The 144,179-nt window shown below is 38.6% G+C and overlaps 2 protein-coding genes across 3 annotated transcripts; both read left to right on the top strand.

The window, feature by feature from the left end:
- Positions 1–28,600: 28,600 nt before the first annotated feature.
- chd8 (chromodomain helicase DNA binding protein 8) lies at positions 28,601–112,464 on the top strand. 2 transcript variants are annotated; one of them, XM_053681305.1, is made up of 40 exons: positions 28,601–28,689; positions 30,330–30,564; positions 30,733–31,641; positions 47,153–47,431; positions 50,510–50,626; positions 53,313–53,776; positions 60,438–60,552; positions 63,015–63,218; positions 68,974–69,042; positions 69,134–69,189; positions 69,280–69,397; positions 77,782–77,865; positions 77,981–78,118; positions 79,038–79,159; positions 80,061–80,304; positions 81,569–81,745; positions 84,956–85,099; positions 85,195–85,293; positions 86,975–87,134; positions 87,691–87,901; positions 89,182–89,377; positions 91,917–92,087; positions 93,497–93,787; positions 96,929–97,149; positions 97,832–98,034; positions 100,765–100,921; positions 101,010–101,099; positions 101,186–101,289; positions 101,433–101,556; positions 101,654–101,729; positions 103,130–103,410; positions 103,691–103,923; positions 104,195–104,845; positions 104,971–105,086; positions 105,429–105,650; positions 105,755–105,850; positions 105,969–106,070; positions 107,110–107,220; positions 107,537–107,647; positions 111,564–112,464. In XM_053681305.1, exons 3-40 carry the CDS (start codon positions 30,733–30,735, stop codon positions 111,930–111,932), a joined length of 7,635 nt encoding a protein of 2,544 aa, XP_053537280.1. In that variant the 5' UTR covers positions 28,601–28,689; positions 30,330–30,564; the 3' UTR covers positions 111,933–112,464. The 2 variants fall into 2 exon arrangements, with proteins under 2 accessions (XP_053537280.1, XP_017327592.1); XM_017472103.3 differs by lacking the exon at positions 28,601–28,689 and adding an exon at positions 29,554–29,662.
- A 2,261-nt stretch (positions 112,465–114,725) lies between these two features.
- gpr25 (G protein-coupled receptor 25) lies at positions 114,726–128,568 on the top strand. The gene is made up of 2 exons (XM_047156614.2): positions 114,726–114,984; positions 126,500–128,568. The coding sequence occupies exon 2, from the start codon at positions 126,514–126,516 to the stop codon at positions 127,657–127,659; it is 1,146 nt and encodes a 381-aa protein (XP_047012570.1). The 5' UTR covers positions 114,726–114,984; positions 126,500–126,513; the 3' UTR covers positions 127,660–128,568.
- The last annotated feature ends 15,611 nt before the right edge of the window (positions 128,569–144,179 follow it).

Genomic DNA, 144,179 nt, shown 5'->3' with positions numbered 1-144,179 from the left:
ACAATCACAGCACTCAAGTACAGTACTTGTTCATGCTCTAGTAACATCCCGTATTGACTAATGTAATGCCATCCTTTTTGACTTATCTGATAAACTTCTCCACCTGCTCCAAATTATTCAAAACTCAGCTGCAAGAATTATTACCCACATATTACACCCTACCTTATTCAGCTCCACTGGCTCCCTGTCCACCAACGAGTTCCCTATAAAATTCTACTGCTCACATTCAAAACCATTCATAATCTGGCTCCCTCCTATCTCTCACATCTTCTTCATCGTTATACCACTACCCGTTCTCTTTCTCATCAGCTTCTCTAGTCACTGTTCCAGCTTTTAAACTCAGCACTATGAATGCCAGAGCTTTCAGTTGCTCTGCACCCAAACTCTGGAACTCACTCCCACTGCATATTCGTCAGCTGGACTCTATTGCACAGTTCAAATCCCAGATTAAAACACATTTGTTCAAATTAGATCATTCATTATAATAAACTCATCTATATTAATGCTCCATCTTTTTTTATTTTGTGTATCTATTGTAACTATGCTGTTCTTATTGTATGCTGTCTTTCTGTAAAGTGTCCTTGTGTGTTATGAAAGGCGGCAACAAATAAAATTAATTATTATTACTATTATTATCATTAAGATCAGAGAGTTGTCTATTTGAGAAAAGCAAGCCATTTTGAAGCTGAGAACTGGCAAAAAATCAAACAGAGACATTGCACAAACATTGGGCATAGCCAATACAACAATTTGGAATGTCCTGAAAAAGAAAGAATCCACTGGTGTATTGTGCATCAGACACCAAATGTGTCAGCCAAGGAAAACAACGACAACAGTGGATGACACAAACATTGTGAGAGCTGTGAAAAAAACTGAAAAAACAACAGTCAGTGGCATCAGTAATAATCTTCACAGGGCTCAGGTGAAGGTATCACAATCGCATATCACAATCGAGAACAGAAATATAGCACTAGCTGCGTTTACATGGACAACAATAATCCACTCTTAATCCGATTAAGACCATACTTTGATTAAGAAACTACCATGTAAACAGCAATTTTTACTTACCTTAATCTAATTAAGGTCATAATCGAAGTAAGCAATAATCTAATTAAGACAGGTGGAGTACTCCTGTTTTAGTCGCATTATAGATGTGTATTACAGACATGTAAACACCTTAATCACATTAAGGTGTTTACATGAGTCGCTTTTAGAATACTCCTGTCATGTTCCCGTTTTACATGTTTTAGAACATAATTAGATTAACAGCCCGCGTCATTACGTCACCGCGCCACGCCGTCCCTCCAGAATTTCACGTATCAACATACAGTTGGTCTTCGTTATGGTACCATATACATTTTTGGGTGTTTTTATAAAAAAAATTTACGAACGCTTTAAATGCAGTTAATTATTTGTCATGCTGTACGTGCTAATAGACAACTGCTTGAAGCGGTGGGTGTGTCCCAAATCTTGTAGTTACCGTCTACATAGTAGCCAAGATACATGTATTTTTCCCCACTACAGGCCTATAGTAGGAAAGTATGCGGTTTGGGACGCGGCCGAATTCTCTTGTTCGCCGTAAAACATAAAACTGCCGTGTGTGATCGTGTCCTGTCGCAAAATGCGGTGAAAACTCTCACACGATGTTCATAACGTGATTAAGATGTTTACATGTCTGTAATACACGTCCATAAGGCGACTAAAACGGGAGTACTCCACCTGTCTTAATTCGATTATTGCTTACTTCGATTATGACCTTAATTAGATTTAGGTAAGTAAAAATGACTGTTTACATGGTAGTTTCTTAATCAAAGTATGGTTTTAATCAGATTAAGAGTGGATTATTGTTGTCCATGTAAACGCAGCTAATGATTCGCAGGCTTGATGCAGTGTTTGCAATCAAGGTATATGCGACCAAATATTAAAGGGTCATGAAATCCCCCTCTCTTTCATCTCAAGTCTACCTCACAATCTTTTTGAAGAATGCAACTTAATTGGATGGCTGTGAGAAGAAGGGCAGGGAGTGGGCGTGATAGGGCAAGGCAGGGGAGGAAGACGGGGGCGAGCAACTGTCATCTGTCAGTGGCCCATGCCAACTCTCAAAATCAGGGGTAAAGTGTGAGGAATTGTAAGATTTTCATAGCTGGCAAAATTAAAGTCTAACTAAATACATTGACTACTGGTGTAAGATTGTATGAAACTGAATGACGTGCGTGTGTGTGTGTTTGTGTGTGTGTGTTGAGCTCTGCATTCCTGATCAGTGATGCTACAGAAGACCCAGCAGGGAGTGCTGTTTACTTCCTTGTCATTCTCTCTCTCTCTCTCTCTCTCTCTCTCTCTCTCTCTCTCTCTCTCTCTCTCTCTCTCTCTCTCTCTCTCTCTTTCTAAATCAGGGGCGTGTGCGTGAGTGTGTGAAGAGAGAGAGAGACACTAGTTTAGTTTTCTTTCTGAGATTTAATGCATCTTGTAGCCAGTAGATTAAGTCATTTGATCCTTGCAAACAGAAGCTTATTTTTTAATGTCATAATTATATTTGGATAATCAGCGAAGAACTTTTAGCACATTTTTCATTTTAAGTATATTGTACATTAGATAGTACATTGTTTATTGGATATCTTTTTCTTTTTTTGTGTGTGTTTTCATTGTGGGACATAATAAGGGAATAATACCCCACTGAAAGGACCCATCAAGACTGGAACATGGAGATACTTTCAACATTGAAGTGATTTATCTGTACGGTGTTCTCAACCATCCTTGGCACGGACTGCAGATATTGCAGCAGTTATAGCTGCATGCTCTACGGAGCCCCTAAATGGACATGGTGGTGGAAAAAATTTGGGATGGGAGAAAAAAATAGCCTACCTGTTGTGTTCTCTCACGAAACCTGTGTTCTCGCAAGAGACTTCTGTGTGGTGGTTCGCGCTTGTATCTTCACAGCATCACTTGAGTAATTTTTTCGTCAAGACAATGCTCTTTCGCGTAATATGCTTTTCAGGTGTCTTTCACTTACGTCAAAACCATGCCTCGAACTACGCACAGACCGTATTTCTTTATATTTGAGTCCAAGTTCAAAATAAAACTCTACCCGCGGGAAAATAAACAGGAAGTGTTTGACCGAACTCATAAGAGGTTTTGCAAGGGAACGCAAAAGTTTTTCGGGGGAATGCAAAAGTTTTGTGAGAGAACGCAAAAGCTTCAAAAAAAAAAAAAATTCTCCCATCCCAAATTTTTTCCACCACCATATCCCTTTAGGGGCTTCGTAGCATACAGATTGGAAAGCGGGAAAACTTGTACCATCTACACCGATTCCACATACGACTACAATGTTTGCCACATGTATGCTGCCGTATGGGCCTCAATAGGCTTCTGCATTGCTGAAGACACGCCCATAGCACATCTGAATGAAATCCAAGAAAATTGCCAGCGATTAATGAACCTTCTCACTTAGCATTTGTGAAATGTGCTGCACTGGAGCTGATTTCCCCACAAGAGGTAATACTGCTGCGAAATAAGCTGTTTAGGTCGCTGCTAGACATAAATCTCTGCTTGAAATGATTGCAAAAACTAAAAATCTGACACTGCCCAGCTACCTGGATCTGTCAATCCAAGGCTTAATTGACCTACAACAGTCAGCCAGCCCAGGGGATATGTCGATGTGTACAGAGGGGGGTTTATAACAAACAAACAGACCTGTTTCGTAGCATAGTGCCAGGGACAGTGTCAGCACTAGTGAAATTGTATATTGAACAATATTGGTTTTCAACTTATTTGCAACCCATGATTGACAATTTCATTGCTAACTGTAATATCTCCAGAAAATACAACATACATAGGTCATTTCAGCTCCAATTATTACACACCCCTAGTCCCTGAGGCCAATTTGAATCTACGTAGAATTTATTGACATGACAGAGGGGAAGGCAGGGAAAAGGTACTGTCTAGTGGTGGTAGACAGATTTTCTAGGTGAATAGAAGCCTTTCCATCCAACCACGTGATGCACAGTCAGTTGCTAAATGTTTAGCAAGGGAAGTAATTCAAAGACAATGGAAGCAATTTTGTAAACAGCATAATTAGCTGCCTAACAAAACAACTGGGCATTAAACATAAGCTCTCCTATGTGTATCACCCATAATCTGCACAACTATTAGAAAGAGCAAATGGAACAATTAAATCCAAATTGGCAAAAACTTGTCAGGACACTGGGTTGAATTGCTGCATTACCCCTTGTCCTGATAAGTATGAGATGCTCAAGAAACTGTAGCACACATTTGACCCCAGATAAAATGTTTACTGGAAGACCAATCCTAGATAGCAAAATTGCTGCTGCCCAGATCCGGCCCACACTTAACACTTCCAGTCCACACATCCGGCCCACACATCTGGCCCACATACCGCGTGAAATAGTGGCACTTGGTGGTCCGCCCCTGTTTGCTACATTTGGGCCACAAACAAGCCATCACAATGGCGCATGGGCCACATTTTTGCCAAAGGTGACACACATTTATTTGGTGATATTTGGGCCATATTCAATATTTACCACATGGGCCGCTTTAGGGTCACATCCAGATTACACATTGCTGTGAGCACCGCATCTTGTGATTTGAGATATTTGGGCCATATTAGCTATTTTACACGTGGGCCACCGGCTCATATCCATTTTCTCCGGGCCAAAAGAAGGCCAGCAGTGCCGCATCACTGCCTGAAGTGGCCCACATCCGGATCTGGGATGCCCATCCACTACTCACAACCAGAATATCTAGGCCCACAGCTGGAACAACTGGAGAATGAGATGTTGAACTACTTGAAAGTACTAGCCAGATGATTGGGTCTACATGAAGGTACCCAAACAAAAGTGGGTTGAGCCAAGAGTTGAAGGACCATACAAGGTAATTCTAGCAACGGCTACAGCAGTTAAGGTAGACAGACTGAACCTGTGGATCCATATCAGCCACTACAGCCCAGCCGAAGAGCCTGGTTGGTCTATGATTTGAGGTAATTGAGCACCTAAAGACAATTAATCTTTCCAGCTTAAAGTCAAAAAAATTTCATAGACAGAGGGTTTGTAGATGTCAGAAAGTAATCAAACTTTATTGAAACAACAAAGTGCGACAGTCTGCAGAAAGTCTGAATTATGCAAACACACACAGCTCTTTTTATACCTTTCTGCACAGCGTACTCATCTTATGCAGGGTTTTGCCTTTCCTCATTAAAAACAGACCAATCTACTTCACAATTAATTATTCATGTCTAAATGTTATCTTAAATTTGTGAAGCATGCACAGTCAGTTGTTTTTCTTGAAAAGGTTTTATGAGGACAAATTTTCTTTAAAAAAAAAATGTTCACTCAGATAGAGTCTGTTTTTTGTTTCTCTCTGACCAACACTCCCTTGTCTCAATGAGCTTCTGTCTGTTTCTATCTGCCGTCCTAGCTGATATCTACCTACCTTCCTGAGGCCCTAGCCTAACTCGTTAATTGGTATCTGGACTCAAGGTTGTTTACTTACAAAAGCAGTTTTCAGCAAATATCTAATGCCAATTTATTGCTGTGCAGAACGGTGCAGGCTGATACAGAAAAACAAAAACATTGTACAGTAAGACACAGAATTCATTAACTCAATACAAACTTAGAATATAACTCGATCAGAAAGTGTTCTATGGATTTAGAATATGCTTCTGAATAATGATTATACATATAGATTATGCTTGTTAACTAATATTGATTATTAGATTATGCATGCGTAATAATTCTAAATATTGGTTATACATATTGATTGTACATATATTATTAACATATCCAAATGTTATTTACACATATTGAATACACTTCATCAATATTTTCTATACTAGTAACCTATCTACATGGTGTAAAATCACAAGGGGCAAAAGCATACGAATGAAACATACGTTGCATTTGACCAAGTGACTGTATTTTGTATTTTCATGACAAGGAACAAAATCTTTACTACAAACAGTACCCCACTCATATGCACCACAACAAACTGTGAAACAAATTAAACTTTATATGGAGAGTAGAGAAATACCTATTTTATACTGCACATAATCTATTTTATAATGTTGGTCTTGACTTGAATGCTGGACTGAGACCTACATGCAAAGGGCAACATGCAATGATTAAAACAAGTTGATTATAATTAAATATAATTAAATTAAACAGCCTTAATTGCTTAGACCTCAAAGAGTGCACATCACTATCAGAAGTAGATTAGAACAAACATAGGCTCAAGTAAGTCTATCTAATAAATTGAGTTTATGCCTGGATATGCAGAGGACTGCATGTAGGAGGTATGTGCATCAAATAGCAATAAGGAGAGAAGCTCATCAATGAGCGCAACTTGATCTAGTGTGGTCTCAGCAGCCATGGTTGCTTTAGATAACTTAAACAGTAAATGGGTGATTTAAACGGTTGGGGAGACATCTATTGGAGGTAAAGAGAGGCAGAGTGAGAAAGACAAATCAGAATTAGCCAGTTAGAGATTTTTAAGATCATGCATTATGGTCAGTGTTTGCTCTCGAGACCAACCTCCATTACTGCTTGGTTTACCTTTGTTTCTTGCTGATTCTTAGCAGTTTTGATTGCCCTGGTTATCCTATGGGTAACCTATGTGTGAGATGGAAAAAATTTCCATGGCAAATTCATCAGGCAGTACCTGCTGGTTGAATGCAGCTCCCCTCCTCTGCCCATAGCTGATGCTTGACCACTCCACCGTTGCCACAAGTTTATTCTCAAGATTTTCCCAGTACATGGCTCCATTCACCTTCCCTTTAATAATTTGGATTCCAACAGTACCATGAGAAGAGAAACAGCCCGATACCATGATGCTTCCACTTGTCAACTTCACTGTATGTATGGTATTTTTAGGTTTATACGCAGAACCATTTTTCCTCCAAATATGCCACATTGTATTTTTGCTGGTCTCGTCTGACCACATTAAATTCTCCCAGTAATCTAGACTTCTGTGGTAATAAGTTTAAGACACAGGAAAACACGAGGGTAACAGAGTATGTAGTTTATTGAGAATCACTATCACACACATATTCTGGGGAGGGAATAGGGCTTGTAGGTGAATCATTTGTAGGTGAGAGGTCATATGATGTGTTTGTAGCAAAGCTACTATCATCATCAGAGGAAATAATAAACGGGCCATCCACAGAAGTTACGGGAAGAAATTGTGCTTCAGTTTGAGTGAAAGCATGAACATAGATCACCGATGGAATGATCCGATAGGCGGGAGAATAGGGAGGCCCGGTAGGTGCAGGTAAGGAGCAGAGACGTTCCAGCAGAGACGTTCCAGCAGAGCTGTAACATCGATGGCCAATAAGCCAGCTGATGACGTATATATATTCACTCTGGCCACCGAGGCCTGTGGGGTTGAGAGGCCGAGAGAGAGAGAGTCCACCTGCAGCAGGGTGTTGATTAGCTTGCAAGAGATCAGAGAGAAAGGACGGAAATTAGATAAAACAGTAGTGGTAACACTTAAAATATATTCACATAAATACATGTACAAGCACATGCAAAATTGTAGGAAACAGGTATCAATACATGACATGGATAAAGGTCATTCAAACATGTTCAAGAGAAACACACACACACTTACAAATATGGTTAAAAAAAATGCGCACACACATATTCTCACAGAATGTCTAAAAAGCACCAAAAACCATAAACAAACTTAGAATTAGAGAAGAAATACATGTAACATTAACCAATAATAAAAATATATTGTACCCATAATGAAGAAGTGATGAAAATATCCAAATGAATTGTTCAGGACAACGAGCAATGAGATGCACACAGCTAGGTCACCGGAAGTGGGAATGGCAGTGAATACCTGGAAATTGTTTTAAATACCCAAAAGAAAAACATGGAGATAAGGAGATATCCAATGACTGAAAATGTGTTCTAAGGGGAATTCAGAACGAGAAAAGCTCGTTCTAATCATATTTCATTATGAGGAGAGTTGGATTTAAGGGGAATCAGAAAAAGACGTTAATGAAGCATATTGGGATTCCAAAATAATGAGATAAGTAGGCGTAACCTACAGATAAGACTGTATAAAAGGGCATTGAATCTGTGCTTAGATTCAGATCACTTTTGGGACGTCTCATGTGGGGATCTCTTGTTGGTTTTTGAACAACAAACTGGATTTTTGCTTCTCTCATCTATCTTGTTCGTGGCTTCATTTTGATCAGTAAATTGAGGATTATTGTATTGACTAACTAGAGGAAATTCAGCAACTTAGTTGTTTTAGATACGACAAATGTTTGTCCAAATCTTTTGAAGCATACTTAAAACCTGCCTTATCTTCAGTAATGGAGCCTTCCGAGGTCATCGCAAATGAAGACCATGTTGGTGAAGTGCATTGCCTATTGTTTTCTCTGTCATGACTGTACCTGCTGCATCCAGGGCTTTCTGTCCTCACTAATTTTCTGACTGCCTGGTTGGAAATTTTGTGAGGAGATATTGTGCCTGGTCAGTTGATGTTCGAGTGATGTTCCTTCCACTTGTGGATAATGGCAACAGTGTTGCTTATAGAAACATAAAGGAGTTGAGAATTCTGTCAGTGGACAGTGCCGTTGTTATGCTGCTCAACAATTTTGTTGAAAAGGTCATTGAAGAGCCCTTTCTCCATACCCATCATGAGATGTTTCTTGCATGACAGCTTGGTAGTGATGTTACGTATGACACTGTAGCTTCGAGGCAGATATCGAGCATGCAACACAAGCTCCAGTGAAGCCCAGTATCAGGGCATGTATTGGTTTCACAGACTCATGTGATCGACAACAAACAAAGCCTCACTTTGCGCTTTGTGTGTCAGAATGTTCGAACCCCAGATCTTACTTTATAAGTCCTCATTGGCTCAGTCTGGTTGGTTGGTTTGTGAGGAGTACTGTGCTTTGTCAGTTCAATACCTTACAATACCTTAATCAATACATTACATTTAAATCATCACTAATTATTTGTCACAAATTATTTGTTATTTTGTTTTTTCTTGGTGAATTTTTGCACTTTTGGTTTTGTTCTGGGAATTTATACAGTTTGGCATTGCAGTTCCTTTGTACACCAGCCTCCTTGTACCATGACAAAGAGTGTTCTCTAAGGTACTGTCAAAGAAGAGAAATAGACTCAGTCCCAACATAATAAAAATAATTTAAAACCTCTTTGTCACTTTTCTGTCATTCTCTCAGTTACACAAGCACTGCCAAGTCTCATAAGCAAATTTAATAACCAGATGATCCCATCACACAATGTTCTTATTCACATTTTAGTCCCACACTTTATGAATGGATCGTTTTGTACATGTCAAAATTAATCATTTTCATTCAAACTTGTTCAATTAAATTTTTTAATACTCAGTCATACAAATAAAATGAAGAATACAAATAATTTCAAGCAAAATACTTGCCATATGCAACTCTGTTAGTTATATATGTGTACATTATTCTTCTATTACATCATATTGAATTATATTAGATCATACTGGCATTTATTGCCACACGTTAATGGGTAAATGAATTTATCAGAGGGAGAGATGCAACACACACACACACACACACACACACACACACACACACACACACACACACACACACACACAAACGTGTATTAGGCTTTTATTTGTGCACATAACATTGGAACTATCTGTGGAGTGTGTGGTGGCTGCTTCATCCGGCAGAGCTTCTTCCACAGGATTTTGGAGGCTTTATTTTTTACTAACCACCAGATGGTGCTGTTTTCGACACTCTCGAAGCTTAATCTTTTTCCGGAACAGTCAATGAGGCTTTATTTCCCCTGCTAACCCAAAAGAACATTAAGGATCATCTGAATTTTGCCAAAATACATCCTGATGATCCTCAAACCTTTTGGGAGAATGTTCTGTGGATTGATGAGTCGAATATGGAACTGTTTAGAAGGCAGATCCTGTTACGTAAACATCTGCCAAACCAAACACAGAATTACAAAACCAAAACCAAACACAGAATTACAAAAAAAAAAAAAAAAAGAATGCTATACTTATGGTCAAGAATGGTGGTGGAAGTGTGATGGTGTGAGGATGCTTTGCTGCTTCAGTGCCTGGGCAAACTGCAATAATTGAGGGAAACATGAATTCTGCTCTCTACCAGAAAATGCTAAAGGAGAATGTCCGGTCTTCAGTCTGTAAGTTGAAACTCAAGCGCAACTGGATTATACAGCAAGACAATGATCCAAAGCATAGGAGTATGTCCTAGTCCTAGAAATACAACCCCAATTCTGAAAAATTTGGGAAAGTATGGAAAATGCAAAAAAAAAAGCAAACAAAAAGTGTCATTTGAAAATACAATTCACCCTGTACTATATTGAAAACACATTATTAAAACATTATTTGATGTTTTACTTTGTGAATTTAATTTATTTTTGAAAATATACACTCATTTCAAATCTGATGACTGCAACACGCTCCAAAAAAGTTGGGACAGTCGACTGTCTAATATCGCCTTTTCTTTTAATAACACTTTTTAAGCGTTTGGGCACTGAAGGCACCCGTTTGTTAAGTTTAGCAAGTGGAACTTTCCCCCATTCATCCATTATGCCTTTCTTCAGCTGCGCAACTGTACAGGGCCTACTTTGTGGAGACAGGTCAGGACTGCAGGCAGACCATTCTAGCACCAAGCTGTTATCAGCGTCAGGTCCAAAAGCCAGCTGTCATGGTATGGGGGCGTATCGGTGCCCATGGCATGGGCAACTTGCACATCTGTGAGGGCACCATTAATGCAGAAATATATATGTACACATTTTGGAACAACATATGCTGCCATCCAGAGCAGGACGACGCCAAACCACATTCTGGAGGCTCCTTATATAATATGATTAGAAGATTGCCTCCCCTGTCACATCACTGTTAGTCATAAAATGCCCCGTTCCAACATTTTTGGAACATGTTGCATGCATCAATTTAAAAATAAAAGTTTAGCTTAAAAAAACTATGCAGTTGTTTCAGTAAAACATCAAATACCTTGTCTTTATACGTTTTTTGTTTAAGTACAAGTACATTTACAAATCACTCCACTTTGTTTTTATTAGCATTTTCCATACTGTCCCAATTTTTTCAGAAACCGTTGTAAGTGAAAGACTGATCGATGGTTACGCATGTAACCACAGTTCTATGAATTTTGGATGGTCGTCAGAGGCGGCTTAAGCACCTGGATGTCAATCACGTGTACGTACAGGTCGAGTGTTTGTATCAACAAAGTCACCTGTGACCTGGGTGACGTATGCCTTTTTCCCCCGGTACTAAAGGCGCGTTCACCCAAGAAGTGGCCTCTTGGTAATCTTCTCGTGAATCCTCCAAGTGACTGCCGAGCTCTGGCGGTCATCCAAAATTCATAGAACCGCGGTTACGTATGTAACCATCGTTCTATTTCTACTGACCGCCAGCGGCGGAATTTCTACTGACCGCCAGAGATGGTGCTTTAAGAACCTGGATGAGGTTCCAACAAGGTCATGAGGAAGTTCTATGTGCTCTTTAACAAAGGCTGCGAAGCCGGAGGAAAAATGTCTGTATCCACTGTGTTGTGCAAGACCACATTCACCCTATAAAATCTTGCAAATGTGCAGGTTGATGCCCATGATGCGGCTGCACAAATAGCTGAAAGAGGGACCACTCATAGGGCTGCCCATGAAGTAGACACACTCCTGGTTGAGTGACTTCGAACCTGAGGAGGGATCTGGAGACCACTGCGCTTATAGGCATAAACGATAGCATCTACAATCCATTTTGACAGACAATGCTTAGACAAAGCCTGACCTTGCCTATGCCCCATATGACAGACAAAAAGTGAATCTGACTGCCGGAACTCAGCAGTCCTTTGAATATAACATGTAGTGCTCGCACTGGGCACAACAGGCTCGCACTCGACCCCTACTTATCCTCCTGAGTTGGGGGCTCAAAAAGACCTGGTTTGTGTTAGGTCTTTGGGAGAAATGAAGGGTTCGGCCATAAAGTTACCCCTGTGCTCCCAGAACTCCAGTGTAGGCACTCTCAGCTTACTGATAAGGTGTGCAACTCACCTACTCGTCTAGCCGATGTCATTGCTAAGAGGAAAGCTGTTTTCATAGACAGCCACCTCAATTCCAACCTCTCTAGGGGTTCGAATGGAGGCTGACACAGTGCCTCTAATAGGCAAGTCCCAAGAGGATACTGGGTTTTTTTGAGGAGGGTCTGGGACCCAATCGTTATGCCATCTACTCTATTATGCATGGCTGAGACGGCAGCTATATATACCTTGATGGTTGAGGCTGCAAGGCCTCCATCAAGATGGGTCTGGTGAAAGTTGAGTGGGTTTGGGTGCCAGATTTGACCCTTCAGCTGTGAGAGGAGATCCCTCCTCACCAGGAGGCATCAAGATTCCCTGTACAGTAATATGTGTAATATTGGGAACCACATCCTCCCTGGCCATTTGGCAGATACTAGTAGCACCTTGTGATTGCCCCCAAGGATCCTGTCAAGGCTGGGAAGTATCAATGGTAGTGGAGGGAAAGCATACATTAGTTGATTTGGCCACACATGGGCCAGTGCATCTTGGTACAAGGGGCTTGTTTGTTCCCCTGGTGAAAACCAAAGTGGACAGTGTGTTGTTGACATTGAGGCAAACATGTCCATCACTGCCCTGCTATATCTGTGCCAGATCGCTTGCAATACTTCGGGGTGCAGGTTCCATTTGCCAGGGTGGGGGCTTTGCCGGGGTGCAGCTGTGTTTTGAGTGCCTGGTAAGTGCATTGCCCTCAGGGTTAGTAGGTGAGGATGGGCCCACAATAACAGCTGTTGGGCCAGCCTCAAGAATTGTTTGGACCTGGTGCTCCCCTGGTGATTTATTTCATAGTCGTCTGTTCTTATAAGGACATGCCTTCCTACCAGCACTAGAAGCTAATGTTTGATGGCAAGCAGCACTGCCTGTAGTGCCAACACATCTATGTTTTGTTCCCACTGGCCTCTGACTGTCCTACTTTGCCATACAGCTCCCCAGCCTGCCAGGGAGGCATCTGTGGTCACTACTTCTCTACGAGAAGGTATGGCCTCTAAGGGAACCCCCTGGGTAAAATATGCTGTTCTTCTCCATAAGAACAGACACCTTAGGCAACTGGCAGTGACTCTGACCAGGTTGTGCCTGTGTTGAGTGATATGCAAACCGAGGTCATTCAGACAGATTTGGGGAAGCCATAATGACAGAATGCCCAAAGGGACTACCAATGCTGGGTTCTGGTCCTCAAAGCATTACTGAGGCTGCTAGGTATGCTCACAGCAGCCTCAGAAATGCTTTGAGGACCAGAACCCTGCCTCTTCCCAAGCAACTGATGAGCTGGAGAATGCTGTTGACTAACCATTGCGAGGGGGTAGCCATCATCAACCGTGAGTCCATCTGGATGCCAATAAACACTATTCACTTACTGGGCATCAGAGAGCTCTTTCCATAATTCAATGTAAGCTTTAGCTTGGTAACATGAGAGATCAGCAATGCTGATTCTTTGAGGGCAACTACCCTTGACTGGGAACAGATCAACCAGTCGTCCAGGTATGGGAAAATTTGCAAAATTTGCATCCGGGCCTGTAATGGAGACAGTGTCGCTTCAACACACCTGATGAAGACCCTTGGCACCAGTGAGAATGGGAGCACACAAAACTGGTAAGCCCTTCCCTCGAAGGTGAAATGGAGGAATTGCCTGTGCTGGGGCGTGATTGGAACGTGAAAATATGCATCTTTCAGGTCGATGGTTGTAAACCAATCACTCTGCTTGCTGCCTTGCAGCATGTCCACTGTATGTTGCATGTGGAACTTGAAAACCTTGAGGTGTGTGTTCAGAGGTCTTAAATCATTAAATCCAGTATGGGGCGAAATTCACCATCTTTTTTTGTGATAGTAAAATAAGTGGAATAGAATCCACTGTTCTGTAAAGCACTATCTAATTGCTCAATGGCACCCTTATTCAGGAGAGCCAATACCTCCTTGCATAGGGCCAGAGCCTTGCTTGGGTCCATGACTAAGGTAATTTTGACTCCATGGAACCTCGGCGGTTGATGTCTGAATTGAATGTTGTAGCCCCATGACAGGGTTGATACAACCCAGGGATCTGACGTAAGCACTACACAGCATTTGAGCTACTGGCTGGTGAAGCACCCAGCTGCAGGAGTGGTACAATCATTGTCTATCAACCCCCCCACCCCCCCCCCACTCCCCCGCCCCTTATAATTTCTGGAGGGGCGACGGACAGAAGTCTGGCCTTGCTGTGCCAAGCGAGGGGGTTGGGTGGGGGCTGGCTAACAAAACCTCGCTGTGCTCTCGTCTGGCTAATTGGCCGTGGTATGTACTGAGTTGTATTTGCTGCCATAGAGGGTCTCTGCCTAGCGGGGTGTTCACAATACAGACTAGCAAATTGTTGTCTGGACTGTATAACCTGTAGACTGCACTCCAGGGCTTCCTGTGCAGCAGGGCCGAACAGTTCCCCAGCAATGACAGGAAGAGAGCGGAGGGCTACTGCCATATTTGGCGTCGAGTGAGGGTTACTGAAGACATTAGCCTACCCAACTCCCTGGTCATATAGGCGAATGCCTGCAGAGACGCGTCACTCAGGCTCTGGGCCGAAGGGTCAACCTCCGAAGCCTGCAATGTCCAGGACAGGGCCAGAATAAGATGTGACATGGAATTCCCAATACGGTCCATACATGCTGCTGTGTCATAGCTTCTCGCAATGAAGCTAATTGTCAACCGGCACTGTGGCCAGGGACAGCGTGCATCAGGCCGAAGTGCTCCATCAGGCGATAGCACAATTGCGGTAACACAATTGCGGTAACAGCCGGCTCTATATTGGGCATGTGGTCAAGGCCATGGTTGGATGCATCCTTTATATTAGATAGTGCTCTACAGTCTGTCATGAGATGAGAGAAACATCTGAGGTCTGCCCAGCACCTCTGCAGCTCCTTGATATATGGAGCTGAAGGTGGGACACAGAGAGCTGCGGACTGAGAGATCTTCTTGAAAAAAGCACTCTGAGGAGTCACCTGGACAGGTGCTACATCTAACCCCTGACGTGCCAAAGCCATTTTTACCACAGGCCTGACTGATGTCTGACTGGTCTCCGAGCACTTCAGTGTACTGTGGCTCGTCCACTGAGAATTGGGTGAGATGAATGGGAGCTTTCACCTGCCCCCCCTCGTCATAACCTTCACCGATAACTAGGCTCTTGGAAGCCCTGGTGGAAAGTGCATCCTGGATCTCAAAGGCTGGTGACAGTATTGGAGGCAGCACCATGGGAGGAGACTGCGGTGAGGCTGCAGCGGGACCACTAGCAGACTATACAATGGGTGGTTGCAGATTAAGGAGGAGAGACTCAATCTCTGCAAACTCAGAAGCCAAGGTGTCTACCGTCTGGGCTAGGTGATCTACCGTTCTGCATTTACCCTCACCAGGGGCCCCCTGCAGTTCATGCATGCCATCTCAGTCAATCCCTCTCTTAAGTGTTCAACCCTTAGGCAAGAGGGACAGTTCTCATGGCCATCCTGGCTCTCATGGGCAGGTGGTAAGTGAAAACGAAAGAGAGAAATATATCCCCTTTGCAGTACCTCTGTATGGTAGGGCAGCTGAGATCACTGCGATGCTATATGGTGCAGTTAAGAGCAACACTCTCTTACAATGTAACTAATAATTAAAGAAATCCCTGAACTAAATCACTTGGAACGAAAAACAATCAATCACTTCAATTTCCCCAGTCAGGGTGTATTGTGTAGACTGTCCTACCACAACGAGTCAATAATGAAAATTAAACAATAAAAATATTGGGGAATGATCCCTCTATAATAACTACGCACTGTGATGCAGTTAAGAGCGAACACGTTCACACTGTAGCCAATAATTAAATAAATTCATGAACTAAATCACAGGGATGAAAAACACTTCAATGAAGCCCAATCGGGGTGTGCTGCTTACCGACAGCACGTCAAAAAATGAAACAACCAGAATGATGGAGACTAACTCCATGAAAGTATGAACAGAAAACTACGGGAAGGGATTCCAACCCGACCTCAAGTATTTAGTTTTGTATCAGCGTTAAGGCGAGAATTACCAAACTGATCATGAAGTGTAAACTGCCGATTGCCGAATTAGAGCATGCCCACTCCTAAACAGCGTTGATAGCAGAGTTCACTTACCTCTTGCTGGATCGCGCACTATCTGAAGTTAAATAATCACAAAAAACACTAGCCGCAGTCTTTGGAGGACGAAGGTCCATAGCTCCAACCCTACTTCGGGTTACAAGGCTAACAGCAGTGCCTGCACTCCTAAAACCTATTTACCAATGCGAAAAGATAACAAGAGGTTACTTCCGGGGTGAACGTGCCTTTAGTACCAGGGCAAAAGGTATACGTCACCCAGGTCACAGGTGACTTTGTTGATACAAACACTCGACCTGCACATACACGTGATATCCAGGTGCTTAAAGCACCATCTCTGGTGGTCAGCAGAAATGAAATAGAACTCCAGTTATTGAAAGCATATGGTTGCAGCTATTGCTGCAAAAGGTGGTACAATGGTGGAGCAATTAATTCTTCACATTGGTGATAGGAGATGGATAGTTGTTTTGCTTCGATAAAAGAAATAAAAACCATATTATGTGTTTACTCAGGTTGCCTTTATTAGGGCTCGAGCACCAATGCTGTGAGGCCCTGTTGGATCTGCTCCGTTTATTAGGGCCCGAGCACCAGTGGTGCAGGCTGAGAGCGGCCTGCACTGAAGGTGCAAAGCCCTATCGTTTTTGGTATGATTATTATTATTATTTGATTTAGTAATTTCACTCATTTATGATGCGTCAAAATGAATTAAATTTGGCATACGCCACATACCTGGCAAAAATTAAAACATGTTGTAGTAAATAGGCTTGGCCGTGGTTTAGCAGCTCCATAGCACCCCTGAATGGCGGAATGGAATTTGATTAATTTTCTTGGAGGAGCACAAGATTTGGTATGGTCTTTGCACTCATCATGTACAACAGGGTTCACTTGGTTGTATCTGGCTCTGCCCAACAGGAAGTCGGCCATGCCGGCTGGAATGTGGAGTTTTCAAACATTCCCACAGTGTTTTGAGAGGCTTACAATGGCTGAAAATTTGTGTAAAATTTTAAATTTCTATTTCTGTTAGAACAACTTCTCACTTGATATTGCAGTTTCGTATAGGTGTGGATCCTGAGCTCCATAGCACCACCTAGGTTTTGAATGCACATTTGACACCCTTGTAGTGCACGAAAAGTCAGGGAAATTTGTCATGATCATCACACTTTGCAATTATTGGGGCAATTAAATGTTCATTCTTTGGTCATTTCTTTTAGGTTTTGGTCAGTTGACTCCATAGTGCCCCCTAACCATTCTGAATGAGTTTATTGTTGTGGTTGCCACAAAGTTTGTGTGATGTTTTGGTGGAGACATTGTCCACATCGTGTCTGACATATTTCCCATTGTCTTGTTTTAGGTCTGCCCAACAAGAAGTTGGCCATTTTGAAAGTTTCGTGTTACTGCATATAATTTTAACAAACTTTTTCACACTCCTTCTACAAAGATAATCAGATTCACTTGGAATTTAATCATTATAAACTCCAGACATATATGATTATAAATTGGTAAATTTGATTGGTAAAACCTGTCATTCCCCAGAGATTGGCACAAATACCAGGTTCAATTACATTTTACTGTTGGCGGGACATTTAATTCGACTCTCTGAATTATATATATATATATATATATATATATATATATATATATATATATATATATATATATATATACATATACACACACACACACACAGTATCTCACAAAAGTGAGTACACCCCTCACATTTTGTAAATATTTGATTATATCTTTTCATGTGACAACACTGAAGAAATGACACTTTGCTACAATGTAAAGTAGTGAGTGTACAGCTTATGTAACAGTGTAAATTTGCTGTCCCCTCAAAATAACTCAACACACAGCCATTAATGTCTAAACCACTGGCAACAAAAGTGAGTACACCCCTAAGTGAAAATGTCCAAATTGGGCCCAATTAGCCATTTTCCCTCCCCGGTGTCATGTGACATGTTAGTGTTACAAGGTCTCAGGCGTGAATGGGGAGCAGCTGTGTTAAACCCTCATTCATATATTATATATATATATATATATAAACATTTTAAAAACTTTCCTACGGACCTCCTGCAATTACACCGCAGAAACACTATATTAGATGGTAGAGTACATAGTGCATAGTGTAAGTGTATAGTACATCATTTGGGACGCAACTTTAGTATTTACTCTCCGAAGCCTGTTTTCGGAACAAAAGTAATGTAATGAGTAAATGTACCACGCGCAGACCAATTTATCAATAATGAGATTCGTTGACGGTTTTCTTTTTTTGATCAAGGTTTCTTTATTCGCATTTTTCAAATTAAACATACAACACCAAACCAAACAAATAGAATAAACCCCCCTACCCAGTGCCAGACATAGAACATTCATATTTCATATTATAAAGCCAGACCACCATAGAAAAGAGAGTAAAAGAGTAAAAAATAAAATGATAGATAATGATCACATAATACTGTCAGCATCCATGTCTCTGACAAAGAACAGAAAAGGTTGCCAGATTCTGTAAAATTTCCCAGACGCTCCCCTTAGTGTATCTAATCTTTTCCAACTTAAGATGACACATGACTTCCCTGACCCAATGACTATACACTGGTGGAGCAGGATCCTTCCATCTTAACAATATTAATCTCCTGGCCAGGAGAGTGTAGAAGGACAGCATGCTGATCTCACACCATCTAAAAGGAGTGTTCTCCGGGGTCACCCCAAACATCGCAATAAGAGGGGATGGCTGTACTACTCTTCCCAATATCATAGTGAAAGTCACAAATACAGATTGCCAGAATGTGTACAGCTTTGGACATGTCCAGAATATATGCAACAGAGTGGCTGGAGCCTGTCTGCATCGATCACATGTGGGATCTATGTCGGGATTAATCTTCGAGAGTCTAACTTTGGACCAATTCAGACGGTGATCGATTTTTAATTGGACAACTGCGTGTCTGAGACATATGGAGGAGTGTCTGAGACACTGGAGTCCCACTGCTCAATATCTTGCCTCAGATTAGATAACAGGGGCTGATAATTGGTAGGTATAGATCTTTCGAACTATGTGTAACCCACACCCTGAGATACTTGAATTTCTTTAGACTAATTTTGAAAGGGAACGAGCCTAGGGGTACCTTGCCTGAACCCTGACCAACAGGCATCAGTTCACTTTTTTGAATATTGACCTTATAGCCCGATATTCTGCCAAAATCCTCGAGTAGGACCATTAGTTTAGGGAGACTCTCAAGGGGCTGTGAAATGAACAATAGCATGTCATCCGCTTACAAAGAAACTTTATGCTCTATCCCCGCACGCCGGATCCCCCTAATGTCAGTATTCTGTCTTAGTGCCACAGCAAGTGGCTCCATTACAATGGCAAATAGCAGTGGCGACAAAGGACATCCCTATCTTGTACCCCGCTGAGGCTCGAAGTAGGTGGACTAATTATTATTAGTACGAACAGCAGTCCTCGGAGACATATATAGCTCTTGTCCTTCTTAAGGAGTAGGGAGATAACTGCTTCACGCATAGTAGATGGCAGGACTCTCAAGGAGAACGACTCCTTGAAAACGGACAATAACAAAGGGGAGAGTTGCCTTGAAAACTTTTTATAGAAATCGGTTGGATAACCATCTGGTCCTGGGGACTTGCCACTTTGCATAGAGCCAATGGCTGATGCAATCTCCCTGACCGAGAGGTCCTCCTCCAACCCTGCAGCCTCCCCTGGATCTAAGGACGGAACATGCAGGGTCTTAATAAAGTCTTCCAATACAGAAGTGTCTACAGATGGGCCGGAGCTGTATAGTGTCATATAAAAAGCTTGAAAACTGAGTTAATTTTATGACTATCTGTACATTTTGAGCCCTGCTCATCATATATTTCAGAGTTGGTCAGATTAGCCATTATTGGTGAGTGAGAATCTATCCAGCCTTTTCCCCGTGCTCATAAAACCCGTATCGTGATTTGGAGATATCACGATCAGCCTGTTTCGTCGATAAAAGGTCAAACTCTGTCTGCAGTGACAAACGCCTCTTCATAGAATCAGCAGAAGGTAGTTGGCTATGTGCCCTATCCAGCTCAAGAATCTCTTCCGCCAGTTTTTTAAGTTGAGCAGTGCTCACTCTCCTCTGGTTAGCACAGTATGAGATGACCTGACCTCGTGAATACGCCATTAGCGACTCCCAAATCGTCAAGGAGGACATTCCAGGTGTTTGATTAATATCCAAAAAAAACAAAATTTCAGATGCAATAAAACTAGTAAAAATATCATCCACACAAAAGCAGAGGACTGAGTCTCCAAGGGCGGTAATTGGATTCTGTATCTGGGAGTCAAGGGGCAGTGATCTGAAATAACTGTGGGTCCATAATCACATCTGGCTATGAGGGGAAGCATTCTTTTGTCCAAAAAGAAATAGTCTATATGGGAATATGTATTATGAACTGAGGAGAAAAAGGAGTAACTTCTGGAAGCAGGGTTGTGAAAACACCACACGACTACCACTCCGTACGACTCGAAGAAGAGCTGGATAGAACGCGCCGCCCCAGACAGGGACGAGAATCTTGGTGAGCTACAATCCAACACAGGGGAAAGTGTACAGTTCATGTCACCGCCGAGGATAAGGTAATGCTATGCCATATTCGGTAGGTGGGAACATTTTTTTGTGAAGAACACTGAATCATCCCAGTTTGGTGCAAAAACACTGGCCAAAATGAAAAGAAAAGTATCAATTCACCCAAGTGCTCCCCTCTGATCGGCCAACACCGCGCACAACTCCGTTGTGCTTACTTGCTCTGCTGAGGAACTCACCCTGCTTTTCTGCACCGCTGAGGACGTCGCTCTGCCTTCCTGCTTAGCTGAGGACATCGCTCTGCCTTCCTGCTCGGCTGAGGTCGTCGCTCTGCCATCCTGCTCCGCTGAGGACGTCGCTCTGCCTTCCTGCTTAGCTGAGGACATCGCTCTGCCTTCCTGCTCGGCTGAGGTCGTCGCTCTGCCATCCTGCTCCGCTGAGGACGTCGCTCTGCCTCCATGTTCCGCTGAAGACGTCGTTCCTCTTCTTTGCTGTGCGCCATATGTCACTCCCCCTTCCTGTTCCACGGAGGGCATCGTTTCCCCCTCATGCTCCGCGGAGAGCATTGTTCCTCCCTCTGGCCTCACGGAGAACCTTGCTCCCCTCTATGGCCTCGCAGAAATCTTGGCGCTTCCCTCAGGCCTTGCGGAGAACATCGCTCCCCTTTCCTGTCCTGCCCCGCAGAGGAAGTCACTCTGAGCTCCAGCCCCGCTGAGGATGTCGCTCTGAGCTCCAGGATGTCGCTCTGCTTACCTGTTCCGCTGAGGACGTCGCTCTGCTTACCTGTTCCTCTGAGAACGTCGCTCTGCTTACCTGTTCCTCTGAGGACGTCGCTCTGCTTACCTATTCCGCTGAGGACGCCGCTCTGCTTACCTGTTCCGCTGAGGACGTCGCTCTGCTGACCTGTTCTGCTGAGGACGCCGCTCTGCTTTCCTGCTCCACTGAGGACGTCGCTCTGCTTACCTGTTCTGCTGAGGACGCCACTCTGCTTACCTGTTCCACTGAGGACGTTGCGTTGGTTTCTTGCTCCGCTGAGGACGCTGCTCAGACTCCTGGTTCAGCTGGGGACATTTTGCTCAGGGGACCAGGACTGCCAGAGGGAGGGAGTGTATTTTGGCTGCTCCGGGAGAAGCACCCTTGGGGGGGAGGTTCTGTCATGAAATCAGTAAAGGAACTCAACAGCCCAATTACAGTTCCCAACAGCCACTGCTTCATTGTCACATGACCAACCACACCTAATTCATGTTCCTGGTAATTAGCACTCTTGTATATAGTCACAGTTTGCAATGCACTTTTTGTCTCATGTTATTGTCTCACAATACCTTTGTCTATGCTGCCGTATTACACCTTCATCTGGGTAACAACAGATAATGTGAAAGTAAAAGAAAATTCATTATGGTTTTAACAAGTCTGTAGGGTTTTTGAAGTCTGTTTGTTGAACTAGTCCACTGTTCACCAAAGAAGACCTGAGTGCAAAACTGCATGTGGTGATTTCAGTCCCAAGGCCATAGTAGCAACCGTAGTTCCAGCAACCACAGCGAGAATGTCCATGTGGAATTGAGAATCAAAACCATTTCCATGGTACTTCCATGGTACCATCCTCTGCAATCTCCAGAATGTAGCCTCCAGTTGATGAAAGCTCCGTCCAGAGGTAGGGCATCAGGATGGATCAGGCACATCCGGAGAGCAGAAAGGGTCAGGATCACTGGCATCTCCATAATATCATGTGTGGCTCGACAGAAGGAGAGAGGGAGAGATTATTAGGTATGCTTACTATCCAGTGATGGATAAGACTGTGTACTTTGCGTTAGGGCTGCACGATTATGGCCAAAATGATAATCACGATTATTTTGAACAATATTGAGAGCACGATGATTTATCAGGATTATTCATTGATTTTAGGGACAACATATTTTTATTGCACTTTCACATTTAAATAAACAGACTGCTCCTTTCACCTCCATGTTGTGCTACATTCCTGCTAATGTACAAATCTTTACATCAAATTAGACTGATCCTTAAAGTGCATCATCTCGTAGAAGCAAAATATAAATAAAATTGTACCCAAAATATAGGATAAGTAAAAATAAAAATACCATCAACCAAATGAAAATATGCATCAAATATAACAATATGCAGAAAAGTCAATAACAGTTTTTACAGGAGGAGAGACACAGACAAATCACCCAATAGAGCCGTGACGCAGGGATGACGTCATTTTGAACCAGAACCCGGAAGTTATCATCACACCGGTTCCCTCAACAAAAATCCAATAGGATTTTCACATAGGCTTTTGGATTATCGCAAAAAATTATCTCTGTGATCAACAAAAGTTTACAATACTGACACGTTTTGTCCATCAAGATAATTTTCATAAATTAACACAACTTTTATGAAGTTTGAAGCCTAAATACAATTGCCAGAAATAAAAAGCTAACCGTACGCTATAAACGATCTACACCACGGTCACTCGACTTCAGCGTCACCATCACCAAGCTTCCGACAACTTTTGCAAACTTGATTTAAAATGTTCCATAATGCAGATTTACTCTGTGGATGACTCTTCATCCACATTTTTTGGGGGGCAAATTTTAGAGCATGATTGAAGTTTAGTTTTTTTTTGTTTTTTGTTTTTTTAGAGATGGTAACATCAATGTGCCACAATATTACACACAAGTAGGCATGAGAAAACTCAAGCTTGTCAATTATGACAGAATTTAGGAACATAGTGTGAGCCATGACAAATTAATTTACCTTCTGATAAACTAAATTTAATATTTTCAGTTAATTTTCAGGCTGTATGCAAAAAACAAAAACCGTCAACCTGTTCCACCTTGTAAACAAATACAATAAACCTCAGTGTTCAGTGCTTTAAATCTGCTACTCTTAAATATATTTAAAGCTACACTATTAGACATTTTCCACTGTCATGGTTCTGGGCTGGAGTCAGTTCTCGACCCGCTCTGTGTATATATCTGAATAATCTCATATAGGATGTGATTGGGTGAGTTCATTTACCCGTCAGATGCAAAGCGCTTCGGTTTAATGGTGTTCATTAGGGATGCTCCGATCAGGATTTTTACAGCCGATACCGATCCAGAAACCAATCTTTTTTTAGTTTAAGCTTTAATCAGGAGGTCTATCATAAACAGTTAAATGTAAGCTCTCTGCTCATGGTCACTGTTAATTGAATTAAAATAATAGCAATGAGAAATACTGTTGGTTAATTGATAAATAAACAAGCATAAAATATTTATTTTTAAACATCTTAAACAATAAAGAGTCCTAATTAAAAGTAGACTAACACAAGCATGATCCATATTAGGAAAATGGCTAATAGCCTTCTAAGGAAATAGCGGACTAAGCTTAATGTCTGATATTAAATGCAACCCATAGTAATTAAACATTATTTCATTTCTCATTTTATTTATATTTTATGAAGTTATTATAATATCTATTTTTTATATTAAATTATTTATTTATAACAAAGCACATTTTCTGTCTTTACATTTTAGTAGTTTTATTTTTGTTTGTTTATCAGTTTTAGATCGGTTCCCCCAGTACTGTGTTGCCATATCTAGTGATAATATTGTGTTTTGGGAGGATTAAATCAAAGCAAACTGGAGTTGACTTTTCTAGTGATATCTGGCAACCCTGAGTTTAATTGAAGTGAATTAGAGTTAGTGAATGGAGAGCAGCAGTGTACTGTATGTTTACAGACTGACTAGTTGCTACTCTTGATTATGATTGGTGAGGAATTATTTAATGATGAAGTTTGAATTAAACCCACCTTTTAGCGTTAGCATTATTATTAATTTTACTCCGCCCGAAGCCGCTGTTTCTACACAAGCATGTCACAGTCACAGGTTCAGGTCATTTTGCGGAATCAATAAAAGATGGCGGTTGTGAGATTGGGAAGTTGAGAGAAGCAGGTGATGTACAGCGTTACTCTCATCATCATAATGGCGTCTCTGCAGTATTTACACACTTTTTCGTTTGACAGAGGTGATGAAAAGCAGTGTGAAAGTAATTGTTGCTCGGTGTAGATGCATTTTGGACTTCCTGTAGTTTTTATTCCGATTGTATTATACAACTCCGAACAGGTCACTCACACCGGTGTGAATAAATATTTATTCATAGTTGCACAAAGTACACTGTCGCACAAAGTACTTTTCAGTCGCAAACGCGAGTGAAATGGTTGTACTGTAGAGCCCTGAATTTACCTGAAAAGTTTTTTCCTGTTCGGCATGATGACGTTTAATGTCCCCGACAACCAATGTATTGCCATTTAGCATCGTGCTAATGTCATGATTTCTCCTCGCACAAATCGCTGGAACACGAAGCACAGCTGGCAGATCGAGCGCTAAAACGCTCTCCTTTCCAGGTTTTGGCATTACAAAATGACGTCATCCCTGAGCCTCTCTATGGTGACTGGCTGTAAATTTACAAAACGCTTGATTTGATCTGTAGTGGAGTTTTCTATTAGAGGAGGATGAACTTTAAAAGTCAATATCGTAATCGATAATATTCATTTAATCATGGGCAGTCAAAATCGTAATCGCGATTGATATTCAATTAATTGTGCAACTCTACTTTGCGTAAAAGAAAGTCTATTCATTAAACACTGAGACTGTGTCTGAGTCCCGAACACTAATTAGAAGGCTGTTCCATAACTGTAAGAGAAAGTTCTTCCCCCTGCTGTAGCCTTCACTATTCGAGGTACCAACAAATAGCCTGCACCTTTTTGATCCAAGTAGGCATGGCGAATCATAGAAGACCAAAAGTTCGCTTAGGTACTGTGGCGCGACCGTGCAGTGTTTTATAGGTCAATAGTAGTATTTTATAATCAATGTGAAATTTTACTGGGAGCCAATGCAGTGTGGATAAGATCGGGGTGATGTGGTTGTATCTTCTGCTTCTAGTATATTTATATTTATTCATTTAGCAGATGCTTTTATCCAAAGCGACTTATAAATGAGAAAATATAAGCAAAAGGACTCTAGCAGCTGCATTCTGGACTAACTGGAGCTTGTTTATGCTCCTACTGGCACATCCAGACAGTAAGGCATTACAGTAATCTAGTCTAGAGATGACGAAAGCATGAACTAATATTTCTGCATCATGTAGTGACAATATATTTCTTATCTTAGAAATATTTCTGAGATGAAATAAGGCTATTCTAGTAATGTTATCTACTCATGTAGATAACATTACTAGGATAGCCTTATTTCATCGTCAAATGAAAGGCTGGAGTCAATAATCACACTGAGGTCTTTTACTGCTGCATATGATGAAACAGAAAGTTCATCCAGAGTAACTATGTGATCAGAAAGCTTACTTCTAGCTACATGTGTTCCTACTACAAGTACTTCTGTCTTGTCAGAATTAAGTAAAAGAAAGTTAATAAGCATCCACTGTCTAGTGTCCTTTACAAACATCAAACAATTGCAAACACAGGTTTATCCAATATAACATAATATAACATAATATAACATAATATTATATATATATATATATATATATATATATATATATATATATATATATATACATATACACACACACACACATACATATACATATATCTTTGTTAAATATAAGTGTGCAATAGTTATTGGCGGCCCCAATAGTTCATATAAGAAAAATATATTTGAAGTATATAAACATGAAGTAACACATAAGCCAAATTCCCTTAGTCATTCATAACAATGGGTAAAACAAAGGAATATAGCTGTGATGTGTGGCAAAAGGTTGCTGAGCTTCACAAAATGGGAAGTGGCTATAAGAAAATAGCACAAGCATTAAAAATGCCCATTTCCACCATCAGTTTCATGTTTCAGGAAAAAAAGCATCTACTCTCATCCAAAAACAAACTCGAGCGTCTTCAGTGTGCAGACACTACTGGAACTTCAAATGGGATCGGGTTCTATGGTCAGATGAGCCCAATATGGAGCTTTTTGTTAATAAACACCAGAGGTGGTTTTGGTGCACACAGAGGGGTAGCCATATGGAAAAGTACCTCATGCCCACGGTTAAATATGGAGGAGGATCTTTAATGTTTTGGGGCTGTTTTTCTGCCAGAAGACCTGGACATTTTGTTAGGATACATGGCATCATGGACTCTATCAAATATCAACAGATATTAAATGAAAACCCGACTGCCTCTGCCTCAGAAAGATTAAAATGGGGTGTGGTTGGATCTTCCAACAGGACAATGATCCAAAACATCATCAAAATCAACACAGAAGTGTTTTACTGACCACAAAATCAAGATCCTGCCCTGACCATCCCAGTCCCCTGACCTGAACCCCATAGAAAACCTGTGGGATGAACTGAAGAGGAGAGTCCACCAGTGTGGACCTTGAAATTTGAAGGATCTGGAGAAATTCTGTATGGAGGAATGATCTCAAATCCCTTGCCATGTATTCACCAACCTCATCAGGCGTTATAGGAGAAGACTCAGAGCTGTTGTCTTAGCAAAGGGAGGTAGCACAAAATATTGACTAAACGGGGGCCAATAATTGTTGTACACCTATATTTAACAAAGATTTTTTTTTAAATATAAACCTGTGTTTTGTTTACAATTCTTTGGTATCCATGAGTGCAGAGTATTTTAGTGAATTTTTAAACATAAGATCAAAGGATAAACAATAAAGATAATTTTTCACAGCCTTTTTTGCTTGTAGTTAGCAGATACTTACTAACTACTTACAGATGCTAACTAATTGAGCAAGTGAATACATTTACAGAACATTAACATTTAAGTTTCATGTTATTGGAACTGAAATGTGTAACCTACTTTGTTGTTTTTATTGACTAATTAGTTTTCTCTAACCTACTCTGAAAACATGTTGGTTTGTGCTGCTCACCTAGCTAGCTGGTTAATGATAAAGCTTGTTAACTTCCATTGCCTTAATGATTTGGCATCAAAATACATACATCTAATGCTGCATTTCATGCAATTGTGTAAAACAAATTGTGTGAAACAAAAATGTAATTTATTCTGACAGTGTAAGATATGCTGGAGCAGCAAAATCCACTGAAGAGCAGCAGAGCAAAGTGGAGAAAACGACTGCTTTGATCCTATGCAAAAGCATCAGCATTGGGCTTGCACAAGTGCTTATTTTAATGCTTTTTAAAATTACCTATTGTTATTTAGTGGAAACAAAAACACATAAATTAAACAAACATGCAAGATTTAATCATGTTCAATTTACTAAAGGTCAAAATATTTTTTTTTCAGTGCATTCCAGTGACAACTTCTCAGTATAATGCTAACCTACCCTATTTTATAGAGCATTCAGCTATCTATCTTGACTACTTTTACATGGACAGCAGTAATCGAATTATTGACCTTACTCTGAATAAGACAATATTGTGATTAAGGTGTTTACATGAGTCGCTTTTAGAATACTCCTTTAATGTTCCCGTTTTACATGTTATAGAATATAGATCAATTAACGTCACACGTCGTTACGTCACCACGCCACGCCGTCCGACATTCCCTCCAGAATTTCACGTATCGCCATAAAGTTCGTCTTCGTTATGGTACCGTATACAATTTTGGGTGTTTTTTATTTTAAAAAAAACGCTTCAAGTGCGGTTAATTATTTGTCATGCTATACGTGCTAATAGACAACTGCTTGAAACCCTGGGCTGTGTCCCAAGCCGCGTACTTACCTACTATATAGTAGCCGAGATGCATGTTTTTCGCCTACTACAAGCCTGTAGTAGGTAAGTACGCGGTTTGGAACGCAGCCGTGCTCTCTTGTTTGACGTGAAACGGTTAAGCACTGCCGTATGTGTACGTGTCCTGTCGCAAAATGCAGTGAAAACTCTCACGCGACGTTAATAGTGTGATTAAGGTGTGTACACGTCTGTAATACACATCAATAATGCGACTGAAACAGGAATACTCCGCTCGTCTTAATTCCATTTGTGTTTACTTTGCGTATGACTTTAATCAGTTAAGGTAAAAAAATGGCTGTTTACATGGTAGTTTCTTAATCAGGTTAATATTGGATTATTTTTGTTCATGTAAACGTACTGATTTTTAGCTAACATACTCTGACCAGAAGCCCTAGTAATGCTTAAAGTAGTAATCTTACTTAATGTTATAATGACTAAATAAATCAATAAAATTTTCAAATTTTGCCCAGTTAACCTTCTTTTCAATAAATATTAAAGCTGAATGATAGAATGTGATATTCGGTTAAGCAGCATAACTCCTGGGTATTTTACTGCGCATATACGCAAATATGACGGATTAATTAGCCGAAACAATGTCCTTTGAGGCAGGTGTGCGATGATTTAGGTGTAGTTCACACACTGCTAACCAGATGGGTGTAAGTGTCCCTTGCAGGTTAGCTATTAGCTTCGTGGATCCAATGCAAAACTAAAGAAGTGATTCTTTTGTTTGTTTTGCTGATCGACTACATTTCGTAATGGAAAATTATATACATTTGATTTTTAGCTTAAGTGTTACTTTACTATGGATACCTCAAAATGTGTGTTATTTAATAAATAAGCAAGATTGCATTTAAACGGCTTACAGGTTTGGCTATCGTTCACTGGGGCATTTTACTATTGTACATACTGTAACATGTAACAATGCCTTAAGATCTAACATATAAATTCGAGGAAAACCAGCGACGATAAGTCGACGACTTTTACTGCTTTGTCAACCAAACTATCGTCTTGGGCACATTTGTTAACCCGCCCCACCCAGTCATTTCGCACACCATAATGATGGACGTTTGTTTACACCAATGAGATAAGAGAATGTTGCCGGCCCCTCACACAATTACCCAATCAACGTGAGAAGAGGAGACTCGGGCAAACGCTTTTTCGACATTGGTGTTGGCAAGGTAGTTCCTGCTTTACGCTAGCTGTTTCCAGTAATCGTGTTGTGTGAGAGGGAGAAAGCCATGTGTGTCGATGGAAAGGTAAATTACCATAGCGAAATTGTAATGGAGAGCATTTTTTTTATTTACAAGTGATTGGTAGCGCTTTAGTATTTTTTTTTTATTTAAATAAAAAAAAGGTCTAGCCAATCGTAACAGCTATGCGGCCTTGTTCATGTACGTACTCCTGCTATGTTTTTGTAGCACGTTGTCTTTGGTCCGGTTTGTTGATGAGACGAATTGAAAGAGTCCGAATGAAAGAGCGGTGAAAGTAAACGATGAAAAGTTAACCTATTACATCAATAATCAACAAAAACATAAGCGAGCTCCAGCATTTTTGCACATACACAATGGTTGACCACTCAATGGAGATAGCAAACATTTAATAGGATTGTGCATAGTCGGTATTTAATTTTAGCTTGGTGTCTTGCTAGTTTATCGCCTGGAACTTACCTTGAGTTCATTACAGATAGCATGATCAAAAATGATACAAGGCGTACTTACTATATTTGTTCAGATGAACGCTGCATTGGTATCTTGACATTGATTTGTTACTGAATAATGAATCTAAAAGTAAAAGTGTTCTTTCATGGTCGATGATTTAAAATGAGGTAAGACAGGGTATTTCGCTGTGCAACGATATACTAGTATACTTATGAACGATGTAACATTTGAAATGTTTTATCTTTTGTGTTTCATTCTCCATCAGAATCTCATTCTTCTTTAGCCCATCAAATGAGATTTTTATGTAAGGTCGGCATAATATCCGCTCAGAGGAAAGAGAAGAAAGTATTAGACGAGAGGAAAGAAGGTTTGCTGAACAGGAGGACTGTCTTTGATTCACTATCCCTCCATCGACTTCATATCCACCTGATGTTCACTCATGTTTATAAGATTGATTGATAAATGACTGTAGGGCCTGATTCAACAAAGGAAATAAAACTGTAAGTATATTCCAACCTATACTGAGAAATATTGTTCATATTTGCATGGTGTTTGTAATAAATGATATCTATACTTGTACATGTAAGTTCTTGACTTTATATGCTAAATGATTATGTTCTGGTATTTCTTTTAATTTTCATTCCTCTTTTTACAAACTGTTTGACAAGATGGCAGATCCCATTATGGACCTGTTTGATGATTCACCCCTGTTTAACCTGGATTCCCTGCCAGAAGATGCTTTTTCTCAGGGTTCCTCAGACCCGGTAGAGGAGGCTCTGAAGTTGGCCCTCGGCCAAGTGGATCCCCCATTAGATTCAGATTCAGCCCCAGAAGCCAGTATCCCTGTCCTTAGTGACAGTGCTCAAGCACCACTAACAACCACAACAACCATCTCTTCTGTTCCACTTAAGACGCAACCAGTAAGCCAGGTGCCCCTTTCATCTGTTGCTTCAGCTCCAGTTCCCATTCAGACAATAACTCAGACTTCTGTTTCCATGGCTAGTAGTAGCGGTGGTTCGACTGCAGTTCTTATGAGTTCCCCTTTGGCTGTGTCAGGGTCTCAAGTTGCTCCCCAACACCTTATTACACAACAGGCAGCAGGGCAGGCAGCCCCAAAAATAGTGATTCTGAAGAGCCCTCAGGGTCAAGCCCAAGTACTACAGAGTGTTACAGGAGCTGCGGGCACTGCTGGGAAGCTTACCATTGCAAGAGTTGTGACAGGTGCACCTGTAAGACCTGGAATGTCCATTGTCTCAGGAGGGACAGTATTAAATGCTACACAGTCTGTGCAGGGACCGGTAAAGGTGGGGACAGGTGTCCAAAGGTTGGTACAGACACCTAATGGACCTGTGAAACAGGTGCTACTGACCTCTTTGCCCCAGACACACCTCCAGTTACCTACACAGACACAGATTACGCAAGCACAGACAGAGATGCCAAAGTTGCAGCTTCAGACTCAAGTACAGCCGTCACAGGTGCCGATACAGGCACAGGTCCAAGAGCAGGTTGCTGCTACAACTGGAAGTACAGTGGCAGCTCAAACGCAAGGTGTCACCCTGTCGACAGTAGCACAACAGGTAAGACTGTTTATTTTGTTTTCCCAACCAACTATATTTCTATATTCCAGTAACTATAGAGCCATCTCTGTGTCAGTGTGACGTGATGAAAGTTTATCTTAAGCAGATGTAAAACCTATGACCTAGCACATGGTAACTGAATATTCATAGTAAAAGTTTTAAGCTCTCTGATACCTACTGATGCTTACGAAAAATGAGCTACAAGTAAGTGAACTGTCATAGTGTATTATACAAAACTATTGTTTACGCTGATGCTGAATTCATGTTGCTTGCCATGTGGGCAAGGTGAATCATTTTTGGTTGATTCTTAGTTTTCAGTGCCTGGAATTAATAAATATGTATTTTTGGGATTGCAAAATTTTTTGGGGGGGGTATGATCCGAGAGCAGGATGGCAACTTGATCACTTCGCACACAAGATATATTAAAAAGATATATTGTGTATTATAAGATTGCAGTGTACTATTTCTAAACACATCTGGTTTACATGTTAACTGATTTCACGTAGCTTTGCTGCTCACTGCCCAATACTGCATAATGCACTTGACTTCAGGTTAATAATTTAATTAAGACTATATTCATATTTCATATTCATTCAAACTGTCAAGTAGTCATGCAAACTACTGATTTTTTTTTTTTTGGTCAAAGTAGCACAACATAGTGTCTTAATAAGGCAGGAAATTTAGATTATGACCTTAAATGTGCTAGAAAATGTTGCTAGAAAAATTCATGAGGTGGGAGAACCCAAAACACAGTGGTTGGCATTATTCATCCCAGTACATCGTGTTGCCACTGTTTCACATTCCCATAAACAAATTATTAAAAATGTAAATATTACTCACATGAAGACAAGTTATTACATGAGACAAACAGCAGAGTGCAACGTAAAGAACAGGTTGTTCCATCAAAGGATTTCTAGTCTTGATGATGTGACATGGCACAGTATGCTTCATAACACCGTCCAACTAATCGATAATGAAATTGCCAACTATTTTTAACATTGATTTTTTTTAAAAATAGATGTTGTGTACACTGATTTAACTTCTTTCCACATTATTATTGAACATGTTTGCCACTGAATTAAAGCTGTTAAAAAATGGGCCCAAATGCAGTGACAAGACTGCCCTGTGGATGCTATTTGTTCATATGTACAGTGGGTTCGTAAAGGATTCCTGCCCCTTCATTTGCACACTTGTTTCAATTTAAAATGGATTAAATATACTTTTTACCATCTACAATAACCCATAATGGCAAAGTGAGCAAATGTATTAGAAACCAAAAACTGAGAAAAATGAATATCGGACCAAAAGCCAGGCCAGGAAGTCTAATGAACTCTGATCAGTTGTCAAGATATAGCTGGGCAAGGGTATAGAACCATTTCTAAATCTTTGAATGTTATCAGGAGCACAGTGGTCTGCATCATTGTGAAGTGGAGGAAATTTTCAACCAACATGAGTCTTACTGACCTCGCCAAACTCAGTAACCAGGCCTTGTTCAAGGAGGTGACACAAACTCATTGGCCGCTGTAATAGAGCTGCAGAATCACTGCTAAATCTAAGCTGCTCTATGATTGCTGTTGCACAGGAGATGAAATACACAAAAATGTGTGTAATGTAAGTCAGATGGAATTGGTACAGGTTTGAGAAGTCAGATGAACAACTTTTATGTAAAATATAATGCTGCATTACACCCTTAGCGATATTTCGCCTGTTGGAATTGCATAACGGATACCACCATGTTCCTTTTTTTGATTAGCAACATGCTAGGCAGCTAATTCTGATGAGTCATGTATATTTTCTTTTTCAAACAGGGAACTGTATAGGCATTGTTTTAGAATTAATAAACACATGTCTGAAAGTTGATAAATCTAAAGCTAATACTTGTATGTTCAGTATAACTCATTTTACTTTACTCGTTTTACTTTGTTTTTCTGATGCTGTGTGAAGCTATGTTAATTTTAAGTCACTCCATAAACGAGGATGGATTTGAGAAGTATACTCCAAGTTCACTTCTCATGTCATGAAATACATAGTCCCCGTTTACACTGTTGAGAAAGAAGGGTTCACTGTGTTGTGCAAAAATAGTAACGTGTGTGTGTGTATGTATATATATATATATATATGTATATATATATATATATATATATATATATATATATATATATATATATATATATATATATATATATATATATATATATTTTTTTTTTTTTCTTCAAATATCCTTTATTTAACCTCCTTTTACTGGTAGCCAAAAAATGGCATTTTTGCCTGTTTTGGGGGTATCTGTGTTCGGCATTGATTTGTTTCGGGATCTCCCACACCACTGTAGTGGTTAATGGCTCATATGAAAGTAGATACTTAAGACTTTAAGAATTAGTAGTTATTTCAAGTATTTCTTCTTTGACCTAGCCTACCTGGGGCAATATATTCAGAATTAAAAAAAATATGTATTTACTTTTAACACAAATGTTATATCTTCACAGAAAATTTTGATATCAACCCCATTCCTTGTCTCAAAGATGCCCCAAGTACTTGTCCATGAACACCCAAAATATGAGGAAGTTATCTCTAACCACTAAAATTGTGTGTAAGGTTATCCAAACACAGGTAAAACCTCTCCAAAATGGCACCAAACCTCTCCAAATGGCACCAAACGTCTCTAAATGACACAAAATCTCTCTAAATGGCACAAAGCTTATAAAAATGGCACAAAGCCTTTAAATATTGCAGACTACCAGAAATAGCAAACATTTTTTTTAAAGGCACAAAATAACCTCTCCAAATGGCACAAAATGAAAACAAATGGCAGTAGCATGAACTCTGTTACACAATGTGTAATTTCACACACAAACAAATCAAATGATCAAAAATAGTGCCAGAGCCCCAGGTGAATGAGCACTTGCTCTCCGAATGGCTCAAATGATAGACACACGAGTGATCCCTCTCCTCTGACTTCTTGGGGGGGGGTCTAGCAATCAGAAAAACTAGCAATCAGAAAAAACTGTCAAACATGCAAAACCTGCTGTATAAAGTTTTGCAGGAAGAGCGCTAGAGCGGAGCTGCCATTTCCTGATAGTTTCTCTGGACGGCCCTGTAGCGCTGTGCTGATTGTCCTGTACCCGCTGACACAACTCAAGACGGACGTGTAAAAGGTTTGGTTGTGTTGATTACGCGTTTGATTTTCTCAGCCTCTGAGTGGTCAATCATGTTGAGTTTGGGCTTGTTTGAAAGCTAAAGTATCTACAATTGGTCCAAGTGGGTTTCATTCAAGTTAGACTGCCCGATTATAATTTAGGAGGCGGGTTGTTCAGCATAGCCAAAGCAGATTAGCTTTTTTTTAGATGGTGTCTCAGTTCAGTTTATGGCTAATTACTAAATTCCAGAGGGGTGGGATACCAAAACACTTAATGCATTTTGAAGAGGACATTTGTGATTAAATATGGAACTTTGCATTTGTTCTCTTCAATAAAGCTGATGGACTTTATACTGATGGAAATGTGCATGATTTATAAAACCATGAGCGAACTGGATTTTCGTCGATGTAGGTAATGTAAGGTAGTAAACGTTTATACATATATTTCAGTTTATAACGTGTGTGTATGTATGTGTGTGTATATATATGTATATGTATGTATATATATATATATATATATATATATATATATATATATATATATATATAAAAAATAAAAATTATAAGTCCGATCTTGGGTTTAAATGTTATAATTTTATTGTGGCAGTTGTATACGGTGTTTTACTATCAAAAAAGCTTTGGTCGTGCTCTCCGATTTATCTCTGTGTCAGTGTTTTCGTGGAGAGGTTTGAATTGTTTGCCCAGCAGGGAGCTCAAACTCCGCCCCTTTCCCCATCCCCCTGCCCACCAGCAGTTAAGCACACAGACATAACCACAAGTGTCCTGACTAATCTTGTACCAGAACTGCGGTGATACAATAATTCATTTGTTTATACTAATTGAAAATGTCCGATAAGTCGTTTTCCATTCCGCCGGCGGAATGAACGCTAGTGCCAGGGCGAAAGGGGTTAAAAGCACAGTTGTTTACACTATTTGCTGTAGATGGTGCTGTTACCATTTTTGCACCTCTACATTTTCTTAAGTCCATTCTGATCAATAAACTTTATAAAGTGTGTATTGACAATGTAAGAACAATAACAATTAGACTTTGGGCTCGGACCATTGATGACCCTCAGGCAGGCAGCCAGGTGTTCTCCTTGCAACCTGTTATGAAGGTATGATTTGACCTGAAAATGAAGGTAACTAATCAAATAAAGGAAAATGAAAGGTGCGTTTGGATCATACTGTTTGTATTGCCATAGGGCTGTCAATTTTTTTAACTCCCCACAAGGGATGTGACGGTGAGGAAATATTCCCACCGGTTAATTGACGTGACCCCACCGGTAATGCCGGTATCAACGGGGGCTGGGTGGGGGGCATTTCCCTCTTTTCCCCCTTTTCCCCTTCACTTTTAAATTGTTTTTGAATGCTTGTGTGGCCGTGCGCGTTTCTCTTTCGAATTAGCAACAGTTTGGTGGTGGCAATTGCTTGAATGGTGGGTTCATTATTATTCTTAATGAAAAACACAACAACAAAACAGTAACAGTGACAAACTTAAACATAGAACTTTTGAAACCAAATCTTCAGCCATCGTCTTGTCAGTCAGCTCGCTTCAGTCTCGCCACGTGATAAATGAAATCTGACTCCTGTTGATCTGTGCTGCGACTCTGACTCATTCGGCTCATGCTGAATTGAGCAGACGTGTTCAGTTTTTAATTGTAGCGCTTGAAATTAACGTTTTTTTATTGGTAGCACTGCTGCTCCCAACCTTAAAAAGTTAGGAGCACCAGAAAAAATTTAGGAGCAACAACATATATATATATATATATATATATATATATATATATATATATATATATATATATATATATATATATATATATATATATATATATATATATATAACAGATTTCTTTTCAGATATTTGCTTTTGTCAAAACTTTATCCAAACATTTTCCATGCTCTCCTCCAAATTTACTTTAAGAACGCTGTTTAAACTATATTAATAGTATATTAATGTCTTTCATTTGTTGCTCTTTTGTGTCAGTTCAATTGCAGTCACATCCTTTTTTCTTGTGATCTACCCCCTCCTTCCTGCGGTTAAAACATTTATTTGATTTAATTCTGATCGTTCTGATATTTTTTTAACATATCCTCTGATGTTCATTCATGTTTATTTTTCAATAAAACTTGTATTTAAGACAAGGATATAATCCATTTACTCACACTTCTTGCTGACGTTTTGAGTCAGCAGCCATACTCTACCACACTCGTGCACCATAAAGAGTATCAAAACATCATTTAATGTGTGAATTTCGAGATAAAAAAACAAAACATGATTTGGAAGCTGAGACTTTCTTCACAAACAGCTCATTATGAATTCCCAGTTTAAGTTCTAGTGCACATCACTTACACGCGATAGTGTAAATAAGGTCTGCGCGATGCAAACCACGGCACCAGGGCTCTACAGTGCGACCATTTCACTCGCATTTGTGACTGAAAAGTACTTTGTGCAACTGTGAAAAAATATTTAGGAGCACTGGTCAGTGTGTCCTGTTCAGAGTTGTGTAGTACAATCAGAATACAAACTACAACTCCAAAATGCATCTACACCGCACAACAGTTACTTTCACACTGCTTTTCATGTCCAAGTGTGTAAATTACTACAGAGAAGCCATTATGATGAAGAGTAACACTGTACATTATCTGCTTCTCTCAACTTCCCGATCTCACAAATGCCATCTTTTATTGATCCCGCAAAATGACCTGAACCTGTGACTGACATGCTCGTGTAGAGACAGCGGCGTTGGGCGCCAATAAATTAATAATAATGCTAACATTACAAGATGGGTTTAATTCAAACTTCATTATTAAATAATTCCTCACCAATCATAATCAAGAGTAGCAACTGTTCAGTCTGTAAACATACAGTATACTGCCGCTCTCCTTCACTCTCTTCAGCACTCTAATAGACGGCGCATTCACGACATTTAAACTCAGGGTTGCCAGATATAACTAGAAAAGTCAACTCCAGTTTTCATGTCCAATTTAATCCTCCCAAAACACTATTATCAGCAGACGTGGCAACACTGTACTGGGGAACCCATCTAAAAAGAACAACTGATAAACAAACAGAAAACTAAAAATAAATATTTTTATTTAGACATGCTCCATCCATGTATTTTTGGAAATATTTTGAGCTTGTGTTCACCACAGGCCTTATTTCAGGGTTTTAACCAAAATCACATTTAAAAAAAAAAAAACAAAACCAAAAAAAACCCTTGACTTTGGGACGATTGAACCGAAGGGATAAAATGCTAACTGGTTTCTGGGTTTTGGCGTTACAAAACGACGACATCATCCTTGCGTCACTCTATGGTGACTGGCTGTAAGTTTAGGAAGCGCTTGATTTGATCTTCAGTGGAGTTTTCTATGAGCGGCGGACAAAGTTTAAACGTCAGTATCGCAGTCGATCATGTTCATGTAATCGTGGGCAGTAAAAATCCACACATTCTATATTACACACATTCTAGTCTCCTTGCACTGGCTCCATGTTATTTGTCTACAAAGCCCTCAATAATCTGGCACCTCAATACTTAACTGACTTATTGCTCCCGTACACTCCTTCTCAAACCTTAAGATCGTGTCACCATCATCTACTCCATGTCTCTAGAGCCAAACTTAAAAATCGAGGTGCTCGCGCCTTTGCTACCGCTGGTCCAAGACTTTGGAATACTCTTCCTCTTTATATAAGGCATGCTCCATCCGTCTCTGCTTTTAAATCTTTTCGTAAGTCTTACATATTTTCCCTGGCTTTTAACATCCCCTAACTATATTATTATTTTGGTATCTCTTACATTCATGACTTTTATTGTTTGTTTATTTTGTCTTTATTTTTCTTTTTTCTCTGCCTTAGTTTATTCCTTTTACTCACTGTACAGCACTTTGGTCAACCTCCATTGTTTTTAAATGTGCTTTATAAATGAACATTAATTGATTTATCTTCTTTTAGTTAAGAACAACATGCAGTTTATCATGTATGTGCAATGGGGTTAAATGTTTGGCACATATCTCTGCAACTTAAGTCATACTGCCATTACCTCTGTCCTTACCCTGTTCCTTGTGGAGAGGTCTCTCACAGTGTATGTGTGTGTGTGTGTGTGTGTGTGTGTGTGTGTGTGTATATATATATATATATATATAAGTATGTCTATGTAAATATATAAATAAAATTAGGGATGTCACGATACCAAAAATCTAGTAGTCGGTTCCGAAACCACCAAATGTCCTTGATACCAAAGTTGATACCACGATGTAGTTTAAATTTTCTTTTAAATAAATTTGACTTTAAAAGGGGGTGGGGGGAGATGTTTTAGATATCAAACACTGTTTGACAATGACTAATAGAAAAGTGGAGGGTACAAGTGCTATGGTGCACTCCTAAATACACACGTGCGCACACACACACACCCCTTATACTCTGAATGCAAGCATTAGTTTAAATTCACTGATATGGTGGCAGGCCAAAAATTCAGTTCAATTTTATTTGTATAGCGCTTTTTACAGTAGACATTGTCTCAAAGCAGCTTTACAGAAATATCAACATGGTATTAGTGTGAATTTATCCCAACTGAGCAAGCCACCGAGTGGCGACGGTGGCAAGGAAAAACTCCCTAAGATGTTTAAAGAGGAAGAAACCTTGAGAGGAACCCGACTCAGAAGGGAACCCATCCTCATCTGGGTAACAACAGTTAGTGTGAAAAAGTTCATTATGGTTTTATATGAAGTCTGTATGGTGTTAGGAGCAGCCGTAGTCCCAGCAGTCTGGAACTGGAGTAGATGAGAGCTCCGTCCAGAGGTAAGACATCCGAAACGGATCAGGCAGGTCCGGAGAGCAGAGAAGATCAGGATCTCTAGTATCTCCATAAAATCGTGTGTGGCTTGACAGAAGGAGAGAGGGAGAGACAAGGTTAATAGGACTTTGCTTAGCATAACAGAAAGTCTAGTCAGGGTAGGCTTGAGTAAACAAATACGTTTTAAGCCTAGACTTGAACACTGAGACTGTGTCTGAGTCCCGAACACTAATAGGAAGACTGTTCCATAACTGTGGGGCTCTATAAGAGAAAGCTCTTCCCCCTGCTGTAGCCTTCACTATTCGAGGTACCGTCAAATAGCCTGCATGTTTTGATCTAAGTAGGCGTGGCGGATCATATAAAACCAAAAGTTTGCTTGGATACTGTGGCGTGAGACCGTTTAGTGCTTTATAAGTTAATAATAGTATTTTATAATCAATGTGAGATTTCACTGGGAGCCAATGCAGTGTGGAGATTAATGAAGCTAGTTCGGTCTCTCTAAGGGGAGTAAAAGATTCTAAACATTGATTAGATATTGTTATATTATTAACTACAGCGTTAGTTATAATACTGTCTGGTTTGAATTTAATTGCCCGAATTTCACATCTAATATTTTCAATCTTGCCAATCAAAAATTTCATGAAATCTTCACTGCTATGTAATGATTGTGTGCTTCTTTCTGTAGTGGTTTTATTCCTAGTTAATTTTGTTACTGTGTTGAATAGAAATCTAGAATTGTTTTGTAAAAAAGATTTATTAAAATCATTAACATGTGAATAATTATTAGTGACCGTAGCTACATTTAGCTGACAGAATATGGGCTGAATGGTGATGCATGGTGGCCCATTAGGATGTAGTTTATAACATTGCCGTGCGTTAGCGTCGTTAACAAATAACTGGCTATCGCTAACATTACATAGAGCATAACGTTAGCTGGTTTCACAGCAACAATTCAGCTGCCTCATACACATATAATATAGGACCGTCTTTCAGGTGCTTTACCAAATTCCAGGTGTTTCCTCGCTTTGTTGGAAATGAACGATACTTCAGCGAATCAGTTATGTTTGTTGTCATCCGCCTCGAATGTGAAGTATTTCCATATTTGACTCCTACCATCTTTCCTCTCTACGAGTCGGGGCGGTGTAAAAATCTTCTGTAGTGTTTCCCGTGTGCTTGTTGGCGTTCTTCTAGTTCACCACTTGTGGACCAACTAAAACACTTGCGCGTATTTGCTGCCCCCTTCAGGTCCGGAAGAATTGTAACCACGGTACCTTCATTACAACCGGTACTTATGCTACTGCAGAAGAACAAGTACCCTGACGTTTTAATAATGTTGGTACCGAAGTATCAGTTCTCGTGGCATCCCAAATATGTGTGTGTTTGCGTTTTTTATATATATATATATATATATATATATATATATATATATATATATATATATATATATATATATATATATATATATATATATATATAAAAAAAACGCAAACACACACACACATATTTGGGATGCCACGAGAACTGATACTTCGGTACCAACATTATATATATATATATATATATATATATATATATATATATATATATATATATATATATATATATATATATATATATATATATATATATATATATATATATATATTAGACTGATCCTTAAAGTGCATCATCTCGTAGAAGCAAAATATCAATAAAATTGTACCCAAAATATAGCATAAATAAAAATGCCATCAACCAAATGAAAAATATGCATCAATTATAACAATATGCAACCAAATGAAAACAATTCAGGCGTATGCAGAAAAGGAAATATAATTAGTCTTTATTAGTTACATATAAATTACAGCACAGTGAAATTCAAACAGAATGTTTCAATCATAGCCATGATACTGCACCCCTGGAGTAGAGAGGGTTAAGGGCCTTGCTCAAGGGCCCAACAGTGGCAGCTTGGCAGCGCTGGGGCTTGGACCCTTGGACTGACCTACTGTTCAGTAACCCAGAGCCTTAACCGTCAAGACACCACTGCCCCATAACATAGTGTTTACAGGTTTTTGGCAAGAAACACCAGTCTGTCCACATTTTCTGGCTTGAGAGACGAGTGAAGGCAGGTCACTACATTTCCCCCAGTGCTCAAAACCCTCTCTGAAGGGGAACTTGTGGCTGGAATGCACAAGTACTTTTTTGCTAGTTTCGAGAGTGGTGGATAGTCTCTGGTGTTCCCGCCACCAGTCCAGCGGGTCTTCTTCACTGTCAGTGTTGTCCAATTGTAAATAGGACTTTTGCTCAGAGGTTGTAGCTTGTTGTTCGTGGTGGGGTGGGGGTCTTAGTGTGGTTCCCTCAGTGGTCTTGAAGAAGCTCCCCAAGGTCTTCTTTTTCTTTGAAGTGGGTGCATCCTCAGCAGTCTCAACATGGGGATCAGTTGGGCCCATGTCCTTGAAAAGAGTATGGTAAATCTATTGATCAATAATCTAATGAAACATATTTAACATCCATATCCAGAAAGTAGATTACAGCACGTTACAGCATATAATTTTGTAAATGTGTGTGTGTGTGTATATATATATATATATATATATATATATATATATATATATATATATATATATATATATATATATATATATATATAATGTGTATATGTGTATATATATGTATATATATGTATATGTGTGTATATATATATATATATATATATATATATATATATATATATATATATATATATATATATATATATATAATGTGTATATGTATATATATGTATATATATGTATATGTATATATATGTGTGTATATATATATGTATGTGTATATATATGTGTGTATATATATGTATATGTATGTATGTATATATGTATATATATATGTATGTATGTGTGTGTGTGTGTGTGTATATGTATGTGTGTGTGTGTGCATGCATGCATACATACATGCATATGAGCAGTATATACAGCAAGCAATAATGTACAGTCCCACTACACAAATAGCCCATCTATATATCACATATGTACAGTGTACACACTACTATATACATATTGCAGCTGTGTGGGATGTGTAGACATATAACAGTAACTTTGAAGCTGTGATGTGTGAGCAGTGCAAAAAGTACAGTATGGTACCCATATTACAACAGTGTAGTAGCGTATTTGCAGTGCAGTCAAAAGTAAGGTCAAGGGAGGGGGTGGCTAAGTGTTGTACATTCTGATGGCTGTCGGCATAAAGGAACATCTGAAGCATTCCGTCTTGCACCTGGGGGGGCAACAACAGAACTAGACTTCTTCAACAACCTGTTGAGTTTGTCAGCCTCCCCAGCCTTAATTCCACCTCCCCAGCATGTCACAGCAAAGAACAGGGCACTGGCTACTACAGACTGATGGCACATCTGCAGTAGCTTGCTGCTCACGTCAAACGACCTAAGCCTCCTTAGAAAAAACAGTCTGCACTGTCCCTTCTGGTAGAGAGCTTCGGTATTTTCTGACCAGTCCAGCTTGCTGTTAATGTGCACTCCCAGGAACTTGTACGAGTCCACCATCTCTATTTTCTCCCCCTGGATGGTAATAGGTGTTGTGGGCTTTCTGTTTTGGTGGAAGTCCACTATCAGTTCTTTCTTCTCTTGCTGATGTGGAGCTGAAGGTGGTTATCCTCAGACCATCTGACAAAGCTCTCCACAATGCCTCTGTACTCCTCCTCCTTATCTTCACTGATGTAGCCCATGACTGAGGAGTCCTCAGAGAATCTCTGGAGGTGTCATGTACCAGAGTTGTAGCTAAAGTCAGAGGTGTATATGGTGAACATAAAAGGTGAAAGCACAGTTCCTTGAGGTGCGCCGGTGTTACCCATCACCACATTGACAGGCTGCCCTGCAGTTGGACGTACTGTGGTCTGCTGGTGAGATAGTCCATGATCCAGGCCACCATGTCATGGTCTACCTGCATGTCCCAGAGCTTTTCTGCAAGCGTGTGTGTGGTGGGGGTGGGGGGGGGGGTGTTAAATGCACTAGAAAAATCGAAAAACATGATTTTCATTGTGCTTCCTGGCATCTCCAGGTATGAGTAAGCCCTATGCAGTAGGTAGATGATCGCGTTGTCCATGCTGATTTGTGTCTGGTATGCAAACTGCAGCGGATCAAGGGAGTCATTTACGATCAGCTTAATCTCTTCATGACATGTGAGGTCAGCACCACAGGTCTGTAGTCATTTGAGGTACTGGGATGACTTTTCTTCGGCACCGGAACAATGCAGGAGGTCTTCTACAGTTAGGGCACCTTTTTCTGGAATTTTTAAGCCCAGTAATCCTGTTCATGCCCTCCCGTTTCTCTTTGACGCTGTTTATTTCCAGCTTGCACTCAAGCCTCTCCCGGTAGCTGTTTTTTGGTTTCCTCAGCTCCCTCCTTAGCTCCTTTTGGACTGATCTGACCTCCTCATTATCTCCTGCCATGAGTGCTCTCTTTTTCCTCTTTAGGATTCTTAATGTCTTTGTTGATCCATGGCATCTTGTTTAAAAAACAGTGGACCTTCTTTGTGGGTTCAATGCTTTCCTCACAGAATTGTATGTAGTCCGTAATATACTGGGTGAGTCCCTCAGTGTCCTCTGCGTGATCCTCAAGGAACAGGTCCCAGTCTGTGCTCTCGAAGCAGTCCTGCAGGGCCTTTTCAGCCTCACTGGACCACACCTTTACAAACTTAGACAAGCTGCTGTTTGACTACTGGTTTGTACACGGGTACAAGATAGATCAAGTTGTGGTCTGATCTGCCCAGAGGGGGAAGGGCAGTGGAGCTGTATGCCCCTTCACATTGGCATACAGCTGGTCCAAGATTTTATTCTCCCTTGTTTTGCATTTTACATACTGTGTGAAGTTTGTAAGGGTTTTAGAGAGGGGAACATGGTTGAAGTCCCCGTTAATTATCATGAGTGCGCTCGGGTGTTGTGTCTGAAGTTTTGCAGTGGTTGGAGTGGATGATGTCGCAGGCGCGTGCCGCTCCTGCCGATGGTGGACTGTACATTGTCACAATAATGGCGTGAGGGAAGTCCCTGGGCAAGTAGTGTGGTCTCAGTCCCACAGCCAGTAGCTCTAGATCTGGCGTACACATGCTCTCCTTCACCGTTATGTGTCCAGCGTTGCCCCATTTTGAGTTAATTATAATAGTATAGGAGGAGTAAATCTATAACAGGATGTTCAACACGCACATAGTAAAGTGTGTGTGTGTGTAAAATATATATGTATGTATATGTGTGTGTGTGTGTGTATATATATATATATATATATATATATATATATATATATATATATATATATATATATATATATATATATATATATATATATATATATAAATAAATAAATAAATAAATAAATAAGGGTCAGGTGTCCACATACTTGGCAATATACTGTGTTTTTTTTTTTTTTTTTTTTTTTTTTTTTTTTAAGACTATAACCCATGGAATATTCAGAAAACCAAAACACAGCAGCTGTTGCAGTAATACCAGTAGAAGTTGGGTACTTGCAATCAACTTCTGTCATAGGGGAGGAACATTTAGATTCACTTTATATGTTGTGTTTATATTCATATGTTGGCCACCTGTTGTTCTATAAAATAATTGTAATCATTTCCTTCAGCTTGGAAAATAGTTGTTGGTTGGAGTGTGTGTGTGTGTGTGTGTGTGTGAGGGGGGGGGTTGCTTACCATTTATAGCCATTTAATTAATTGCAAGTACTGATGGTGCCGAAGGACATTTGATGTATAGATTTTCTTTTTTGTTTCCTTCTCTTTTTTTTTGGAGCATTGAAAGTGTGCACACGTCAGAGTCGTTGGCCATTAGGCCTGGGCAAAGGGTTGCACATGGGTGTAGTTGGGGGCTCTGTAGCGCCCCTTTTATACGTTACAAAAACTTGGTGCATATTGTACATACTTGTACGTATATGTACAAAACTCTACACACGTTGTCCTCATAAATCTCATCAACTTTCGTGCTGACAGTCATTAGCTTAGAGGGGGGGCTCTGTAGTGCCCTCTTTTGACTAAAGTCGTGAGCTCAGTTTTACCTACAGTCACCAAACTTTTTACACATTGTTCTCATCAAGTTGGACCAATTTCTAAATGAGTCATTAGCTCTGCCCAACAGGAAGACGGCCATTTTGGATTTAATGTGGATTTTTTTTTTTTAATTGCATACTCCTGAATTTTTAAATACTCCTCCGAGGGGATTCATGTGATTGTCATCAAACTTGGTCAACATTATACCAAGACATTGAAGGTGATAGATTGCAAAGGGGGTTTCGTCATAGTGAGGCAATAGATTTATGGCGATAAAATGGAAAAATGATGTCTCATATCTTCTGCATGCATTGAGTGATTTTAGATGAAACCTGAGCTGTATGTTTTGTCATGGGGGCTGATCACATTGATATGACTATTGTGAGTCATGCTCATAGCGCCACCAACTGGCAAGAGGAAGTGTGAGACTTACACTAGACTTTGCAATAATCCTCTTGCATTTACCCGAATCACCTCAAACTTGGTCAGAATAATGTCAAGACACTGATGTAAAATTGTGAAAAGATTTTTGATAGGTTGGTGTTGCCGTGGTAATGCATCAATCTTAATACTTTTTTCTTTGTATATTTGGGTGTTTTACTCTACAGCACTTGCTATGCATTGTTTTCATACACCCACCGGGTGGCAATGGCACCATAGTGCTTGGGCCTGTCATAGTGGCTTGAAGCTCTATTTTGAATTTGTAATCTTTGTGCTCAAATATCTCCCATAAACAAAATGAACAGTGTTTAATATTTTTAACAAAATGTATCACATGTATATAATTTCTTAAACATAAAAACATTTATAAATTCTCCAAAAGATGTTACCTGGAATCGATCAAATGATTCATTGAAACATTAAATTGGCTCCATGGACGCCATGACTGTGGCCTTTTCTAGGGCAATGTAGACCACAGAGGAGTGCAGCTGGTGTCATTGGAAAATGTGGCATGTGTCTGTCATTGTGATCAAGAGTTATTGGTCAAAAAGTGCAGTTAATTGATACTAATGATGCCGCCTCTCCACCAAACAATGCGATCATATGACTAGCATGCTCTCTATATTTTAACTTTATGGGTTGTGCAGATTGGGACCTCCGGTGTTGAAATAGTGCAGTCGCATTAGATGCATAATTATAATGCTGATATTGCAAATTCCTGTGAGTTTTGGAGATGTATCGATATATTTTCAAAAGTGATAGAGGATGAGACAATATCATTAGCATCAAGATACAGATAGATGGATGTTACAGTAAAACTTGTTTAAGCTTTTTCAACTCGCTAGTTTTTGCGCCTCTCCGCTCTCACACGCCACATGTAACCACACCCTGCACTCACTCGCTCCTGTTTTTATTGGCTGATATCGGTGTGAAGTGGTTTAGATTGAGATCATGATACCAGCTATAGGCTAATGGGGAGGTTTTGGGAAATTTCAGAATACATTTGTTTGTTAAACTCTTCTATAAGCAATGAGAGTTGACCATCTTTATAGCTGCTATTATTAATATTATTATTATTATTATTATTATTATTGTTCTCCACCACTCAGGTTGAACCTAAAAGAATCACACTGGTGCTGCAGCCGTCTTCTCAGGGTGGGACAAACCAGGTCGGCACAATGACAGTTGGTGGCAATCCATCAGCAGGAGCTGGACAACAGGGCCAGCAATCCAGGCTTGTATTGGGCTCTCTGCCGGGGAAATTAGTGCTTCAGGGTGGCCAGTTGGCAGCTCTTACCCAGGCTAGAGCAGGCCAGACAGGGGCACAACCAAAGGTGCTCACCATCCAGCTTCAAGTACAGCAGCAGCCCAACCAACAGGGAGCCAAGGTAAGTCAAGTCCTTTTTGTAGGGTTTAGGTAGTGGGCGGGGTCCTCCGCAGTGAGTATGCTGAGGGGCCAGGCAGGTTCTATCTAAAATCTTGTTTTATTTATTATTATTATTATTTATTATTATAATTACTAAGTACAGGGTTTTCAGGAGGCTTGGGTACTGTCTGTGTTCCAGAGGGGGGTGGTGGAAAAATTGGAAGGAAATTTAAACACATTGTTTTTGAGCATTTATTTTTTTTAAACATGTTTGTGGAATTACGCTGACAACACTTATTGTACTTGTATTCAAAAGTCTATTCATTTCAACAAGTATCATGATTGATATTTAATGAAAATATATGTGGATTCCTTTAACTTGTACACATAGGAAGAATGAACATGTTGAAACACACCTGTTATTATTTTGAAAATGCACCCAAAAGTACATAAAGGAGACAGAGAATTATTATATAAATATTGCCGCTCTGTCTGTGCCTGGTTCTCACACTATGCTGCACGAACCGGTAGAAAACGCTGTCGCGGTCAGTGCTGGGAAAAGCCGCATGATCCGCAAGTGTTTGGTGAAGTTCACACATAATGTCATTTTTTTTAAGCGATCAGCACCTGTTTTACATAATAATCCTATGGAGTAGACTGTGTTTTTAAAAATGCCCTGAGCTTCATCTGGGACGCTCTTAACTGGATTTTGGAACAGCAGGTTAAAAAAAAAAAAGTATTAATTTTTTTATATAATCTATATTATATAATATATATAATATGAACACAGCCTAACTTTGTTTAGCTACCAAGCCATGTTAGATGCTAACGTTAGCTGAGTCAAAGTATCTATATCTAACTAGCCGTGCTGGTTAACGTAAATTAATTCAGTACATGAATGTCTGTGTAAATTAGCTAGGTTAACAATTTTAGTTGTGCAGTGGGCTACATTAGTCTGCCTGTCTGCCTATAGCTGTAGTTAAATGCCCACAAGAATTACTCCCTAACAAAATAAAAGTTTATATTTCATTTATTCTTTGTTGAGGTTTACTTTATCGATGGCTTGCAACTTGCTTATCCAAATCGATGGTTGTAACCACCATCCCAAGTTGACGGTACAGAGAATTATCCGATCAGTTGTTTGATTAGCATGGCGATGAGCATCTGTCACAGCAATCACACAAACGTCCAAACATTGACTACGTTTACATGGACAGCAGTAATCTAACTATTGACCTTACTCTGAGTAAGACAATATTGTGATTAAGGTGTTTACATGAGTCGCTTTTAAAATATTCCTTTCATGTTCCTGTTTTATGTTATAGAACATAGTTTGATTAACAGCACACGTCATTAAGTCACCGCGCCGTGAATTAAATTGAAATGGGAAATATGGCCTCACTTGGCGCCTTACAGATGAACTATCTGGAATGTTATAAATCAAAAAATAAGTTTTGTTTAGCATGGTTAATTCTTATTGAAGCAAAAACAAAAAAATCACCCCGGGGGGGAACTAATTGCCCCCTTAAACTTAATATCTGGTTTTGCCACCTTTTGGCGACAAACACTTCTGATAACTGGAGATCAGTCTTTCAGTTACTTCTAGGACTAGGGTTTACTCCTATGCTTTGGATCATTGTCATCCTCATCTATTATCATCATATAAATACATACATGCATACATACAGGTGCAGCTCACAAAATTTGAATATTGTGGAAAAGTTAATTTTTTTTTTCTGTAATTTAATTCATAAAGTGGAACTTTCATATAGTCTCAATTCATTGCACAAAGTGAAATATTTCAAGCCTTTTTTTTGTTTGTTTTAATCTTGATTACAGCATACAGCTCTTGGAAATCAAAAATCCACTATCTCAATATAAAAATTTATAATACTGAAATGTCTGTCTTCTGAAAAGTAGGTTCATTTATGCTCTGATACTCGGTCAGGACTTTAATCCTTTTGCATGAATAACTGCATCAGTGCGGCGTGGCGTGGAGGCGATCAGCCTGTGGCACTGCTGAGGTGTTCTGGAAGGCCTGGTTGCTTTGATAGGGGCCTTCAGCTCGTCTGTATTGTCGGGTCTGGTGCCTCTCATAGATTTTCTATGGGGTTCGGGTCAGGCGAGTCGACCGGACAATCAAGCACAGTAATACCATGGTCAGAAACCAGTTACTAGAAGTTTTGGCACTGTGGGAGGTGTCGAGTCCTGCTGGAAAAGGAAATCAGCATCTCCATGAAGCTCGTCAGCAGACGGAAGCATGAAGTTCTCTAAAATCTCCTGGTAGACGCTGCATCGACTCTCGACTTGAGAAAACACACTGGACCAACACCAGCAGATGACATGGCAACCCAAATCATCACTGACTGTGGAAACTTCACACTGGACTTCCAGCAGCTTGGGTTCTGTGCCTCTCCACTCTTCCTCCAGACTCTGGAACCTTGATTTCCAAATGAAATGCAAAATTTACTTCCATCTTCCCCGTGATTGTGGTCATGTACTGAACCAGACTGAGAGATTAAAGACTCAGAAAACATTAGCAGGTGTTTTGAGTTAATTATCTGATTAGAGTCTTCTCAGGTCGACATTTCTGTATTATAAATTCTGTATTTGAATCTTTTGAGAGACTGAATTTTTGATTTCCATAAGATGTAAGCCGCAATCACTGAGACTAAAACAAAAATAAATCTAGAATATATGAAAGTTCCACTTTTTAAATTAAATTAGGGAACAAAATGAACTTTTCCACGATATTCGAATTTTTTGAGATGCACCTGTGTGTGTGTGTGTGTGTGTGTGTGTGTGTGTGTGTATATATATATATATATATATATATATATATATATATATATATATATATATATATATATATATATATATATATATATATTGGGATAAATTCACACCTTTAATATCTGTATACCGTGCTGATATTTCTGTAAAGCTGCTTTGAGACAATGTCTATTGTAAAAAGCGCTATACAAATAAAATTGAATTGAATATATAAATATATATATAGCATGCAGAATATTTACATCATTCACCACTGAAGTGCTTCAAAGTGAAATATACAATAAATCACGGACCTATTCTTATTCAGTTTCAGCTCGTTTCTGGTACTGCGAATGCCAGTGGCTGCCACCAAGTTGTCCAGCTTTCTCAAGGCCAGGGAGTACAAAGACTGGCAGTGCCCGTTAAACTTTTGCTACAGCAACAGGTATGACCTTTTAAACTGTTCTTCATAGGATCAAGTCCAATAATTTGTTTTCTGGACAAATCAAATGCTAATTAAAGCATGTTAATTCAAGCATATATTTGCAATTTCATTTCCCTGATGACTGTGTACAATTATTACTTTTGTGTGGAGGTGTACAGTGACTGGTTTATTTCATTAATTCATTTAAAAAAAAAAAAAGTCCCACACCTGTCTGCACCCATAGGAATTCCTCCCACAGTTAAAAAAAAAAAAAGAATAATTTAAAAGCTAAATAAAATAAAAATAAAATCCCAGCACTGTGGCTAAAGAAGCACATTCATTAATGCTGGTTGCACGTCACTATTCATTCCCTCTCCACTAGTTTTGAAGGGTCATAGCACCTCCCTCTTTCAGCTCAAGTCTACCTCTCAGTGCTTTTAAAAATGCGTGGATGGCTGTGTGAAGAAGGGAGTGGGTGTGGCAGGGGAGGAAGAGGGGGCGAGCATTCAGAACACTCACAATATAGATGGATAGTGACCAAGTTTGCAGATGAAAGCAGAGGACCTCTCTCCTCCTGAATCCCCAGGGCTAAATGGAGATGCAATAGATAGCAGTGCAGGTCCTCTGCCCTATCTATCCCTGTCGTGACTTTGAAGGAAAACATAAAACCAGAGGCAGTGCGGATGGGAGAAGTGTCGGAATGGTAGCTAGCTAATAGGCTTGAACTTTCCATGATTAAAAAGGTGAAGGTTCTTCCCTTCTACGCGGACTCTTGTATATTTTTGCACACGATGGCCACAGACCTTTTAATTATTTTAATTAGCTCAAGTAAAACGGCAAGTAAAACGGCCATGGTTAAAAATTAGACACATACCTCATTTGAAGGGATGGAAAATTCCTCGGGATTGAGTACCACATCGTTGTGTAGATAGAAACTGCTTTCATGAGCATGTCCGAAGTCCACCTTTCTCCAATTCTCATAGCTCTCCCAAATAAACACATTGGAACTCTTACACCACTGAAACAAACACCTGCGACCCATTTGAACTCCTCTCTTATCTACTACATCTGTAGGAAAGCACCACGTGCTGTCATGAATAATTAAGAGACAGCATCTTCTCATAGGATAAGAACACACAGCCTCATGAATAATTGAGACAGACACGTCATCGAAGTACTATAGTACATTGCCATGTCACTGCCTGTGACGTGTGACAGGATGAGATTTTAAACCAGGAAGATAAAAATAGCAGAAAAAAGCTCAAAATGAACCTGTTTTCTTCTACAATTAAAATTAACGGATGCCAAGATTCTTTTATGATGTGCGATATGTACACCTCTGTTAAAATCTCAGAAAATCTAGTTTACATTTATACATTTAGCAGAGGCTTTTATCCAAAGCGACTTACAAATGAGAAAATACAAGATATATATATATATATATATATATATATATATATATATATATATATATATATATATATATATATATATATATATATATATATATACATACACACACATATATATACATACACACGCACACACAATAGCATCGGTTGCACACCGGCTTCAGAGCATCAATTATACGTTTGTTGTCATCCGCCTCGAATCTGAAGTATTTCCATATACCATGCCTCATTTCCTCTCAACGAGTCATAGTGGAGCTAAACTTCTGTAGGTTTTCCCCGTGTGCTTGTAGTTGTTGTTTACCTCTTGTGGGCTGACTAAAACACTTGTGCGTATTTGCTGCCCCCTTTAGGCCCGGAAGAATTGCAACCTCCGTACCTCCATTAGAATCAGTTCGAACGCTACTCCAGAAAAACAAGTACTGTCATGTTTTAAGAATGTTGGTACCGAAGTGTGTGTATGTGTATATATATGTGTGTGTATGTATGTGTGTGTATATATATATATATATATATATATATATATATATATATATATATATATATATATATATATATATATACACACACAAAATATAAGGTGTATGTGTGTGTTAAAATATATTAATTTTATATACACAAAATATAAGGTGTATGTGTTAATGTGTGTATATATATTTTACCACACATACATACACACATTGTATGTATGTATGCGTGTGTGTGTATATATGTGTATATATATATGTATGTATGTGTGTGTGTATATATGTATACACTCGTTACATCAAGGCAAACTTTGCTTATTTTAATGGGAAAATAGGATGCACCTCGGGGATGAACGCAGGACTGTTGATTGCCTTTTGAGGAAGACATCACTTCCTTCAAAACATATGATGGCCCTTCAGAATCCCACCCACAGTGTTTGAATGGAGTAGCTTGTAGACTGTGAAAATGCAAATGTATAAATGGCTTTTTGTCTGCTGTGTAGCATGAAAATATACAATATAAAAAGATGGTAGAACCAGACCTGTTTAAACACAGAAAATGAAGTATCAAATGGGCTTGGCATTGTGTTTAATTTTCGTCAGTATATCCTGTACACCAATGAGATGATTTGCAATTGAATTTGAATTGGCACAAACTGTGCATGCTCATAAGGGAAATGCAGTTGCAAGTGTGTGCTTAAATTAAAATGCTGGCATAATTATTTTCAGGCAATAAAATATGTTGTATAAGGTATTATAAGTTAAAGCATTTTGTAATTTTTTTGGTGCATACAAGATAACGTAAATTTACATTATTACTTTTCCCCCAAGACAAGCTCAGCTTCTTGTTCTGGGGGTGCTGTTTCCGTGGTGAAGGTCATCAATACCTCAACTGGGTCTTCTGCTAACTCCACAACTGCCTCGCAGGGTTTACGTATTGTCAAGGCCACTGAGCCCTTGCGAAAAGTGGAGACTCTGTGTAAGCAGGAGAAAGCCAATCGAATTGTTGCCGAGGCCATTGCTCGGGCTAAAGCCCGTGGTGAGCGAAACATCCCACGGGTGCTCAGTCAAGATGAATTTCCTGCCAGACAGACATCCACTGACATTGATGGTGTTGCAAGTCCAACTGGTGCCAAGAAGAAAAGTGCAGGAGGGAACAAAAAGAAGTGCCCTGCATTGGGTGCAGCAACTGTGAAAGCTACAGTTGGAGAGAAGAAGGTTAAGGTGAAAAGTACTGGATCTGCAGTGGCTGGAGGAGGTGGAGGCTGTAAGAGTAAAGGGAAAACAAAGCCCAAGTAAGTTTTGTGTGTTTGTGTGTGAGAGAGAGGGAGCATAATTTTATCATTCTTAGGAGGGGAAAAAAAAAAAATGTAACAGCTAAAATTTAAGAGATAAATGGACTGTTATACACTGTAGTGTATTTTTAATCAGTGTTTTAGTATATTTTAATATGCAAATTCTTTCCAACCATATTTTTTTTTTTTTTTTTTTTTTATAAGTAGTCAGCAAAGCACTAGTTTCAAAATGATTGGCAGCCTCACAATTAATATTGGGTAAAATCTCCCCTAGAGCAAATAACCACACTGAATTTATATCTGTAATGTTTGCTTTATGTTGAAACACTTTGTCTCGGAACATAAAAAAATTTAATAAAATTTCATATATATATATATATATATATATATATATATATATATATATATATATATATCCTGTTTCTGCATATATATATACATACATACATACTTATTTATTTATTTATTTATTTATTTATTGATTTATTTATTTTTTCCTTCTGTTTCTGCATATGAATTGCCTTCTGTACACGGTTTAAGTCCTGAGATGGCCATTGCAAAACTTGGGTTATATTTCCACCCCTCTTGCAATGAGCATAGCCTCTGGTGTGTATGCATATGCATGCTGAAACCTTTCAACAAAGTCAGAGAGTGTATGGATGATGCATGATTTGAAATAAAAACCTCTGTAAGGGCAGTGGTTATAGTTAAACAGTTAAAGCTCTGGGTTCCTGGTCAGAAGGTCCTGGGTTTAAGCCCCAGTGCTGCTGCTTCGTCTTTTTCTCCTTCTTCCTCTCCTTCTCCCTTCTTCTCCTTGTAGGACCTTGTGTATACCTTAGTGAGCTATCTGTATAACATCTTGGGATCAGAGATATTGGTTGAACATTAGTGATGCACCGAAAGGAATTCTGGGCCAAAACAGAAAATTAATTTTTTCAAACCCATTATAAAATGGCTTCTTTTTTTTTTTTTTGTATTATTAGACTTTTTAATTAATTTCACAAATTTAATGAATCTGAATTGAAAAACCATAAACCAATAAAATGATCACACATTTATTGAAATTAACACACACAAACAATATTAAATACATTATTCTTCATTCAGTTCTGTAGCAATCAAATTTAACAGATTATTTTTATCCAATTATCTAAATAATATTATGTCAAATGTCAAGTAATGAACTAGGCCTCTATTCTGTTTGTGTAAACATATTTGCACATAAATATTATTGTGCAAAACAGTAATAATAGAACTAAAACTAAATTCAAATTGTAAACAACAGATGTAGCCTCAAGTCAAGAACAAAATTTTTATGTAATTGCTATACACATAACAAATTGGACTGCTTTCTATTTAAGCAAAGGTGGCTGGATTCTCTTCCAAGAACAAAATTTGCTCAACTTTATGGCAGGAGAGCTGGTGCTTGGGGCAGATAAATACCTGCGTACAAAAGCGCATGCAGCACTGCTGTAGATCGGGGCACTTACCTGAAGAATCTCATCAAACATGTCAAAGTGAGGGAGTTTGCACCTCATCACTTGTGCGTACCCATTTCTCTGGCACATTTTGCTTTGTGCTGCGCATCGATCCTAGATGCATTCATCACCTCCAGCTCTGCCTGTATCATTTCCCATGCATGCTGCCTTTTCTCTGCGTCAAAGTACCATCCTTTAAATCACAGATCTGGTAATGTTGCAATGTAACAATAAGTGCTGAGCACTGAGGGGTGAGGTGTGTATCCCTATAGAAAATACCTCCAAAGCTGGAAATACACACACATCAGTACACTCGAGCACTGAGAACCTTGGGGAACTCAATGAGAGAGAAGACCTAATTCTGTATAAAACCGAATAAACAAACACTAATTGGCATCAGCAAGATAGGCTCATAAATAGTTAGGAGAGAACAATATTCATGTTAAGCTAAAGAAACAGGAGTGTTATGAGCATTTATAGCAGGAATGTATGTCAACAATGAACTTTCCATAGGTCAGTTCATGAAATGAGCAGCGGTAAATTGTCAATCTACAAGATATCAAGCATCATGACTTTGATTGAGGACAGGAATATTAGCATGTTGCAAGTTGAGGTTTTTGAAGCCTATTTATTTGAGATGGAGTGTATATGTAGATGAGGTGACGATGCTGGACAGTCTAAATAATTGGGTCCCTTTAGGTGAATATGAAGCAAGGGCTCACGCATCACCGACAGTGGGTATTCACATTCTGGCTAATGTAGGAGCTGTTAACCAGAATGAAAATAAACATTGATTAATTGTTGCGCTAGATTCTTTAAGGTATACTTTGGCTGCATCATATTTTATCCCATGGATGCATGGGCAAATGTTTGTGAACACCTGAGCATCACACCCATATGTATTTTTTTGATCATCCAATTTCCACATTTAGTCCCTCTGCTGTTGTAATAACTCCACTATTTGTAGGGAGGGTTTCCACTAGGTTTTGGTGCATGACTCTGGGGATTTGCCCATTCAGTGTTCAGTGAAATTGAGGTCAGGGCTTTGTGCAGACCACTTGGCACTTAACCCTTGGCAAACTATGTCTTCATGGACCTCACTTGACAGGGGCATTTCGGGACCATGTTTGGACTAGGCATCTTGGTTCCAGTGAAGGGAAATGGTAATGCTACAGCATACAGAGACTTCCTATACAATTGCGTGCTTCTAACGTTGTGGTAACAGTTGGGGAAATCCCGACTATGGGCGTGATTGGTCAGAAGTCCACAAACTTTTGGCCATATATTGGGGTGCTTGATGATTTGTGAACCCTTGATAATTTTATATATTTCTGCATAAATATAACCTGAAACATCAGATTTTCAAACAAGTCCTAATAGTGAACCCAATTAAACAAATTATACTTGGTCATTTATTTATTGAGGAAAATGATCCAATATTACATATTTGTGAGCGGCAAAAGTATGTGAACCTTTTGCTTTCAGTATCTGGTGTGACCCCTTGTGCAGCAATAACTGAAGCTAAATGTTTCTGGTAACTGTTGATTAGTGCAAGGGTTCCCAAACTTTTCCAGGGCGAGGCCCCCCAAATGGCATTAACATTTGACCGAGGCCCCCCTTTTGCAAGATGTCTTTAAAACACATTAAAAATACAGACTTCTGAATATATCCCCCTTTTTTTTTTTTTTTATTAATAATTACATCTTACATCTTTACATTACATTAGGAATTGATTGTCTATGTGTGGTTGTCTGAGAGTGAGAATTTATTTTTCACACCATATTGTTGAGGACCCACGGGCGGCCCCTAAGGGGGCAGCAGCCCCCACTTTGAAGACCACTGGATTAGTGCACGCTGCACAGAGGCTTGGAGGAATTTGCAAAAAGTTCTATTTTGTTCTCATCTGTCCACAGAACATTTTTCCATTAGCCTTCTGCCTTTTGTCCATATGATCTTTAGTAGATTGCCCGTGTGCAATTTGCTAAAATATTCTTTTTGGAGAACAGTGGCTTTCTTCTTGCAACCCTTGCCATGCACACCATTGTTCAGTGTTTTTCGGATGGTGGACTCATGAAAATTAATATTAGCCAATGTGACACAGGCCTTTAGTTGCTTAGAAGTTACCCTGGGTTCCTTTGTGACCCCTTGGACTGTTAATCTTTTGGAGTGATCTTTGTTAGTTGATTACTCCTGGGGAGGGTAACTATGGTCTTAAATTTTCTCCATTTGTACACAATCTGTCTGTTTGTGGATTGGTGGAGTCTAAACTATTTAGAGATGGTTTTGTAACTTTTTTCCAGGCTGATGAGCATCAGCAACTCTCTTTCTGAGGTCCTCAGAAATCTCCATTGTTCATGCCGTGATACACTTCCACAAACCAAACAAGATCAGACTTTGATAGATCCCTGTTCTTTAAATAAAAGAACAGAGTGTGTGTACACACGCACACACACAGTGGGGGGAAATAAGTATTGAACGCATCAACATTTTTTTCAGGAAATACATGTACAATGAGGTTATTCACATGAAAGTTTCACCAGACATCAGTATTAACTGAAGAAATCCTAACATAAAAAAATCCAAACATTAAAGTCCATAAATATAGTTGTGTAATAAAGTGGAATGGCGTGGGGGGGTATTGAACAGGCTAAGAAAAAACAGTTCTCCAAGGTAAGGCAAGGAACCAGCTGAAATCTGTAAGTAATTATACCCCCTATCTGTGCAAATTAATATCAGCTGGGTTAGTAAATTGCTGCTCTATAAAAAGGCTTTTCGTTACCAAGGTGTCACAGAAGAAACATCCCATGATGGATAAAAGCAAAGAGTTCTCCCAAGACCTTCACAACCTTATTGTTGAGAAACATATTGATGGAATCGGATACAGACGTATTTCAAAACTTCTGAATCTTCCAGTAAGCACCACTGGGGCCATTATCCTCAAGTGGAAGCAACATCATTCCGTCATCAACCGGCCACGCACAGGAGCTCCTCACAAGATTTCTGACCAGGGAGTCAGAAGAATAGTCAGAAGAGTAGCCCAAGAGCCAAGGACCACTCGGAAAGAGCTCCAGAAACACTTGGAGGCAGCAGGTGCCATCGTCACAGAGAAAACAATAGGCAATGCACTCCACTGCTCACGCTCACCACGCAAGACTCCATTACTAAAGAAAAGGCATGTCGAAGCTCGTTTAAAGTTTGATACAACTCATTTGGACAAGCCTATGAAATACTGGGAGAGTGTAGTCTGGTCAGACGAGAGCAAAATGGAACTTTTGGTTGTGATACTACACACCATGTTTGGATAAGAAAGGTCCCTGCACATCACCCTAAAAACACTGTACCATCAGTGAAGTTTGGAGGTGGAAGCATCATGGTGTGGGGCTGTTTTTCATCACATGGTACTGGCAGACTTCATATAAATGGAGCCCTTTACTGGGAGATTCTTGAGAAGAATCTGCTGCCATCCATCAGGATGATGATGAGACATGGGTGGGCGGCCCATTAATTTCTTCATACAGGAAGTGTCTTGAAGCTGTCATTACAAAGGCTTCTCCACTAAGTGTTAAATATCTTTCAGTTAGTGTGTTCAATACTTTTTTCCTGTGTCATTCCTCTTTATGAGAGAATCTGGTCAATCTCGGTGCATAAAGGACAATGCCAAAAACCACTTCTGAATGCACGTGATCTCTGATCCTTTCGATGTCGCTGTCTTTAAAAGTCTTGAATCTGTAATGGATATCCTGACTTGGGCTCTGGAATACTTTGTCAAACCTTTTCTCAGTCAACACCATTCGCTGCTGTATCCACAGGTGCAAGTTAGACTTTACTATGCAAACAACATACATCAACACTGTCCAGAAGCATCGCCAACTTCTCTGGGCTCTGTCTAATCTCAGGTGGACAGTAGCACAGTGGAATCGTGTTTTTTGGTCCGACGAGTCGACGTTTCAAATAGTTTCTGGGCAAAACAGCCGTTGTGTTCTCCGGGCCAAAGACGGAAAGGACCATTGGTGTTCTGTCTCCTGATAAAACACTACATATTACACATCATGATAGCCACGTTTGGCATTAGGAAAAATCGCAAACTACACTTATGGTATTTTGTGCTAGTGTACTAATTTCAAACAGACCCATGTGTATTTGTAGAACTTGCCTCTGTAACTATGTTGATTTACCTTCTTATCAATACTGACTTGAGTCGGTACCAAGATAAGATTGCAGAACAACAATGAGTTTCACCATTGGTTTCAAGTATTTTTGTGAACCAGAGAATTTTCATTGACAATGAAGTTTACTGTCACTTAAATACCTGTGGAATAGTACTCGAGGTTATTAATTTGCTGTGTGATTCCCACTTGAAAAGCAAATTTGTCTTGGTGAACATGGACCCACGCTATAAGTGTCTCTTACCTGCAAACCCCAAATTGACAGCCTTTGTCAGCAAACATAAATATTTGCACCTACTTGTCTCTGTGAACAAGCTATCTCTGTATTGAACATCAAAACAAACTCCATTCCTTGCACTTACTCACTTGCGCGCGCACACTAAAATCTCACAGTGCGAACGTCACGTACTCCGGACTTGTAAACTGATTTTCATATTTGATGTTGCTTCTGTAGTATCTATTAAAACATCTTTTCCTCATTGCATAAACTACATAACTTGCATTACAGAACAGTTCTAGATCCATCTTTACCTACATTACACTGGATTTTTGTTCATTTACATGTTAAATTCATTTACACGAGAAGCTTGACTTCTCTTATCGTCATCAGATAATGATATTTTGATAAGCACAATAAAAATACTTAATCATTCAGTCAGTTCTGTCATAAACCGTCAGTTTTCTTTATCAGTATGGTACAATTTGGAAAATCTGTTAAATGAATGTGTCTGTCCATCTATTTTACTTTATGCATTGATAATGTACCTTTTAGGTAATTTCCACTGAACACATTTAAGAGGAGTTGTTTATATTGGTCTACTAAACAGATTTTTTGGTCCAGCCCATTTGACAGGGCCTATTATCTAAAATAAGTTTGACACCCCTGTTATTAAGCATTCAACTAAAAATACTTGTTTATTTCATGTGTACGGCTCGGTACTGAATGTTGTTAAATTCTTAGTTATGAAAATCACCTTTTATATATTTTTTCTTGTCTGTTTCTTTGCTTTACTCTAGCACCATCACTCTGGTAGGTGGTAAAAAAAGGAAAAGAAATGCATCTTCAGACCATTCAGATGGAGAACTGAACTCTCCTGCCACACCCCTCACGCAAGAAGAAAATCTGTCTCAGGTAAGGCCTGATATCTAGATTTGCACCTATGTTTCTGAACATGTGAGGGTGCCATGCACAGGTGGTTTCATAGGTGTCCACTTCATCCTTCCATGTAATGTGAACATGTCCACTAGAGGGCAGAATATGAACCTGGTATTTGGAAGAAGAAATTGATTAATACTTTGTAGTATTGAGTAAGTACTAAAAATCTGATTTTGTGCTATTAAATATTGAGATCTGGAGACCACATAGGGAATATTTTGGGATTTTCTCTAGAGAGAAAAATAATCAAAAATGATGGTGTATATTGCATCATTAACGAGAACATATAAAACCCTACTTTTCTTACATGTGAGCATGCATTTTGTTTCCAGAGTGATGAGAGGTACAGCGAACCTTTCTCATTCCCTTATCTCACTGCACATCAGCACATTTCATATGTTTTACACTCATTATTTGAGTAAATCGGAGTGATGTCAGATTAAATTATTATAAATTGGGTTCACAGCATCTGGTCAAATACTTAACCGAACACTGTACCCTTCTTCAACTAATCTTCATTTGCCAGAAGGCTGGTTGACTCCTCTGACAGTAGATATGCCTGACAGACTGATAGATTTATGGAAGACTGCACATTACCATGCCAGTACACCTTTGTGTGCTAAACTTACCCATAAACCACCTTTCTGCATTGTGACACACAAAGATGCTTCAATGCGAAAGTTCAAACTACAATGTATGTAGGAGTTAATATATGGCAGAGAGAAAAATGCTGATGTTTGTCACACGATTCCACATAATTTCTTGTATATTAACACAATCAGACAAAACCCTACTGAAAGTCCTGCAATATCATATTAAAGAGAATTTTCTTGTCTGACTTATTCTTTGTTCTTTTTCTAAGCTTTCTCCTGAGTGACAAGTCCTGATGCACAATTTTGGTCTGTGCTATAAGTTCCAGTACAAATGACCGTGCAAGTGATACAGCATGTAACCTTCGATGGCTAGTGTTAATTTGCATTTTACATTTTGAATAGGTATTTTGGGTGTCCTTGAAAATAGTTTTTTTGTTGGAAAGTGTATTGTGTATTATTCTATGTTATTAGGGGACTAAGCACACACATGCTGGAACCCTAGTTCTTATGCTCTGGTTTTTCAGAAGGGACCACTCTTAACCCCAATCTTAATGATTGTGGAAGTAGGAAAGGTGTACTTATTTTCCACCCCGGTTTCTGAATGAAACGTTGGCAATTTATGATAATTTGCATAATATGCAAAACCTGCTTTTGCAAGCTTATTTGAATTTGTAACTTCACAAATGAGTGGTACAATATTGTCTGAGCCATAATTATAATCAGAGACATGTTTGGATTTGTAAACAGTATGGCTACCGCATTCCGGTCAATTCCAGTCTCAAATGATTTCTGGGTTACTGCAAAGACCGGTCCACCGTTCTGTCCAATGTTACATAACCAATTAAACTTAATTTTTAGATTCTTAACTTTAATGCAGATTTTAGATTGGTTACTCTTAGCCAATGTACTCTGTTCGCTTCATCTCTGATCAAATTATTAAATTAATCCACAGACGCAAACAAATTAAATCAACACGTCAAGCAGGCTCTTTCTTTTAGAATTAATTTCCACAATCAGCGCAGCACAGCCCTTCTGTCTTGCACTCTGTATGATGAGCCCTGGTCAGTGCAGCATTGGCCTGCTTCTTATCGTCAGTGCCGTGGTTTGCGTTGCGCGGACCTGATTCTCACACTATTGTGTGTATGTGATGCGCTTTACCATTTAAACTCGGAATTCCTAATCAGCTGTTTGTGAAGAAAGTCTTGGCTTCCAAATTATGTATTTTTTTTAAAATCAAGTAATTCAAACATTAAATGATATTTTGATGCTTTTTATGGTACGTGAGTGTGGTAGAGCACGGCTGCTGACTCAAAACTGTAGCAAGGATCATCACCTTGTCTTAAATACACGTTTTATTGAAAAGTAAACATGAATGAACGTCAGAGGGTACTGCTTGCTGAAATTCATTCTCTCTCATGTAACGACCCAATACATGTTTTAACCGCAGGAAGAAAAAGAAGTCACAAGAAATGGGGGGAAAAAAGTGACTGTAACTGAAGTGAAGCACATGAAAGAGATGAATGTATAGTTTAACAGAGTTCTTAATGTCAGTTTGGAGGAGACTGTGGCAAATTTTGTATAACATTTGACAAAAGCAAAGAACTGAAAATACAGAGGTCACACACAAACATTCTGTAGACATTAATAAATGAAGATGATTAATTGTAGTTGTGGTGCCCCTAAATTTTTGCTGGTGCTCCTAACCTTTTTAAAGTTGTGAGCACCAGTAATAACAAGTAAAAAAGTTCATTTCGAGCCCTGTCACACTGATCGTTCCTTGTGGCCATGTTTGTATGTATTATTACTTAATTGTATTATGTTGTCATAATTCTGGTCTCCCAACAGATGAGACGTTCTAATCGTCAGGTGAAAAGGAAAAAGTATACAGAGGATTTGGATATTAAAATCACAGATGATGAAGATGAGCAAGGTGAAGATGTGGATGTGACCACACCAGCAGTCATATTGTCTACAGGACATTCTCAGCCTATGGGGACTCCTTTCCAAGGGCTAGAAGGGGATGGCCTTCCCAGCATGCAGTTTTTTGTGGTAATATTTAGTGCTTTTCTAGTACTGTTCACATGTTTGCATGGGCAGAACGTTGTTACTGTCAATTAGTGTGCAATTTGTCACTCCCGCAGTTCTGATCAGGCAGAAAATAGTTTTTGTAACTATTAGTTTTAAATAAATCAAGTAGTAAGTTAGTTTATTGAATCTGCCAATGGTGACTGCATATTAAATGCCAAGAGGTGAGTAGATTCACCTGGTTACTTCTCCTGCATGTGTATATGTATACAGATACAGAGACCTTCCATAAATTCAGACTGTGACCTGTGACAGAGTACATGTAATAAATACTGCCATCTTTGTCTTTTTTTCCCTTCTTGCCTCATACACGTGTTGAGCTGCAAGCAAACAATTTGTACCTATGCCCTTAGCAACCATGGCCATAGCTACAGGTGACCTGTTTTCCAAAGTAGGGTTAAGGCCCTTTCATCCTGAGCGCAACATAGTAAAGCATGGTGAATCGCCATCGAACGCAAAACGATTGATTGCCTTCGGCTAATTGACGCCTGCATGATAGGTCGCCCTGATGGAGAATGTATTTCACTCCTGCATGCTAGGTGGCACAACCCACTATTCAGCTGATCAGTCTACCGTCTTTTGAGGCACACAGACTGTTTTTAACTACTTACTTTATGTGTATTCTACCCAGAAAGGGAGGCAGAACGTTTTTTGTTTTTTTTTGAACAGCACCATCAAGCTGTTTTAGTATGAATGAAATAATGTGAAATATTATGCAATAATACAGTAGTGGGACAAAATCCGTTCATTTGTGCAAGATTAATCATTTTTTAAAAAATAAAATAATTTTTTAAAATGTAAATGTATAAAAGATATGTGTATATGTTGATAGAGCAATAAGAATTAAAATAAAGGAGATTATGATTATACACTATATCTAAAAAAAATAATAATTTTTGTCAATGTTTTTGTAGTCGCAGTGACTTTTATCAAAAAATTCTGTTCTCAGACACCAATGACTTGTGTTGGGTCCAAGTCCACCTTTCTCAATTTCGAGTCAAGACTAAGTCCTTAACCAATAGAGTTCCGGTCCAAAAGGGGCCGAGTTGGACTCAATTCCGAGTCCTTAATAGCGGAGTCTGAGTTGAGTCTAGCCAAGCCCAGAAAATAATTAAACTGAAAAAAATTTGAAATCGTAGTTGTAAACTCAACACTGAGCTGTTAAATTAATATTTTAACCTTCACAAACCAATGGCAATATAAATGTAACAAAAAATACCTCTATTACATCTTGTCCTTGCCACTTAATATTTTTTTCATGTCATCAGCACCTCAACTAGTTCCCTATGAAAAAACGGTTTCAATTAAAAAAAGGGATATAGAGGTATATGTAGAACTTTTATTATATTACAAGTGTATGAAAATACAAATTAAACTGTTTTGTTATTGTATCAAACTATATTGTGTCCTCCAGTTCGAGTTGACATTTCAATTATTTGATGTCTCTCCCCCACAGTTATCTAGTCTGAGAGAGTACAGAGTAGAGTTGCATTTAGCTGCATCTCTACGGTACCAATTTCTTTTAGGAGCACTTGTACTCCTAATTACAAAAATTTAGGAGCACAGTTGAAGTCTTTTTTGTTTGTCTTTTTAGAGATGGTAACATTAACATGTCACAATATAACACACAAGTAGGCATGAGAGAACTTGAGCTCGTCAATTAAGACAGAATTTAGGAACATAGTGTGAGCCATGACAAATTAATTTACCTTCTGATAAACTAAATCTAATATTTTCAGTTAATTTTACAGGCTGTATGCAAAAAAAACAACCATTAACCTGTTCCACCTTGTAAACAAATACAATAAACATCAGTGTTCAGTCTTTGACGTCTGCTCCTCTTAAATATATTTAAAGCTACACTATTAGACATTTTCCACGGTCATGGTTCTGGGCTGGAGTCAGTTCTCGACCCGCTCTGTGTATATTGTGTATATATCTGAATAATCTCATATAGGATGTGCTCGGGTGAGTTCATTTACCCGTCAGATGCAAAGCGCTTTAGTCTAATGGTGTTCATTACTGACGCTCCAATCAGGATTTTTACAGCCGATACCGATCCAGATACCAATCTTTTTTGTTTACATTTTAGTCAGGAGGTCGTAAACAGTTAAATGTAAGCTTCTAATTGAAGGTAGACTAACACAAAATAATCCATATTAGGAAAAAGAAGGCTAATAGCCTACTAAGCTTAATGTAAAATTGATATTAAATGCAAACCATTAAACATTATTTAATTTGTCATTTTATTTATATTTTATGAATTTATTAGATCTTTTTGTATATTAAATTGTTTATTTATAACTAAACACATTAATCTGCCTTTACATTTTATTAGTTTTTTGTTTACCAGTTTTTGATCAGTTCCCCCATTACAGTGTTGCCATGTCTGCTGATAATATTGCATTTTGGGGGATTTAATTCAAAACATGAAAACTGGAGTTGACTTTTCTGGTGATATCTGGCAACCGTGAGTTTAAATGAAGTTAACGCACTGTCTATTAGAGTTAGTGAAGAGAGTGATGGGAGAGAACATCTGAATGTTTACAGACTGAACAGTTTCTACTCTCGATTATGATTTGGGAATTATTTATTAAAGAAGTTTGAATGACACCTGACCTTGTAGTGTTAGCATTATTATTAATTTTTTTGTGCCTGACGCCGCAGTGGCTACACGAGCAGGTCACAGTCTCAGGTTCAGGTCATCAGGCCATTCACCAATTTGGACTATTTTGTGCATGTCCTTTACTCAATATCCATTCTCTTCTCTCTTCCGGAACACTTTTCCTCTCTGTTTACGCTGGTTTTCAAAACCGCTTTCTGTGCTGTAGTATCATCTATCTCGTCATTTTGCGCAACAGCAGCGGTTCCAGGCATGTGATCTAAAGCTGAAGTCTAATTGGACGCCTCATTTCATCGCAGGGCGACGAGGAAAAAAAATCTCACTTTGTCATGCCACGTTTGATCGCTCCCAGTGTGAATAGCTCCATAGGGATCCATTGTTTTGATTCAAGAGCACCATCGCATCATACATTTGCTTCGCTTAGTGTCAAAAGGTCCTTTAGACCAGTGGTTCTCAAACTTTTTCAGTGTGAGACCCCCCCTTGTGTAGGGTGCATCCTTTTGTGGCCCCCTAGAGTCATCAATTTTTTTCTTAATTTTTTTTTCTTTCCACTTTAGGCTCTTCTGTATGAACTTTCTCAGCTAAGAGACTGTCTATCTAAAAACTTATCTGTTTTAAATAGCCTTAGGTTTTATCAGCGTGTGTCTAACAGTACACTATATCAATGGATGTCTCTATTCGGTTTGTGTCTTAGTATGCTGTGTATAATTGATTTAATTTATTTATATGTCTGATTTTTCTGTACATCATAGTTCAACGGTTGACAATCCCGACTTACATACAGGTAAAATTAAAATAATAATAATGTTGTAGAATTTCTATGCGGCCCCCTGGTGCCATCTGGCACCACTAGTTTGAGAACCACTGCTTTAGACTCATCTTTTTGCCTTCTACCTGTGAGTGTACTTACTGTGATGATTCTTCATAGAAAATTGCAGAGCTCCATAGTGCCTGTTAACTTGGACCTCAATAGCATTTCAAGCTTGTATTAGCTGTCACTCAGTCTTCTCTGAATTGTCCATATGTATATTTCCCATTTTGCCATATCACTAGTCTAGTGGGTATGTGGCTACCCTGTTAGCAGGCTTGTGGAGTAGCGGCGTTTAATAATCAGGATACAAAAAACTGGTAACTATAATCCGTTATTTACGTCAAAAATATAAGTAATCAGCTTACAGGCACATTTTGTAAACACATGGGAATACCATCAAGATTACAGTTTTTTTTTCATTTAAAAGCAAAGAAATGAATCTTTTGACAACACAATAGACAGCTGCTTGATTATAGTTCTGGTTCTCTTTTGCCAGTCGTGGCTCACGTGAGCAACCTCCTGGTGCATGCACAAATAAATTTTGTGCAAAGTTAATTTGGTAGAAATGAACACATTGTTCTCTGAAATGCTTTTGTTAGGGTGTACGCCCTCTTTTTCCTGGACATGTCCTCTTTTTCAGATCTTAAAAAGTGTCCGGCCGGGATTTCTAAATATGAGAAACATGTCCGGGATTCAGCTTTAGTTTCACTGTGATGTGTTATGGTCTAATACTGCAGCATGTGTGCACATGTTTGCATTGCTTTAACCCGTTCTCATACACCAATTGGTTGACTTATAAAAGGCTTGCAGCAACTATTGGTCAATTCCTGCCTCTCAGTCATTACCCTACTCTCAGCAAACGTGAAAAGGCGAAGCACTGTTGTGTACGGCATCAAACAGTTGCTTGGCAATAGCAGCGAATGACAGCTGCACTTAGTCGAAACAATGTCCATGGCCATATGAGGTGATTTTCTGATTTCATGTTATCACATTGCTTAATACATTACATGGTCATTCAAATGTGTAAATGATGGTAAAGGTGTCCCCTTTTTTGAAAAACACAATATGGTCACCCTAGCTTTTGTAATGCAGTGTTACCCGCATCAGAGACAGTGATCTTTATTTATTTAATTAATTTATTAAAACAAATATAAACATTGGACATGTTTTTAAGCTTTAAAATAAGCTTTAAATAAAAGTATTTTAGTTTCTATTGCTTTCTCTTAGTAATCCAAAAATAATCAGATTACATTACTTTCATGTTGTGATGCGTGGATTACGTTACTGATGACATTTTTTATGAAGTAATTTGTAACTGTAACGGAATACATTTTTACAGTAACCCTCCCGACCCTGCCTGTCAGTAGCATGTATGAGGTTTTCCCTCGACACAGCCAAAAAGTAACTATGGTGCAGGAATTGTGTTCATGCAGCTGGTGTCTGAATCTCTTGGAAGCCAAATATACTTGTGACCGTCTCTAGCTCATCCAGCAGAATTTTAAGTTTATGTATAATATCAGGCAGTGGTTTATTAAGAAAGATTAAGATGATTAAGAGATCGACATATCACCATTTCCTTTTCAGTTTCAACTCAACTAGGTTCATTACACTCAATTAATGGTTTGGAAGTTGAAAATTATTTAATCAATATTGCATATAAATAGTATGATTTATTATTGTGCACACAACAGTTCAGTCATAGCAAGGGGCCTATAAACTACTGGAATTTTGTGGTTTAGAAATAAATAACTAAAATGAGGGAATGCTTGTGTTAAATTTTGTTTGAAGCGTGAAGCTCCAGGAACTCTATGCAGCTTTTACCTAGGTGTCAGCATTGTACTTCTCTAGGTTCTACCAGGTTGTGTGAGTACAGCAGGCATCTCAGAGCACTGTTCAGGGTTCGCCTAAGAGAAGTCCTGTTCCTTATTACATCAGCATAAATTATCTAAATTATTCTTACCATATCTGGTGATTAAGATGAGTAAAATTACTTGCATATATAATTGTCATATGTTCCTTGTCATTCTTAATCATTGCCGTCTTGAGAAGGTTCCAAGGAAAGATGGCTGCATAATGGCCGAATTTGTCAATACCAATACTGCATATGTTTAGTATATAACTTTGTGGAAGGTTTTGGTATGCATGCGCGTGAGCAGAAGTCATTCTGTTTGTGTTTCTTACAAACCCTGGCTGTTACACTGGGTTGGTAGAGCCTTTGTTACATATGGAAGTACTGTAGAGTTTCACTGAACTTGAAATGTAATTAAACTGTTTGTGTGATTCAGGAAAACCCAAGTGAAGAAGATGCAGCAATTGTGGATAAAGTGTTGTCTATGCGCCTTACCAAAAAGGAGGTGCGTTAACACCCATGACTCTCCTATTCAGAATGATTAACTCTTTTCTTGTATTAGAAACCCACTAACCTGTATATTCTGTCTGCTATAGGTATCTCCAGGCCAGTATGCCAGTGTAGAGGAATTCTTTGTCAAATACAAAAACTAGTAAGTACTGTTTTTTTTATTTTAGAAAATATATAATAATACTTCATGGTTTTTCTGCAAGAATGAATTTACATGTAACATAACTTCTAGCTCGTACTTGCACTGTGAATGGGCCAGTCTGGAACAGCTTGAGAGAGACAAGAGGATCCACCAGAAGCTGAAGAGATTTAAGGCTAAACAGTCTCAAATGAGAACCTTCTTCCAAGAGGTAGGTCTTTATTTAAGAATGCACACATACTGTAGACTGTTAACGCTGAGTTCGAAGGGGGAAATTGGGAAACTCTAGTTTGTAGTGACAACGTGATATTTGTGCAATTTTCGTCATCTTTACTCAGTCCGATTCCAGACTGTTTCATAGTGTTGTTTTCAGCACCGGCTCAGCTACAATATGTAAATATTAAGTGTCAGTGTAAGGGGACCAAGCCAGTGAGGCAAGAGGTTAAAGGGTTTTTCAAAGTAATAAATGACAAATTAAAAGTAACAAATTAATGTGAAGGCAGTACAACAAGCAAAACATAAATAGACTAGGACTATAAACTAGAGATTTCTCAGCCGATACTGATAACCGATTATTCAGAGTGATATCGTCCGATGCAGATAATTCTGCCTTTTATGCCTTCTTTTAAATGAATAATAATTAATTCCACAATTCTGAAAGAAATGCAAATAAAATCTTTATTCTCTCCATGTCAGCAAGTTGTTTCACAGTAACTGGTCTATTAACATTAACACATTACTCTAATGAACATTAACACATGAACTCAATTCTGAAGATTAAAGTAAGATTATTAACTTATTGAAAGTTATTAATTGATATTAACATCGACTGAATTCTAAAAACCTCCTGTTCGTCTCACATTCACTCTCCACACACACAAGCATTTCTACTTCATCACTGAGCATCAAACGGGTCATATATAATATCAACTTTTTATATATTAACATTAACTGGATATGAAATACACTACAAATATTTTTCTGTGCAATATATATACTATTTTGTCAACTCATCTTCATTTAAATCTTTCAGCGGTGTACTGGCCCTTTAATTCAGAATGAGTAGCTGATTTTTTTTCGAAATAAAATTCGACTCGACGCTGAAACTCCCGCTTCACTGCTCCAGCGTCCGGTGTAAAATTTTATCAGTGCAGAGATTAGAGATTACTAACTGGAGTAATCATTCCACACAAGAGACAACTTTACACACAGCACCAAATCAATGTGTTTTCCGGCCCTCTTTTGATTGACGGGATAAAATCGGCTCTGATCATTGGACGTTTTTAAACTATCGGCCGATCGCCGTTAGCGTGAAAAATTGCCTTTATTGGCTGATGCCGACTATTAGCCGATACATCAGTGCATCTCTAATATAAACTGAGGTCAACCAAATAGAACTAAACTAAACATAAGGCACAACTGAAGAAGATAACAGAACAAAACTGACCTGACAAAACAGGGCCCAATTATACACACAGACAAGCATAAAGCAAGCACATTATTTTCAACTTCTACTGAAGTCTTGCACAGGACAATACAGTGGAACAGTGCGATAAAAACAGAAAGAAATAACACATGCTCAGCTCTTGCGAGGTGTGCTCTGTATATTCCTACCACCCTTCCCACAAAGGACACATCTCCACTAACATCTCCTCCACTGTAAGCTGCATGTATAGTGGAGTACACAGAGACTTCCTCGGTGTCCGTCCACTTCACAAACACCAGAGGATCACCCCTAACTCACGTAAATGTTATTCTGTGGGACTTCCTAGTCAGAGTATTTGTTGCATTGTCTGGACAATTTTTTTTTCCTACTGTCCCTTTGTTTTACAAGCACCAAAGATTTAACTGTGCAGGTTCCAGAAGAGCTTTTGGTTGATATTGAAATTATCCATGTACAAATGCTAAGTAGGATTGAGCCATGAGTGACCTCACTGTGTTTTATGGTAGTCATGTCGTTTTTGAAAGCTGTTCTTTCCTGTGAATACTGCACTTTGCTACCTTGTCAGTGCCTGTTTTCGCTTTGGTCACCACCATTCTCTCATCCACTGCTATGGCTTTGCCTTCTCTGTGGCTTTGCAGGTGTGATTGTGTATATGGCAGGCTTCACTGTTAACAGTTTGTTATGTTCTGTTCCCCATCTACTTTTTGCCAGTTCTCATCTGGTTCACTCATAAATGTATGTACTTCTGCACTTACATCCTCTAGATATTTTCCTGGCAGCCTGCTTATTTGTGTTCTGGCACAGTGTGTCAACCGGATCTGGGGAGAAGCACATCTTGAACAGATCCACAGGACTGTAATTGTCTGCTGCTGTCAGTTAAACCCCAGGGGGCCATCCAGACATGAGCCACATCCTCTTCCTTACTCCATAACAAAGCATAGCAGGCCAATCTGTTTCAGCAGGTGGTGAATGGCAGCATATGTGTGGTTTCATCATAACACCCAAGAAGATTATCTCTTAGTTAGTTACACTTTTTTCTTTTTCTTTCTGCTTTTGACATCTTATTTAGTTCCCACTGAATGTTGACTTAGAAACAACAAAAGTGCTCCAAGACATCAGAGACATTTATTCAATCACAAAAATGTTGTTACCAAAAATTCTCTCACCGCCATAATGGGCTAACAGGCCAGCCATCATTTATTCTAAATAAAAAATTGGCCTATCAAACCAGTTTACACCTATTCCAAAGAATGGGCTACAGGGCTGCAACTAACGATTACTTTCGCAATTGATTAATTGGCCGATTATTTTTCGGATTAATTGGATGGTGGGGGGTACCGGGCAAACTTTCAGTACCATTGTTAGTTTTTTATTTAAATAAAATCCACAAACCGAGTGTTAAAAATATAAACTTAAGACTACATTAACAATCGTTTGTCTGTGTGTAATATATATATATATATATATATAATAAAAATGGAGAAACCTTTGTTAAAGTTTATATTATAGATTTACAATTTATATAATATACACTGTATATTTAAGTATATGTGCTTTAAAAAAAAATTATGGATGCACAAAAAGCACTGATAATTAAACTACAGTCCTAAATGAATAATAAAATATCACTTTCACTGCACATTACGGTTTCTGTTGCTCACAGCCTTTAGGCATATTGTTCTACTCATATTTACTTTATAGGACTAAAAGATTAAGTATTTTTTCCTTAGCCCACTGCTCTCCTATGACCAGAGACAGAAATAGGTGCCACCGAAGGTTAAATGTTGACTTATGATTTAAATATCTGACTCTTCTAGTTAGTGCTGGAAGTATAGTATCTCAGTGTTCTGATTATATTTAGTCTAAAACAATTTCATGCTAAGATTTCATTATAAAGAAATGTTCCTACATCAGAGGCTTTTATATAGCCTATAATAAACAATTATTTTGTGAGCTCAGTTCAATTTTAACATGTCTAACATAAGGCAACTTCAGCTATAAATACATGCACTTTTTGTTACGGAAGAACCACTGAATATTTAAAGATAGAAATGGCAAATTAATTTATTAAATAAACTGACAGTTGCAGATGTACATAAAATAGAGACAAATGTAACTTACAAGAATGTTGATCTGTGACACGGACATAGGATGCGTGGTGATAACGCATTAATGGCAAAAAGGCAGTCTCTTATGTTACAAGCCACTCCTGTGTTACACGCTCTCCTTTCTTTTGTATCCCTGAGCCTCTTTTAAATGTGTAGTGACAAAGATACCAAATGGGACTGAAACAATGGGTTTTATGGCTGGATAGATTCCCAGTTGATTAGGAACTATTAATTAAGTTCCTGAGAATGGGTCAATCGGGTGTGTGTGTGGAGAAAGACCACATATTAACATGTATTGTAAATGTTGTTCCCTACATCTATGATCTTTATGAGATCACCACATCGTTCACCATGAAGTATGGATAAAAATGATACCAAACATGCCCACTGTAATTAAACACTGTTCAACTGAACAGTTTTGGTTTACCTGGTATCTCTGAAACACATTCCTGATCATTTTAACCTTAATCAAATTACTGCCACGATTTATAAATCTTCTACAACTTTGATCGTAGAGTTTTAATTAGACACTACAGATCTTATTCGTGCTACACTGTTTATACGTCTACATTGCGAGTGAGGAGCAACACAGCTTCGTTACTAATGGATCGTTCCAGTTATAATAAACTACAGAATTTACACTGTTTCACACAAATACAGCATATAATGACAATAAACTAAACCTTTTAAGCAACTCGCACCAGTTTCCCCAACCCCTTGCAGACCGTGTAGCATTTTGGATATAAACACAAGTTTGTGCTTGTGCATCACTGTTGTGTGTCTGTGCTACACACGCTCTGCTTTGTAAAGTTTGATCTTCACAGCATGTAATATAAAATGCTCCCCTGCCTTAGTGGTTGCACAATTTTTTCTGCTGTCACTTGTCGATTACGCCTCTGTCTGATGGTGACTGAGGTCATGTTGGGAATAAAAGGTAGCGCTGATGAATGGTAAACTAAAGAAATTAATTTTCATGTCATGTGACATCGACTGTGAAACGGCTTATACTTCTGGTTATTAAAAAAAAATGAAAAAGAAAATGCTAGTGTTCCATTTGACATGATCCTACCCTTCTAAAATTCATACAAAGGATGTTGGTGTTCAGAGTGTAAGTGTGTAGTATTATCATTTGGAACAGAACTTTAGTATTTCCTCTCAGATACGTGTTTTCGGAACAGAAGTAACACAATGAGTGACTAATCCATAATGAGATTTGTTGACACCGATTTTCACAATTGATTATGGATTTTATCGATTAGTTGTTGCGGCTCTACTGGACGATAAAACACATTGTTTAGAATACAGATTATATAAAGTTCATTGTTACAAACTGTTCAGAGTTCCAAAGTTAGATGCACATAATCCATTTATCATGACAATGCATGTATTTTTACTGGCAACTATAAACTTGACCCATACCTTACTTGTATGTAGGGAAGGTGTATGCGGATGACTTCCAAAGAGTCCATGATGACAGCATAGGGTAAATCTAAACAAAGCATACTCTCAGTTCCAAATGCTATCAAGTTTTTGTCCTATAGATGTTGTTTTGTTGTTCTGTACTTATACATTTGTGTTACCTACTGACATTGTTCTATATGCAGTTTAAGTAAAGTGACTTATTAATAGCTGATGTCATCAGTGTGATTCAGGTTCATGGAGTTGCCAGTGGAAAGATGGCTATCTTCTCTCTGTTTTATCTTTAAACAGCTTCAGATGTGGCCTTTAAGAATGCACGTTCTTTTCACACGGTAGTCATGTGTGATCATGCTGCACCCTGCATGTACGATTCTTAACCACCAGGTCAAGTGTTTGCATTTAGTATTTACTCTCAGATGCGTGTTCTCGGAACAGAAGTAACGTAGTGAGTAAATGAAGCTTGTGCCATGCGCAGACCAACTAACTGATGGAGATCCGTTGACGATTTTCATAATCTTATTATATTTTATCGATTGGTTGTTGCAGCTCTATATGCATGACAGCAGAGTATTTTTGTGGTTTTTATTTTAACAAAATATCAAAAGGTTAAACAATAAAGGCAATTTTTAATAGACTTCTTTGCTCATATTTACCAAATGTGCCAATATTAGAGGAGTGCACTGTATATTTTCAGATGCTTTGTAAAAAGCAGTAACTGCTGATGCATATCTTAAAGCTATGTACGTGGATAGGAACTGTCGCAGAAGATTTCTTTCAGGCAAAGCAAACTTAGCTTCAAGTCCAGAACACGCCATACTCCACCTGGAGTATTTGTGTTGTGGTAATAGCAGTAAACATGGTTGAAATATTTGCCTTTGAAATAGTCATCAAGTTTAATGCAGCCACCTTCTACATGGATAGTCAGGTTGTACTCATATACATTTACATTGAGTAAAAGAGGTTTTATATCTATGTTAATAATCGAGTTCAGAGCATCAGACAAAGCACACTAACAGAGCAGTAGCATTATGTGCACACACAGCATAATCCTGCAGACATCACCCTATACCTACAGTCCATCTGAAGGATACTATCTGCTTCACTGGCCCAGAGTTTGTGTCTCAGCCAGATGAGCCTGCGCTTGAACCAGGTCACAGCTTGGTCACAGCTTGAACCACTGCACTGTGGTGACAGCACTGACCACAGTGCTCTCTGTGCACCTTGGATCCCTTGATCCTGGAGAGCTGGAGAGCTCTCACTAGAGCTGTTGCAAGTTTGATCCATATCCTTTGGTGTTTCGAGAAACCTGAAAATGACAACTCTGAGCAATGTAAGGGATGGCACAATTGCAGTTCACTCCTGGGTATAGATTTGCTCACTCAGAGTACACATCACTTTCATTAGCATACACATCATCAGGGTTGATGCTTTAGAGGGTGCCAGTCTGCTGAGTATTAGATAGTTGATGTCAAGCGGTGGTAACCAGTGTCATATTTTCAAGTGTGTGACCTATTGTAAGCTTACTGGGCTATGCAAAGTTCAGAGGGTGGCAGATCTGCCTCCGGCTAGCTTCAGCTTGGATCCCTCCCTTTATACTCATGTGGACTTGGATGTGTTTGGACACCGGATTGTATCTGCACTTCAAACCAGAGGAGGCCATGCTGAAAGAAAGAGGTGTTTAAGCATCAGGGCTATCTGCATAGAGGTCTAGAAACCATGGACTCTTCTAGCTCCATAAACACTTTGAAGATATTCCTGTCAGGAATCAGAGGAGCAGTGAAGCTCATCTGCTCTGATAGAGGTACAGATTTTATTGGAGCCTGTGATAACTTGTGAATTCCTTCTAATACTGATGGGCAGCTGTAGAGAATTTCTCATGGACTGTGGCTATACATCAACATTCAACCCTCCTCACTCTTCCCACATGGGAGGAGTCTGTGAACGAATTATAGGCATTACACAAAGAATCCTGCATTCTGTGCTCCATTAAATGGGATCTCCCGATTACACTCATGAGGTACTTACTAACTTCCTGGAAGAAGTCAATGCAATGATCAACACCTGACCACTAGTGCCTGTGTTAGCTGATCTTTTCATCCTCTCTCCAGCTACTTAGCCAGAAAGAAGGCCCTTGTCCTCTTCTAGTTGGAGACCTCCAGGATTCTGACCCGTAGAAGCCGCAATGGTGCAAAGTGCGTAGTCTTGCCAATACCTCCTGAGACAGATGGCGCAAACATTTATATACTCTGCAGTCTCGTAGAAAGTGGCAGTTCAGCCACCCTGACCTTCTTCCAGGACGTTTGGTTGTCCTGAAGGATTCACAGAATAAGAGGAATGAAAGGAATGTAATATATCCATGAGAGCAGGGTATTTTGAACAAACGGTTAAACAATAGACAATTTTTCACAGCCTCCTTTGTTCATATTTACCAAGTGTGGCACTGTACCAACCACTCAATTAGAAGTACCACAGTCCACCTGTTATCAGATCAGGTACTGGAGTGCAGACAAATAACCGTTACAGTCCACAGGTGTGAAAATAGCCTGAGAGAAAGCACTGGAGGAGTTAGTTTTCTAAAGGAAAAAATCCCTTGTTGCACAGGATCCAAAACAACCTATACAGAAAGATGCCCTGACAGCAGTGCAAAAATATGAAATGACATTTATACCAAATGCTTCCTGAAAACCTCGTCTTCTTCCCCCATCTCGTGCTTTTTATCTTGTCTATCTTGGTTGCCTTCGCTTTCTGTCAAGGGACTGTTTTGAGTTTATTACTTGTGAAATAAAATCTAATGGTGTATAATTGGCTCATATTTGACATATATATTGAAGTGTATATATTTAACATCAACTACAGGAGGTCACTGAAAAATTTCCCCCAAGAATGATAAAAGTGGCTTTGTTTTTTGGCAAAAGGAAGATTTTGACCCAGAAAGAATAAATTGTTAATGGTAATGAGAAACACATTTTAAAATGTTTTGTGTGTGTTTGCCTCGAGGTTAAATGACAGAATGACTCCTAAGGCATATGGAGAAAATAAGTCTCCTAGGCCCTTGTGGGCAACACAAAAGATTTTAGCCAATTAACTCCAAATTATTATTACAATATAAATTTGGGGAGGGAAATTTGAACAGGTAAAATGCTGAAATTGACGCTGTTTGTTGGTTCTGCAGAAAAAAAGTGCAAAATGTTTACTCAGTGACATTTTGTTTTTCCTTTCCCTTCATTTAAGAATCCCTGAGCAAAATCCATTCCTATTTTGTAGTAAAACATGAGCATCACGGCAGACTACCTGAGCAGGGTGACCCGAGTCTGTGCTTTCACAATGTGGTTAACTCTTAGTGTTTTAACAGTAAGCTGAAGTTGGTTATAGAGACTAGCAGAGACAATTCTGGCATGCATAAAAAGCAAGCTAGCAATGTGAGAGAAATACCATACAAGCAAGACTTACTTCTTCTTTACAGAATGTTTGAAATGTATTAGTTTTGTTATAATAGAGAAACGAGCTTTGACATTACAAATGCATCATCATGCCAAAAAATCACTTTGAATACTAAAAGAGAAATGTCTTTCTTTTTCTCAGCTGAAGTCCTTACATTCTTTATTTTCTCTATCATTGTCTAAGGATGAGGAGCCGTTCAATTCAGATTATATAGAAGTGGACCGCATCCTGGATGAATCCCATAGTGTGGACAAAGAAAACGGAGAGGTTAGAATTTTTTTGGACCAGCAAAAAAATATTTTTGCATCGCTCTGGCTAGAATTTGTTATGAAAGTCTGTATGTCTGGTTTAAGTTAACTTTCTCTTTGCTGTTCTGTAACAGCCGGTGATATACTACTTAGTGAAGTGGTGCTCTCTGCCCTATGAGGATGCCACGTGGGAGCTGAAAGAAGATGTAGATGAAGGGAAGGTGGAGGAATTCAAAAGGATCCAGAGTCGCCAACCCAGAATCAAAAGACCTGTGAGTTTCAGATGGATGCTGCCCTCCAATTTGTTCAACTACACTCCAATTAAAGCAGTTCAGTTTAGTTCAAGTCTATTTGTATAGTGCTCTTACGTATAAGTATTGGCACTAAGCAGCTTCACAGAAATCATTATGTAGATTTATATTTAGATCCCTATTGAGCAAGCCAGAGGCAATGGTGGCAAGGAAAATGCCCTTAGATGACATGTGGAAACCTTGGGTCAAACCAGATTCAAACAGCGAACCCATCATCATCTGGGTGACGCTGGACAGAGGGATTATAAATTATTACTCTTCCACAATTATACTATGCTGTCAAACAATATTTAGTGTGTCGAGAGGATGTTCAGCAAGAGCATGTCTTTATGATTACAGCAGCAGTTCTTGGGTACAAGTCTGCAGTATGCTGGGGTTTATCCAGTGAAGAATAATCATAAGCATAAACTTTTTTGGGGAACTGTAATCTTTATGATGTCCTTGTGGGAGCACCCACAGTAGCAGAAGCTCCAAGCATCATAATGAATCAAGCTGATCTGGAGGGTTAGAAGCAGAAGGGGGAGGGCAGGGCAGGGCAGGGGGCAGCATCAAAACATTTAATATTCTTTATGTATACCAAAACTTCTATGCCACTTAAACCCCAGACCTGCACCTTTACCCAAGAGAAAAGCCGTTTATCAAACTGTTTGACTACACAAATTGGTATTCAGCCTAGGATTTGAAACTGAATATTGAACATTAATTGGACTGATTTTCCATAGTTGTAGGAACAAGCTCTTCCCCCTGCTATAGGCTTCATTATTCTATGTATGATGATAACCTGCACCTTTTGATAAATGTGCACCTTCAGAAAAAATGTTTCTGATGATATACAGGAATTCTTGTGTAAATATTTGTCCTAAAACTGTTTTCTTGTTAGCCTCGCCCACCTGCAAGTGCATGGAAGAAGTTGGAGCAATCACGAGAATACCTTAGTGGAAACACCCTGCGAGAGTATCAGCTAGAGGGAGTCAACTGGCTACTTTTCAACTGGTATAACAGGTACTTATATAAAATCCATTTATATTACTGTCAGATCAAGTGTATAAAGTATTATGTGCTTTTTATCTTCAGTATGGTAACACTTTATGGCACTAATGCACTTGTTTATATCTCCTACTGCCTAAATCAAAGTGAAACCAAGTTGTGACCAAGTTTAAAATGTAGAATAATAAAAAATATACATGACACTCAAAGGACGTCTTAATCATTGATGCTTTGGGGTTTGTCTTGGAGTTCCTAACATGTAGCCTACATGTACCCTACTAATAATCAAGTGCAACTTGTGCGGCTTAAATCCTAGTAGTTGCAGAAGGAAAGTAATGCAAACTGCTTACTTTGACCATTATTGCAGCTTTTTATTGTAAATAATTCAGTTTCTTTGTATTGGTATGTCCCCTTTTTGCTTAATGAGAGAGTGCACTAGAGCTAGCATGGAGAGTTGTGAGAGATTAAGCATTAAGAAAATCTGACCTTTTGTACAAAGCAGTTAACATGATTAATATCACAATTAAGCTTGAATTTAAATAGGGACCTAGAAATAGTGCTAAATTCTATTGTTCTATTTAAAAATTCAGATTTTCAGTATGGTCTCAGACTTTTGGATTACAATGTATGTTGTGTGTGTGTGTGTGTGGGTGTGTGTGTGTGTGTGTGTGGAAATTTTGGTGTTACAACCAGCCATGCATCATGAAGACGTTCGCATCTCTATTTTATATAGACATTGCTTATCACATGTGAATTGGTCATTACTGCAGAGATCCTTTGTCATCAATCTTGTCTTATCCACATTGTGGAATTCTTAATTTGTTACACATGCACTTAATTAGCTTGCAACGGCCTTTTCCTGATTTAAAAATAATAATAATAATAATTTATTTCCTGCATGAACATCTCTTATTAGGCAGAATTGCATTCTGGCGGATGAGATGGGTCTTGGTAAGACTATCCAGTCAATAGCCCTACTGTCTGAAGTATTTGCTACTGGAGTCCAGGGACCCTTTCTGATAATTGCCCCTCTCTCCACCATCACAAACTGGGAAAGAGAATTTTCCACATGGACAGAAATGAACGCTATTGTCTATCATGGCAGCCTGGCCAGCAGACAAATGATCCAGCAGTATGAGATGTATTGCAAGGATGATAAGGTTGGTCTTGCATTGCATGCACACACACGGCACTGGTGATCTGATGTTTGCAAAAAGGAAACCATTTTCTTGGTTTTTGGTTTGTAAAAATATTAAAACCTAGAAACGTTTAAGCAATCACAAGATGTCTACTGGTCTTCCTATGCCTCATGGTTTTGCTTTATTCCATACATTTAAAATCAATAAGCAGTGAACCGAAATACACACTGATCAGCCATAACATTAAATCCACCTGCATAATATTGTGTAGGTCCCACTTGTGCCACCAAACCAGCTCTGACCTTTTGAGGCGTGGACTCCACAAGACCTCTGAAGGTGTGCTGTGGTATCTGGCACCAAGATGTTAGCAGCAGATCCTTTAAGTTCTGCAAGTTGCATGGTGTGGCCTCCATGGATTGGATTTGTTTGTCCAGCACGCCCTACAGATGGGGTGATCAGATTGAGATCTGGTGAAATTTTGAGGCCAAGTCAACACCTTGAACTCTGTCATGCTCCTCAGACCATTCCAGAAATTTTTTTACAGTGTGGCAGTGCCGAAAGGAACCAGTGCCATTATTACTGCCATTCTTGAACACCGTTGCCACAAAGGGTTGTGCATACGGTCTGAAATATTTTTTATTTAGGTGGTACGTGTGTGAAAGTAACATCCACATGAATGGACCCCAGGATCCCAAGGTTTTCCAACAGAACATTGCGCAGAGCATCACACTTCCTCTGCCAGCTTGTCTTTTTCCCGTAGTGCATCCTGGTGCCATCTCTTCCCCTCGTCCATGTGATGCCAAAGAAAACATGATTTATCAGACTAGGCCACCTTCTTCCATTGCTTCACGGTCCAGTTCTGATTCTCACGTGCTCATAGTAGGCACTTTTGGCATGGACAGGGGTCCGCATGGACACTCTGACCGGCCTGAGGCCATGCAGCCCAATACGGAACATGCTGCGATGCACTGTGTTCTGACACCTATCATAGCCAGCATTAACTTTTTAAGCAATTTGTGCTACATAACATTTAATATTATGGCTGACCTGTGTATAACTTCATTTATTGCAATACTGTGAATGAATCTTAACTATATATTCAATACGATAAGCAAACTTTTAGAAATTTGCAGGGGAGGGGAAAAAGTACTGAAAAATGATGTGTAGATAAAGTGTATGTCTTGTATTATGTAATTTAATATCTGTGAGGTTTCAGTTTGTTCAAGGTATACATTATTGTCCTTGAACAATAATTAATTAATTTATATATTTTTCCTCTCTTAAGGGGCACCTCATTCCAGGAGCTTATAAATTTGATGCTCTGATCACAACCTTTGAGATGGTTCTGTCTGACTGCCCAGAACTGAGGGAGATCTATTGGCGTTGTGTGATCATTGATGAAGCACATCGCCTGAAGAACAGAAACTGCAAGCTGCTTGACAGTCTCAAGATGCTAAATGTGGTGAGTGAGACACAAACATATACATCTTTGTTATTACCTGTTGATGCTGCTCAACGTTTGCACTCAAACGGAGTTAGTCTGATGTTTTATATTTTTTGTTTGATAATCAAGCGATAGAGATTTTCTTTATAGATTTCTTAATTACATTTCGTTTTCAATTGTTTTTGGCCGTTCAACAGCAGTTGCAGCAACTGTTATAATTAGCGGTCGACCGATGGTGGGTTTTACCAATAACGAAGTTGGGCAGTACCTGCCGATAACAGTTTAATCAATCAATAGCTTTTAAAATTGATACTGAATGAAAACATAACACTCGGAGTAAAATATTACTTAACTTTATTACAAAAATAAGTATCATTGAAAATGTGCTGTACTTTTAAAAAGATGTGTGTGTGTGTGTGTGTGTGTGTGTGTGTATTAGGGTGGCAACTAACGATTATTTTCATAATCGATTAGTTGGCTGATTATTTTTTTGCTTAATCTTTCAGTACCCTTTTTTTGTTTATTTAAAATAAAATCCACAAACTCGGTGTTACAAATATAAACTTCAGACTAAAACTTTACACAACTGTTTGTCCAAAACAGAAAGAACCCAGCACACACACACACACACACACACACACACACACACACACACACACACACACACACCCCAGAATATATATTATTAATTTAGGACTGTAGTTTAATTTGGTGCTTTTTGTGCATCCATAAAAAATAATGCATAAATACTTATATATATATTTAATATATAATGTATAAAATGTATTTTAGTTTATATTGTATATAACTATTTATGCATTATTTTAAATCCACACACTAGACAGTAGAGGATACAGTGCATAGTGTAAGTGTATAGTACTTCATTTGGGACACAACTTTAGTATTTTCTCTCCGGAGCATGTTTTCTGAACAGAAGTAACGTAATGAGTAAATCTGCGCAGACCAACTAATCCATAATGAGATTCATTGACAACGATTTTCATAATCGATTTTAGCAATTAGTTGTTGCAGCTCTTTATATATATATATATATATATATATATATATATATATATATATATATATATATATATATATATATATATATATATATATAAATAAAAATAAATGTGTGTGTGTGTGTATACACACACATTGATTTTAGGGACAGCATATTTTTATTGTATATTTTATAACACTGCTTTCACCTCCATGTTGTGCTACATTCCTGCTAATGTACAAATCTTTACATCAAATTAGACTGATCCTTAAAGTGCATCATCTCATAGAAGCAAAATATAAATAAAATTGTACCCAAAATATAGGATAAGTAAAAATAAAAATACCATCAACCAAATGAAAATATGCATTAAATATAACAATATGCAACCAAATGAGAACAATTCAGGTGAATGCAGAAAAGTCAATAACAGTGTGTACAGGCGGAGAGATGCAGACAAATCACTCAATAGAGCGGTGACGCAGGGATGACTTCATTTTGTGTGTGTATATATAGTGTATATTTGATTATATATGTGTGTGTGTGTGTGTGTATGTATGTATGTATATATATATATATATATATATATATATATATATATATATATATATATATATATATATATATATATATATATATATATATATATATATATATATATGTATGTATATATATATATATATATATATATATATATATATATATATATATATATATATATATATATATACTTTTGTTGCCAGCGGTTTAGACATTAATGGCTGTGTGTTGAGTTATTTTGAGGGGACAGCAAATTTACACTGTTACACAAGCTGTACACTCACTACTTTACATTGTAGCAAAGTGTCATTTCTTCAGTGTTGTCACATGAAAAGATATAATCAAATATTTACAAAAATGTGAGGGGTGTACTCACTTTTGTGAGATAGTGTGTATGTGTGTGTGTGTGTGTATATATATATATATATATGTGTGTGTGTGTATATATGTACGTGTGTGTGTGTGATATATATATGTATGTATGTATGTATGTATGTATGTATGTGTGTGTGTACACAAACTATTAATACATATTAAAGTAAATAAAAGATATACATCCAAACTGAACCAAAAAGTAACACTCCAAATAACTCCATTTTGTTGTTGATGTTTTAAATCCACATCTGAAGTGTCCCGCTCCATGCAGATTGTAGACTCGTGTGTCAAACCAGTGATGTTTTTCATTTTTCCTCCTCTAGAGGCACTTTTGTACTGTTTAATGATGGCAGACCCTTCTCAGCTATTCCAGCAATTGGTTATCAATGCTGATTAATTGCCAAAACTGATCAATTGGTCGATCTCTAGTTATAATGTAAGAAAGTCCTGATGAGTTTAGTCCTCTTGAGTATAACAAGCTGTATATTTCAGTGCTGTTCTGCAAACCAGCCACCCGATTCAATACTGTCTGTTACTTTTAGAATCATCAGTGAATGGAGACTTGTGTTTAGTAAGCTAAAATTTTCATAAAAAATTTTCACTCAGTTTGTATCGCATTCCCAACTTTAAAAAAATAATAATTTTCCGACACTCTTGACTTCTCTGTCCATTCTGTTCCATGCCTTTCTATTAAGATAAATGAGAGTTGTTGTCTGATGGCTCTGTTCTTTTCAAAGTTGGAATAATAAGTATGTCATACATTCATCTGGTCATCATAGTATAAAAGCAGTACATAGGAGCGTCCTCATAATTTTACAATTTTATTGATATTTTGCTTCAATGAGATGATGCACTTTAAGGATCAGTCTAATTTGATGTCAAGATTTGTACATTAGCAAGAATGTAGCACAACATGGAGGTGAAAGCAGTGGTCTGTTTATTTAAATGTGAAAGTGCAATAAAAATATGCTGTCCCTAAAATCAATCAATCGTGATCAATAATCGTTATCTCAATATTGATCAAAATAATCGTGATTATCATTTTGGCCATAATCGTGCAGCCCTACTGGCTTGATGCAGTTATTGCAAGCAAGGGATATGCAACCAAATTTGAAATGTTATTTACTTCAAGACTATCTGTTCCAATACTTTTGCTCACAAAAAGATTGAGGGGTTTGCCACCAAAGGTGCCATGTTCAACAAAGTCAAGTTGAGTTCCACAGTACATAAAGCATTGTTGCTCACCATGCTTTCTTGGGTAATTGCCAGAGGATAATGAACCGTCAGTCAGTCATCTTATTTTCCCATTACAGGAGCATAAAGTGCTGTTAACAGGCACACCTTTGCAGAATACTGTGGAAGAGTTGTTCAGTCTGTTGCACTTCTTAGAACCTGCACAGTTCCCTTCGGAGACAGAGTTCCTGCGTGAATTTGGTAATCTCAAAACGGAGGAGCAGGTACACAGATATGTGCATACACTTGCATACATATTAGACATACTTTAAAAAGAACCTAAACAGGTATCAGTGCCTTTTTTTTATCATCACATTAGGTGCAGAAATTGCAGGCTATTCTGAAACCCATGATGCTACGCAGATTGAAGGAGGATGTGGAAAAGAACTTGGCACCAAAGCAGGAGACCATTATTGAGGTATGAGTCTTAGTAGATCCAACAAAATGGTTTCTACCATAAGAATGTCAAAGTTACTGAACATCAACTCAGCAGGGCTCGACATTTAACACTTATTTTTTTCTTTTTGGACTGGCAAATGAAAGACTTTTACTTGCCTGACTGTCTAGCCTGAAAATGACAATAACAAAATAATGTTAATAATAACTTGCTTTATTTGTGATATATCCTTTGTGATATGCTCAGTTATAACCAAGATCACATTCTTCTGCTGCTGAAAATAATCTAGAGTAGAAACCAGCAAAGTGCAGATGTAAACAAGCAGTTGCATAGAAATCAGCTTGACCAATCAGAATTCGATTTGACTTTACCTCAGGCAACATCAGCGAAGCACATTGTTTCACGTTGTTTTTCAAGCCTATGCAACCCGGCCAAGCACCTGGTAAAGTATCAAACTAAAAAAAAAAAAAAAGACCACGGAATCTAACGTATTATGAAAATAAAAGGGAGGTGATTTATCCCTCCCTGGAGGGATGAATTTGACTGGGTGTGATATGAAGAGAAAGATGGAGTGATGTTTCACACTGTTGGAGGCATCCCAATTTGGCTGACAAGCAAGTTATTATATAATTTTAGTTGCACATGCTAACCAATTGACTAGGCTAGACTATGTTTCTTAACTTGGATAAGTGGTTTACTGAGATATGAATAAGACATTCACTCTAGTTAACGTCATTAATGTTAGGACTGTAGCAGTTATCTAGCTGATTCAAGTAAGGTCTTATGAGCTGATAGAACACTGAGATTATATTGCTTCTAAATAATTATACCACAATTGAAAAAAAATCCTTTTTTCTCTCTGGTTAAGTAACTTTTTTACTTAGACAAGTGAATAACAAATTTATTAGTGAAAAATACTATTTATTAGTTGAGAAATCATCAAAAAAGTAAAATTTATGTTAAGTGGTGAGTGTGTTAATATCTCGCCATTATTCAGTTCAATTTTATTTGTATAGCAGTTTTAACAATGGATATTGTCACAAGGCAGCTTTACAAAAATATATACTTTCTGGGTATACATTTTAAATGTTATAAATTTATCCCTAATGTGCAAGCCAGAGGAAAAGGTGGCAAGGAAAAGCTCCCCGAGGCAACGGGTATGAAAACTTGAGGAATCCGACTCAAAAGGGAACTCCTCCTCATCTGGTTGATGCCGGATAGTGCAATTAAAAATTATTTATCTTCTATAACTGTATGCTATAGTCAAAAAGTGCTAACGATGTCAACAAGAACTTATGAGTATGAGCATCAGAGCCATTTCTAGTTTCATTATAGTTTTAACTTAGTCTTTTTTATCAAACTGAAGTTATTACCTGTTCAGTGATGATGATTTGAGTGCAGACTGTTCTTAGCATTTGCAGTACTAAGGCTCTGCAAGGAGGAACATCCACAAATATTTTTTTTTGGTTTTTATGTGGTACCATCCACAGTAACCTCATGGTGAAATTTAGGCTGTTCATCCAACATCCCAGTTTCTCCCAGATCCTCCAGAGCTGTACCTTTTACCTAAGAAAAACTTTTAAGCAATCTTATCTCTTTATTTTAAAGTATTCTGGACCAGACAATTTTGCATGTTGTTCTGACACATTTATATATTTAGAATGCTAAACATGTAAACTAAGTGTGGTTATTTTTTCTTTAGGTGGAGTTGACTGATGTGCAGAAGAAGTACTACCGTGCTATTCTAGAGCGTAACTTCAGCTTCTTGAGCATGGGAGCTAATCACAACAGCAATGTCCCCAATCTTCTTAACACCATGATGGAGCTCCGCAAATGCTGCAACCACCCTTATTTAATCACAGGTCTCTCTCCTAAACCCTGTTTATTCCTGATTATTTAATGCATGTTGTATCTAGATTTAAAATTTGAAATGGCCACATCTGTATCTTTAAAGCTGCAAAATTTGCACATATAGACTATGTGCATTGTTATGTAATATATTGGAATGAGTTTTGAAGAAATTGGGCTTGGTGAAATTAATGCATGTACATTTGTTTTACATGGCTAATTTAGCTTTGATCACCGAAGTAAAGTTTGCTCAAGCAAATTTATTTGTTGGGTGTATATACACTGGTATTTTATGTGGGTAATGCCTAACTGGATAGAATACTAATATTTAAGACACATGAAGTGACCAAGTATAAATGAGGTCTAACACACACTCACTATCCTTTGTAATTTTGTTCTCATTCTCTGTACAAGTGTTTTATGCCTTAAGTAGAACAATTTCAGTATGATTGGCCAAGGCTTTATTTAGGAATGTGTTCTTGCTAGCACAGGTTTTACTCTTTGTCCTTTCAAATCTAAACATGGGTATTTATGATGTCACCTTTTAATACTTTGTGTGGATCTGTTCAGGTGCTGAAGAGAAAATAGTGGCTGAACTTAGGGAGGTGTACAATGCCTCAGCTCCAGACTTCCACCTTCAGGCCTTGGTGCGCTCAGCAGGGAAACTGGTCCTTCTGGATAAGTTGCTGCCTCGTCTCAAGGCTGGTGGACACAAAGTGCTTATTTTCTCCCAGATGGTGCGCTGTCTCGACATTCTAGAAGATTATCTCCTCCACAAGAGGTAGGAAAAATTATTTAAAAACGCTTTCATTTTAAACTGGTGCAAAAAAGCACCATGGAGCCAAAGGTATAAATTTATTGTATGGTTCTGTTAAAACAACAATTTACAAAGTTAATAAAATGACTAGTTGAAGTCATTTGGAGAAAAAAAAATGCATATAAACATATAACATAATATAAAATAACTGTAGCAGCTTGTCATGTTGATTATTTAGCTGAAAGCAGTTGATCAGGTCAGAAAGGGAAGTGTTTTTCCCTCATTAATCCTGTCTGTTCTGATTAGAGATGTTGACAATGAAAACAGAATGTTTAAAGACAAATGAGCAGAGAAGTGTGTGTTTATTCTGTACTTCAAGTTAAAAACGGATGATCTATAATGATCTGAGTGGACTCCATGGTGCTGGTTTGCATCACTACAAAGCAAAATATAATCACTATCACAATCCTATTTATAGGCATAAACTAATACTACTTGTTGTTAAGCTTTAAAAGGTAACAGTAATTGACATTCAGTCATGTGTGTAGCTTATCCAGAGCTTTGTAACAATGACTTTGGATCATTGGACCTTTAATAATTTTTGTTAAATGTTCCTGCTCTAAAAAATCTTTATGCTCCCTAGCAAATTGAAGTTGTTTTTATCTGATTAGCCTCACACTGTTTAGTCCCAGTCCTGTAAGTTCTCGTTGCATTGGAAATACTCTTACTTTCACTATTAAACATAGCCATGAGTTCTACTGTCAGTTTTTTACAGTGTGACTTCACCAGCGTTATAAAGATCTCTGATCATGATCATTCAAGATTTTGAACATTCAACTTTTGTGGAAGAATTGTGGTTGTGAAAATGCCAGTCCACCACTCTCCTTCCAGGATTTATTAATGCGTTGGACAGTTCTTAACACAGTTCCAGGGATTTCAGCAATCTCCTTAGTTGTTTTCTTTGCTTGATGCAGGCCGATAATGTGCCCTTTCTGAAACAGAGTAACATCTTTTCCATGACCATGGGATACTTCTTCCGACATTTTTGTTTAAGAAATGAGAAGCTACACACTGCGTCAGTTAGGGTTAAAAGAATTGTTACCAGCTGAAACATAGTAATTACTGCAATAATGATCCAATCATATGCGCTTAAGTATTTGTTTATTTAAATTCAAACAGCGACATTTTTTTGGCCAGGCGGTGTAGCTTGACGTTTGGAATAGCACAATGGTTTGGTGAGTAAGGTTTATTTCATTGGATTGGTTACAGGATGTCCATCACAGCTATTTACTTTATTTTACCAGATATCTCTACGAACGCATTGATGGTCGAGTAAGAGGAAACCTTCGTCAGGCAGCCATCGATCGCTTCAGTAAGTCAGACTCTGACCGGTTTGTCTTCTTGCTGTGTACCCGTGCTGGAGGACTGGGTATTAACCTGACTGCTGCTGACACTTGCGTTATATTCGACTCTGACTGGAACCCACAGAATGACCTTCAGGTGAGAGTTTGCACTGCTCACTCTTTTCATTTCATTATGCACAGAATCAAATTATACTTCCATTTTCTTTAGGGTTTTAAAGGTTTCATATTTTTTGCCTAATCTACTTGCAGTTTTATTCCAGGGTCTTGGAGCACAAATGCTCCAGAAGTTTTTTGTTTTTTTTAATCTTCCTCTGCTGGCCATGCTTGTCAGGTTGCAGTTTCACAGTTATTCAGTGTTTTTTGACGCTTATCTCCACATAGATATTATTTTTAAAATACACCTACTTAATACATCTACTTTTTTCGTGTAGGTTCCTTAACACAGTGTCTTAAAAATTATCTCAAGAAAGTTGTAATGATTGCTGCTCCTAGCATGTCATTATATTTGGTGCACATGCAGTCCACTTCAACAGAATGAACACCTGTTTTTCTCCTCTGATCTTTCTCAAGATGTTTCAGCCTGAAGACCCTACACACAGTCTTTTGTTATTTGCACCATTCTGTGTAAAATCTTGAAACTGTTTTGTGTGAAACTCCCAAGAACTCAGCAGTTTCTGAAATACTCTAACTGTGGCATGGTTGTTGGTACCAGATGGGCTGGTTTAAGTCACAAAGATCATACTTTTCCCCAATTCTGATATTTGATGTGAACATTAACTTAAGCAATTGATTTGTATTTGGATGATTTTTGCATTGTGCTGCTGCCAAATAATTGGCTGATGAGATAACTGCAGAATATATAGGTTTTCCTATTAAAGTGAACAGGAGTATAGTCTAGGTTTATGCATTTATTCTGATGCTTTATAAGCATTCTAAGCATTATACTTCTAAATAAGAATAACGTTGACTTCCTTTTATCCATGACAAGGCTCACATCAGTGTCATTTTAGCAGTTTTTAGCAACCTGAATACTTTTCAGCCTACATGGTTGTCTTTCCTGGATTATGGATTTAATTTCATGGATTAAATGATCATGATGACTCTTGCAGTCAGATTAAATTGACTGTGTTGGTGTATTTTATGTTGATCTGTCCGTGGATTCACTTCCTGACTAAGTTCAGTCTGCTTCATAACTTGCAGAGGTCGAAGTTGAAAGCAATATCCTTAAAAGTGAAAGTAATCTTGTGCACACACACACAAAACACAGCAACATGCGATGCAAGTAGCACTGATTGGTTTTATATCACTGGCAGAGGTGAGCAGTTCTCTCATTACACTTTGATGAGACAACAGTTGATGGTCAAACCTGAGAGAGCTGGTGGTCAGGTGTCCAAAAACTTTTGGCCATATAGTGTAGGTCCTTGTCCCAGGGATGACCAGCAAACATGAGCCTGTTTTTTTTTTTTTTGTTTTTTTGTTGTTGTTGTTTTTTAATGCCTGTGTTGGAGTAAGGGCTTCTTCCTTTTACAACAGCCTTTAAGGCTTTGGAAATGTAAGACTCTCTTAAAGGTGAATGAACTGTAGTATATGATGCCTCCAACTCCTTCACCAGTTCCATTGATGTTGCCCTGGGGTTCAAGTCAACCTTCCGCACCAAAGTTTGGTCATCCATTAATCGGCGCCTTCTTCCTGAACGATGTAGTGTCGTCATGGTTCTAATATTTTTATATTTACGTACACTTCTTGCTTACAGACGCTCGTGGTACCTTCAGATGTTTGGAAATCACTGCTTATGAGGAATTGGAATTGTGGAGGTCCACAATTGTTGTTTCTGTGGTGTTTTGTAGAGCTGCTTGGATTTTCCCATGGTATCAAGGGCTAAAAGGCACTGGCTTTAGGTAGGCCCTTAAATAAATCCACAGGTGACCTCCCAATGAACTCCTAATCATTAAATCCTAAACAGTTGGCCAACTGGAAGCCTCTGAAATTCATTACATCAATTTCTGTTTAAAGAGTCAGTCAACTTGATGTATGTAAATGTTTGACTTGCTGGACTTCTGATATAGTGATATAGCCACTGCTGTTAATTATATAATTCCTGAGTTCAAATTTCCTTTTCCTTTAGAAAGTCAATGCTACTGATACCAACATCTGCCGGCAGTCACTGTACTATCGCGTGGTTGAACAGACTATGGCGAAATAATCTACCCTTTAAAGTTTCTTCCTAAAAGAAAGCAGTTCTCATCAGCCTAATCGGGACAGTGAGGAACATGTTTAGGTCGCTGAGACGTATAATCCTGGTCCAACTGCATAGATGCAGAAATGTCATACTTTTGAGAATATGCGTCACAAGGAAATGTTTAGCAGCCATGTCATTAAGTAATATTTTTGGTTAGTTTTCTTGTTCTTGGTTATTTGTTGTGTTCACAGGCCTGTTAACTGTGTGCAAAAAATATTGCTGTGTTCTGTTCCTGAATGTTTGCATATACCACTTTTATACAACTTAGTTTTATTTTTATTTCTGTCTCTTTTCTATTAATGTTTTCAGATTCAGTGTAGATAGCATGAAAGAGTGCTGCCTCACCTGATTTGTTTGGAAGACTATGATTGTTTACCACTGCATAAATGTTGAAGAACACTACAAATCTATTAATCTCTGGTGGTTTTTTGCCCAGGCCCAGGCCCGTTGCCATCGTATTGGCCAGTCCAAGGCAGTTAAGGTGTATCGTCTCATCACCAGAAACTCATATGAACGGGAGATGTTGGACAAAGCTAGTTTGAAGTTGGGACTGGATAGGGCTGTGCTTCAAAGCATGAGTAGCAATAAAGACAATAATGTCAATGGGGTAAGTGTTTGATTTCTGTATTTTTTTATTTTTTTATTTTTAACAACCTCAAAAGCAAAATGTAAATTATAAACAAAATGCAAGGATTTGCAAATCTCGTAAACCCATATTTTATTCACAATAGAACACATCAAATGTTTAAACTGAGGAATTGTACAATTTTAGTGGAAAAAGAAGGTAATTTTGTATTTGATGGCCACAGTAGTTGGGACAGGGCAAGTAAAGGCTGGAAAAGTAAGTCTTACTAAAAAGAAGCAGCTGGAGGAGCATTTTGCAACTAATTAGGTTAATTGGCAACAGGTCAGTAACATGATTGGGTATAAAAAGATCGTCTTAGAGAGGCAGAGACTCTCAACTAAAGACGGGTTGGAATCTAGATGGAAGTATATGATGCTCTAAAAACTGTATATACCTTTCAGCATTGATGATGTCTTTCCAGATGTGCAAGCTGCCCATTCAGTAGGCACTAATGCACCGCATTCCTTCAGAGATGCAGGCTTTTGAACTGAGCGCTGATAAAAAAGCCGGATGGTCCCTCTCCTCTTTAATCTTCTTTAGTTGAGCGGAAACTGTCCATGGTTTCCAAAAAGAATTTAAAATTTCTATTTGTCTGACCACAGAACAGTTTTCCACTTAGCCTCGGTCCATTTTTAACATTTTTAACAGCTTTAACTAGCGTTTGTGGATGTTACGGTGAACTGTGTCCACAGACAATGAGTTCTGGAGGTGTTTCTGAGCCCATGCAGTAATTTCCATTACAGAATCAGGCCTGTTTTTAATGCAGTGTTGCGTGAGGGCCCGAAGATCACGGGCACGCGGTATAGATTTTCACCCTTGTCCCTTGCACACAGAAATTTCTCCAGATTCTCTGAATCTTTTGATGATGATGTACTGTAGATGATATATTCATGGTCATCACAATTTTTACGTTGAGGAACATTTTTCTGAAATTGTTCCACAAATTGTAGATGCAGTTTTTCGCAGATTGGTGAACCTCTGCCCATCTTTACTTCTGAGAGACTCCGCCTCTCTAAGATCCTCTTTTTGTACCCAATCATCTTACTGACCGGTTCCCAATTAACCTCCAGCTGTTACTAAAAAGAAACACTTACTTTTCCAGCCTTTTGTTGCCCACATCTCAACTTTTGAGACGTGTTGCGGCCATCACATAAAAAATTACCTTATTTTTTCTTTAAATTGTACATTTACTTGTTTTAAACATTTGATGTTTCTATGTTCTATTATATGTTCTATATGGGTTTGAGATTTGCAAATCATAGCATTCTGTTTTTATTTACATTTTACAGTGTCCGAAATTTTTTGGAATTGTAGTTGTAAAAAAATTCTATGTTTTATTTATATTGTATCAAAACATACACAAAAATAATGACTGAATTTTAAAAAAAAAGGTTCACCAGTTCACCAAGAAGGAAATTGAAGATTTGCTAAGAAAAGGGGCTTATGCTGCTATTATGGACGAGAATGATGAGGGCAGCCGTTTCTGTGAAGAAGACATTGACCAGATCCTTCAGAGGAGAGCCACCACTATCACCATTGAGAGCGAAGGCAAGGGATCCACCTTTTCTAAGGCCAGCTTTGTGGCATCTGAAAATAGGACTGACATTGCTCTGGACGACCCGGAATTTTGGCAGAAGTGGGCCCAGAAAGCAGACATTGACTTGGACACCATAAATAGGAAGGTAGGTGTTTGTTAATTACTAAATATTTAATTCCTTTACAGGGAATATGTATTCTCTTCAGTGTCATATCAAGAAATTGAGATGTTCTACCACTATACTCAACTCAAACTTTATTTATAATGCACATTTATAATAACAGGAGTTGAACCAAAGTGCTTTACAATACACATTTCAATCACAACACAATATGCATAATATATTCAAAAGCTAATTAAATAAAATTGGGTTTTTAAAGCAGATTTAAAAATGCAGCTCGTTTGAGCTGACCTGATATGAAGCGGAAGCTCGTTCCAAAGTTTGGGGCCTACAATAGCAAATGCACGATCGCCCTTCAATCCGTAGTGACAACAATGAACTTTCAGCAGAAGTTGGTCAGCTGACCCAAGTGCTCTAGTAGGAAAGTAAGGGACAGGAAGGTCACGGAGATATTGAGGCGCGAGACCTGATAGAGCTTTGTATACATAGAGCAGAGTTTTAAAATCTATCCACCATTTTATGGGGAGCCAGTGTAGGGATGCTAATAGTGGTGTAATGTGGTCAATCTTTATAGACTCTGTAAGGAGCCTAGAGGGTGGATTCTGGACCAACTGTAAACAGGACAAGGCAGTTTGAGGCAGTCTGGTATACAATGAATTACAGTAATGTAACGTTGGTGATATTTGCGAGTGAATCACAATTTCTAGATCTGATTTATAGAAAATGTTTTATTTTTGCAGTTGATCTCAGATAGACAGATCAGTGCTGCTGTTAAGAGCAGCTTTTTCTATTTAAAAGTAGTAATGAGTCTAAGATCACTCTAGGGCTCCTTGCATGATGTTGCAAATTTAACGACAGTGGACCTAGCTGGTCGACCAGTCCAGGTAAAGAGGACTTGGAGGGGCTGAGAATCAGAACTTCAGTCTTGCTCCAAGAATTGTTGAATTAAGTTCTTGTGCAGGTCTGTACAGAAGTGCATAGAAAACGGGACTTGAGACATCAAAATTCAATAACTGAACCGTAAAGCTGGAGTACTTGTCCACAGGTAGTGTCCTACATTTAAAAGAGTCTCGGAAAATAGTAGCCACTCCGCCTCCTCTTTGCCCTGAAGTCCATGGAGAATTTAAAAAGTCACAGCCTGGTGGTGTTAAATATCCCAGAGTTGTTAGTTCGCTGGGGTTTAACCAGGTCTCTGTAATAAATTGAAAGTCCACTGATCGCGATGTGATCAAAATGAAGGACTTGTTGGATATCGATCGACCATCTTAATAGTCGTGACATCCGTTTTGTTTGTTGAAATGAGAGGCATGTCTCAAAAAACTGAAATTGTTGGGATTAATGGTCCTCTTATCCTTTTTTGCGCACATCAAAAGGCGGCGGCGTGAACACCAAATAGTCGGAATATGGTTATTGTCCAGGGAGCCAGCTGTGGATCCAGTTTGTTGAGATCCTCTGTGCTAGGGATGTGGCCATGATAACCACATGAAACTACAAGCTTGCACCTCCAGTAGTGTCACCACATGTTAATGTTTCTGCTTGAGTGGGCAATATGACAAGTACAAAGTACAACATTTTGTATACAAGTGTAATAATTATAATAACAGTTGCAACATTAATTTGTATTTATAGCCTACCATATAGCAGGAGATTTTATGTTAATACAAATATTTCCTAATCATAATCAAACCTTATATGGTGGTGTCTGTTAGTTTTGCGCGGGTTTGTTTGAGCATGGCAAAATCCAGTGAGGTGAATTCTCCTATTTCACTTCGGGTTCTGCCACTGCGATGGATCTTGTTGGGAAACCAAATGTTACATTGGCGATGAGAACAAATAAATTTAGATGAAGCCATATGTCGGATTTGTTGAAAAAAGTGTTAAACACTTCAAATCTCAGGAGCCATCTCCAGGCATGTCGCCCTGCCACGTTTATTTTTTATTTATTTATTTAATATTTAGATTTTTAACATATTAAGGTTACTGTCCAACTTGTATTTCTTTCAAAGTTTTATTGGCTTGTGGTATACTACACTTGTAAAAGAAAAAGTATTCATCAGAGAAACGTGCGACTGTGTTTCACACAGATTGTTTTACTTTTGATCATATATATATATATATATATATATATATATATATATATATATATAGGCAGATTGTTTTACTTTTGATCATAGTGTTTTAATTAGACATTACAGATCTTGAGCTCTCACTGTTGATCACCGTGTCTACGCCGCGAGTGAGGAGCAACACGGCCTCGTTACTAACACATCACTTCTGTTATAATACACGACAGAATTTGTGCATCACTGTCGTGCTTCCCTGCTACACAAACTCCGCTTTATAAAGTTTGTTCAGGGTGTTCAATATAAAAAGCTTCCCTTCCTTAAAGGACTTAGGTTGCACACTTTCTTCCTCAGTCACTTGACTATTACGCCTTTGTCTGATGGTGACAGAGGTCATGCTGGGAATAAAAGGTAACGTTGACATAAACAGTAAACTGAAGAAAGTCATTGTCGGTATCTCTGGGTATCTGCTAAAGCTAGCGGCGTCACATTACGTGCATATGATATGTGCCACTGACTAGGAAGCAGCTTATACTTCTGTTTAGTAAAAAAAGTAATGTGTTCTATTTGAGATGATATTACTTTTCTAAAGTTCATACACTAGACCAGCGGTTCTCAACCTTTTGTGAGCTCTGGACCCCTAGCATATTTCAAACAATCCACAAGCACCCCCTCACTCCACAACAATTATAGGCTATATATTTAAGTCATTTCTATATATGTTGCTTTTATTTTATTAATATTTAACATTAATAATATTAACATTGGACATTTAAAGTTGAATCAAAACATTTCAAGATTTTATTTTTTAACATTTTATTGTTGGTGTGACATTTAATTTGGCTCTCGGAATTATCTTTTGTTTATTTTTTCCATCAATGCGACACTTCAACTTCTCTACCACACATAGGTTTTTGCAAATTATCATTTCATTTGTAAATAAATTTAAAATAAATAAATAAATAAATGAACGATCATCAGCTCAGCTCTCCCCCCAATTCCAGTAAGAATTAGGTCAGTCCATTATCTAACCACGACTCTTCCCTATCTCCTATTTGCAACTTATTCCTTTGTTCCTCTGTATTTGCCACTTTCTTTGTAGAATACCCTTGTGATTGATACTCCACGTGTGCGGAAGCAGACACGACAGTACTCGTCTCTTCGTGGGGAAAGTGGTGAACTTTCAGACTTGGACAGTGATGACGAGTATCCACCCCAAAATTCTCGGCAGGCTCGAGCCTCACGCCGTGCTGACCGTCACTCTGGTGGTGGCTATGGCCGCACTGACTGCTTCAGAGTGGAGAAACACCTGCTGATTTATGGGTAAATGACAGGCTTTGTTGTTAAAAATGGTCTGATGTGTCTAAAGCACTATAGAATGTAATAGTGATTTTAAACCTTTAAACCAGTACATTCCGCCAGTGGAATGGAAAACGACTTAACAAAACATGCGTATATTTTGGCTACTATTAAGGCTGTTTGTCATGGCATAGCTTTCTCCAGCATCCTCCAGTACTTTTTTGCAACTGAGACCATGTTTGTGGTAGGTTTCAATAACTTTGCAATAACTTTCACTTGGTTTTGTGAAAACTATTGTACATAATACTTCACACCTAATTCATAGTCAACCACTAGAAAACAACGTAGCCTAGAACTACTTTTAGGGAAAGAGGCTATTTTATTGGCATTGCAAACAACCAAACACGGTTATTTCCTGTAGCCCATCGCTAAACCTGCAGTATAATGTTAAATTATTTTAAAGGCCTGATGATAACTTTTTTTAATCTTCTGACTTTATCTAAATATGTCCCTGTGTATATGTGTAGATAGCCAAAAACATGTGACCTGGAATATTCTAATGCATGTCGTGCACCATTATCAGATGGTCTACGGTTGGAGGGTTGCAGAGATTTTATTTTTGTAATATCATTTTTTTCTGTTTTTATTTTTTAACTTTTTTCCCACTTGGAATGTTCAGCCTTTTTTTTTCTCCCTTTGTGTGCAGCTGGGGACGTTGGCACGATATCCTGTCTCATGCTAGGTGTAAGCGTCGTCTTGGGGAAAAGGATGTGGAGACCATCTGCAGGGTCATCCTAGTCTTCTGTCTGCTACATTACCGTGGAGATGAAAACATCAAAAGCTTTATATGGGAGCTCATCACGCCTCCAGAGAATGGCCAGGAACCACACACACTCCTCAACCACTCTGGTATGAGTTTAAAAAAATAATAATACAAGTTTAATTATTACCTAAAACCTCAGTCAATAAAGTCAATTAAAAGTGAATTTAATAATGAAAGGGACATGTCCAGACCTATCCAGCCTTTAGATTGATTGAACAGGTTTTCATCTGATGATGCTTAACATTTACCTCTTTGTAGCCATAAAGCAAAGAGGTACTCACACCATAGTGTGCAGCCTACTGGAGTTACCGGGGGTTGGCATGAAAAACACCAAAAAGTAATATTTGAAATACTGTATCAGACCTGCCAAACTGTACACATTTTGCGTAGAAGTGCTGCTTTTTAACAGCAGTGTATGCTGAAAGGAGAAGTGGATTTGAATACTGCTTTAAAGGCACAGGCTTGGAAAATGTTTTTGCTGAAATGCTTCTTTCACAATAGAATGAGGTTGTGACAATTTCGCATTTCCTTGTGTTTTAGGGACAGAATGATGAAATGCATTTGTCTTTTGTGTGTGCATATTAAACAAGTGTCTCATTTATGCTATGGGATTGGTAATAAAAGATTAATAATGCACAGTGCATATTTTATACAGATATACATTTATTAGGCCCACTTTCTTAGACCCAAAACTCAAAATCGTAGCACTAATTCTTTATTTATGACGTATATATTTCTATTAATGCCATTTTTAAAAAAATATTATTTTCTCTCATATGTTCAAAATTGGACCGTTTATTTGATTCGTGTCTTGTGCGAAGCATTGCAATACTGAAGCCCTTTCTGAGAGCATCTCATAAAATTCAGCATTTGAAATTAAATTGTCATTAGATCTACAGTCGGCATTGTGTTGCATCTGCATGACTAGAGTCACACAGCATCAGCATTTGATGACAAAAGGGCACTACATTCAAAGAAAAACATGTCAGTTTGTCGGATACATCAGTTTATTTTCCTCCATTTACAATTTTCCCAAGGAGTTATTTTTTCCACAGCATTTAAGCCATTTTCTTTCCTGTGCAGCATTTTAAGCATTCCATTTCTCTGTCACAGCATTCATTTTTTTCTGAGAGTATCTCATAAAATTCGGCATTCTAATTAGGGATTGAAGGGCTGAAACCCTTATTGTATTTGTAAGGATTTTTAGGGGTTCAAGCCTGAAGAGCTGTACTTATTATTATTATTATTATTATTATTATTATTATTATTATTGTTATTATTGTTATTGTTATTATTGTTATTGTTATTATTGTTATTGTTATTATTGTTATTGTTATTATTGTTATTATTGTTATTATTATTATTATTATTATTCTGCCCTAAAACTGATCGCGCAGACGTAAGGCCTAGAGAGCTGAAACTTTGAGGGAAGGTAGTACCCCAGAGTACTACAGCGTCACAAAGTTTTGGCCAGATGGTGGCACTATAATGAGCATGTAAAAACAATGGGCATAACTTGAACCGCTTGTCATATATTCAAGTGTCTGATATCTTTGGAATCCTTGGGACCAAATGAGCAAAACGTTTATCTCCCAGGTCATTTCTGCCTATAACAATTTTCCACCATCTTGGATTTTTTGGAAAACCTACTTTTGTGAACTAGTCCTAGGTTTTTTATCCAAACGGGACCAAACCAGTGGCAAACGAATCTGTGGAGATAAAAAAAAAATGTCTCTTGGAATTGTCGGAAGAAGTTTCTTTTAGTCCGATTCTATTGCTGACACTATAGAAAACTGCTTTAGCCACACCCACTAAAAATTAAGGATAGTTTGCATAATATGAGAAACCTTTTGCAAATTAATCATAGAATTAATCTTCACAAAATTAATGTCAAACTACTCAGGAGAGTGTAAATCTCAATAATTATCAAAAATGTTGAGATTTATAAACAATATGGCCGCCACATCTATCAAGTCTAAGGAGGTACAACTGGTTTACTTAACTGGCTGTAGCTGTATTTCATGATTGGTTATATGAATTTGAAACAAAATTGTTTCATGTTTAGTACTAGGTTCTGAGGACGTCTGCAAAGATTGATCTGTGGAATAATGGGGTGCAGTTAATACTTAATAGCTGTTTCTCAGGAACCAGAAGTTCAATTGAGCTGATATTTAGTACAGTGGGGGAAAAAAGTATTTGATCCCCTGCTGATTTTGTACGTTTGCCCACTGACAAAGAAATGATCCCTCATTAAAATGCAAATCAATTTATAACATTTTTTGACATGCGTTTTTCTGGATTTTCTTGTTGTTATTCTGTCTCTCACTGTTCACATAAATCTACCATTAAAGTTATAGACTGATCATTTCTTTGTCAGTGGGCAAACGTACAAAATCAGCAGGGGATCAAATACTTTTTTCCCTCACTGTATGCTGCATCGACCTGCTAATCTGTAACTGGATTTTTAACAATCGCTGAATTACCTCAAAAACATTGCCATCTTTAGCCAGTCAGCTTTCAGCAGGCATTTCACAAAACCTATTAAGTATGATCGTCAAGGGCAGTGGTTGCTCTGTGTCATGCCTGACCCTGCATTCTGACCCCAACTTCCTAATAAGCTGAGATATGCAAAGAAAAGACTTTCACTATGCTGTAATGTATATGTGACCAGTAAAGGCGGCAGCTGCTTCTTCAATAGTCTTTTTGTTGTATGTTTCTGGTCAAGAACTGTCCACTGTGGGCACTATTTGACAGAAGTGTTTGGACCCTGCAGATTGCGACTTGTGGCCATATTTTGTTATTTTCACCTCCCACAGGTCTGTCCATTCCTGTGCCTCGTGGAAGGAAAGGGAAAAGAGTCAAGGCTCAGAGCTCTTTTGATGTGCAAAAGGCAGAGTGGATCCGCAAGTATAACCCAGATACACTTTTGTTGGATGACAGCTATCGCAAGCACCTCAAACACCAGTGTAACAAGTAATCTATGCTTTGTTTATTGTCGAACCTTTTCAATATAACCTTTAATCTTGCAACATCACTTAGTAATGTTGATGCTTGTTCTCAGGGTATTGCTGCGAGTACGTATGCTGTATTACCTGAAACAGGAAGTTATTGGAGAACATGTGAATTCTATACTTGAAGGCGCTGACAGCAGGTCTGAGACAGCAGTCCATTTCTTTTTCAAGCATTTATTCAAAAGGTTTACACCCATACGTATATTTGATGTGCTGTATTATTTAGGGATATTGACATTTGGCTGCCCGAAATGGAACAGCAGGATGTTCCATCAGGCTGGTGGGATACAGAGGCTGATCGTTGTTTGCTTATCGGAGTGTTCAAACATGGTGAGCACCTTCCTTTGTTTTTATATGCTTTCCTATAAAGGTCATTGTTGAAAGGATATTGGAGCATGAAAGCCATATGCATAGTGGTCTGTCAAAAGGCTGTCCTATAATATGACCCTCCCTCTAATTTCTGTCTTTGTTAGGATACGAGATGTACACTACAATGCGTGCTGATCCCTGTTTGTGTTTCCTGGGGAGATGTGGTCGTCCTGATGACCAGGAGATCAAGGCAGAACAGCACTCAGCAGATCCAGATTTGAGAGATGGGTAACCTGCATGTTACCACAATTTTTCTTCTCTCAGTGATTAACTAATTTTTACATGTATGCAAGATTTGATCTGATTTCAGTGCATGTTTTTATAGAGGTGCCTATGACAAGTTTTCAGAGGATCCAGAGTTCAAACCTGTTATAAGACACAGCAAAGAAATGTATGAAGAGGTAAGGTCCCTGATTACACTGAAATGACATCAAATCTGATCCTGGATTTGCCTTCCAGCTGCATAATTTTTCCTTTTCAGTGAGCACAAGATGTTAGCGATGTACCAGTATGATTTCTATATCAATAGTATTTCTGTACTTACTATTGCTATTACACTGCGGTATGAACGGTAACAAAAATAAATGTACATTTGTTACATTTTTTTTTGGCTGTAATTTTGTTCTTCTCTTAGTAGCACTGGTGATTACTGTTTTCTGGTTTACAAACCCAGCCATGAAGCCAAGCTACTCACATTATTTACAAAGAGAAATATCACAATATGTCGTATGTGGTGTCTGATATATAGTAAATTCTTTCAGCTGTTCTAACTTTATTTTAAATTATTCAGAAGTAATTAAGAATATACAATTGTAGCCTAGAAAATGCTATTGGCCTTAAGTGCACCATTGGACACAACTGACTATGGTATTGTAATGTACAGGCTCGACAACATGTTTTAGTACAGAAAGACAAGTTTTTGCCTGATTTAGATCTTACTTTATAGACCATTACTAATTTGTTAGCATCACAACTTAAAAAGTACAATATGGTGCTCTGGACAGTCCTGTTCTCTGCCTTTTAAAGTACCACTAATAGATCAATGTACTTGTGAATTGAACATGATTTGTCAGCGCAGCTATGAAATATGAAAGCAATGTTAAAGCTTTTATGTTGTTAAAGCTAGGGTAGATGATATTTACGAACTTAATAGCCTGCAGATGTTTATAATGTTACCAAACAAAATAAAATAGTCATGACACAGAAGAAGATAGGTTTGGAATCTTTCTAGCAACTCTTATGTCAGATGTATTGAGTAGATAGTATTCATTAGTATTAATTTAATTATGCTTTGTACTCCTGTAGGCCTGTCAGGATGACAAAATTTATTGGTCGATATATTGTCCCAGAAATAATTTAGATAAACGATGATATTGTTAGTGTAACATCATTTTATGCCACCAATATTATGATGATATAATAGCATAGTTTTTGTCATCTGACGAAAATATACTTTAAATTTAGTCAGTATTTTGTTGTCATATTTATTAATTGTAGTCTATTTTGAATTCTTTATGCTTTAGTTATTCATGATTTAGATTTATCTGCCTGCCTTTCAAATAAACCACTTAAAATACATTTTCATCCATCTCTACTTGCCGAATGACATAACATTCATCATTATGCAAACAAACATGCATGTAAACACATGGGTGTGGTAATGTGGTAATATTACGATAATATCATGACATGCCTATACTCATGCTTTATACTCGTACTCCTTTTGATGGCTGAACTGAACTCATGATGGTTTCTGCTCAGAAAATACTAAAATTCATATTTGCTTTTTCCATCCCCCTAGACTGACCCCAGGAACATGGATGAGTTCTTTGTGGAAGATCACTCCACATATTCCACTGTTGTGCCAGTTGAGGCACAATCCTCAGGATCTATGGGAGCCTGTTACTGGCCAACAAGCTCCACCCTCACAGCTCGACTACGGCGGCTAATCACAGCATTCCAGCGCAGTTACAGACGAGAACAACTCAAGATGGAGGCAGCTGAAAAAGGAGATCGGCGACGCCGGCGCTGTGAACAGGCCACCAAGCTCAAAGAGCTTGCGCGACAAGAGCGACAGCAAAGGTATTTCTTTTATGATGAAATTTTATTTATGTATATATGTGTATGTGTGTGTATATGTGTGCGTATATGTGTATATGTGTGTGTGTGTGTGTGTGTATATATATATATATATATATATATATATATATATATATATATATATATATATATATATATATATATATTATAATGTGTGTGTGTGTGTGTGTGTGTGTGTGTGTAAAATGGGATGCATTTTCGATCCCATTTGATTGTGGCACATCCATAACAGTGTCTGACCAATGAATAAATCTCTTTCCAGGTGGACTCGTAGAGAGGAGTGCGACTTTTATCGAGTGGTGTCCACATTTGGTGTGGAACGCATAAAGACTGAGGTGGGAACCCAAGAGGGTAGGGAGGCCAAACTGGAATGGACACGTTTCCGCACGCATGCAAGACTAGACAAGAAAACTGATGAGAGTCTTAACCGATACTTCCATTGCTTTGTGGCTATGTGTCGCAGGGTTTGTCACTTGCAGCCTGTCTGTGGCGAGGGTACGGTATCTGTTATTTTGTTTTAATGTGGGCTTTTTTGTGTGTTTGTATTTACTTTCGATAGAATAAAATTGCAGTTATAGTGTTTTTGAAAAGACATGGTTTAAAGAAATTTTAATGAATAGAGCTAGGCGGTATGACTATGTTAAATGTGTTTCCTAATAAATTATGTCACAGTGCAATTTGTGAAAATGTCATATAAGAATATAATATTTTGCCCATTCCCACGTAATTAGTCTTGCCTTTTTGTTTTACCCCTTTCTTCTGCCAGAATCTCTGGACTTGTCCCAGTCACTAGCACCCATCACTGAGGAGCGAGCCTCACGAACGCTCTACCGAATCAGCCTGTTGTCCCGCCTACGTGAGCTTGTGCTTCCTCATCCCTCCCTAGAGGAGCGCCTTGCCCTGGCACCACCCAGCTCTGACCTACCCAACTGGTGGTGTACCCCACAGCATGATCATGAACTGCTTCTCGGTGCTGCCAGCTGTGGCGTAAGCCGCACAGAGCATTCCATATTCTCAGACTCACAGTTCTCCTTTATCCAAGCCCATCATGAGTATATCCAGAAGCAGCAAGCATGCCTTGCTGCACAAACCCTCACACACAGCCCATCACAACAGGGAGACAATGTTCGAGAAGTAAAAAGTGGTGATGAGAACCAGGTTTTGGAGTCCATTTGCTCATCAGCCCTTCCAGCCCTACCATTCTCTCACTCTGAAGGCAAAAGGGGAGAACAACAAGGCTGGTCCTGGAATAAAATCAAAGAGAGGGGGCCCAGAGAGCTTGGAACGAAACAAGCGGAGACAGATGGAGGGCCTTCAGACTCGGATTCTGATTCTGATTCTGAATCATCTACCTCTTCCCATCGATCTCCTAGTTCAGATGTCAGTGGGGACAGTGATGCAGAGAGAGATGAGCAGGGTGAGATGTTACTCTCTGTGTGTGTGTTAGTTTGTGTGTGTGTGTGTGTGTGTGTGTGTGTGTGCACGCTGTGTGACAGTCTTTAAAGATCTTATATTTGCCTGATTCCTGGAGTCTTTCTGCAGAACCACTGAAGATCTGTGATGCAGATGAAGAGAACAGCACCTACTCATTCACTCCATCCCAAGATGGTGCTCCACTAGAAACACTCAGTGACCCACTCAGAGTTGACTGGCCTAAGGTATTTCTCTCTCTCTCTCTCTCTCTCTCTCTCTCTCTCTCTCTTTTTCTTCCCTCAGTGCTAAAATAGGTTTAAAAGTTTTTCACAGTAATTCACAGAAGATACTTGTTCATTTAAAAAAAAAAAGCACAAAAAAAGCATACTTTGTTGAATCACCCATGGAAGTGTAGAACTCTAGAACTACGGTTGAACTAAGTGTAGGGGTTTGAATACTTTTTAAATGCACTGTACATGGACATTTAAATGGACTTTAGGTTGAACAGCTGATTGATGTCAGTAGTTTTCTTTGTCTGGGCATGCTTGTTGAAGACTGTGCTGCTGACTAAAGCTTTTTCTTTTTAGGATCGTGTATTAATAAACCGAATAGATAACCTTTGTACTCTGGTTCTGACGGGGCACTGGCCATCTGGGCGACGATATACCTCAGATCCTCAGCTAACTCTGGCATATGATGAGCAAGGGCTTGGAGATGACCTAGGCTACACCCGTATATCCCGCAAAGGCAACAGTACCCACTCTGGACAGGATGGAGAAGAAACGGAATTTACTGTCAAACTCTTGAAAGTGAGGAAGGGGCTGGCTTAGAAATGTTATCAATAATTTGATGGATGAAAGCTGTATTTACAATATATATTATTCTAAAGTATCCATTGTAATTGTGCTTTTAGGAGGAAGGGCTGAAATTGACCTTCTCCAAACAGGCTCTAATACCTAATGGGTCAGCAAGAGTGTCAAGTGGACGTCGAAGGCGTAGAGATCAAGAGGTACCATAATGGGGGCTCTCTGGGACCATAACCTTTCTCACATCTCACCAGCATTAAACCATAACAAACATGGCACATGCCTTGATGCAGATTTTGCATGTCTTTTGTTTTTTCTTAGTCATCTGATATGGAGGGAGTACTCAGTGCCCCTCGTAAGAGGGACCTGCCCAACTGGCTCAAAGAAAATCCTGAATATGAAGTTGAGGGTGACATGCTAGAGGTATGAGGAGAACTTGTCACTGTTTAAGCATTAATGGAGCTAATATAATATGTGTAGAAGATTATATCCATGAAATAATCCTCTACATTGTACATCCTCTACCATTCAGATTATCACAAGCCTCTGGCAACAGGTTGAAAAAAAACTTGCTATAGATGTTATTAAATAGGCGTCTACCAATGGTAGATTCATCTTTCCCTAATTACAATTTAATTATAATTAAAATCTATAAGATTTTCTCATGTGTTTGATTATGCTATCTTGCACATGCCCACAGAGTCCTAATGATTAACAGTGGCATCTCCCCAGCAACATAAACTTGTGAACTGTGCTAGTTCAAGAAAATTTTGTACATATTTCTTGCTGTATGAGTATTGATGTATTAGTATTATAAAAATCTTAATTAGATTTAAAAAAAAAAAAAAAAAAATACAGAGAGAAGTAGCCAATTCTCATTTCTTTCACCATTAAAACATGGAACTACTCACTATTACTACCCATAAAATACACTAAAACAGTTCATGTAAAATTATAAAAATCCTAACTGCATGCCGTTTTGCTCACACTCAAAGTGAGGTGGAATGATGTCACTTGGGTTTGTGTGGTTTGGGTGAAAGGGGAACTGGCGTAAGCACATGTCTAAATTCTAATTTGGACTTTGATAGTATTGATGTTATGTATCAAATTTAGTCCTGCAGAATCAGTCTGAAGAAAACATCAGAAAAAAGAAATAAAAATTTGTAGACTGAATTTATTTATTTATTTATTTATTTACTGTTTTTTTTAAATTACTATTATTTATTTTGATTTTTTGCAGTCAGTGGTAACTTCACCACAGTAGCTATATCTAATTGTAGGAAGCAAACAATAAAAATGAGTTTGGCAGTGGTTTTAAGATTTACTGGCTCAAGTAGGCCTATATGTTCAGGTTAAGTGTTCCAGAAGCAGCATCATTTCTGCCATGTCCCTGTTTCAGTTTACCACCTCCATCATAAACTTAAACAATTATTCTGATAATCACTCTCTTGATACATTACAGCTGTTGGTGAACAGGACCAAAAGGAAAAGGAGGAAGAAGAGAACAGAAAAGGAACAAGCACCAACTGGCAGTGAAAGAGTTAAGGTTATAGACATGAAGACTGGCAAGAAGGTTAGGGGATTTTTTTACATTTTTTTTAAATTTTGAGTATGAGAGGATGTTTTTGTTTTTTGGGTTTTTTTTTGCTGAGTATGTTATTTTTCCTATTTGCATTAGAAAGATCTATTTGGGGATGTTTGACACAGTACAAAAAATGTGTTTTTTTGCATATCAAATGTACACTGATCAGTGTGGATATAGAAATGTCTACCCAGCCTGGACTTTTATTATTTCCTTGTCGTTTTGAGTGAGACTACTGATCAACAGTTTTATTAGCGGTGATCTGTTTTCATGAGTTGTCTTACTTTATTATATTTGTGGATCTTAGGTTCAGTATGGTGGATTGTACGGACCTGCGTTGCAGGACTTAAAGGAGTATCTTGAAGAGAATCCTCACCATGCAGTAGCACCAGAATGGTCAGACACTGTTCGCAACTCGGTTAGTCTTATTACACCTATTGCATATTAATTATGGGTTGTGAAATGACTGTTCGATGCATAAAAATGCTAATATTCCTACACATGTTCACCTGATTTTGGATGTAAATACCCTGAAAGTTAAATCTGCAAGTCTGCACTTATATACATGGTTTCATTTGAACTCCACTATACTGAGGTTGACAGCAAAAAATAATATTTTTGTCAGTGTCCAAATATTTATGTACCTGACTGTATACCAGCCATAAGTAGCACATTAGACACCGTACTTATAATGCTAAATGTAGATTTGAATGACTTTCAAAGCTTGTGGTGCAGTTCATGGATGGGCAAAGTGCCAGGCCCACTTAAGGAACTGTAATGAATAGTCTCATTGTTGTGTAAACTTTGATCACTTTGATTTTAGCTCAGTAGTAGTATTCACAAAAAATACTACCACTTGCCACTAAGTGTCAGGCTTGATTGTTTTTTTGTTTTGTTTTGTTTTTAAACTGTTCACAAAATCACAATACTTAGGAATAAGGTTTGGCATTGACCTTCTTTTTACAGTGCTACAGATGACAATGTTTTTGTGAATTAATTTTGACGTGATTGGCTTATACAATAGCGGTCTGCATGGTAAACTGAAGTTCACAATTCCTTTTGCTATATTATAATATAGAAACGTGAAAAAGAACTGGATAATTTCCCCAAAAATTACAAATTATGATGCCATATATATGGTCACCTCTAAAGAAAGTATTGGAATGGCAAAGCTATACAGTATATGTATATGTTGCTGTACACTGAAGACATTGGGGTTTGAGATCAAAAGAGCTTTGTCATCACAGCCATACACAGTGAGATGAAATAATGTTCCTTCTGGACCCACGGTGCAAGATGCATGTATGACACGCACAGTGCTGACAAGACATAATAAAGTGCAAGATGATTTAAGAAGCATGCTGGGAGGGGTATGGGGATCTGTGGAGGTGAGTACACAGACGGGCAGTAGAGCATAAATACTCCGATGACAAAAAGAACATGTAACATGACATTACAATAATGTCACAGTTTACACACAGTTTAGAGCTGTAGCTAGAATGAATTTAGTAAAAATGCATCAGTGCAGTAATGCTTGTAAAAGACACCTGAGATGAATGCCATTTAAAGTGACAGTGTAGTTCTGTAATGAGTCGGTACAATCAATGTGTCTGTGTTCTGTAAACAGTACGTCAGTGCAGTAATTGAACAGAGTGAGGTGCATCATTATTTAAAGTGTCTGTGCAGTAGGCTGGAGAGTGTTTTCGGATCCCAGGGTGATGTAAGTAAAGAGGGGCAGCACAGTGTTCAACGGTCTAAAAGCCTGGGGCAGAAGCAGGTTTTGCTCCCCTGGTCACAAAGTTGACATGTTAGAATATTTTTTTTTTTTTGACATTATTTACATCTAGATCTAATATGGCACCTTCTGTGGCAGACCCCCGTAAATATTTTTTGTTAGGTGAGCAAAAGTATTGGAACCGATCATGTTGAAGTAAATATCACTTCATGTTTGGTTGCATATCCATTGCTTGCAATAACTGCACCAAGCTGGCAACCCACTGACATCAACTGTTGCATCTTCTGTTGTTATGCTTGTCCAGGCTCTTTACAGTTGTTGTTTGCTTTGTTTTGGGGGGTTTCTCCATTCAGTCTCCTCTTCAGGAGGTGAAATGCATGCTCAATTGGGTTAAGGTCTGATGATTTTGCCAGTCAAAAATCTTCCACTCTTCTCCCTGATAAAGTCCTGTGTTGAGTTGGCAGTGTGTTTTGGATCATTGTCTTGCTGCATGATAATCTTCATGATTTGTTTGGATTCATTTCTCTGTAAATGCAGACAATGTTTCTGTAGTCTTCTGAATTCATTCTGCTATCACCATCATATATCATCAATGAAGATTAATGAGCCCATTCCAGGAGCATCCATGTAAGTCCAAACCCTGACCCTACCTCCACAGTGTATGACTGATGAGCTTGTATGTTTTGGATAATGAGCAGATATTTTCTTTCTTCACACTTTGGTAATGGTTGATCTTGGTTTTAGATCTTTTGTGGCTCATCTCTTTATTTCTTTGCGAATTCGAAATTAGCCTTCTGATTTTTGCCGCTGATGAGTAGTTTGCATCTTGTAGTATAGCCAGAATGTCTTTTTCTTCACAGCTATCACCGTGTTTGTCATCAACTGCTGCTGTTTTCCTTTGCTGGTTGTTAGTACACCTCTCTGGTCTTAATGTTGGTTTATCCTTTTTAACAACAAATGATGTTGATCACAGGCAAAACCCAGAGCTCAACCAAGAGTACTCAACTAAGAGGTATTACATGCTCAAACAGTCAATCTAACAAGGCACACCTGGGCAACAAAAACCTCTGGTAGTAACATTTTCCAATATTTTAGATCCCTTCAAGAATAGGTGGGTTCCAACAACAGGTGCCGTCTTTGTAAGTTGTTTAACACTTCTAGATGTAAATATCAGGAAATGAAAGCTAAAATTCTGATGTAGTGTCTCATATTTGCCGTTTGATCTCAACGCCAAATGTCTTTAGTCTTCTCACATCAAACATCAGAATGAGCACAAAAATGTGATCTGTGACATCAACTGTGGATCGGTTGTTGGTACCGGATGGGTGATTTGAGTATTTCAGAAACTGCTGATTTCCTGGGATTTAGAGTTTGCACAGAATGGTGCAAAAAACAAAAACATCCTGTGTGCATAGTGGCTGCAGGCTAACAGGAAGTCTCAAGTTACCCAGATAAGCACTTTGAGGTTTGATCTGTTGATGTGTTTCTTTTAGCCTGCAGGTTATGGCATACATACTTTTATGCATAAAGTACTTTGTGTTTCAATTTGGACCAATGAACTGTTTATTTGTTTGATGTTTTCCTTGCATGTCAGTAATGAAGTGCAAACATTTTTCTTGGTCATGGTCTTTGTTTTGGGTTTTGGGGCCAGTTAGGACTATCATGTTTCATGTTTCCATGTTGGCACATCTGAAAATATTAACCCAGCATTTCAGATCAGAAAGCATTTCATACTATTTTATGGTTACAAATAATCAGGGGCTTTTTAACCATCCAGTTTTTGTTTAAGTTTAACTCAGGGGCGCACGGTGGTTTAGTGGTTAGCAAGTTCGCCTCACACCTCCAGGGTCTGGGGTTTGATTCCCGCCGGAGCCCTATGTGTGTGGAGTTTGCATGTTCTCCCTGTGCTGCGGGGTACTCCGGTTTCCTCCCCCAGTCCAAAGACATGCATGGTAGTCTGATTGGCGTGTCTAAAGTGTCCGTAGTGTATGAATGGGTGTGTGAGTGTGTATGTGATTGTGCCCTGCGATGGACTGGCACCCTGTCCAGGGTGTACCCCGCCTTGTGCCCGATGCTCCCTGGAATTGGCTCCAGGTTCCCCCGTGACCCTGAAAAGGAGTATGCAGTAGAAGATGGATGGATGGATGTGTAGAAGTTTAACTCGGGGGGGGGGGTATTTTTTTTTTAACCAAAACAAATAAAGTTGTTTGTGTTGATTAGAAACAATAGTGCAGCAAAAAATGCACAGTGACATCCAAGGATCTTTAAATTGTTTGGGTGCATGGTTTGTCCTCAGCCCAACACAATGTTTAACTGAAGGACTAATAAGCTAATAATTATTAACCTCTGCACATTTTGATTCACATTTAGAAATGACATGGTAACACTATTCATACTGCAATATGATTGAGCTACTTACTATAACTATGATAAATGATGGATTGTATATTTAACTGCAAATCAAGAGTTTTTTGGTAAAATATTGATGAATAAGGACACTGTCAGGAGATTTGACCATACACAGCTTTGATGAATAAGGGCCAGTATGATTAAGACATTTCACATGCTGGTGCTAACAGTTAATAAATTGCTTTCCCAGGGCTTCCTGCCAGAACATTTCTTCCACCGATTGTTGACTCTGCACACAGAGGTCTCCAGACAGAGCCACAATTACCTCACCAACCCTTCAGCCCAAACTGACCCTCATCTGGAGGAAGGTGAGAATGAGACACTGGTTTCTGATGGAGCTTACATCATGGACGATGAAGATCTGGACAGTAGTGCCCTTACTACTCATCACTTCCTAACTTCTACATATGATGCTAAGATGGAGGCTGGTTCTCTTGACATGGACAAAGGAGATGCTTTGTCACCAATTGGATATGATAGCTCTGATAGGGAGGCTATTTTGGATGATGTGATTATGGCACCTAAAAATTCTGATTCTTCCTCATGCTCAGAAGATTGACCAGGTCTCGTTCACCCGAGATCATGAAATTCTTTTATTGTGTCTACCCCTACACTCTCTTCTTGCTGCTTATAAGATTTTCCTTTTTTTTTATTGTTTATTTTTCTTCCAGTTTTGTCTTAGTTTTAAGGCAGCATTATAATATAATTTATGTATGATTGGCCCATTATGCAGACTCTAATCCCAATAAATTGTATGTTCTCGTCTGTTTAAACTGTTGTTCAGCATTCCCTTCATGTTCTGTGGCTGTGGGGAACCTCTGGCTGGACTGTCTGTAGAATGGATTGCGGAAGGGTTCATATTTATATTTTGAGCTGAGCCATGGTGGTACCTCAGTCTATTTTAACTGTGCCTATGTCACAAAGAACATGGCTTTAATTTTTTTTTTCCCCCAGTGAATACTGCAACCAAGTCTTTTGGTGTATTGTACAATGTATAGTTGGTAATATTAATGCAAAAATTTTGTTCATTTTTGTTTGATGAATTGACTACAACTGTCTGATGTAAACATAAATAACAATCTACCATAAAATCAGTCTTCTGTTTATTTTGTGGGTGGTGCACAAAATTCACACTGCACTTTTATAAGAATAAAGGAATGATGCAAATATTCAGAACAGCAGACAAAATTTGGTCTGTTTGTTGTGAAGGTTCTGCTGTTTTAAATGACAATTTCGTCTACATCAGTGGTGTCCACAAAGAGCTGGTGTGGGTGCAGGTTTTCAATCCAACCAAGCTGGAGCAACACCTGATTCTACCGGTTTCAATCAATTGATCTTCATTTTCAGTGGACTATCAGGTTAGTCTTGAATAGAATGAAAACCTGCACCCACATCAGCCCTATGCAAATATCACTAGCATGCATCATATGATGTTTTCTCTAGCCAAACAATGTTGGAAACGGCGGTGCTTATACTTAAATCGATTAATGTAGCTTTAATTTTGAGTCGGGCATAATTCTGTATAATAATGAAAAAATTATTACCAATGAAAAATCAATTAAAATGTGATTTGTAATTACATGTTGCGTATATAAAGATTTCACTTCTAGATTTCATACTGATGTTTATATTTAGCAAAATGAGCGATTCCAATAATTTCAGAGGTCATTAAGGCTTTAAAAGCCCATTGTGTTTTTGCCCTCAAAAAAAAAAAAAACCTGAAAGTCTTTGATTGTTTTCTAACACAGGCTGTGTTGTCTATCTCATGTCTTTCTTTCTGCTCTCCATACGCTTCAATGTGAGATGACTGAGCTCTGAAAAGAACTTAAAAGCTAAATGAAGCGATGGAACTGGCCCTACACGTTAGACAATGCCTAATGCATTTGTCATGAAGCATCCTGTGCCTGTGACACTGCAAATTCTCAACCTCATTTATTACGTTCAGTAATTAAAAGATTATTCTTTGGAATCTGTTATGTTATTGTAAATTGGAGTCAATTATTTGCATAATAAAGTTAAAACACGCATTTGACCTTAGGCTGCACCTCTTTCTGATTAAGATATTTTATATTTTAGTCCTACAGTTTTTGATGATTTTTGAGTTTCATACTCTGCTGAGTAGTTTGACACCAAAAATTGTGAAGTCATTCAGTTACAGATTAGCAGAATGATACAGCTCTACATTTCAGCTCAATAAGACTTTTGGGTCCTCAGAAACAGATCGCTGAGGCCCTGTTTATACTAGTGTGTTTCCGTTTTAAAACGCATGACTGTTACTATGGTTACGCCTGTCGTCTGCACTACTCCGCCGTTTCCGACCCTCGAAAACGGAGACTTTTGGAAGCGCCGAAGACCCCGTTTTAGTATGAAAACTCCGGGCTCGCGTTTCAGTGTAAACTGACCAAAAAACGAAGTCTTTTGAAAACGAAGGCGTGGCTTCGCCCACATTCGCCCCCTGATTGGCTCTTCTGGATCATTGCGTGTCCTTCCCTGATTCGTCAAGCCCCTACCACATGACCGTCACGCTTCCTTCATCTTACACACAACAACACGGAGACAGAAACCGCAAGCTTTGCTGGCTTTGTTGTTATTATTAGCAGCCAGTGTGTAATTAAATTATGTATTTTATAATACTGCAGCTGTCTACATGCGCAAGAGGCGAGATATGATTAGAGAGGTTGCCAACAAATCTCATTTGGAGCGGCGTAATCTCTACATGGACCGCCGGTTTTGGGTTAGACCCAAGGACAGTGAAACTGAGATAGACGCGTGGTGACGCGGTTTCTTGACCCATAAGTCATTTGAGCAGCCCACATTAAGAGCAGCAAAAAAAATAGCCTACATTAAAAAGAAACAATATCCCTTATTGTTTTATTTCATAAGGAGTGTATGACCTCTTATGTGACCTGTGTATCTGTTTTTGCCATGATGTATCATTTATGTTTTCACTGCAATGTGCCAGTTTACTGATGTTATAAATAAAGTGAATAATTTGAATTTGTATTGAGTTTGATTAAGTACACATTAACATTACATGCTAGCCTCGATTATCCATATTTATAAAGAAAAAACATAAAAAATAGAACGACTAACTAGAAAGTAATAAACCCGATGTTTAAAAAAGACGTCCTTGCTTTAACCACTTCCTGTTTACACTTGTAAGCGCATGCCCAATGTGCATGGATGGTCATGTGACATGCGTTTTCGGGCGTGTCACATCCTCCTACTAACGTGTCTTTCAAGTTTGGTTCAATTCGGTATCACCAATCATGAATCACAGCTATTTGAGTAATCTAGCACCACTTCCTTAGAATTGATTGACGTATGCTGGCCATATTGTTTACAAATGTCACACTCTGAGTAGTTTTACACCACAATTGTGAAGATTGCCCCAAAATTCTACGACTACTTAGTATAAAATTTAAGTGGGCGGGGCTAAAGGGTCCAAAAGGCTTTTTTTTTTTTTTTAGAATAGGAGCAAAACGGTCACCTAAAAGGAATTTTCACCATAGGACTTATTTTCCAAGAGATTGACCTGTTTCTATGTGCACAAACGTGTAGGGGAAATGGTTCTGTGGAAGCAGTGGAACTGCAAGGTACAAACCAGCAATGTAGGTACTTCATTGTAAATTTAATTGATCAGTCTCATTAAACCAGTCTCATTATTTAATCCTTCTCATAGAACATCCCTTTTTATGTTTAGAATTTTAATTACAAATTAAAATTAACCTTTAAATAAGTCTAAATTATTAAAACCTCAATTTTAATAGAGAGCAGTAATAATGACATGGTTATGACTTGGTTACTGAGGAAAGGAGTGTGTGTGTGTGTGTGTGTGTGTGTGAGAGAGAGAGGGGGGGGCAGGCAGGAGGGGGAAAGAGCACACAGGTCTGTGTCTGTGTGGACGCGCACGCTGATCTGGAGCTTGTGTGTGCATGTTCGCACTTATAATAATTGATGCAGCCTTTCAAGGAGTTGTCCTCGTGCAGTGTTCGGTGTTGATACAGTGAGGGAAAAAAGTATTTGATCCCCTGCTGATTTTGTACGTTTGCCCACTGACAAAGAAATGATCATTCTATAATTTTAATGGTAGATTTATTTGAACAGTGAGAGACAGAATAACAACAAAAAAATTAAGAAAAACGCACGTCAAAAATTTTATAAATTAATTAGCATTTTAATGAGGGAAATATGTATTTGACCCCTCTGCAAAACATGACTTAGTACTTGGTTTAAAAACCCTTGTTGGCAATCACAGAGGTCAGACGTTTCTTGTAGTTGGCCACCAGGTTTGCACACATCTCAGGAGGGATTTTGTCCCACTCCTCTTTGCAGATCTTCTCCAAATCATTAAGGTTTCGAGGCTGACGTTTGGCAACTCGAACCTTCAGCTCCCTCCACAGATTTTCTATGGGATTAAGGTCTGGAGACTGCCTAGGTCACTCCAGGACCTTAATGTGCTTCTTCTTGAGCCACTCCTTTGTTGCCTTGGCCGTGTGTTTTGGGTCACTGTCATGCTGGAATATCCATCCACGACCCATTTTCAATGCCCTGTCTGAGGGAAGGAGGTTCTCACCCAAGATTTGACGGTACATGGCCCCGTCCATCGTCCCTTTGATGCGGTGAAGTTGTCCTGTCCCCTTAGCAGAAAAACACCCCCAAAGCATAATGTTTCCACCTCCATGTTTGACGGTGAGGATGGTGTTCCAGGGGTCATAGGCAGCATTCCTCCTCCTCCAAACACGGCGAGTTGAGTTGATGCCAAAGAGCTCCATTTTGGTCTCATCTGACCTCAACACTTTCACCCAGTTGTCCTCTGAATCATTCAGATGTTCATTGGCAAACTTCAGACGGGCATGTATATGTGCTTTCTTGAGCAGCGGACCTTGCGCGCGCTGCAGGATTTCAGTCCTTCACGGCGTAGTGTGTTACCAATTGTTTTCTTGGTGACTATGGTCCCAGCTGCCTTGAGATCATTGACAAGATCCTCCCGTGTAGTTCTGGGCTGATTCCTCACTGTTCTCATGATCAATGCAACTCCACGAGGTGAGATCTTGCATGGAGCCCCAGGCCGAGGGAGATTGACAGTTCTTTTGTGCTTCTTCCATTTGCAAATAATCGCACCAACTGTTGTCCCCTTCTCACCAAGCTGCTTGGCAATGGTCTTGTAGCCCATTCCAGACTTGTGTAGGTCTACAGTCTTGTCCCTGACATCCTTGGAGAGCTCTTTGGTCTTGGCCATGGTGGAGAGTTTGGAATCAATCAGATTCCAAACTCTCTCTCTCTCAAATGATCAGTCTATAATTTTAATGGTAGTTGTATTTGAACAGTGAGAGACAGAATAACAACAAAAAAATCCAGAAAAACGCACGTCAAAAATTGTATAAATTGATTTGCATTTTAATGAGGGAAAAAAGTATTTGACCCCCTCTCAATCAGAAAGATTTCTGGCTCCCAGGTGTCTTTTATACAGGTAACGAGCTGATATTAGGAGCACTCCCTTTAACAGTGTGCTCCTAATCTCAGCTCGTTACCTGTATAAAAGACACCTGGGAGCCAGAAATCTTTCTGATTGAGAGGGGGTCAAATACTTTTTTCCCTCATTAAAATGCAAATCAATTTATACAATTTTTGACGTGCGTTTTTCTGGATTTTTTTGTTGTTATTCTGTCTCTCACTGTTCAAATACAACTACCATTAAAATTATAGACTGATCATTTCTTTGTCAGTGGGCAAACGTACAAAATCAGCAGGGGATCAAATACTTTTTTCCCTCACTGTAAGTGGTCACACCTCCACACCATCTGCAGTGTGAACCCAGTGAGTATTAACACCTGAACATTGCATTCAGCACCAACAGGTTTGAACAGATTGTGACATTCATGAGATTTGATGACCATGACACACGTCAGGTGAAAAAACTTAATGACAAATTAGCTCACCCCATACAGAGGACGTTGCGGATTCCGGCAGTATGTGCCTAAAAAAAACCCAGATAAATACGTCATGAAGCTGCATGCACAATACAATGACCATATATTATTGGCCATGAAGGCGATCAGCAATGCACATGATTGGCAGTGTAGTGAAGAATTTGGTAGAGCCAATTCCAAACTCAAATAAATGTCACAACGCTTGTTTACAAGTGCAAAACTCACAGCAGATTCATTCTGCAAACGAATTACCTTGCTAGGAACAGTGCACAAAACAAGCCAGAGGTTCTGCCTGTGTTTCGTGCCTGTAAGAGGAGACCTGTGGGATCAAGCCTGTTTTTTTCCCCCCAAAAGCAAGCTAGGGTGTCCTATGTGCAGAAAAAGAACAAGGCAGTTGTACTTTTATGCAGCATGTTTGACAAAAAATTGGTCGATGAGGTGTCTGGGAAGACTGATGATTCTAAACTACAACAAGGGTTCTGTGGACCGTGTGGACCAACTATGGTTCTGTGAAACAGAATCCCCATGAAGAAGAAGAATAAACAAGTGCCAGAAAGTACAGAAGGTGCCACATTTGCCCATCATCATTTGATCACAAAACAGTGGACTGTTGCAAGCCATTTCCAAGCTGTTGCTCTGCACTGCTAAAATCCTGATTTTAAAACCGTGACATCCTCTGACAAAATATTATTGTATATGGAGGTGTCTCTGTTAAAAAAAAAAAAAAAAACCCTTTATTTAACCAGGAAAGGCTCTTGAGATTACAAATTCCTTTTTCAAGAGTATCCTGGCCAAGATAGGCAGCAGCAAGTCATTTCACAGTTACAAACAGACAACATAAAACAAATAAAAAGTTAAAAAAAAAAAAAAATACAATCAAAATCCTAACAACACTAGTTAAAAACATTGACAGGACAAGGAATCAGACTCAAAAGCTTTCATCAATGACTTAAAAACACTTGGTGGGACAAGTTTATCCATTTTTAGGCTTCCTTGTAAGACATTCCAAGCCGATGGAGCATTGCCCTTTTGCCAAGATTAGTTCTAGCATTAGGGACAGTTAGTAAAATAAGGTCCTGTGACCGAAGTGAATACCAGCTATGTTTAAAAATAATAACAATACACAAATAAGGTGTCACACAAGAAACATCTCATAATGGGTAAAAATAAAGAGCTCTCCAAAGACCTTAACAACCTTATTGTTGCAAAACATATTGATGGAACTGGATACAGATGTATTTAAAAACTTCTGAATCCTCCAGTAAGCACCATTGGGGCCATTATCCTCAAGTGGAAGCAACATCACTCCATCATCAATCGGCCACGCACAGGAGCTCCTCACAAGATTTCTGACCAGGCAATCAGAAGAATAGTCAGAATTGAGCATCTGCGGGGCATCCTCAAAAAGAAGGTGGAGGAGCACAAGGTCTCTAACATCCACCAGCTCCTTGGTGTCATCATGGAGGAGTGGAAGAGGACTCCAGTGGCAACCTGTGAAGCTCTGGTGAACTCCATGCCCAAGAGGGTTAAGGCAGTGCTGGAAAATAATGCTGGCCTCACAAAATATTGACACTTTGGGTCCAATTCGGACATTCTCACTTAGGAGTGTACTCACTTTTGTTGCCAGCGGTTTAGACATTAATGGCTGTGTGTTGAGTTATTTTGAGGGGACAGCAAATTTACACTGTTACACAAGCTGTACACTCACTACTTTACATTGTAGCAAAGTGTCATTTCTTCAGTGTTGTCACATGAAAAGATATAATCTAATGTGAAAATGATGATGATGATCTAATGTGAAACAAAATGTGAAGGGTGTACTCACTTTTGTGAGATACTGTCTGTCTCTGTGTGTGTGTGTGTGTGTGTGTGTGTGTGTGTGTGTGTGTGTGTGTGTGTGTGTGTGTGTGTGTGTGTGTGTGTGTGTGTGTGTGTGTGTGTGTGTGTGTGTGTGTAGGGCACACGGTGGGACGGTGGCTTAATGGTTAGCGCTCATCATCCCCTCTACTGATGTACCTATCTGCCCTTTGATAACTATTGTGAAAGGGGGGTTTAGGTCAAATTGCTACTTAATATGGTGGGAAAACAAAAGCTGATGAAATGGAACAAATGTAAATGATTTTGTGCACCTAATAAAATATGAGGTGACAAAAAAAAAAAACATTTCAAATGGTGTAACTGTAGCTGAAACTCAACCTGAGGCAAATCTTAAACCTAAACAAATTTTACCCTAGCAAAACTCTACCCTAGGTTAGTCATTGAGAATCAACTGATTGGGTTTCCCCATGACGAGTGTGGGAAGTGCGACAGTAGTGATCAAAATCTGCCTTCATAGAGAGCAAAACAAAAAGCACCTAGGCATTGTTCTATTTTTTCCTTGCTGAACAAAACCTATTTCTTATTTCAAAACCTACTGGGCAGACATGTTTGCCATTTGAGCAGAAATATCCCAGGACCCAAACACATTACAGCTGCTCTGCCCCTGTGGTTAACATTAGCTGGCTAGCCTGGGTGTAACGACACGGGACGGCGAACAGGAAGTAAGCCCAGGAGCGATGTCTTTATTATTAAACCAAACAAACAAAACCCAGGGAACGCGGTCTATACTGAACAAGACTAGCTAGATTAAACATGGGACTAAAGTCTAGGCATTATACGAAAACAGGACATGGAAACAAGACCGCTAGCATGCTGCTAGCATGCTACACGCTTGCGCGCCTACATTCAAACTCATACAACCTAAATAAATAAAGTGCGCAGAATTATGAGGGATTTAAATAACAAACATAAATAAACTAGAACACAGACACCTGGAGTAAATCAACCAATGCTTAAACACAGGGAGAATCAAAACACACAAAGGTGCGTGTCCATATACACAGTCCTCTTTACGTGCACGCGCACGCTCTGCAGCACCTCGCCGCCGCAGCACCATCTGCCGGTGGGAGCGTAACAGAACCCCCCTCCAACGGCGGCCCGGGTCCCCTGTGTGAGCACTCTCTCGCTGTATCGGAAAACGAGGCGGCCTTTGCCGGGCAGCAGACAGACGGAGCACCACCCCCAGTGCGATTGAAAGTCGGGGCGCCGTCCTCGGTGGGACTGGGACCGATGTTGTCCTCAGACGAGAGCCCAGAGGTTGCTATGTTAACCTCGGGCTGGGGCTCCACAGCTGAGACCTCCCTGTAGGTCTCAAGCTGGAGCTCAGAGGCCGCCATGTTGACCTCAGACGGGAGCCCAGAGATTGCCATGTTAACTTCGGGCTGGAGCTCCACAGCTGAGACCTCCCCGTAGGTCTCAAGCTGGAGCTCTGACGTTGCGTTCCCCCCCCCAAAAAAAAAAAAAGTTCTAGGTCAGCCCTCGGTTCCAGACTGGGCAGGGTGACTGGGAGCGCTGGAAAGTGGAGCGCTGTTCGGCGCTACGGGACGGGGGCTAAGCGCCTCCAGGTTGCGGAGTATCTGATCCACCTCAGCCTCTCACCGCTTAAACTGCAACTCCTCCTGCTGTATCCTTAGTGCAAATTGGTACTCCTCCTGCTCCTTCCTTAGTGCAGCTTGGTACTCCTCCTGTTGCTTCCACTGCCAAGCGTAGTACTCCTCCGGTGTTGGGAAATCCCAGTAGTAACACTGGGGAAACAGCTCTTGGCAGCACAGCTATGCTAACAATATATAATGGGCCAGATAATGTGTTAGAATTGGCTGACATTTTTATATATTAACAGTCTGAGAGCTCCTCTACTATACTGAGCTGTTGGCATCTATGAACTATGGATATTTTTAAAATGAAATCCACCTAAAATAAACCAAATATTGCTGATAAAAAAGGCTCTATCATGCTAATTACAGCTATAAACTATATATATCTACTATATATAGTAGAATGTATAACTACATGGTATAAAATCGTTTTTAAGTTTCTTATAATATTTGTATATTTGACCCAGTGGACCAAAATATTATACCCATAATTAAGTGTGTGCCATTATTAAAGTTTCTCTACCCCACAATTTGTCAAAATAATATTCAACTTCAGACATCATCAGCTCTAGTACATTAAAAAATCTACTTTATCAGTGTAATAAAATATTTAATAGATAATGCATCGAATTATCTATAAAATTAAATATCTATTAATTATTTTTGTTAGTAGAACTACACATTATACATAAACAATTAATAATGATCAATTATGCACATATTTCTTACATTTCTACAAAACTGCCTTTTGTTTCTATGCGATGACTACACTACATTCACAGCCAATGTAGTGTAGTGGAAAACAATCTTTCCAGCCTAAGTCAAAAAAACTTCAGAGACAGAGGTTTTGCAGATGTCAAAAAGTAAATAAACTTTTATGGAAACAATAAAGTGAGACAGTCTGCAGAGGATCCGAATTATACATACACAAACATGTCATTATATACCTCTCTGAAGCAGTAAAATTATCCCTAGGCAGGGCATTCCCTTTTTCTTTCTAGAAACAAACCAATCTTCATCGCCTTAACTAATTATTCACATCCATATGATGCCTTATATTTGTGGCGCATGTGTAGTCAGCTGTATTTTCTTTAAAAGTTTTACCAGACCAGGGTTTTTTACTGTGTCACATAATTTACCCTATAGTCTCATCTTGATACTTTCCTCCTGGAATCTTTTGACACTGATTTGCAAGCTTAGAGGGCTTGTTTAGAAACCCAGTTCTGAAATGTGTCTAATTGATTTTTTATTGCCACAAAGTGAAGCTGCTTTAGACAAACACAAAGCACTTAATGTACACACTTAGAATACCACTTGTTAGAAAGTGTTTTATAGTTTTTAAATTAGGCCTGCTGTGCAGAGGTACGGACTGACACAGAAATCTTATGGCTCAATACACAATTAAATTATAACTCGATCAACAAGTATACTATGAATTTAGATAATGCTTCCCACAAGTAATTCTTAACTGTTGGGTATACATACCAGATTATACCTGATTAACATATCCAAACATTAGTAAACTTTGTAGTTACACACACTGATTACACTTTATATTCTAAAGTAGCCAACTAGTATTATTTGTGGTTGGGACTTAATTTGGATGCCAGCAGGATTGTCTCTGTTTTGACGAGTATTTCTGTTTGGGCTTTCCAAAAATTAGAAAAACGCAAAGCTGTTATAAATGTATAAACATTTCTTTTTTTATGAGGTTGAACACATAAAATTTAGTTGATATTACCAGTGGAAACAATAAAGAACTTTCAACAGTAAGCTAGATTTTTGCCATGCACAAGTCAAGACATAAAAATCTGAGGAGGACTTCTGAGGAGTCTTCACTAAAATTAATTGTATGGATGTATGGATCAAAATAAGTGTTTTGCAGTGGTGCTAGTAATTAGTAGCAATTGTAGTAGTAATAGTTGCAGTAATAGTATTTATATATTTATAAATGTTTTCAAAATACAGTTTTTTAATGATAGTTATTTATTGAAGCAAAAAAAAAAGTTATCCAATACCAACTGGGCCTGTGTTACTAATTCCCCAAATCTATGAAACTGCATTCATAATGGAGTTCAGCTGGACTAGATGCAACCAGGTCTGATTACTAACAAACCCTGTTCAATCAAATCAACATGAAGTTGGTTAAAAGGTCTTACCCAGTAACACACTATGACAAAGTTGAAAGAAATTCCAGAAATGATGAGGAAGAAGGTGACTGAAATACATAATTCTGAGAAGGGTTACAAAGCTATCTGAAAGGCTCTGGGACTCCAAAGAACTATTGTGAGAGCTGTTATCTCCAAATGGAAAAACTCAGCACAGTAGTGAACCTTCCCAGAAGTGGCCAAAATTCCTCCAAGAGTACAGCTCTTTATTGATGCAGGCCTGTAGTTCCTTTGATGTTGTCCTTGGCTCTTTTGTGACTTCCTGGTTGAGTATCCAACATCAACATCAAATGAACTACAGGCCTCTCCTGCATCAAAAAAGGTCACTGTTCATGACTCCACTATCAGAAAGACACTGGGCAAAAATGGCATACATTGAAAAGTGGCAAGGCAAAAACCACTGCTTACCCAGAAGAACATTAAGAAACACATCCTGATGATCCTCAAACCTTTTGGGAGAATGTTCTGTGGACTGATGAGTCGAAAGTGGAACAGTTTGGAAGACAGGGGTCCTGTTACATCTGGCGTAAACCAAACACAGAAAAAGACCATCATACCTACGCTGAAGCATGGTGGAGGAGTGTGATGGTGTGGGGATGCTTTACTGCTTCAGGGCCTGGGCAACTTACAATAATTGAGGGAAACATGAATTCTGCTCTCTACCAGAAAATCCTAAAGGAGAATGTCCGGTCTTCAGTCCATAAATTGAAACTCACATGCAACTGGATTATGCAGTAAAGAACATTGTCCAAAAGCATAGGAGCATCCAAAGCATAGGAGTAAGTCCTAGTCCTAGAAGTAAGTGAAAAACTGAGAAAAACTGATCTCTAGTAGTCAGAAGCTTTTGGTTGCTTTTGGTTGGGTTTCCACGTTGGTGTTGGATAACTTTTTTTTGCTTCAATAGAAAATAAATGAATAAAAACTGTATTGTGTACTCAGGATGCCTCTGTTTTGTTGTATTTTGTTTGAAGACCTAAAACTATTTAGAATGAGATATACACACAAAAACAGAAGAAATCAGGATGAGGCAAATATTTTTTCACAGCACTGTATGGGCTGTCAAATTAACGTGTTAATTTTAGCGTGATTACTTACTGGAAGAAATGCTTTAAAACAATTAACGCATTTAACACGATCCACCCTACCCCACCCCAGACCTGTACATCGTCTTACACTGCATGCCGTTGCTTAGTGACGAGCATGGTACAAGGCGATGACCAAAATCTGAAGGGAAATTTTAAGTTCAAAACGCATCCAGATGAAAACACTGACAAGACCAAAGTCTTTTGCACTATCGGCAATAAGGAACGTGTATACCATCTAATCAATTCTAGTATGAAATACCACCTGAATGCAAAGCATGCTTAGCAAGCTCTACAGTTATCACAACCCCAGCTGCTACTGTACAGTCAACATGCTAACCACAATGGTCGAGAGCAGGCAACACATAATTAGTAAGTCTACATCAGGAAAAACGAACAAATGTGATAGCTAATTGAATTAATATGGACGCCCTGTGGCCATGCATTATTCGTTTTTTCTTCTTCTTTTTTCCCTTTGATCTGGAATTCATTTTCTTGTGACTCAAGCAAGCAGAAATAGCTCTATGTCTGTCAGTGATAGACAGCTTCCAGATAACTAAATGTGGCGCTAAAGTCCATATAATTATTAAATTTATGATGCCAACATGCATGCAACGCCAGTCTCATTCACAAGGCGTGTGATAAAATGACGTGAGAAAACAGCTTTTTATTATGCCGAGATTATGAGAAAATGAAGTCGACATCACGAGTAGACAACTATTATGTTATAGCTCACTACACAATTAAGTCATGAAGATGAGAAAACAAGAAAGAAAAAAATGCTTGGCTGCTTAGGGCTTCTGTAGATTGCTGTGGACTCTAGGCCTGTAATATGGTGGAAGGGGGTTGATGGAAACATTTCGAATTGCGTCCTCCGATTCGACCTAAAAGTTTGTGTTAAAAATTCTATGATGAATCAAATAAAATAATAGATTTCTTTCTAATGCTACTTTTTGTAATGTCTATTCAGTGTTTTTATGATCTAACTCAATTATGACTTTAAATGAGCTTTTCAGGTCTTTTCATTTGTCAGCCAAAATTGATGGACGATTAATTGCAAAATTTTAATCAATTGACAGCTCTAATGTGTGTGTGTGTGTGTGTGTGTGTGTGTGTGTGTGTGTGTGTATATATATATATATATATATATGAAATATAGAACCCTAAGTATTGTGTTATGTGTTATATGCTACAGAAAAAAGTATTCCTTTAAAGGCACTATGACTACAGGGAACTGTAAAAAGACAAAATCAACAGTGGTCAACCTTGATATTCTAATGATACATTGTAAATAATTCCTAAGTTTAGTAAATTGGTAAAAGACCAAAAAGTTGTTTTTTAAGCCAAAATTTTAGTCTCAGTTTTTCACAGCTCCACACATTTCAAGAAGTTATATTAAAGAGAATCCATCAACCTGTTTTTTTGGAAGCAAAATTTCTGGATGGAAGAGCTTGTTTTTTAGGTTATAAAGTCATCCTCATTCATCAATTTACTATAACTTTAAATGTACAATGCGCTTCTTAAAATATAATGTCACAATTTTAACTAATTTGAATAACAGTTGTGTCAAAATAAATGTACAATGTACATGTTCTTTTTTTCCACATTGTTTTTTAAACAATCAAAAATATGGTAAAATTACAGATAAAGAATTTATTTAGCAGTTATTGATAATTGTCATTAATTTAAGTCTAGCCATTTCTATGAAACACAGTGATAACGTGAAGATTTTTGTAATATGTAAATGTATAAATTTTAATATTAGTGTTGAACAAAACAGTTTTGCTCATATATTATCACCGAGTAGAATACTGTAAAATAAATCACTGAGAATACGAAATTTCAAATGGAAACTCATACTGAAATCCTACTGGCCTCACTATTAGCAAGCTATCCAACTTTTTGTACAAAAGGACATGGAGGCCTATTTAATGTATTCATTTAGTATACTATATTCTATATGTGTTCAGATAACATGGTGTTTTTAATTAGTTTAAAGATGTACATAGTTAAGAGATGCTTAAAAGAAAAATCAGGAAACCACAGCCACAGATAAATAACAACAACAAAAAATCCCACATGTTGTATATTTGTAAGCCTGCTACTGTTATCTAGTGTGCTTTTAAAGAAAACATTTTGATGGCATTTGCTGACTTCTGCTGGTTTGTGGATATGTGGTTGTAGTTTTGAATCATGGGTTTCAGTTGTTGAAGATGAGCTTACAGGACTTTGTCAGACGTGTGTGGTATATTTGCCTAGTCATATATATTTGATTGATTTGTTATTAGTACAATGCAATACTGAAATATAAAATGACTTTAAGTGTGCTCAATGGAATAGCTTGATGTATAGTTTGTTATGGAGAACTGCAGCCCTACATATTAGATCAAAAAGAGGACCTGCTGCTACAGTTTGTGGTTGTGTCACATGTGCAAGTGTGTGACTAAATAGGTTTTCTTTGCTTTGCCAGTCAGACGAGCACAGATGGCAAGCAGCACTGAGGTGGCATTCTTTCACACCACGATGGAAGCAGTTACAGATGATCTCTACCACTATTATGACTATGAATTAAATGATACAGTGAGTCCAACATCAGTCACTGCAGTGAAGGAGCAACCTCTCGCCATGTCTCACATCTATCTCCCCATGTTATATTTCATCATGTTCTTTGCTGGATTCACTGGGAACCTGTTTGTCATCATAGTTATTGGTAACAGGCACAAGAAGAATGCACGTCTGGTAGATACATTTGTGCTGAACCTTGCTCTAGCAGACCTGGTGTTTGTCTTCACTTTGCCCTTATGGGCCATCTCAGCTGGGAAGCGTGACCAGTGGCCCTTTGGGGAGCTGTTGTGCAAGACTAGCAGCTATATCATCGCCGTCAACCGGTTTTCCAACATTTTCTTTCTCACATGCATGAGTGTGGACCGCTACCTTGCCATAGTGCGCCTCATGGACTCCCACTTTCTCCGGAGCAGCAAATGTATACATCTCACCTGTGGAGTTGTATGGGGATCGTCTCTGATCCTGGGTACACCATCACTGGTGTATCGCAAGCTGAATGTTGAATATGGCTTTTGTATAGATGAGTTGGAGTCCTCCTTCTTCCAAGGTATGATTCTGCTGACAGTTTTTCTGAGCTTTGTGCTGCCTGTGATGATTATCCTCCTGTCTTATGGCTCGATCATGGTCAAACTGCGGCACCACTGTGTCACTGCCGGAAATTCACGCGCTGAAGCCCGATGTCGCCACTCTCTCAAAATTGTTTTCACCATCATTATAGTCTTTCTGGTATCTTGGCTGCCCTACAATGTGTTGAGAACAATTCAAGTCATCTGCAAGATCAGTAATGGCAAGCTGGATAATAACACCTACAGGTATTTGGCCAGAGGGCTCATTATCTCCTCCTGCCTGGCCTTCCTCAACAGTTGTCTGAATCCAGTCATTTACTTGTTTCTGGATAAGCATTTCAGACGCAGCGCAGCCTCACTGTGCAAATCCTGCACTGGCAAAAGGGATAAACAGCAGAGTTACATGTCCTCTAACTCAACTGCCTCAAACGGAATCTCAGAGAGCCTGGGAAGCACTGCAGCCCGTGGCCACATCTTCCCCCTCACGCAAAAGAAGTGAACACTCCTCAGCCACATCTGACCACAGGTTATAGCTTTACATGATTTCATATACTATATATATACACTCTCTATATACTCAAATGTACTTTTATCATATCATTATATGAATGCATTAATAGATTAGCTATGCATGAGGATATGTTAGTGCCATTATATTTGTGGGGTAGTCTAATAAATTTTTAAAAACATTTACTAGTTTTTCTTGTACTCCTCAAATGTGTTCCTAGAATAAAAATAATTAAAAATTCTGTTTTTATAAAATGTTATAGATTCAAAGAAGCTAACAATATGTGGCTGACTGATTTGCTCAAGAATATGTTCCGAATGTTAGGAAACATTACGGCTTTAGATGAATCATTGCTCGGACATTTATCAGTAATTTCAACATGCCTGTGACTGATTTTAATAAATGCAGAAATGAACATAATTATACTATTTTCTGTTTTTCTTTTCTTTTCTTTTTATTAACATAGTCATATATATTTTTAAAAACAGATTTTTTAAAGGTTTGAATTTAAAATAGTAAACATTACTCTTTTGTTCATGCTTAATGTGCACATACTTCAAAATAAAAAAAACATATAAACTACAGTAATTTAAGTCCATTATTATTATTTTTCCATGCTCACTGAAGAATTTTTTCCATGTATGAATTTTTTCCATGTATGAATGTTTTAGATGTTTTTTTTTTGTTTGTTTGTTTGTTTTTGTGCATTTCTTCTTTAAGTTCAATACATCAGTGATGTGTTTATTTGTGCTCTGGAACATTATGTATTCTGGCAATCTTAAGAAATAAATAATTAAAAATACAGTTATTATTTTTATTTTTATTTATTTGTCATAATTAACATAGTAAAGACATTTCATAATTTTCAGTGATCCAGTCAGTTCTCTGTCAACATTCCTACCTTGTTCGAGTCACGGAAGCCCTTTTTAATTTTCACTTCAGTAGTGGAAAAATCTGAATGTCAAGACAAAATGACCTGATTCATTTTAGCCATTCACCTGTTAAAATCAAACAGTAATGGGATTACAATGAACACAACAGTGTTCTTAAAATTCCATTTTCTCATGAGAAAATGAGTGGTAAATGCAACATATGAGAGGTCAATGGTTCACACTTGGCCACACAGCTATGCAGTTCTCTTTACAAATGACTCACATAGCAGTTTTGTAAGTCAGTGGTTAAAGTATGTGCCAGTGTGAACTTTCAGCTCTAGTTTTATCTTAGACAATCATCAGCAACACTTCTGTCTATGTTCAGAGATAGTTTACTAGACTAAAATTCAGGAATATGCAGTTTCTAAAATTTTAATTGTTGGGGGTGGGGGGAAGGCTCTTTCATTATAATAAATATTTACACTTTCTATTCCAATTGTTGCTTATTGTGTTTCTGCTATAAAATTAATTAAATGTCATATAAGGAAACATTAATTTCAGAATTAAACTATAACATTATCTGGACACTTTAAATATTAGAAAAGATTAGGAAAATAAATTTATGAACAAACACTGCAATGATCTGACTACTACTAATGACCTTATGAAATATTTAAGTAACTTAAAATTGAAAAACAACTGATAAATTATGGATAGAATTATATAATTACTGATGTTTATAGTATACTCTTAATTAAGTGTAAAATTATTTATTATGAGAGCAGGTTCTGAGAGTTCAATCGTTCATATAATGTGGCAGACGAGTTTTAAAATGAATCAGTACAATTTCAAAGTATAAGGTTAACAGAAAAAATGTAGGTTGGTATTTTCATTTTTAAAGTATCACAAAACCATGCGGAAAGATCTCTGACTAGAACTGAAAAGAACACTGTATTTTTAGAATTTTATATTTTTATTTCTGTACAGTTACTTTTTGCACAGATAATCAAATAACTATGTAGTAAATTCAAACAATGCAGTTTATTGCAGTAACAAGTCTACCATTACTATTAACAACTCAGTAAATACATTCAAGAATCAGACTAACATTGGTTGAACCAAATGTAATCCAAAACACTGTTATAACTGGGACAGTATAAGCACACAATGAATATCAAAGCTTATCTGAGATCAACATAAAAGCACAGCTTCTCTGTAATCATGCAGGGAATGCAGACAGTCATCATGCTATGGTGGGAAAATGAGAGTGGTTTTTCAGAAAGTTTCCCATGCACATATGCCTTTTCATCTACCGTTATTCTGTCATACTCTTGGTTTGATTTTGAAACCTCCTTGAATTACACCATATAGTACCACATTTATCTGCTGTTCAAATGAAACAAGGACATTTAATTGACTAAAGTTGAAAAAAACAAAAAAGTTATGGTGTTTTATGACTCCTAACATTGTCTCTATTTGATGCAAAGAAGATGTTCATTATTCAGGCAAATAATATAATATCAGAATACGTTAGAAAAAATGAATGAAAATGAATCTCTGCAAATAGAGACAATGAAGTTAAACCGTGAAGGCATGTAAGGCTGGATACACTATAACCTAGATCTTTCACAGGAAGTTGAGATACATGCTAAGACTCTAAAAGTTAGACTGTCACAAATTGTAGCTTACACTTTCAAATATTATAGATGCTATAGAATATTCACTGAATCTATATTTTATACTAAATATTAATGACTAACTGTCATTAAAAAGTGAAATAGATGTACAATCATGTGACAAAATATGTACACCCTTGGAAATTGTTGGCTTTTTATTATTATTTCTTTCTTTCTTTCTTTCTTTCTTTCTTTCTTTCTTTCTTTCTTTCTTTCTTTTTACATATTTGGACAAGCAAACAAATCCACTTAATAAACAGTGCCTATTAATAAAGGTTTGGTATAATAAATGGTACATAAAATCGACATTTCCACAATTTAAATTAACAAAAAAACAGATCAGTCACATGGAAAATGTAAGTACACCCCTACATTAATCATACCTTCAAATCCATAAAATTAGAATAAGGAGTTCAAGATGGGTTCCACTGATCAGAACCTGCGTAGGGAGTGCAGGTGGAGCATTATTTATACCTCTTATTTATACCTCTCTCATATCTAGTGTCTGGTGTTCCTCTTGCTATTGAGGTGTGTGGTGCCATCATGCCAAAAATTAAAGAGGCATATAAGGCATTAAAAAGAAGAAGAAATGGAGGGTTATGGAATGGCCTAATCAGGCAGTACATGCAAGAAAACCCTCACACATGCAACTGAAATAATATTGCATGGAAGAGTGGTCCAAAATTCCAGCAATAAATAAAAAGAGGAAAATTAAAAGGGGAGGTCAACTTTAAAAAAGAGGCAACTGTAAATAAAAGAAGCTAACTTTAAATAAAAATAGCATGTTTAATAATAACAAAGTAAGATAAATAAAAAGAGTTAGGCAAAAAAGGGGGAGCAACTTTAAATAAAAGTTGGCAACAAAAAAGAGAGTGCTTTTTTCCTGGGAAAAGTAAATCTCGCTCAAAAGGAGTGACTCTTACAAACAGTTAACATGGCTGCCATTAGCTATGAGCCTAGCTTGGAATCTGCAGTGAATTGCTTAATAATTACCACTATATATGCGACTGGATACAGTTTTCAGGTAAATATTATTTCAGTGTTGTAACAGCACAATGTGTGTGACTCAAGTATTTTCTCATTTGTAAGTCGCTTTGGATAAAAGCGTCTGCTAAATGAATAAATGTAAATGATTAAATGTAAGTGTTACTGTTCTGCCAGGTCAAATCGACAACAAACTCTGTTTACCAGAATGTACCGTGGCCTACAAACATGTTCCATATTTGACATTTAAATGACACATTTGTGCTAATCCTATTGGAGTGTATCTTTAGTATATCTTTAGGATATGGTATCGCACAGGCCAATGGGAGCACCAAGGTACTTGTAGCTGCCCTGTATATCTGTTAGCCTATCTTCTGGTAACTACAGCCCTTCAGTCCTAATCACCTTCCCTCTCTTTGCCAATATGTGGCCACACTTATCCAGTCCAAATGACATCCTGATGTCCTCACTGTAGATCCTGGTGAGGTTGGTCAGTGAGTCGATGTTTTGCTATTGGCGTACAGCAGTGTCATCCATGTATAGGAGGTCATGTCATAAATCATGTCAGGTCCAGGTGCTTCCCAACTCTTCATATCTGAGACTCATTGTTCGACTGGTTCTTGTTCTGGAAGGTTGATGTGGTCTGCTCTTAGATCCACCAGCCACTTGGCTTTGGTGTTGTGTGATGCCTGGGGTTGACTGTGGTTAGCCTGGACACAATTTTCATCTTCAATTCAGAGGATGCAGCTGTCATGATTGGTGGTTTTGTATCATCTGGTTCTTTAACACTGCTCTCCTTTATGGGGGTCTGCTCCCCCCCATAAAGGAGAGTATTTTCATGAGCAGCATAGAGATACTCTCTATGCTGCTCATGAAAATATTGGGACAACACGGCCAATTGTTATGTGCAGGGATTAATACATGTATTAGGATGGTCAAGTGATCACGTGTTGGAGAGCTCATCTTTAAATGTGGAGTCCAGGCGGCATTCTCCAGTGTGTCTAAGTTATCTGAATAGTATCTATCTGCACACCTGACACTACCACCTAATTTACCTGTATGATACATCTTTAATTTCTTGTACTCACTGTTATGAACCATTTCAAACAGAAACAAATCTTACTGTTACATCTATTGCTTTGTATTGTATATATTATTAACATTAATCCATTCCAAAACATTCACTTTATTCTTCTTTAACCATTCTTTGGTAAAAAGACTTGTGCACTTATGGTCGTCGTCTTGCTGCATGACCGACTTTCTCTTTCAGTTCACAGACAAATGTCCTGAAATGTTCTTTTAGAATTCACTGGTCTAATCCAGAATTCATTGTTCCATTAATGATGGCAAGCCGTCCTGGCCTGGATGCAGCAAAACAGGCCCAAACCATCAGGTTTCACAGATGGGATCAAGTTATTATGCTGGAATGCAGTGTTTTCCTTTCTTTAAACAGGACACTTCATTTAAACCAAAAAGTTCTATTTTGGTCTCATTCATCCAATAAAGAGTTTTCCAACAGCCTTCTGGCTTATCCACATGATCTTTAGCAAACTGCAGATGGGCAGCCACATTCTTTTTGTAGAGCAGTGGCTTTCTCCTTGCAACCCATGCACACCATTGTTGTTCAGTGTTCTCCTGATGTTCTTCATGAACATTAATATTAGCGAATGTGAGAGAGGCCTTTAGTTGCTTAGAAGTTACCCTGGGTTCCTTTGTGACTTCGTGGACTATTGCACATGTTTCTTCTTTAGTGATCTTTGTTGCTTGACCACTTCTGAGGAGGGTAATACTGGTCTTTCCTTCATTTGGGGTGGGGGTGAAGCAAGGCTGGAAGCTGCGGAGTACACAGGAGATACAGTGTTACCCAAAGAACAAACCATGAGGAGGCCTTAGCGTCGATACCACACATATAGACGAAACAAGCTGAAGATGAGTGACTGGAGAACTGGGGGTTTTAAGTGCTGCAGGCTGATGAGATGATGAGGAGCAGGTGCGTTCTCTGATTCAAGCAGGGAGGGGAGAAAAGTGGAGAACCATGCCCAGGGACACACACGAGCACACACTAACAGGAAGTGAGGGAAAACACAAGGAAGTGGAAAAAACATAGGCCTTGGCCAAGACCACGACGCTTTAATTCTTAACAATTAATGCAAACAGGTTTTGAAAAGATAAATAAACAAAACAAAATATTAACCTAAATAAAATGCATTTGAACACATAAAGTAAATGAAAATAAATAAATTAAAAAGACCCATAAATGTCAATCCAGTTGCACCAAAAGGCCTCTGTCTCTGTGTGTGTACCAGTAAGTCTTTAACTTAAAATTGATTGTGTTGATAATTATGACATGACTGTTTTTGCTTTTTAAGGAAGCAGAAGACTGAGAGTATGAAATGTATTGTGTTCAGCTGAACAGCATATTATTAAATCCTGGTTTTATCACATCTAAGCATCTAATAGCCGTGTAGAAATGTATAGCCGTGTATTAAATCCACTCTTCATAATAAAATAAACAAAACGCCACTGTAAACAACTACTGGTGCAAATTAAACTTTCTTTTACTCTTAAATGTTTTATTTATTTATTTATTTCAAAGCACAACAGTGGTTTTTTTTTTTTTTTTAATTAAAGGTTAAAGCTGCATGTGTGTGTAAACTGTTCCCCCTGCAGACGGTGATGAGGTTTACACAGAGGTGATGTACACACTCTCCTCTCAGCAGTTCTCAGAGGAAACACAGCTCCTTTCAGCTTCCTCTGATTGATGGACACTGAACGGCTTCTCTTCTGTCACACACGTCAGGGTGTACGAGGGTACGGATTACAAAAACGAGGGTTCGGATTACACATGGCTGTATTTTTTTTTCTTACCTGACACTAGGGGGCTCCGTACAAATTGAGGGTACAGTTTACAAAACTGAGGGTACGGATTACAAATTTGAGGGTACGGATTACAAAACCGAGGGTACGGATTACAAATCTGAGGGTACGGTTTACACATATTTTTTTTTTTTTACCTGATACTAGGGGGGCTCTGTATTATTGACAATATGATAGTGGGAAAATTAAGAATGTGGGTGTCTTACAGCCGGTCAAAAGGAGATATTACCCGAGAACAGAGGTAACAGACAGGACAATATATGTGAAGGTGAGATTTCCCAAAGAAGTCTCATCCCTGCCGCATAGCACAAAATTTGACACAGCGGAGAGCACACAGTATGGCCGGGTAATACACAATAGGCAAGTGAAGACTTGTGCTAATTGTGTATGAACGTCAGACACATGAATTTTATAAGGACATTTTTACATTTATTTTTACTTTTTATAGATTACAGTGCATGCATACACAAAATGAAAAAAAAAAACGGGATGAAAAGGAAGTAAGGTATTGTTAGATTTCCATGTATCTCAGGAATCTCAGATGATGCCTTTCAGATTTTCCGTCATACCTTCCAGCCTGTTCTAGAATTATTTCTATTAACTTTTAGTTCTGTGCTTAGAAAGTGTGGTTCTCCTCAGAGCGCTTCAGATCAATCTGCGGAGCCTAAATGAACACACACTAACACATGCATGCTCAAATAGACATCCGAGTTTATTCATGCAAACCAAGAGGATTTATACACATTGATAACAGCAGTGCGTGGACAGTTTCTACTGGTGCAGGGGACAGACAGATAGACAAAACAAAACACACAGCACACTATGAAAATAAATCTTTTCAAGAGACAGAAAATACATGTGCCAGCTATAAGAAATATGGCAGTTGATCATCTTATTTAATGAGGTAATTAAATATATACATTCATCATAGGTATTTAATAACACAAAGAGACACACAAACAGAAACTACAACCCAGTATTCCCCATATCCAAGGTGCCTTAATACAGTTCAAAATATGAGAGTACATGATATAAGAGAATTTCCTTTCAGGTATGAACTAAAAAATATGTTGGAAAGCAGAACTGGGGAAAACATGGCAAAAATAATAGCATCTGAAGACAAACTAAAACAAATGGAGGATGAAAAGTGCGTGGATTTATACTGAGAAGCAAAGTGAAGTATGCGGTGGCGGGGGAGAGAAATACGAAATTCTTTCAATCTTGAGAAAAGCAGACAAAAAAGCAGACGTAATAAAATAAGCGCTAAACCAAAAAGGCCAAATATCAAGAGAGAAAAAAAGGGTGTTGAAAACAGTAAAAGAATTGTATAAGGATATGTTTACAAGCAGACGGGTAAATCGGATAGATGAAAGTTTCTTATTGAGACAAATTAAAACAAAGAGAATTAGGATATGTGATGAAGAAATAAGGGAAGAGGAAATAGATAAACGAGATCTTAAAAACCTTAGACCAATTACAATGCTAAACACGGACTTATCAAACGGTTTTATCAAACAGACTCAAAAAAGTACTACCCAAAACCATAGCTACCACACAGGTGTATGCAGTAGAAGGGAAGGACATTGCAGATACCGTATGCACTGTGAGAGATATGGTAATATAGGCTATATGAATGAAAAGGGAAAAAGGGGGTTCCTAATAAACCCTGATCTGGAAAAGGCCTTTGATAGGGTCGAATATACATTTATGCAAACATTTAAAAAATTGGTTTTGGGAAGAGCTTTAGAAGATGGATAAGAATTTTTTATTTGGAGATCCTGACGTGTTAAATGTGATGGTTTTTAACTGTGTTTTAAACTCACTAGATCGATTAGGCAAAGATGCCTATCGTCAACTCTGCTGTACACTTTAGCTGCAGGACCACTGGATCTAGCTATGAAAACGGTTAGTGAGATTAAAGGGATAACAACTGAAAACAGTGTGAGAAGCGAACCGGTATATCAATATGCAGATGACACCACATTACTGTTGGAAGATGTGAAGAGTGTTGAAAGGGTAATGGTGGTACTAAATACATACTGTAATGGGTCAGGAGCAAAGATACATTTTGAGAAAAGTATATGTATGTGTCGTGGAAATAAGACAACATTCGCAGACTCGTCCTCTGAAGGTAAAAAGGTTTATTACAGAACGATGGTTAATACAGGATAGAATAAAGCAGGATAGAATAATGAGAGTGCTCCCAAGCCCTTATACTAAACCACTACTATATATGTGAAACACAGAGCATAGCACACTCCTGTGAACCGATAAGAAGCAGTTTGAGGCAGTTCAAACAGGTTTTGTCTCAGGATCTTAGAAGATGTGCAGACGAACCTTGAACAGAAGAACATGTTCGTGTCTCTGTAAGCAGATCAACATTCTGTGCTGATCTCAGTGACATGACATGGACTTGTTAGGCGTTATGCTCAGATGAACATGAACAAGAACAAACTTATTACAAAGTGAAAATAAGCAATTTCCCTCACATTTCCCCCATTTTATCATTGCAAAATATGATCACTAAAATTAACAGAGAAATTACTATGCTGTGAATACATCAGAACTTCAGAATCCTTTCACGGTTCAACTGAATTCATCATAATACAGACATAATGAAGGTGTTAAGGCTGTTTTTGCAGATATAAAGTATCCTGTCATCAAGCAAGCATATTTTAGAGTGAAATGAGAGTCGTCATGGTCAAATTTACACATGGGCATATTTACAATAGACGTGAAATGGATGTCAGTGGGTCGTCATTGTCAGTGTCGCTGGGAGGATCTAGTTCCCAGTGAGGTTTAAGATACAGCTCTGGTTGGTCTTTGTAAGGGTCATAGTCACTTTTTTGTGGACTTTTTAATTAGCATCAGTATTTGGTCTTAATGACCGAAGGAAACACAGCACGCAGGAAATTACACATGGAGCCATGATTAAGACAAGTAGGATGACGGTGACTATAGGAACACAAATGGTCAGTATCCAGCCTCCGAAAAAAGAGTTCAACCAATCAAACCCCGTCTCGCTAGTCTGCAGAGGGTTGCAGACTAGCGAGTTGCAGACCGCATGTGTTCAATGATAGAATAACCATCATGTGTCTGCGTGATGAGGGGACGTGTGACATGTGGGAGCACTGTTGGTAATGATTCTTATGACCATAGGTGATACAGAACAGTTATTCAGAGGTGGCCAATATCTTGGCATAACTGATAATTGTCATCCAATCTGCAGCAATCTGATACAATACTACAGTCTACTGAAGAACTTTGTGGGCTGATGTGGAACCTATAGAAATCACGTCGCCTTAGGCACTTAGTCCCGTCACCACGATCAGCTACATACCAAATTTGGGTAAAAGTGTGTGCGTCATGCACTCTTTCTACTGCAACGATGTGATTGGCGTGGTTGATCAATAAGTCTTCCACACAATAAACTTCAATATCGCGCTTTGGTTTATCGTTCCAGATTAAGGGTCTACCCCCGGACCCCCAGTGTTGTCGGGAACGGTCCCAGTGATTTGTGAGTTTATTTCTGTGACGGGGCTTACTAACAGATACCACCTATACCAGGAGAAGGGTGAAGGATTAGGAATAGGTTTGTGTGAGTGGATGTGCAGGTCGACATCTAATGATTTGTGTCTAGTCTGCAACAGTAGTCTGTGGTCAGGGAGCTTTGGCGTGTAAGAGGTGAGGTAGCAAAGTCATGTCGCCAAACCTCCGTCCTGGCCACGCGGCTATATAGTACACACTAATGAAGTTCAGTCCTCCTAAGAGTACAGTTTCTGTGTCGTCAACATTTTCTCCAAAAACTACATGTCCATGATTTCGCAGATATCACTTAAGACCGTCTATCATGCAGTCTCGTGGGATTGGTGTGTTGATGTGTTGGGGTGTAGTGTGTCGTGTTTGTGGGTGTGTATATGCAGATCGTCGCTCATGAGTGTCAGTCCTCCTAGAGGCCTCTTGATAGAGAATCAATTTCGGTCAATGTCCTGTCTTCTCCTGCTCATTGCTCGGCTCTGGCTCTCTCCTGCAGTGGTTGGCGTGCATCCACGTGGCTCTTTGGCTAACCTTTACCACGGACCGAGTGACTAAAAGGATCTAGAATGACCCCCGACCACCGTGGCTTGTTCCACCTGGTCCTGCGGAAGTCCTTGATCACAATCCACTCAGATCTACAAGGCTGCAGATCATGCAGCGTGCCCATGGCTGGAGCTTGAAGTGCTGCCTTTACCTGCTTGTGGATAGAGTGCAGAGCAGAAGACAGGGTTGCACAGTAATTTAACATTGCATCATCACATGCTGCAGCATCGGGAAGACGAGCTGTCACAGGTCCAATTCCTGTGTGTGGAGGTCTCCCAAACAGTATCCCAAAGGGCCTAAGCCCATCCTAAGCCTGTTTCAGAACAGCATTTGCTCAATCTGTTTCTTAGTGTCCCATTTTCTCTCTACCGCCCCAACACTAGCTGGATGATATGCAAAGTGCTGCATATCATCTAGCATATTCAATACCCAAATATTCACCCACCTACTCAAGGGCATGGCTCACAAAAGGTGTGCCATTATAGCACTGGAGATTTTTTGTGGGAGTTCCCCATCTAGGAATTACTTCTCTAAGCAACACCTTTGCTACTGCGTCTGAGTCCTGTTTGGACATAGGGACGCGGCCTTCTCTACCTTCAAACCTCAACCCACGTTATGAGTTGCACAAACATCGTAAACAATTTTTTTTTGGAGTAATTAGAGAAACCAATGCTTTACCGCAGCTATCAATCCCCCTTTTGACGCATGGTCCCTGCCATGCGTCAACTTTGAAGACAAGGACGGCCCTTGGGGCACCGCCAAACTCCGTGAACAACCGTGCAGCCTGCTTTGCAAAACACAGCCTTTTCCTCATCCATGTAGCCCATGTTTGGAGGTCTGAAATCTGTATAGAAGGAGGGATTATTTTCTTTTGAGTTCTAGGATCATAGATGCAGCTGCTTGCTTTGCTGCACTGTCCGTTCATGCGTTATCTAAGAAAACAGGGTCTAATTTGTTAGTGTGCATCACATTTGCATACTGCAATAGTTTTGGGGAGTAGGACTGCGTACAGTAGTTCAGAGACTAGTTTGTGGTGGGCTATGTGTGTTCCTGAACTCGTCAGGAAGTTCCTGTGTTTCCAAATTGTTCCAAAATCATGTACTACCCCAAAGGCATATCTACTCTTTGTAGAAGATAGTTACTGACTGTCCCTCAGCATGTTTTCATGCCTCTATGAGATCATACAGTTCCTGACAGACTGTCTCGTGTACGGTCAATAGCCCACTCGATTTTTACCTGTCTCTGGGTCACGTGACGCAGACCCGTCCAAAAAAGGATCAGATCTGGGTTTTCCAATGGAACATCCTTCAGGTCGATTCTAGGGGAGCAGAGTTCATTAGCCAGTACAACACAGTCATGTGGTTCTCCGTCTCCCTCTGTTGGAATAAGAGTAGCAGGGTTAAGGAAAGTACATCGTTTTGTAGTGACATTCGACATGTCGCATAGTGTTATGGTGCAGCCACCATTGGGTGGACAGGTTGGAGGTTTTCTGTTCAAGTAGGAGTAAAAACACCTCATGTGGAACCAAGAGGTTCAAATTCTGAGTAACCTTCTCAGGTCTCTGGATGCCACGACAGCTTTCTCAGCTGCTGCTACTGCACGTACACACGGGGGAAACCCTGCAGCGACTGGATACTTACCTGAGAATGAGCTGTCCAACCTGTTGCATATCCCATCTCTCTGAGTGGTGCTTCTAGAATGGTATGGAATGAAAGTTCTGCGATATGAACACATACTGTACCTAGGATAGATAGAATCTGTTTCTTTGTCAGGGGCTTGGGAATCTTCTGGATTGCAGATACTCTGTCAGCTGAGAGTTTCTCTCCCTTTGCAGAAATGTCATGACCCAAGAAATCTTACTTTACTTGTTGTACATACTGTAATTTGGAGAGACTGGCTTTGTGGCCTTCTTTGGCAACAATTTAATGGTGTCAGTTTCACACTGTGCCCTGGAGAAAGTGGTAGAGGTGTTAAGCTGTCCTTTAGCATTTGGTTGAATATCATTAGTGACTCACAATACCCCTAACTCAAGTGTAGAGTGAAACTGTAAGGACGTCTGTCAAGTCTAACAAGTAACAAGTCACAACACTAACAAGTCACATGACACCGGGGAGGGAAAATGGCTAATTGGGCCCAATTTGGACATTTTCACTTAGGGGTGTACTCACTTTTGTTGCCAGAGGTTTAGACATTAATGTCTGTGTGCTGACTTATTTTGATGGACAGCAAATTTACACTGTTACACAAGCTGTACACTCACTACTTTACATTGTAGCACAGTGTCATTTCTTCAGTGTCGTCACATGAAAAGATAGAATCAAATATTTACACAAATGTGAGGGGTGTACTCACTTTTGTGAGATACTGTATATATTTTTTTCTTCAAACCACACTGTGGTATCGACTTTGGTATCGAGTACCATGTACTTTTGGTGGTATCGGTACCGACTACTAGATTTTTGGTATCGTGAAATCCCTAGTCTGTACCGCTAGAAACCCTGCCCTCTGCCTGTATTTTCAAATTTTGCTGAGTTCTAGATGTTTTCTAAAATTAAACCTAAAATTTGGAACAAAACTTGTTCATATTTTGGCTTTGATTTTCTTGCAGGTTTTTTTTTTTTTTGCAAGATAAGTATTTTTGGCTTATCTTAAATTTGTCCAATAAATCCTCAGCTGTGGAATGGCCCAGGAACTGAGAACCATAGTACCGTGAGCAAGCTGTTTGTTGTGTTCATGCTTTTGTCAAACGATTCATCATTAACTTTTGTGGTCAGTTGTCTTTTAATAAATGGCACAATATCAAATCTGGTTTTGTGTGCCGTTTAATCTCTGCCTCAGGTGAATGTCTTTACCTGTTCCGAATCGGGAAACATTGCCTTGAAAAGTGTGTGCATGTCATCACTTGAATTGCATGAATGGTGTTGGCTTATCGTGTGCAGAAGCCACAACACTTCAGTCCTCAGAGTTCCAGGTTGTGTAAGAAGTTGACAAAAAACTTGGTTGAACACCGTGATTCAATCCAGCATTACCAGTCTGTGATCCAGCAGGAGTTGATCTAGTAGGTGCAGACATGTACAACTCCATTGGTGCCAAACTTTATCGAATACTGACGTGGCATTGGTGCTTTTCCGATTTAATATGGGTCTAATTTTCACTTTATTCACTTTTCATATTTTATCATATTATGCATGTGAATGTAAACAATCATATTCCGTATCAGGTTATGTCAGAAACATGTCATAGTATCCTATTATGTAATAAATATGTGAAACATTTTATAGTAGTGTACGTCACCAAAGTTAATATATGCGTTTGTTAGAAAAACCCTTTTCCTTTGCTCGTAGAGCCTTGAAAATCTCTATAGTCTTGCCAGCGCACCCTTGTATATGCACCTTGAGATCTGATGAAAATTGACATCCTACACTTTAATTTTCACTTTTTCATAGTTTATTATCATATTATGCATGTTAAAGTAAACAATCATATTTCTTATCAAAAAGGTTTAGGCATTGGGATCCCACCAGACAAAACAAATCAGTGAGCTTGTACTTTTTGCTATAATGTTGAACTTTAAAGCAGTGTTTTTCATGATGGGGCCGCCAGGGGGCGCCAGGGGGGCGTCATCAACAATTCTCACTCTCAGGCAACCACGCACACACACACACACACACACACACACACACACACACACACACACACACACACACACACACACACAATCTATTCCTAATGTAATGTAATATAAAGATGTAAGATATAATTATTAATAAAAAAAAAAAAGGGGATATATTCAGAAGTCTGTATTTTGAATGTGTTTTAAAGACATCTTGCAAAAGGGGGGCCTCGGTCAAATGTTAATGTCATTTGGGGGGCCTTGCCCTGGAAAAGTTTGGGAACCCCTGCTTTAAAGAACCTTGCTGAAGCTTGTGAGGAAGGTTGCCAGGTGTCAACAAAATTCCCACCCTGACTACAATTCAAAAACCTCACTAAACGATTTGAAACCCAGGCCCAAATTTTTCTTTCCTTTTTTTCTTGGTCTTTTCAGGAATTTTTTTTTGTGTTTATATATATATATATATATATATATATATATATATATATATATATATATATATATATATATATATATATATATATATACATACATACATATACATACATATATATATATACATATATACATATACATATATATATATATATATATATATATATATATATATATATATGCAATACTCTACATTATTATTATTAGATCGGTATTGTTGTCAACTGTAGCCGAAAAAGTGACATTGTTGTTTTCAAGCAAAAAGTAGGACACCTGACCATCGCACTCATATGTGGTTCTTCCCCAAACTGTTGTCACAAAGTTGAAAGCACAGAATTGTATGAAATGTTTTGTATGCTTTACAATTTCCCTTCACTGGAACAAAGAGGCCCAGACATGTTCCAGCATGACAATGTCCTTGTGCAGATAGTGAGGTTTGCGTGTGTGTGTCAGCCCAGTATTGGGCAGTCTGAAGGCTTGGGGGAAGAAACTGTTACACAGTCTCTTCGTGAGGGCCCGAATGCTTCAGTACCATTTTCCAGACGGCAGGAGGCTGAAGAGCGTGTGATGGGTGTGTGAGGGGTTCTCCACAGTGCTGCCAGCTTTGCAAATGCAGCGTGTGGTGTAAATGTCTGTGATGGAGGGATAAGAGACACCAGTGATCTTCTCAGCTGTCTTCACTATCCGCTGCAGGGTCTTGCGATCCGATGAGGTGCAATTTCCGAACCAGACAGTGATGCAGCTTCTCAGGATGCTCTCAATAGTTCCTCTGTAGAAGATGGTGAGGATGGGAGGCGGGAGATGGGCTTTCTTCAGCCTTTCCAGAAAGTAGAGACACTGATGGGCTTTCTTGGAGCTGGTGTTGAGGGACCAGGTGAGGCTTGCCACCTGGTAGAATCCGAAATACATTTTGTTCACAACTATATATTGTTTTAAGTTGCTGACTGTGGGAAGGGCGAGATGCGGGTTGTATTAAATATAATGGTATTTACTGAAATATTAACAAATATAGTAAGAATTACCATTGAAAGTAAAAAACAAACAAACAAAAAAAAACCCCCACACCAACCAGTCATCCTAATTAGAGACATTCAAATTATGCGGTGTTGCATACCAATAAATGAAATCTTTCAGTAGAAATCATTCACTATGGCAATCAAAGATCCAGAGAAATAAGTAAATCAGAATCACATGAAATTAAAAGTTTCAGTGGAGGTATTACAGAACCATCTTTTATAATCATTTTTTTTTTAAAACTAAAATAAATGCTATCATGTAAACAGCATATATAGATATCATCTCACACTGTCATGTTTACTGTGCTATAGTATTATGTGTTGCACCATGGTTCTGGAGAAACATTCTCTTCCACAGTATATAAGCTATGTAGAGGAACGACAATAAAATCATGCTAGACCCACTTAATTTGACTTTATCTACAGGTAGTCATGAGTTTATAGCTAGATTATTTTTTTTCTTCATTTTTCACATTATATGAAGTCTGCCAGTACCATGTGATGAAAAACAGCCCCACACCATGATGCTTCACCTCCACACTTCACTGTTGCTGTAGTGTTTTTAGGGTGATGTGCAGTGACATTTCTTATCCAAACACGGTGTATAGTATCACAACCTATAGTATAGTATCACAACCTATAGTATGCTGCCTCCAAGTGTTTCTGGAGCTCTTTCCGAGTGGTCCTTGGCTCTTGGGCTACTCTTCTGACTATTCTTCTGATTCCCTGGTCAGAAATCTTGTGAGGAGCTCCTGTACGTGGCCGGTTTATTACACACAACTTTATTTATGGACTTTGACGTTGTGAATTCTTTATATGTGCAGATCTCTCAAGTTAATACTGATGTCTGGGGAAAATTTCATGTGAATAACCACTGGAAATATATTTACTGAAAAAAATGATGATGTATTCAATACTTATTTCCCCCCACTGTATAACAGAAGATAAATAAACAAAA

This window comes from Ictalurus punctatus, chromosome 7 (assembly GCF_001660625.3).
Source record: "Ictalurus punctatus breed USDA103 chromosome 7, Coco_2.0, whole genome shotgun sequence".
Taxonomy (NCBI): Eukaryota; Metazoa; Chordata; class Actinopteri; order Siluriformes; family Ictaluridae; genus Ictalurus; species Ictalurus punctatus.
The sequence above is the reverse complement of the archived record's forward strand: the minus strand, read 5'-3'. Positions and strand labels throughout refer to the sequence as shown.

Excerpts from the sequence above, each read along its gene's own strand:
- chd8 (XM_053681305.1), top strand. The coding sequence starts at position 30,733 with ATGGCAGATCCCATTATGGACCTGTTTGATGATTCACCCCTGTTTAAC. Across the intron at positions 47,432-50,509 it reads CCAACCAACAGGGAGCCAAG|TTTCAGCTCGTTTCTGGTAC; the intron begins GTAAGTCAAGTC and ends ATTCTTATTCAG. Across the intron at positions 77,866-77,980 it reads TGGACAAAGAAAACGGAGAG|CCGGTGATATACTACTTAGT; the intron begins GTTAGAATTTTT and ends GTTCTGTAACAG.
- gpr25 (XM_047156614.2), top strand. The coding sequence starts at position 126,514 with ATGGCAAGCAGCACTGAGGTGGCATTCTTTCACACCACGATGGAAGCA.